The sequence below is a fragment of the Giraffa tippelskirchi genome, chromosome 8, assembly GCF_054371585.1.
Source record: "Giraffa tippelskirchi isolate mGirTip1 chromosome 8, T2T-mGirTip1v1.2.pri, whole genome shotgun sequence".
Lineage (NCBI taxonomy): Eukaryota > Metazoa > Chordata > Mammalia > Artiodactyla > Giraffidae > Giraffa > Giraffa tippelskirchi.
Window position 1 is genome coordinate 38,387,949 of NC_137282.1, and position 144,179 is coordinate 38,532,127.

The 144,179-nt window shown below is 36.2% G+C and overlaps 1 long non-coding RNA gene across 1 annotated transcript; it reads right to left on the bottom strand.

Annotated features, from left to right (window-relative positions):
• Positions 1-6,247: 6,247 nt before the first annotated feature.
• Positions 6,248-113,598, bottom strand: LOC145516476 (uncharacterized). The gene is made up of 3 exons (XR_014061419.1): positions 113,525-113,598; positions 82,061-82,168; positions 6,248-8,474 (listed from the first exon to the last, which is right to left on the bottom strand). It is a non-coding gene; the product is annotated as an uncharacterized LOC145516476 (long non-coding RNA).
• Positions 113,599-144,179: the final 30,581 nt, after the last annotated feature.

Below are 144,179 nucleotides of genomic sequence, written 5' to 3' on the forward strand. Positions count from 1 at the left end.
TCTGAAGAATTTGTGAAGGATCATGTTTGGTTTTGTTAGAACAGAAAAAACATCTGCTCTCAGTCTTTTGTAAAAATAATTCTTTGATTACAATTTTTTTTTAGTTTTAATAATTCTGTTTAACTTGTTTAGTCAGTTTCACTATTTGCATTGTTCTATATTTCTTTTATCTATTTTTTTGGCAAAGTGTTATAGAAATTGGAGGATTTTTGTCAATATCAGTACTGATGCCTTCTCTCCCTCCCTTTAATTCTTGATTTTGGCATTTGTTTCATCTGCCTTATACACTTGGTAAGCAGAATATTTGTTGAATCTCTCACTACTTCATTAATAAGTCAGCCTAACTGTCACATTCTATCAGTTTTATGATACTGGTATATAGATTCAGTGAAGGAATGTAGGGCAGATGGCCATCTTAATGCTGGTAGTTTGCAGAGTAGAGGTAAAGCTTAACAGAGGACTATACAGTGTGAGAAATAAAGACCAGAGAAGAGATCTCTGAAGTAAATTGAGAAAATGTATATAATCTTTGGTGGCATTAGTGGTAAAGAATCTGCCTGCCAATGCAGGAGACACAAGAGACCTGGGTTTGATTACTGGGTTGGAAAAATGCCCTGGAGAAGGAAATGGCACCCCACACCAGTATTATGGCCTGGAAAATTCCACAATCAGAGGAGTCTGGTGGGCTACAGTCCATGAGGTTGCAAAGAATCAGACACGACTGAGCACAAGCATCTCATCTCAATATGCTTATTTAAAACTAAGCAAATCATCCCAAAGCTCACTCCCATTGTGGATGACTTACATTTACTAGCACCCAACTAAAATAACACAGTATATATATCTAATCAATTTAAAATATAATCTCTCTCTATAAAAAGACTGTTCATTGTTTCTCTATGGTATTCAGGCTATTTTTTATTCCAAGGATACAAGGATAAAATTACACATCTCAAGGCACTGAACCTGGGTTCCTCTTGCATATATTGCCTTTTTATACTATCTTTTCATTGAAAAATATTTCGAGATTAACTTTAAACATTAACTTATATGCAGAGTACATCATGAGAAACGCTGGGCTGGAGGAAGCACAAGCTCAAATCAAGATTGCTGGGAGAAATAGCAATAACCTCAGATATGCAGACGACACCACCCTTATGGCAGAAAGTGAAGAAGAACTAAAGAGCCTCTTGATGAAAGTGAAAGAGGAGAGTGAAAAAGCTGGCTTAAAGCTCAACATTCAGAAAACTAAGATCATGGCATCCGGTCCCATCACTTCATGGCAAAAAGATGTGGAAACAGTGGCTGACTTCATTTTTCTGGGCTCTAAAAATCACTGCAGATGGTGACTGAGTGTTTGTCACTCAGTCATGTCCGACTCTTTGTGACCCCATGGACATTAGCCCGCCAGGCTCTGCTTTCCGTGGAATTCTCCAGGCAAGAATACTTGAGTGGGTAGCCATTCCCTTCTCCATAGGACCTTTCCAACCCAGGGACTGAACCTCGGTCTCTTGCACTGCCAGTGTATTCTTCACTGTCTGAGCTACTTGAGCATATCTAAATCAGTTCAGTTCACTCACTTAGTCGTGTCCGACTCTTTGCATGTAAGATCAAGCAAAGGGAGAAATTGGCAATACTGTAGTAAGGGATTTTACCATCCCACTTATGTCAATGGACAGATCATACAGACATAAAAGAATCAATGAGCAAACACTAGCCTTAAATGACATGTTAGACCAGATATAGTATACAATTAATAGATAAAAAATTAATACATATATTTCAGAGATAGGAAAAAACACATTCTTTTCAAGTACACATGGAACATTATCCAGGATAGATCATATGTTTCAGTAAATTTAAGTTTTAAACATCAAGCATGTCTTCCAATCACCAGCAGTATGCGACTAAATATTAAGTACATGAAAACCAAAACTGAGAGAAATACACATATGGCATCTAAACATGCTACTGAACAACCAATGGGTTACTGAAGAAATAGAAGATAATGCCTGGAGACTTGAAAACACAAATAAAATGATCCAAAATCTATGGCAGACAGCAAAAGCAGTTCTAAGATTAAGGTTTATAGTGATGCAAGTATAGCTCAGGAAACAAATCTGAAATAACCTATTTATCTCTAAAGAAACTAGAAAAAGGACCAACAAAATCCAGTGTTAGTACAAGGAAAGAAAGACCAGAGTGGAAATAAAACAGAGAATGCGGTAAAAAAATAAAAAACAACGTAAGAACTATTACTTAGAAAACAAAAGTAATAAAGCCTTAACAAAACGCATCAAGGAAAAAAGAGGTTCAAATAAAATAAAAAATAAATTACAACCAACACCACAGAAAAACAAATGTCCAGAAGAGAGTACTGAACACAATTACATGCTAATTAAACAGACAACCTAGAAGAAATAGACAAATTCCTAGAAATGTAAATTCTCCCGACTGAATCAGGAAGAAATAATATAAACAAACTGATTACCAGTTAAATTGAATTGCAAAAGAAAACTCCAGGCCAACAGAAGTCCAGGACCAGAAAACTTCACAGGTGAAATCAACAAAACATTTAAAGAAAAGTTAATACCTATCTCTCTCAATTCAAGAGGAAGGAATGCCTCCAAAATCATTCTACTAGGGCAGCATCATGCTGATCCCAAAACCAGACACCATGCACACACACATACACACAAAAATTACAGGCCAATATTCCTGATGAACATAGATGCAGAAATCTTCAACAAAATATAAGTAAACTGAACTCAAAAATACATTAAAAGGATCATCCATAAAATGTTCAAGTAAAATTAATTCCAGGGATAATAGGAAGGTTCAATATCTGCAAATCAACCTAATATACCACAATAAATAAATTGAGTAAAATTTATATGATCAATAGATGCAGGATACGTTTGACACAATAATACATTTATGATAATAACTTTCAACAATGTACATATAGAGGAAACATACCTCAAACTTATAAAAGCCACATGTCAAACACACAGCTCACATAACATTCAACAGTGAAAACCTCAAAGTATTTTCTCTATCAGGAACCCAAACAAGGATGCCCACTCTTGCCCCTTTTATTCACCACAGTATTGTAAGTCTTAGCTAGAGCAATTAGACAAGGAAAATAAATAAAATGCATTCAAGGAAAAATAAAAATTGGAAAAGGAAGTAAAACTGTCAGTTATCTGTGAATATACGATTATATATAAAATCGTAAAGTCTCCATCCCAAAACAGACCTCAAATAAATTCAATAAAGTTGCAAGAGTACACGGTCAATATGCAAGAATCTGTTGCATTTTTATATACTATTTTCCCAAGTGGCACTAGTGATAAAGAACACTCCTGCCAATGCAGGAGACATAAGGGACTCAGAGTTCGACCCCTGGGCCTATAAGAGCCCCTGGAGGAGGGCATGGCAACCCACTCCAGTATTCTTGCCCAGAGAATCCCATAGACAGAGGAGTCCAGGAGGCTATAGTCCATGGGATCTCAGAGAGTCAGACATGACTGAAGCGACTTAGCACAGCACACACAACAAACTATCAAAAAGATATCAACAATCCCACTTACATACAACTGTACCAAAAAGAATAAAATTCCTAGGAATAAATTTCACCAAATAGATAAAAGACTTGTGCTTTGAAAACTATTACACTGATGCAAGAAACTGAAGACGAAACAGACAAATGGAGAGATATACTGTGGATTAAAATCCTCATGGATTTTCATGGATTAAAAGAAAATTTTTAAGATAACCAAACTCAAAGGCAATCTACAGATTCAATGCAATCCCTATAAAAATACCAAAGGCTTTCCTTACAGAACTAGAATAATTCTAAGGTTTTATATGCAATCACAAAAGACCCTAAATAGCCAAAGTGATCTTAAGAACAAATCTGGAAGTATCATGTTCCCCAGTTCCAAACTATCCTAAAATCAAAACAATAGAGTACTGGACATAAAACCAGACACATAGGTCATAGGAACAGAACAGAGGGTCTAGAAATAAACCCATACTTATTTAGTCAATTAGTCTGTAACAAGGGAGGCAAGATTATACAATGGGGAGAAGAGACACTTCAATTAATGGTGCTGAGAAAACGTAACAGCTACATGCAAAAGATTTAAACTGGACTATTTTCTCACAGCATATACAGAAACTTAAAATAGATTAAAGATTTAAATTTAAGGCCTGAAACCATAAAACTCCTACTAGAAAACTTAGGCAATATGTTTTTTGACATTTATCTTAGAAGTAATTTTTTTGTATGTCTCCTCTGGCGAGGGAAACAAAAGCAAAAATAAATACATGGGACTATGTTAAACTAGGAAGCTTTTGCGCAGTGAAGTAAACTGAACATAAAAGGCCCCGTACTTAATAGAAGATATTTGCAAATGACATGTTGAATAAGTGCTTAATACCCAAAATGTATTAGTACAAAGAACTTATACAAACAATATGAGTATACAATCATAACTCAATTAGAAATTTTAAAAATTAAAATAGAAAAAAAAGGGTGAGTTTCGGGGGGGTTCTTATTTCTGATTGCCTATCTTCTTAAACTTACTACATCACTTTCTATACATGACACATAGTCAATTCAATTTACTTCTATATATGCTCTGGCTTCATTTTTAGCATTTCTATAAACATACCATACCTATATTGGTTCATCTCCCTGAAGAATTTTAAAGGGATCTATGATCCCTCAATACCCAGGAAGGGTTGATTCTAGGACCCTTGTTGATGTAAAAATGTGCAGGTATTCTAACCCCTTGTATAAAACAGTCTAGTATTTGCATATGGACGACACACATCCTTCTGTGTAGTTTAAATCATCTCTAGGTTACTTATAATACTTGATACAATGTAAATGCTATGTAAATGGTCCAGGGTATGGCAAGTTCAAATTTTGCTTTTTGGAACTTTCATAAATTTTAAATATTTTCAGTCTGTGGTTGGTTGAATTCACAGATGCAGAGCCCACAGATATGGAGAGCTGACTGTATCTGTATTTGACCACTTCCTTTGGCCAGCACTTATCCTCAGTCGGTGGACATTACCTTCCTCAAGGGAAATAAGATTTACCTTCCCCTCAAATGCTCAATTTCATTCCCTACTAATAAAAAAGTAATTTTCTTCTTCACTTTTCTTGAGGTGCAACAAGCACAATTCTCACTGGAATACTAAGCGAAAGTGAAAGTCGCTCAGTTGGGTCCCACTCTTTACGATCCCACATACTATACAGTCCATGGAATTCTCCAGGTGGGAATACTGGAGTGGGTAGCCCTTCCCTTCTCCAGGGATCTTCCCAACCCAGGGATCAAATCTAGGTCTCCTGCATTGCAGGCGGATTCTTTACCAGCTGAGCCACAAGGGAAGCCCAAGAAATACTACGGTTAATGTTATTTCCAGACAAAAACATCAGTTTAGAGGTATTTCAAAATATTCTTAATAGGTATATTGGGGGAAAAAAGAAAAGAAAAACCTAATCATTGTATGAAACAATCACTATCTTTTGAGAGCTTATTTTTTGCCACACTCTAACAGGTGTGATTTGCATATATTTTAAATTTCCATTCTCAGATTAAACATTAATTCTTAAAAATTCTTAATGTATTTGTAGTTATGCTATTATGGTATATAAAACCAAAGTTTATGTACCTATTCACTATCAAGGATAAAAGTGACTGTGGTACACAGCACACACATCCACCCTATAAGCAAGAACTGTTTTCCAGGAGTTAGTGGTCAGATGTTTTAAAGGATAGTGATAGTTGAAAGTAGTAGACCTCAAAAGGAAGATATTACTTCACAAAGTGTTCTAAATATTTGCCAAAGGGTAACATACTTTTTCTTTAAGTCATTGCTTTTCTATTGTACTTTTTCAAATAACTTCATTTTCAATATAATTTAGAGCCGATATGAGTTGTTATAAAACTTTCATGTACTTTGATTTGTTGAGGTTTCTTGAGTTAGAAACAAAAAGATTGAATTATATTTAGTACATGGGAATTTACCTGTAATCTAAATCCTAAAGATACAGGGCTCACTGACTGAGAAAAATCACAGGGCACAGTTGCTTCAGTAAGAGTGATTTCCAGCGAATATTGGAGCAAAACCAGAGGTCCAATGTATCAGGTGTTGAAGGTGATCAGAGAACTAGCAAGTCTGATAGTGGTTTGAAGGGAAGCAGGAAGATAGGAAAGTAACTGAAGTATCATTTGTTTCTTTTTCTTTGAGGTAAATGAATGGTTTGCTTAGGACATACACTTAGAACATATTTGTATAATGAAGAAATGGAACCATGTATACAATGAAGATCGAATTAATAAATGTGAAAAGTAAACTGGTAGAAAATATCTGGAAATTTTCACAATCAAAAGAGTGTATTCTATTTTTATGTTGGTTTCCTCTACTAGAATATAGACTGTATTTTATCTGTCTTGTAAACTTTATATACTCATTGTCTAGAGTGATAATGCTAATAAATACTTGCTGAAGAAATTTACATAAGATTTGTGAAGAAATATAAAGGGCTAAGGACCATAACAATAAATGGGTATTAACCCTAGACAAGGGAGAATACACTTCTTTCATTAAAAGTCAAGACCAAGATGGGGCGAGTTTGAATAATTAGGGATTGTGATTGATCTATTTATATATTAGGCATTTCAAAGCTAACTGTGTTGTTTCCCTGTAACTTAGAATACATAAATTTATTGAGGAAGATTGAGAAGCTGCAAAGATAGTGTTATATAATTTTTAAAGCAGGCATAAGCAATGCAAAGCTGAGCCCAAAAAGAATAGGTGTCATTCAAATCAGATTAATACTGTGCCAATATTAAATGATTCATGCACTGTTCTATGCTTTTATAATTCACATTCATTTACTAAATCTGTTAAAATGAATTATAACCACCTACTATGCAACTCTTTTCCAGAATGGACTGGAGGTCTCTCCAAAACAGACCGTTTTTTAGTCTTCTTTATAGATCAAAAATCTAGCATAGTAATAAACATTCTTTTAGGAAATGCACACATAGCAAACATTTTGTTATTAACCAATTTGACAGGTACAGGACAGTGTTCCAATTACCTCAAACTTTTTTTTTTTTAAGAAATGCAAAGACTCTTCATTCAGAGCTTACTATAGACAGGCGGTCACACTCATGTTTTGGCAGAGACTCCAGGGCAGGTGGAAGAAGGAGAAAAGGGTATGTGTGATTATTAGAGGCTGTTGATTTAAACATTCAAAGTAAAATATGAATATGCCATCTTCAGTTTTCTAATTATTCACTTCAGCTTGAGTCAAATACATAAATTCTTTTAGTTAATGTATCTCTCCTAGTGACATCCTTGAGGCATAGGCAAAAATCTCAGTAATAATCAATATAATATTTGTGTGTTATGCTGATTCCACCTCCCCCAGCAAATAAAAACCACAGGCTATCCGTGTAGAAACTTAGATTCAAATGTGACTTTGAAACTGGCTTTTATCACAAGCAAATGGAGAAAATTAGGTAAAAATATATTTATAGAAGCGCATGTTCAACTCAGGTGATAAGAGCTACAACTAGCACTGTGTGTTAAAGACACTATGCTAATCCCATCATATGTCTTACTGTGTATAACTCTCTTGAGACTCTGTGAATTGGGTCCAAATATGCTCCATGTATCTCCTTGTTCCTCTAGAAGCATCATCAACCTAAGACATTTTCTTAGCATCATAGATAATAGAAGCACGGGTGAGTAAGTAAATCCAGTAAAATATTTAAAAGCTCCGATTTCATCACACTTGTTGATCCTTTCTTGACTGAATCTCGTGATATGATTAAACCCAAACAGTAGACTGTATACTATGCCTGGAGGTTTACATTGTCCAAAGGAGTATTACTTTGGTGGAGCAGAAGAGTGACAATTTACTGCATAATAATCTAATCCGTTATGCATTGGAATACATGAAAGTATACAGTGATGGATAATACTGGAATAAAATAGGGGGTGATTTAAATGTTTGGCTGAAGGAAAAATCAAAGTGATACCATAATTAAGTTATTTTCAATTATAGTGAAGGTATCAGGCAGGGTTCCTACAGGAAACAGATGGCACATGGAAATTTTGTAATTTGGAAGAGCTTAATAAAGGAAAAAAAATTACAAGATAAAGCCAGGGTATGGAAAACCCACAAAATTAGTGCGATACTTTGGAGCTGGCAAAAACAGGACTCTTAACACCCCTAGCTCTCAAGAGACGTTTAGAATGGCTATGACATGGAACACAGTCATGAACTGTATCCAAACAACTGACTACCAGAAGCTGTGCTCTTGGATCCAGTCAGTAATCAGCCTGTGGTAATCCCCAAGATGGCAAGCAGATAAATAATCCAGATTTACTACTTACATTTCCGCCTACAGCCATCTGCTGTTCCCCGTTGGACAAACCTAGAACTACAAGAGGATACCAGAATCAGTCTCATGGAGGACTTCCATATAGGGTGGGCAACTGTTTTTAGGGGCACTAAAAATATATCCTGCATAGTACAGCAAATAATTTATATGTCAGTGTAACTTTCAGGGACTGTAAATCTCTGTAGTGCCGCCTCTTTCATGTACTTCTAGTACACTGTCATATTATTCCTTAGTGAGGGAGAGATACAGAGTTGCAGGTAGTAAACTCATTATTACACTTAGGATAGCTTAGAGGCTGTTTTGTCACAACCTGTAATGATAGAATATTAAGAACCATCAAGATTAAAAAAAAAAACAAAAAACTTTTACTACTGACCTACCTGCTTCAAATTTGGGGTGTTTTTCAAAATATTTATATAATATATATAAGTGTGTTATACTTGTGAAATTAAACATTGAAGTTTAAGGTTCCCTGACATAACAAAACAGACATTTGGCTGGGAATCTTATGACATCAACTATTACGTATTTGACCTTGAGAAAGACATTCAAGTTCTCCATGTATCGTTTTATTCATTTGTGAGGATCTATATAAACTGGTAAGAGTTAGGCAAATACAGGGAAACTCTTCAGAGTGATGCCTTTTACATAATAAGCATTCATTAAAGTGTACTATAGAAGGTTATGTAAGGCAACAACTTTTGCTAATATTTCTAACAATTTTTAGAATAACAGTGAGGGAAATACACAACAGAGACATTATAAGCATTAGATGTAAGAGTTTAGCATGTTAAACAAAAATGTAAATATGTGGAGGTAAAATCATTTACGTATTTGATTTAAATATGTTAAACATGATTTTATGAGACTTTCACTAATATTAAGGTAACTTTAAGACAGAGCCAAAACAAAACCAAAACAGCCAGTTGTGGATGTGACTGGTGATAGAAACAAGGTCTGATGCTGTAAAGAGCAATATTACATAGGAACCTGGAATGTTAGGTCCATGAATCAAGGCAAATTGGAAGTGGTCAAACAGGAGATGGCAAGACTGAAGGTCGACATTTTATGAATCAGTGAACTAAAATGGACGGGAATGGGTGAATTTAACTAAGATGACCATTATATCTACTACTGTGGGCAAGAATCCCTTAGAAGAAATGGAGTAGCCATCATGGTCAACAAGAGTCTGAAATGCAGTACTTGGATGCAATCTCAAAAAACGACAGAATGATCTCTGTTTGTTTCCAAGGCAAATCATTCAATATCATGGTAATCCAAGTCTGTGCCCCGACCAATAATGCTGAAGAAGCTGAAGTTGAACGGTTCTATGAAGACCTACAAGACCTTCCAGAACTAACACCCAAAAAAGATGTCCTTTTCATTATAGGGGACTGGAATGCAAAAGTAGCATCTCAAGAAACACCTGGAGTAACAGGCAAATTTGGCCTTGGAGTACAGAATGAAGCAAGGCAAAGGCTAATAGAGTTCTGCCAAGAGAACGCACTGGTCATAGCAAACACCCTCTTCCAACAACACAAGAGAAGACTATACACATGGACATTACCAGATGGTCGACACCTAAATCAGATTGATTATATTCTTTGCAGCCAAAGATGGAGAAGCTCTATACAGTCAGCAAAAACAAGACTGGGAGCTGAATGTGGCTCAGATCACGAACTCCTTAGCACCAAATTCAGACCTAAATTGAAGAAAGTAGGGAAAACCACTAGACCATTCAGGTAAGACCTAAACCAAATCCATTACATTTATACAGTGGAAGTGAGAAATAGATTTAAGGGACTAGATCTGATAGGCAGAGTGCCTGATGAACTATGGAAGGAGGTTCATAACATTGTGCAAGAGACAGGGATCAAGACCATCCTCAAGAAAAAGAAATGCAAAAAAGCAAAATGGCTGTCTGAGGAGGCCTTACAAATAGCTGGGAAAAGAAGAGAAGCAAAAAGCAAAGGAGAAAAGGAAAGACATACCCATTTGAATGCAGAGTTCCAGAGAACAGCAAGGAGAGATAAAAAAGCCTTCCTCAGCAATCAATACAAAAAAATGGAAACAACAGAATGGGAAAGACTAGAGATCTCGTCAAGAAAATTAGAGACACCAAGGGAACATTTCATGCAAAGATGGGCTCAATAAAGGACAGAAATGGTATGGGCCTAACAGAAGTAGAAGATATTAAGAAGAGATGGCAAGAATACACAGAAAACTGTACAAAAAAGATCTTCATGACACAGATAACCATGATTGTGTGATCACTCACCTAGAGCCAGACATCCTGGAATGTGAAGTCAAGTGGGCCTTAGGAAGCATCACTATGAGCAAAGCTAGTGGAGGTGATGGAATTCCAGTTGAGCTATTTCAAATCCTAGATGATGATGCTGTGAAAGTGCTGCACTCAATATGCCAGCAAATTTGGAAAACTCAGCAGTGGCCACAGGACTGGAAAAGGTCAGTTTTCATTCCATTCCCAAAGAAAGGCAATGCCAAAGAATGCTCAAACTAGCACACAATTGCACTCATCTCACATGCTAGTAAAGTAATGCTCAAAATTTTCAAAGCCAGGCTTCAGCAATATGTGAACTGTGAACTTCCAGATATTCAAGCTGGTTTTAGAAAAGGCAGAGGAACCAGAGATCAAATTGCCAACATCCGCTGGATCACTGAAAAAGCAAGAGAGTTCCAGGAAAACATCTATTTCTGCTTTACTGACTATGCAAAGGCCTTTGATTGTGTGGATCACAATAAACTGTGGAAAATTCTTCAAAAGATGGGAATACCAGACCACCTGACCTGCCTCTTGAGAAATCTGTATGCAGGTCAGGAAGCAACAGTTAGAACTGGACATAGAACAACAGACTGGTTTCAAATAGGAACGGGAGTATGTCAAGGCTGTATATTGTCACCCTGCTTATTTAACTCACATGCAGACTACATTATGAGAAACGCTGGGCTGGAGGAAGCACAAGCTCGAATCAAGATTGCCGGGAGAAATATCAATAACCTCAGATATGCAGATGACACCACCCTTACGGCAGAAAGTGAAGGAGAACTAAAGAGCCTCTTGATGAAAGTGAAAGAGGACAGTGAAAAAGTTGGCTTAAAGCTCAACATTCAGAAAACTAAGATCATGGCATCTGGTCCTATCACTTCATGGCAAATAGAGGGGAAACAGTGGAAACAGTGAGAGACTATTTTGGGGGGCTCCAAAATCACTGCAGATGGTGACTGCAGCCATGAAATTAAAAGAGACTTGCTCCTTGGAAGAAAAGTTATGACCCACCTACACAGCATAATAAAAAGCAGACATTACTTTGCCAAAAAAGGTCCATCTAGTCAAGGCTATGGTTTTTCCAGTAGTCATATATGGGTGTGAGAGTTGGACTGTTAAGAAAGCTGAGCGCCAAAGAATTGGTGCTTTTGAACTCTGGTGTTGGAGAAGACTCTTGAGAGTCCCTTGGACTGCAAGGAGATCCAACCAGTCCATCCTAAAGGAGATCAGTCCTGGGTGTTCATTGGAAGGACTGATATTGAAGTTGAAACTCCAATACTTTGGCCACCTGATTTGAAGAGCTGGCTCATTTGAAAATACCCTGATGCTGGGGAAGACTGAAGGCAGGAGAAGGAGAGGAACATTGAATGAGATGGTTGGATGGCATCACCGACTCAATGGACATGAGTTTAGGTAAACTGTGGGAGTTGATGATGGACAGGGAGGCCTGACGTGCTGTGGTCCATGGTGTAGCGAAGAGTCAGACACGACTGGGCAACTGAACTGAACTTAAGCTAACTTTCCCTCAGTTTCTTTTCCTTGTTTCATGGATTTCAGTACAGAATGCTCAAGTTATTGTAACATGCCTTCAACTTTCAATAAATGATATGCTTACAACTTGAATTGTGGCTGCAATGCTATTTTGTGCTTTGGAAGTCCAGGAAAATAATATGATTAACTTCTTGAGGTCTTAGGGATGGTACAACTTTGCCAGCTTTTTGCTTATTTTCTAGCTTTGAGTATATCTCCACGTCTATCTCCATCTTTTACCTTCACAGTGAAACTAGCCTCCAAGAAATAAAACCAATTTCAAAATATTATCTTACACTGTTTCCAAACTAGGGACCACCAACTCAAGTTCATTTCTGAGCTAAGAGATATGCAACGCCCTTTTCATTGGATCTATGGAATGATCAACTTCAGAAGATAGGCCTGTTATTCTACATATAGGCTTGTTATTCTATACACAGGCTCCAAAATAAGTCCACAAATATGTCCCACCATGAATAATTATTCATGGTGGTTGTTTTTTAGGTGCCAAGTCATGTCTGATTCTTTTATAATACCAGGAACTGTAGCCCACCTGGCTCCTCATTCATGGGATTTCCCATGCAAGAATATTGGAGTGGGTTGTCATTTCCTTCTCCAGGGGTTCATTCCTGACCCAGGGCTCGAACTGATGTCTGCTGCATTAGCAGGCAGTTTTTTACCACTGAGCCACCAGGGAAGACCAATAATAATTTTAACAGTTATTGAAGTAGAATTACATACAGATATGTAACATAAATATCACCCATACCTTCTGTTTCTATATATGGAAAAGCTGCAAGTTTCTAAATTATCTACCAAGCAATGAAGAAGATCATTTAAAGGAAGAGACAACAGTATTTCAGTTTTAATGTTTAACATATTTTAAGCACTTAATACATACGTTGGAAGAAAAGGATTAGTCAGAAGCTGTATATTCAGCCCAAAAGAACATTATTATTTGGAAAAATCACGTAATTTCCTATTGCATGAAATAGTTTTTTTTGAATTTTCCAGCTAGATTTTAACCATATTTGATATGAACAAGTTTATGATGCACTTATGCAGAAATAATCTTCTCCCAAAGTTGATCAAATTTCTTACCTTTAAAAAAAGTTTCCTGTTTCCTTTTTTTAAAGGACTTTAGATCTTATTTTGTCAAAAAATCCTCAATAATAAGCACACAGGATTAAAACAAACTGTGTATATCACAACAAACTGGAAAATTCTTAACAATATGGGAATACCAGATCACTTTACCTGCCTTCTGAGAAACCTGTATGCATGTCAAGGAGCAACTGTTGGAACTGGACATGAAACAACCGACTGATTCCAAATTGGGAAAGGAATACGTCAAGGCTGTATATTGTCACCCTGCTTATTTAACTTATATGCAGAGTACATCATAAGAAATGCCAGGATGGATGACTCACAAGCTGGAATCAAGATTGCAGGGAGAAATATCAATAACCTGAGATTTGCAAATGACACCATCCTTATGGCAGAAAGTGAAGAGGAACTGAAGAAACTCTTGATAAAAGTGAAAGAAGAGAGTGAAAAAACTGGCTTAAAACTCAACATTCAAAAACCGAAGATCATGGCATCAGGTCCCATCATTTCATGGCAAATAGATGGGGAAACAATGGAATCAGTGACAGACTTTATTTTCTTGGGCTTCAAAATCACTGTGGATGTTTAACTGCAGCTATGAAATTAAAAGATGCTTGCTCATTGGAGCCATGACAAACCTGGACAGCAAGTTAAAAAGCAGAGACATCATTTTGCCAACAAAGGTCCATATAAACAAAGCTATGGTTTTTACAGTAGTCATGCACGGTTCTGAGAGTTGGACCATAAAGAGGGCTGAGCACTGAAGAACTGATGCTTTCAAATTGTAGTGCTGAAGAAGACTCTTCAAAGTCCCTTGGACAACAAGGAGTTCAAACCAGTCAATCCTAAAGCAAAGCAACCTTGAATATTCACTGGAAGGACTGATGCTGAAGCTCTAATACTTTGGCCACCTGATGTGAAGAGCTGACTCACTGGAAAAGACCCTGATGCTGGGAAGGGCTGAGGGAGGAGGAAAAGGGGGCAACAGAGAATGAGATGGTTGGGGTCATCAATGAACTGACTCAATGGACATCAGTTTGAGCAAACTTGGAGAAAAACTGAAAGACAAGGAAGCATATGGTGCTGCAGTCCCAGGATCACAGAGTCAGATCAACTTAGTGACTGAAAAACCATCACTACATGGGATATTATTACATACAAATTACACATCTTACACATGCAACATCTGAATTAGAATTTCTAAGAGTCCTGGAAATCTGATGTTTTTAAAATTTAACTTTTTCTAAGCATAATTATACAAGTATATGAAATAATGTTTGTTTTGCTTATATTTGTTCATCTTGAGAGGTTTACCTAAATTTATTGTAGGATATTTTTATACTACCTTAATAAATCTAACATTTAATTTTTCATAAATTGTTTTCACAGTTTATTTTTGTCATCCACATTATAATGGGTAAAACACTTTACTCACTTGCCATTATTGTACATTTATTACTCCTTTCATAAAATTCTGCTATACATTAGAAGGCATCAAAATAACATTCAACATGACATTAGAAATTATACTTTTCTATTATAAAACTTTTCTAGTTTGACCTATTAAAATATTTCAAGAATCAAAAATATTTTAGAAATATTTCTCTTCCTTTTCAGTGATTAGTGAGTTACATATCCATGTGTTTTGAGCTGAATTCCCCTACCCCCACCACTGTTTCAAATATGTTGAAGTGCTAACCTTAAACGCAGAAAGGGAGGGTATTTGGAAGAGGGTCTTTAGGTGGGGAATAAATTCAATGTTGTCATTAGGGTGGGCTCTCCCTTCCTAAAGGGACCTTGACAGTTCTGCTTAGCTTGACTAAGCTTTAGATAGATTTCCTCCTAACTCTGGGTCCCTGACCTCTCTTTTTAGACATTAAAGAAAGCTTGCAATTGTAAATTATTTCTGCTCTATTAAGATGTAAATCCTCTCTCAGCCTCTTGCCAGGCTTTTCAACCTTGAAACAACCTTGTTTTAGAACTAGGAATGTTTTTCCCAAAGACTTGGGAGTCATCCTTTTGAAATATAATCATTAAGACAGAGGCCCTATCTCCTAGTCTCTGAGGGAGGGGAGGGACCTGACTTCAACAGGCCCCAATTAGCAGACACAGATGGCCTAATCACAGTAGCCAGTGCACCCCCACCCCCTCACTAATAGCCCGGCCACTACTTTTTCACCAGCTCACCCCAGAGCTTAAAAATTCTCTTGTCATTTGTCTCAACAGAGTTGAGTTCAATTTCTCTATTGTAATAGTCTAGACACCTCTTGCATTATCCCTGAATACAGTCTTCTTTGGACATTCATCCTGTCTGGTGCAGTTTTTTTACTTAACAGCTCTAATCCAATTTAATTAGAATCTTTCAAATGGGGAAAGAAAAGCAATGACAAACCTAGAAAGTATATTAAAAAGCAGAGAAATTATTTTACCTCCAAAGTTCCCTATACTCAAAGCTATGGTTTGAGTCTTTGGTTTGTAGTCTTGTACAGATGTGAGAAATGGACAATAAAAAAAGTCGAGCGCTGAAGAATTGATGCCTTTGAACTGTGGTTCTGGAGAAGACTCTTGAGAGTCCCTTGGACTGCAAGCAGATCAACCCAATTAATCATAAAGGCAGTCAATCCTGAATATTCATTGGAAGGACTGATGCTGAAGCTCCAATATGTTGGCCAACAGATGGGAAGGGCCAACTCATTGTAAAAGACCCTGGTGCTGGGCAAAATTGAAGGCAGGAGGCTAGGGGATGACAGAGGATGAGATGGTTGGATGGCTTCACTGACTTAATGGACACTAACTTGAGCAAACTTTAGGAGATGGTGAAGGACAGGGAAGCCTGGCGTGCTCTAGTCCTTGGGGTCTCAAAAGAGTCGGACACAACTGAGCAACTACAACACAAAAGGGGGAAAGGCAGGCACGGAGGCAGACGTGTACACTGGGAGAAAGTCACATGATGATGAAGGCAGAGATCTGAGTGACGCAGCAGAAGCCAAGGAATGTGAAAAGTTCCTGCCAAACTACCTGAAGTTAGGAGAGAGGCATTGAACAGATTGGAGAAGGCAATGGCACCCCACTCCAGTACTCTTGCCTGGAAAATCCCATGAACGGAGGAGCCTGGCGGGCTGCAGTCCATGGGGTCACTGAGTTGGACACGACTGATCGACTCCACTTTCACTTTTCACTTTCATGCCCTGGAGAAGGAAATGGCAACCCACTCCAGTACTCTTGCCTGGAGAATCCCAGGGACGGGGGAGCCTGGTGGGCTGCCGTCTATGGGGTCGCACAGAGTCGGACACGACTGATGCAACTTAGCATTGAACAGATTTCCTCTAACAGCGCTCAGAGGGAACTAACCCTGTTGACACCCTGATCTTGGACTTCTAACCTCCAGAACTGTAAAAGAAAACATTTCTTTTGTTGAAGCCACACAGTTCATAGTATTTTGTTTCGACAGCCCTAAGAAACTAATGGGCTTCCCTGATGGCTCATTGGTAAAAGAAAAGAATCTGCCTGCCAATTCAAGAGATGCAGGTTTGATCTCTGATTCAGGAAGAACCCCTGGAGCAGGAGATGGCCCCCATTCCAGTATTCTTGCCTGTGAAATCCCATGGACAGAGGAGCTGAGTGGGTTACAGTCCATGGAGTTGCAAAAATAGTTGGACATAACTTAGCAACTAAGCAACAAAAACAAGGAAACTAATACATGGTATTATGTAGTGCTAAGACTTGATTTGTAGTTGAGAAAGCTATTCTCTGCTGCTTCCTGGTTTGGGGGCTGGGATAAACCTGTAAACTTTCTAAATTTCCACATCTTCACTGGCGATTGAATGACCTAACATTTTGAGAGAGGTTGGCTCATAACAAGATAAATAAAATGAAGCATTATTGTTCATTCGAAAGATAATTTTCTAAGGTTAAAGACAGCAATAGCAAAGTTTCTTAAACAAAAAAAAGGCAACCAGGATTAAGCACGCAGCAGTTTTCCTTAAGAAAGGAAAAATCTGGAATTTCAAACACTTCTTTGAATTTTCTACTTTATTAGCATTTTTCATGGAATCTTTATTGTGTTAAGTTTTATCCAAGTTACAAAATCTTAAAAGAGCCTATATATTTTCACTCCAAACTAGTTTATTTCGCTGATATATAACTCCGTCCCAATCTCAGCATAGACGTATAGGTCATTTGTCATCCTTACAACCCTCTCACAAGGAGGGTAGAATCTCCAAATTCTCTTAAGTAGAAACACTTGTCTATTTTTTTTTTAAAGAGAGCATACTCAGAGTGACCTAGAAAACTTATATTTCTGTTATAAACCTCAGCCTTTTTATCATCAGTTATGTGCCTTTTTAATACTTTTTGTTAACATTAGTGCTTAGTAAAGTAATATGAAAGATAGCATAAGACTTCTTGAAACAGTATAATTTATAAACAGAGAGGTTTTATAACAAGGTAACAATTTTATGATAACATTTTGCTTTTCTATCCCTCAGGAAGAGCTCAGGGAAAACAAACAAGGATCCATTTAAAGCCTGGGTTAGTGCCAGTTTGACTAGGTTCCATGTTAGGCAGGGTGCCATAATTAAAAGTTACACTAATCAACCATGAAACAAATAGTAATATCAGCAAGTGAAAAAAAGTAAACTTAGAGAATGAAAAACAATGGCCTGTTAGGAATAATCAGGTGTGGACCAATGGTTAAGGATGGCAACAAATGGTGAACTGCTTTGTTGTACTTTTCCTATTTTTTTTAATCCCAGGAAACACCCTTTTAAAGGTGAGTTAACATCAGTTTAAGAGTTTTGATAACTTTATGGACAGTAGATCATATCAATGTCAATAGACTGAGTGAAGCCACCGCTTTCAATAATAATGCTAAAAATTATTCATTGAACAAAAGATACAGAGAAGTCACTGGACAGAAGGTATATCCTTTGATGTACTAATTTCAGTCTCCTTGGTCCTAGGTTAATTAACAATAGCCTCTTAAAATAGTTTTATCAGTCTCTTACTGCACAGATCAAATTTTAGTTTGTTAAAAATGAATATAATCGCGTGCTGATTGTGATTAATGCAACTTCAGCTGCAGGAGATAAAAAGATGCTGTTATTCCACTGACAGAGGAAGAAAAGGCAAAGATCAAAATAATCTCTGGTCCATTACTGTATAAAGTATTGGTTTTAACTATTTTGAAATATTTATTTACACATACTATTTGGTACATTAAGTTTTCCAAGCTCTTTATTAGACATTACAGTAGAAAAGAGGGCTTCCCAGGTGGTGCTAGTGATAAAGAATCCGCCTGCCAGTGAAGGTTCAATCCCTGGGCTGAGAAGATCCCCTACAGAAGGAAATGGCAACCCGCTCCAGTCTTCTTGCCTGGAAAATTCCACGGACAGAGGAATTTGGCCGACTACAGTTCACTGGGCCACAAAGAGGTGGACATGGCCGAGCACAGTGCATGAACAGACCACAATTACGTAACTTGTAGAGAAGGAATGGTGAGGGCCTAGGGCCAGCAGGGAGCAGAGATACAGTGATGACTCCCAACAAATTGATTTTGAAAGGGAAGTGTCACAGGAACATGCCTATATTTAGAAGGGAAATAGAATGGCAACAAGAGAAACCAACTATATGTTATTGCCATAGTCTAGGTGAGAAATGGTGAGAATAATCTAAGATTGTGGCAAAGGTAAAGGAAAGAATAAAGCCAGGTTCAAGAGGCCTGAGACCAGCTGAACATGAAGGAAGAAAGTTATTAGTAAAGGATAGCCCCAAGGATTTAATTTCAATGGCTATGTAAATAGCAAAGTCTTAACAAAGATTAAGGGCACACATACTGTGCTTTTGCCAAAACAGGTTGGAAGGGAATGCAATTAACTTGCTATCAGAGATAATGAGTTTCAGAAACCAGTTGATTATCCAAGATCTACATGAAACTGCTTTTCAGCTTAAAAAAAAAAAAAAAAAAATGAAGCCTAGACATTAAGATACTAGGAGAACTGATAGTGGGTAGATTTTGAGGAGAATAGATAAAATATATCTTTAAGTTGTAAGAAGAAAACTCAAATTTCATTAGGCACTTGAAAAGATTTATCAGGAAATGTAAATTTGGTCATTTCTCCATCTTTGAGAGCTGTTTGTCAGAGTTACAAGTATATTCACATTTCTTTCTACTACTGTGTAACCAAGTTAATTTTTCCCCCATAAATATCCCATCATTGAATACAGAGAAAAATAAACAAAGAAATAAACAAACATAAAACAACTTTGGTTTAATCTCACTGTTTTCATTTTCTAGACCTGCTGTAACAAATTACCACATAGTGAGTGGATTAAAACACAAACTTTCCTAGTCTAGGAACCAAGATCCCACATGCTGTCTGGCACAGCCAAAAGAAAACAAAAAGTCCCCCACAAACTTACTTTCTTTTCTGTAGCTTGGGCGCTCCCCTGAATTAGATCCAACGTACTGGCAGGTCTGTGTTCCTTTCTGGTGACTCTTGGGGGGAAGACTTTTTAAGATTGGTGGAGCTCTCAGCTCACATCACTCTGACTGTTTCTTCTGCCTTCACATCCACTTTTAAAGACGCTTGTGATTATATTAGACACACCTGGCTCCTTCAAGCCATTCTTCCTAGTTTAAGATAATGAATAACCTTAATTCCAGCTACAATTTACTTTCCTCTTTACCATGCGATGTAACATTGCCCCCTGTTCTGAGAATTGGGACATGGACATCTTTGGGGAGCCATTAATCTGTTTTTGATGTTGATAAATTTACCTTGATACAATTATTTTTCCTGCTGATTAGATAAATATCTTCTATAACAATGTACCAAATATAAGTGGGATTGAGGCACTGTGGCTTCTGAGCCTTAACATTTTGTGGGTGGAGGGCAGGAGGCCTGAGATTCCACAGCTATAACTACAAAATTCTCCCTGCTTTCAGTCTGGAATCTCTGTCTCCCCTTGACTGGAGAGCGTTCTGGTATAAGTAATTGCACCTGGCTGGAGAGCGTTCTGGTATAAGTAATTGCACCTGGCTTAAACTGTGCCTTGATGTTACCAAAAACTATAGCTCACTGTGCTAGATTAAAGACTTTATTGCTAGTGACTGTTTGGTCATGATATTTTAGCCTTTGCTACTCCATGGTCCTCTAGTACTTTGGCCACAAACAGGAAATAAAGAAAATACTGACCTACTAAACAATGTAAGTTCAAATGGATGCAACAGTTCTGCTGCAAGGTCTACTGGCTATTCTTTCCCTTTGCCAAACCTACCCTCTCTCTTCACTGAATCTATCCTCCTGGACAGTCTGTTTTTCAGGCTCCTGAATATGCAGCTTCAGGTGTCTCCATTGGTTTGAGGCCTCTCCTAGAACTCCAAACTCCACCTCAAGGTTTCATTGTGAGGAAGCAGATATATGAGCAATGTGCTCTCGTACTTCACTCACTTTCTCCTTCAGTTTCTTTAGATCAGAAAGGTTGGTCATCTATCTCACTTTTCTCCTTGCTATATGCTCCCTTTACCTTAATGCAGCAAACATATTACAGGGTTATTGGAAACATTATGTAAGGGGTATTAAAAAATTCTGCCTTATGTACAAAATTTTATGATCATAGTTTCTCCATGGTATGATTTTTACTGGGGGTCAAGGTACAATTTTTAACTAATGATTGCAGGTGATAAAATATATAATACCCCCAAATAGTCATCCCATTGTATATGAATGTCAAATAGCTCTTTTTACCATTTCAAAGCAACTTAATGTTTACTTTTTCATCACTATTCGACTAATATTCAAAAACTTTTCAAGACATTCATACTGAAAAAGCAAATGACTTTCTGAATTCATTAAAACACCATAGCATGTTACTTATTATCATTTAGCAACTCTTTCCTGCAAGTAATCTTATAAAATTGTACTTCTGCAAGAGGTACATATGCCTTTTCCTTCTTCAAAAGGGATTCAAAATTTTATTACAAGGTGGATAATATAAAAGCATTATTAAAAGAGTAATATGTACTGGTTACAATATTTATGACTCTTAAATTTAGGAATAAATGACCTGTTTTATAATAAGCATAGCATTTTCCATTTGTAAACATTACATTTTCTGTCACCATGATGAGTTTCTACTGCTTGAAGGAGTGGCTCATTCATGAGTATCCCACTTTTATCATAATATCTTAGCGAAATAAGGGTAGGCCTTTAGATGGAGATACTACTCTAAAACAAAACCAGGTGATAATACTTTTACCTACAATAGAAACAGCATTCACTATTTTAAAATAAATCTTTAATTTTTCTATATATTGATATCTCAGTTTTTAGAAGGATGAACTTTTTGTTTATGAAATTACATCATTCGTAACAGGAAACCAAAGTTTATAATTACTTATTTTTTGCTTAAATATGAAACTGGGATCATATAAATATTAATTTTCTATACTTTGTTCTTATTGTATCCATTGTTTGAGTAATTTTAAATATCTGAGACATTTTATTTATTTTAAAATGATATACTTAGGAGTGCTTGGATCATGTTTGAGATAAACAGACAAAATTTGGCAAGATAATGATAAAAAGAGAATATACAAATGCACTATAACAGGAATAAAGAAGTAAATAAAATACAAAAGTAGGATATTAAAATTTGAATATATTACATGCTAAAATTGAATGTTTGTATGCCACTAGTTTTGAAAACTTATGTGGATAAATTACTTGAATAATATAATTTGACAAAGATATAAAGAACTAGAAAATTGAAATGGAAATTTAACTCTAGAGAATCTAAATCAGTAACCTCTTAATATTCCACACAATAATCAAATAGCATTAGAATTATTTTTTTCTATGCATGTATCAAGAGATATTTAAGTCCAGTCTCACACATGTACTTGCAGAGAGTTGAAGAAACAAAACAAAATGTTAAGCTTCTAAAAATAAGAAGTATTAAGAGCAAAAATACCAAGACAATTCAAGACTATATATTAAAAGATAATATATAATGAACTATTTGTTTGTTTCCCCAAAATGCTAGATTAATTTAACATCAGAAACTTGATCAATATGTTTTTAAACATTAACAAATTAAAGAAAGAAAGCCATATGATTGTGACAATACTTGGTAGGTCAGTTAAGAATTCGCCTACAATGAGGGAGACCCCAGTTCTATCCCTGGGTCTAGATGATCGCCTAGAGAAACAAAGGGCAACCCACTCCAGTATTCTTGCTGGGAAAACCCCATGGAAGAGGGGCCTGGAGGGCTACAGTCCAGGCAGTGGCAAGAGCTGGACACGACTTAGCGGCTAAACCACTACCCATATAGTTAACATGTGCATATTTTATGAGCTAGCAATTCCCCTGCTTGGTGCATATCCTAGAGACAATTTTGCACATGTGCTTCTGCAGACATGAAATCATAATTTTCCTTCCAGTCCTGTTCATAATAGTAAAACACTGAAAACCACTCAAATTTCCATCAACAATGGAAAAAGCAGCAGCTGCGTGCGTGCTACGTCTCTTCAGTGGTGTTCGACTCTTTGCAGCCCTATGCACTGTAGCCCACAAGGCTCTGTCTGTCCATGGATTCTCCAAGCAAGAACACTGGAGTGGGTAGCCATGCCCTCCTCCAGGGGATCTTTCCCACCCAGGGATCGAACCCATGTCTCCTATGTCTCCTGCATTGGCAGGTGGGTTCTTTACCACTAGTGCCACCTGGGAAGCCCAAGACTGCAGGTGCATGTGTCAAACTGGATGAATCTTAAAAGCATAACATTAACTGAGAATAGCAAGCTTCAAAAGAACAAAACTAATTTCATTTATGTAAATTGGAAATGCACTGGAAATGAAAAAAATCAACTAAGTAACTATATATACATAACACAGATAGTAAAACTCTAAAGAAAAGAGAGATGTTTAATAACACATAATTTGGAAAAAGTGGTTATTACTCCCAAGAGAATGAATTTGGAAGGGAACAAACAAGGATTTTATAAGGTATGAAGCTGACTTCTAAATATATTGTTTGGCTTATCATCATGATTTAATTGTATATCTAAGTTATATACAGCAGCAGCTGTATGTATACTTGTATGTATGTGTATGTATATATATTTCATGATTTAAAAAATGAAAAGAATACAATGCTAATAATACATTATAGAAAACAATGCTAATAGTACATTGTGTGCACAAAAACTAGAGACCCAGCCCATTGAAAGGGCAGGGTTTGGAATCAGAGAAAATCAAGGTTGAATAGTTATTGCACTACTTAACTAGGTTTGTGATCGAGACTTTTTAATGAAAATAATAATATCCATTCCATAGGGCTGCCATGAGAACTAAATGAAATAATGAAGCAAAATGCAGGCAGAATGCCTGGCACATAGATGCTCAAATTGAGAATCAGTAAGAAGGAAGTTAACTCTCCTTTGCTGACAGCAGTTACTACAGAAGAGAAGTATGTGTTTGCTGCAGCAACTACACTGTAGGAGGAATTGTCAAATTGTGAGTGAAAAATGCAATGGAGTAACAGCTTCCAATAAATAATATTGTAAGAAAGTAAGAGTTTCCTCCTACTCAGGCGTGCATATAGATAGGCAGAGGGGAGGTGTGATAGAAGTGGCTCTCTTCTCACTGAGACTCTTTCACCCTTTAGATGATCTGTCATTGTATGCAGAACACAGTGGCAGATTTATCCTCATGATTCAGGTTGCTCAGTAATGGCTCAGGTGAAAGCATTTCAGGAGTGCCATAAAGTGGGAACTCATAAATGACGAAGTCTATTACTGGGTGACAAGCTCCAGCCTGGTGACTTTGTTTGTGACTTTGTATAGAATCTGCAGAAATGCTTTCATTGTCACGAGCTTCAGAAGGAAAGGAAAATGAAATGACAACACCAGTCAGCACATTTAATGGCCTGATACTGTTCAAAAAACAAAACCCTCATATAACTGAAGGCTAAACAGTTTAAAGTAATTGCTATGGTACAGAGCAATTACATTTACTGATGCAGCTTATAACTGTGGTGAGACTGAGATGTACTTTATAGTCTCCTTAATATTACAAGGAATATTGTTATTTCCATGTTCCGAATAAATAAACTGAATTTTCATTCTGCTTTCATTTTATAATCAGAATAATGATTAATGGTGTACTTCTCTACAATTAAATGATAGGTAATAAGAAAAAATTGTATATTGTTAGCTTATACATGTGACTAGTATTTTCTGTAAGAATTACTTTGAGGGAAGCAGAGGGAATAAGCTAGCACTTGGGCTCCTGTAAATCTACATTTATAGATTTATAATGGGACTGGTTACTTCCTGTTACTATATTTAAATTTTGAATCATTTAAATTTGTACTTGTGCAAAATGAAAATCATATGGGAAAATAATAATCCTGACGTTTATCCAATTATTGGTATTACAGGGTATTATAGACTCTGCAGAAATGCTTTGTAGAATCTTTAGAAATTACCTATACATACTTTAATCCTGCTCCCATTAATATTTCATAGTATTCTTCTTTATGTTAACCTAAAATGATATAAATTACATCCTTCATCTCATGTTTTCTGTGATATGCAAAGAGCTGCATCATCACACCAACTAACCAAAAATTTAGTTTAAATATTATTTCATATTTTTGCAATAAAATATCATTATTTTGGGCTTCCCCAGTGGCTTTGTAGTAAAGAATCCGCCCGCAGTGCAGGAGCTGCAGAAGACGTGGGTTCAATCCTTGGGTCATAAAGATCCCCCGGAGGCAACCCACTCCAGTATTCTTGCCTGGAGAATCCCATGGACAGAGGAGACTTGTGGGCTACAGTCCATAGGGTTGTACAGAGTCAGACATGACTGAAGATCTTAGCATACATACACATCATTATTTTACTTTTTATTCATGTCAGAGTGTTAACCAGATTAGGTGAAAGCAGGAGTCAAAAACATAGGTCCAAGTACCTGCATATTACTAGTGATTTACCTTGATAACCTAGAAATAATGATCACCACTTATACAGAAATTTTTATATGCATTAAATCATATTTAAATGATGAGGCATAAACACAACCACAGAGAAAGAAAACTAATTGTGGAGAATTCTAAAGGAATTAGATAAAAAAGAATTTCTTAGGATTAATGGATATAGCTCTACTTTATTGCTGTTTCAATTTTGTTACAATCTGATCTAAACAAGATAAGCAGTTTTTGAGTTGGGTATCTTAGTGCATCGAAAAACATTAGTAAAGCAACATACAACTCATTAAAAGTAATAAAAAAAGAAAGAAGATTTTATATAGTTCTATAACCAATGAATAACTTGAGTATCTGATTAAATTTCCACAAGAAGGCCAATGCATTTTTCTGACAAATTCTTTGAAACTTACAGCGAAAAAAAGTGTAAATCTTCTACAAACTCTGCCAAGATCAGACAAAGAAAAATTACTTGCTAAATTCAGGTCAATGTCTCACTCAGAAGTGAGTATGCCTAAATACTAAATAAAATATATATAAACAATATATATGAATGACAATTCTTTATGAACTCATTGGGTTTATTAGTCCATGAATGAAGCATCCTTTGAAATTCAAACTTTGTCAGTGTAATCCCATCATAACTGAATCAGGAGAAAATATTATAACATTGCTGCTGCTGCTGCTAAGTCGCTTCAGTCGTGTCCAACTCTGTGCGACCCCACAGACGGCAGCCCACCAGGCTGTCTGGTCCCTGGGATTCTCCAGGCAAGAACACTGGAATGGGTTGCCATTTCCTTCTCCAATGCATGAAAGTGAAAAGTGAAAGTGAAGTCACTCAGTCATGTCCGACTCTTAGCGACCCCATGGACTGCAGCCCACCAGGCTCTTCCATCCATGGGATTTTCCAGGCAAGAGTACTGGAGTGGGGTGCCATTGCCTTCTCCGATTATAACATTAAGCACCAATGAAAACATTATGTAAAATTCACTTATCAATCTTAATACAAATTAAGCTAGTAATAGAGAATTTCCATAAGGGATAAAAGATATTTATCCCTTACAGAAGGACATTTACAAAAAGGATAAAGAATGTTCACAAAATCCACAAAAAGATTTGAAATACAATTGAAAGAAAAATTTAAAGTTTTCTCTGTGAACTAAGGAAGAAGACATATTAGAAGGTGTAAAACTATTATTATTCAGGAATATAATACTGAATAACATATCAGTATGTTACTAATATGTCATTAGAATGTGACTACTGTGCAACAATTGATTGAATATCTATATACCAGATATAAGCCTTATGGAAAGAAAATGATATAGCTGACAGCAAAATCAAGAGGCATGAAATATATTCATATTAAATGAAAAAGTCCTTTGAACTAAAGACCATGAAACTTATTGATGTACATTTAAAAAGACCTAAATAAATGCAGGATGATATCCTATTCCTGTAACCAGTGATTCAAAATTGATAAACATTAATCTGCTCAGATTGTTCTAAACGTGCTGCACAATCACAAACATTAAAATGAGTTTCTTTTGCAGATATTGTAAAATAGATATTAAAATATGAAGTATAAGTAATGCAAAAGTAATTAATTAAAAAGAAAGAGTTGGTGGATTATTCTAATGACTATTACATATGCTGGAAAATAAATTAGAAAGGTATCTTTTGGATTAAGGTTAAGCAAAAAAAAAAAATCAATGGTACAGATTTGGGAGTCCAGAAACACTCACACATACATGGACATGATATATGACAATAAAGAAAGGATGGTCTGTTCAACAGATAGTGTTTTGTCAATTTGTAAAACACCACAAAATATATAATAACATACAAGTTAATATAATACCATATATATCAGATTAAATATTCAAGTCACAAACTAAGGAACAATATTTGTGAAACATATAACTAACAAAAGCTTATCTCCAGAACAACATATAAAGTCGTACCAATCAATAAGAAAATAGAGAGAATCTCATAAGCAATGGACAGGATGGTTGATGAGGCACTTAAATAAAAAGAACATCCAAATGGTCAATTACTGTATGAAAATGTTCCCATTAATCATGAGGGCATATAAGACATAGTTATCATGAGGAAAAATAAATAAATAAACAAGGTAACACTATACACCCACTAGGTTGCTGCAATTAATAGGATTGAGAATAACCCATATATCACCGCTGGAGCTACAATGTGGTAGATAAAAATGGAAAATTGGCACTATCTGTTGTTGATACTCATGCACTAACAATTTTATTCAATTGCATGTATCAAACAGAAATGCATAATATGTTCATTAAGAGATAAAGCAAAATTAACATGGAAGCTTTGACTATACTTGCTCTAAACTGGAAGCAAACCAAATATTTATCAACAATGCACTGAATAAATCAATTGTTATATATTTCTATAATATGAAATTATAAATCAACATAAATGAATTAACTATCGCTCCGATGAATCTCATCAACCCAAAATTAGACTAAAGAAGACACATATATTCATACACATATATACATTCATAAACAATAATGCACACCCTCACCATACACAACCCACACACACACACACACACACAGATCAAGCACAACTAGACAAAATTATCTAAGCTGTTGGAAATAAAGACAGTGGTTATTTGGAGGGAGAGGCAGGAGAAGTATAATGAGGTACTGCTCTGTGAACTGTGTAGGTGTTAAATGTCCTCACGATGTACAAATTGATTGAACTATACCCTTATAATTTGTGTATTTTTATATATACATTATATTTCAATTTAACACCTTTCAAGATAGTGGTATATTAAAGACAGTGCTTCCCAGGTGGTGCTAGTCATAAAGAACTCACCTGTAAGAGACATAAGAGACGCAGGTTCCATTCCCTGGAGGAGGGCATGGCAACCCACTCCATTATTTGTACCTGAAGAAGCCCATGGACAGAGGAGCCTGGTGGGTTACAGTCCATAGGGTCGCAAAGGATGGACATGACTGAAGCAATTTAGCACACACACACATACAGAAGATGGACATACATTGTGCATGGATTTTTTTTGCTAATTTAGAATGATTTTATACATTCCCTAGAGACAAAGATAAAGCTAGCCAAGTATCTTTGCATACATAGAAAGAAAGGTTTGGTGTGGATGCATCTAGGAATAGCTATTGCTAATCTAATGGAATTGGTAGAAAATCATTTTCACACTGAAAAATCATTACTATAGTCCTTAAAATTCAATCTGATCTGAAAATTTCCAAAAAAACCTTTGAAATACAAAATCATCATTTTTAAAACAATGCAATCGTATGATGTATCAAACATGCATAAAAGTACATAAAATATAAAGCATCACTTATCTAGATTTGTCAGGAATCAATCCTTCACAATGGTTGCTACAAAGGTTCAAATGAGGAGATTGAGGAGGGTCGTTTTGAGTGAACGTTCACCGGAGAAGAACAAGAGTTCAGGGTTGTTTTGGTTTCTTACTGGTGGTTTATGCATTGTTGCCAGGACAGGGAGGGATCTTCCCTCCTTTTCTTAAAAGCAGGTGGTGAAATGCCTATGTAAGAAATGTCCCTTCTTGTACCAGAAGAACAGTAACATTTGTAATGTCATGGATAAATAGTTGAAACCCAGAGAATGTTACACAAAGAATTCTATACAAACAGACCTCATTACAATCACCTCTGGACCTTCTGCTGGCTCAGTCTGGTATGTGCATGAGAGTGCTCCCTGCAGACCTTCCTGATACAATTTCACATGAAGTTTTCTTTTATTTATTTTCACATTTTATAACATGTGGTATAGCATAGTACAGAATAGATTAAAATGTTAGAATAAAGGAATGTAAAATAAGTAATTATTTTTCCTGTTTCTGTCACAATATCTATTTTAGACTGTCTCTAGTCTAGCCTTGCTTTTATTTAAGACGGAGTCAGCTCCAGATAATTCCACTGACATACCACTTAATTTGTTTTCCTCTTAAAAATAGAAGAAAGCATATTTTAGAAGAAAGCATATTTTACTTAAACATCCCGCATATAAAATAAAAAAGAAATTTTCAACTGAGTCTTAAGATTTTTGTTTTAACTTTGTTTCTATTCAAGATCTGCTATAATTCTGAGAGAATTGTAAAAGTCTGCTCAGAAACATTATAATGTAAAATGGACAGAGAAAGACCATGAGGTATTTAATTTCTCACTGCAAAGCCATTGCTGTGAAGAATGGATAATATATATCAATGGTAATATATGGAGAAATAACACAGGTGAGTAGCACAGACAATAAATTTGTTTCTACCACAGGACTTGTCTAAGGCATTCCTTTTAGTAATAAATAAAATAATTTTAGACCACATGGAACCAGCTTGAAAAATCCCTTATTTATGGCAATACACATCAGTTTTGATTCAAACAATAGAGCCCATTGCTCCAAAAACCTGCAACAAAGGAATAAATCCTCAGGTGAATATTTAGATCATTATTCATTACAAAGTTTCATTTTTTGTCTTTATTAATTTTCATTATTGGAAGTCATATATTTGGTCTCACCTTTTACTTTACTAGGGGCTTCCCAGGTGGCTCGCTGGTAAAGATATATTTTTGCATATATATGGATATATATATATATAAAGATATATATTTTGCGATTAGCAAGTGTCTCTCTACCCATATAGGCCTGCTAATTTATTCCTCCAGCTTGAAGTTTCCCATATGTTGTAAAATAAAAAAAAAAATAAATAACAATAAATAACACAATCTATTTTTTGGTCGGGTTTCATTCTTCAGTAATAGAAATAGAGCAGAAATGAAGAGTTGTAAATAGGAACTTTTTCTAAGATGTTTCTCTCTCTCTCTCTTTCACACAAACACACACACACACACACACACAAAGTCCAACCTCTGGCTTAGAATTATATGCATATATGTAATATATCAACATATATTTCTTTATTAATGAGTTTCCTACGTATTTCATGTTGGCATTCTATTTCAATGGAATTGCACAAAGCCTTTTCTCAGATGAGTTATACACTGAATTTCAATCTTATCTGCAATCATTTCCTTTTTAAGATCTCAATGCAATTTTATTAGGCATTTATGATTCTGTATTTTTATTTTCAAATAGATATTTCATGGTCTCACCTGTTAAAATTTTAAGATATATTTTAGACAGAGTACCTTTCAATGAATTAAGGCAACTGCTTTCCATATGAACTCGTGCTTGAATTTTGAACTCAACAAAATGGCTGCTCATATTCAGCAGTGAAATGAATAACAAATAGAAATTATATATACACAAAAAGAGAGCATAAGAGGCATTATGTCACATATATATATATGTCTATATATATAATTCCATACCTTCCTCAAATTGGAGTAGTAAATAGAACAGGAAAAGAGATTTAGAAGTCTCAGTCATTCAATCGACTTTATTTTTTAGAGATACAAAATCTGAATTATTCAAGCTGAAGCTATTAAATATTCATAGTGCTTCATATTATAAAGTTATTGATTAATGTCTTTGGAAAAGAACACTATTATCTTTGATTACATCAAGGTCATTCCAAGGAACAGGACCAAGGCACAAAGTTTTATATATGGAAATATGAGGAGCTAATACATAATTCATATTTAACAGATAACATAAAGGTTAACCCCTTGGAGATTCTGAAGATAATACTCATGTTCTTCTCACAATTCTTTATACTGGCAATTTGGAAAATGCCACTGTTTTATTACTACCTATTCTTGTACTATGACATGAATTAATGCATACCTGCCTCACTATTCCTATGGGCAAAAAAAGGAATTTGAATTATGTACAAGAGAGAGGTCTTGCAAAATTAAATGAGCCAAAATACTTTTCCTCTGTACACTCATTGGAAATACTCTCAAAGTAGTTCCTTTCAATTTTAAGGAAAGGTGGTACTTCATTGTAACATTATACCAGATATCTGTTAAATTTTCTATGTCCACTGAAAGAATAAAGATATTTGGGATCGATTCGCATTTTAAAATCATATACATATTAAGCAAAAGTGAAATATTTCAGCTTCAATTTGATCTAAGTATGTACTCTCAATTAAAAAAATCAGAGACTGTAATTTCAGTAAGTTTAAATAGCTTGCCCAGTGTTTCTACAATGTGCATATTGACTGTCTCATGAAAAATGTTACTTAAACTCTCAGTGTCATGATTTTTCTCATATATACAAATGAAATCAATATCTATTCTGCAAGATTGCAGAGAGGGTGAGATAATGCAAGTAAAAGCATTTGACACATTTTATCACTATCAATATTAGCTATATTTTTTGTGGAATAAATTTAAGGTCTTGTCTTCCAAAATTCCTTTTTCTTTCTCTTTCCACTTCACTGCTCTATCACATTTAAGTCAATGAATCTGTCAATGAGACCAAAGTGTGTACAATTGTCTCCCAAAGCCATATTTGTTTTCTTGGTCCATAATACCATTTCAAAGCAATGGAAGAGAGCTCCGGTTATAGTATCGGAGTTATTTTTTTTTTTTTCTTGAGCCACCTTTTTACTGACATCCACATGTAATTTTAAAATTATGACTTAACTTTAAACATCAAATCAATAAGAATGTTCAATCCCAAAGTCTGTCACACCTCAGAACCTATTCATCATCACCTCCCATTGATTGTATCTTCAACATACAGTGAGATTCTGGCTACCATTTGTTACTTACACTGCTAGCACCTGCCTTTCTTTTATCATCCGGATTCTTACAGTGGTATGAAAGCAGGTGTCTTTGATACTGAATCAGGAGCCCTTCAGCATACTCTCAAAAATGCACTTTAAGACATAATTCAGCTTATGACTCAATTTTGTTTAAAATTTATTCTCATTTCACTGATTGTAGAAGCCAGAGTTTGTACAAATGTTTTCTAGACGCTGCATTGTATGAACTCTCCAATTTCTCTGTGAACTTCTATCCTTCTCTTGGGTCATTCATATTCTCATTCAGTTTCAAGTTCAGTAGCCTCTTGTTTATTACAGAACATGGCAACAGATACAGTTTGCCCTGTATCTTCTCGATGTCTTTGGTCAGATACCATCTTCTGCGTGACAATTTCCATGGCCATTTTATTAAAATATTCAAATCCTCTGTGCTCAATAGATACTGACTATGCTTGACTTTTACCATAGTATTACTATCATTTTACACACTGTAAATTTTACATTTTTGCTTATTATAGTGTTTCCTTACTAGAGTATTATTTCCATGAGGACAGAGATTTCTATTAACATTTTTTTGTTCTGTATTTCAAAAGCCTAGAACATTACTGGGCAATAAATAGTTGATTGACTAAGAAATGGATTAGGAATGGTCACCTCAGATCAGAGAGACAGTAGAGTATAATGATTTTTAAAAAAAGCATAAAGAGTCACAGATATCAGAATTTGTATCTTTTGTTTAACATTTAAAATTGTGCTACTCTAAACACAGAGTTTACACTCTCCATTCCTCAGTTTCCTCATGACTCATGTATTAGAAATATTATCTACACTCAGAGTACTGTCAAGAGTAATATTGAGATAAAATATTAGCAATGTTTAGTACAGTGTCAAATATTTAATACATTATTTCTATTAATCACAGATTTTTTTTTTCCTAGAAAGAGAAGATGGAATAGGAATGAAGATCATAAGATATACTGGAAATAAATAAAGGAAAATACAAATGATATCGTTCCAACACTTTTTAACCCAAAGAATAAACCTATGTGTGGTGGAGAGCTCAACACCTTCCTACATCATGCTTCTGAGGACTGATTGCACTTAGTAAGTAACTCATCTTAACCAGAAGACTTGAATTTATTACAAAGCCATTCCCCAAGCTCGTATCCTTGCAATGACTTTTTACCATGTGTTTTCACCTCCCATTTGTTGTTGTTGGCGCTCAGTCATAGCCGACTCTTTACACCCCTTGGACTGCAGCACATCGGGCTTCTGTGTCCCTCACCATTTCCCAGAGCTTGCTCAAACTCATGTCCATTGAGTTTGCTGTGCCATCCAACCATCTCATCCTCTGTCATCCCCTTCTCCTCCTGCCCTCAATCTTTCCCAACATCAGGGTCTCTCCTAATGAGTCAGCTCTTCGCATCAGGTGGTTAAAGTATTGGAGCTTCAGCTGCAGCATCAGCCCTTCCAATGGATATTTAGGACTGATTTCCTTTAGGATTGGTTGGATTGATCTCCTTGCAGTCCAAGGGACTCGCAAGAGTCTTCACCAACACCACAGTTCAAAAGCATCAATTATTCAGTGCTCAGCTTTCTTTATAGTCCAACTCTCACATCCATACATGACTACTAGAAAAACCATAGCTTTGACTAGATGTACCTTTGTTGGCAAAGTGATGTCTCTGCTTTTTAATACGCTGTCTTGGTTTGTCATACCTTTTTTTTCTCCCCAAAGAGCAAGCATCTTTTAATTTCATGGCTGCAGTCACCATCTGCAGTGATTTTGGAGCCCAAGAAAATAAAGTTTGTCATTGTTTCCATTGTTTCCCTATCTATTTGCCATGAAGTGACAGGACCAGATGCCATGATCTTAGTTTTCTGAATGTTGAGTTTTAAGCCAGCTTTTTCACTCTCCTCTTTCACCTTCATCAAGAGGCTCTTTAGTTCCTCTTCCCTTTCTGCCATATGGGTGATGGTATCTGCATATCTCAGGTTATTGACATTTCTTTTGGCAATCTTGATGGCAGCTTGTGTTCTTCATCCAACCTGGCCTTTCACATGATGTACTCTGCATGTAAGTTAAATAAGCACAGTACAATATACAGCCTTGATGTACTTCTTTCCCAATTTTGAATTTGTGATGCATAGTGACCTACTTAGGGCCTTGCAGAGAGGAATGTGTATAAGGAGAGACCCAACAACTTTATACTTTATACTGTGTATAAGGAGAGACCCAACAACTTCATATATATATATATATATATATATATATATATATATGTCTATATAATCCCATTTCCAGAATAGCCTCTTGAAACTGAACTACAAGGTATACTTATCTAAGAGAACAAAATTGTTTTGTTGATTTCTGCCATAAACTTATACTCTATCATTCCTAATTTGTCTAAAAATCTCCCCTTAAAAAAAAACAGTTTGAAGGCCATATTTACTTTTAAAATACCAAGATAAAAAAGTCTAGGAAGCACTGGAAGAAATTAGAAGGATGCTTCAATCTTCAGAGCTAAGGGCTAATATCCCAAGAACTTTTACTACTGTAGCATTCTACATATCAGAGAAACATTACGTTCCAGTTCTTAGGCTAGTCTTTTTATTTTGTTAGTATCAATACATATGGAAATCATAAAGAAAAACAAAGAACCTTTATATATTAACTACTCAGCTATGTATAAAGTAATGTCAATTCAGCTGGAGGCCCCTGGGAACTTTTATCAAATTCTCTTTTCTATTCATAGAATAAACCACGGCTTTAAATTTGGTAATGAATATATTCCTGTAATTATTTATCTTCCAGTTTGTATATACACACAATTGGATGATTATGTCTTTTTAAAAGTTAAAAATGTATATCTTTACCTATACCTTGCTTTGTTTTGTTCCACCTTAGACATTAATGATATCCATCTGTTTTAATATGTCTTATCCATTATTTTAAATGCTGTTTAGAATCTACTTGCCAATGCAAAAGATGCAGGAGATGCAGGTTGGATCCCTAGTTTGGAAAGATCTCCTGAAATAGGAAATGGTAATGCACACCAGTATTCTTGCCTGGAAAATTCCATGGACAGAGGAGTCTCATGGGCTCCAGTCCATGAGGTTGTAAAGAATCAGACATGAATGAGCACGCAAGCACTGTATGAAAATATCACAAAAAAGTTATCCATTATTCAATATATTGTCATTCACCTTTCTGAAGTGTTTTGGCATTTTAAAAAATAGCTTCTATGAGAACGTGATAGTGTTAGTAGCTCAGTTGTGTCCAACTCTTTGCGACCCCATGGACTGTAGCCTGCCAGGTTCCTCTGTTCATGGAATTCTCCAGGCAAGAACACTGAAGTGGGTAGCCATTCCCTTCTCCAGGGGATCTTCCCAACCCAGGGATTGAACCCAAGTCTCCTGTATTGCGGCAGATTCTTTACCATCTGAACCACCAGGAAAGCCTCACTGAGAATATATTCTTATACAAATGGGTCAGAATTTCTCTAGGATATTGTCATAGTCAGTTCAGACTGCTATACCAAAGTACCATAGACTGAGTGGCTTGTAAATAACAGAAATTTATTCCTCACTGTTCTAGAGGCTATAAATCTAAGATCAGGGTGCTGGTATGGTTGACTTCTGGTGACAGCTGTCTTTCAGGTTGAAAACTTCTAATTTTTTGTATCTTCATGTGATTGGGAACAGAGAGTCTCTCTGGCATGTCTTTTATAGGGTACTAATCACATTCCTAATCACTTAACAACCTTCCAACAGCCCTACCTCCTGTTATCATCTTGGGAATTAAGATTTCAATATATGAGTTTGGTGAGGACATAAACATTCATTTCCTTACAGATATACACATAGGAATGTGATTTCAACATCATAGGGTACATTGGCTGCCTCTTGTGTGCTCTGCTTAGTCACTCACTGGATGTCTTTTACACCACTGCAAATCCTCTCTGTCTTAACTCTTGTTCAGGAACGGTCTTATTTACCAGTGTGGACTTGTTCAGCTTTATAAAAATAAAACTGATAGTATCAGTCTTCAGACCCTGGAAAGACTTCACTTTTGGTCCTGGAACTTCTTGGAAAATGTTGTATGGCTAGAGGAACCTGGTTTGATGTTCACATACATTCCATCCAGACATACTGATGAGTTAATACCCATGTAGCAACTCTTGAAAAATGGAACCCCTAGAGCTAATGGATAAATACTTCCCTTTAGTTTCACTTCAGTGAGTGATCCTAATGCATCCAATTCCTAAAGCATCCAATTCCTAAAGCATTCAATGAATTGATAATATATTCAGATTTGACTCTTTTCCCTTGGTTCATTCATCTGTTCCTTATTCTGCCTTTACAATCACATTCCCAATAAATTTCTTATACAGTCTGTGCTCTGGGTGGAATGGAGGAAGTGATCCCAGGATGACATAGCATATATACATCTTTTTTTCCCTCTAGATTGATTGTGCTGACTTATACTCTTACCAGAAGTTCATAAAATTGTTCCCTTGCAGCTAAGATGTGGGCACACAACACCTAATGTATATCTCTAACTGTATCTCCTCTTTGAACACTCAATTTTGCAACTGTCTTGAACGTCAAAGGGGCATCTCAAATTTAACAAGTAAAACCGAATTCTAAATCTGCACCTCCCAATTCTGCTTCTATTCCAGTAGTTTTCCACTTTGTAAACTGTACCATCTTTATTCCTTTTATACCATCATCTATGCCACTCCAGTCCATTAGAAAATGTGCTTTTCTTCACCTTTAGACAGGACATCTGCATATCATTTCTTATGTGAAGTGAGGCCTTTCACTTTAGTGACACTAAATACTTTTTAAACATCTGTCTGCTGCTATTATTTAGTCTTTCTTCCATCTCTTCTCCAGAAAGCAACCAACATCATTTTTTACTGTACAACTCAGACGTGACATTGTAGTCTCACTTCTCCAAAGTAGTCCCATCACACTTTTACAAAAACCTGAGATCTAATCTGGCCCCTTGCTGCTTCACTGTCCTTGTCTCTTACTACTTGACTGCCCTTTGTCTCCATCTTGCTTTCCCTGATACAGGACCTTCATGCTTCGTGATCAATTTTGGGAAAACACACTGCTGCAAGACAATTCTTTAGAGTGCCTGTCTAATCAACTGATCACTATTTCATTGTCATGTCACCCTAATCTGATTAGACAAGGTAACAATTATTACTAACCTGTAATCCTGTAGTACGTATTTATATTATTCTTCTAATTGTTTATGTCTAACCACAAACTTTCAGAAAGAATAAAGGTGCTTTGGCTATTCTGATTAAGGGCAGGGCCCAGATTTAGCAAAAGGTCAAGAACATGCATGATGCCTAGTTAATAGTTGTTCAAGGATTGAATGAAAAGAACACTATAACTTTGGGATCCATTCTTGTTATGACTCTAGAAATGTCAGGCTGACACCTCCCACTAGGTCAACCAAGTTATCCTGTATAGCGAGGTGTAGCACAGTTACCTGAGGGTGTGTACTGGGTAGAGGGACTGGGAAATGTTGCTGTCTCACTTAGAAATGAATAAAAATGACAAGTGTTAATAAAAATACTTTCTGCAGGTTTATCAGAAGAAAAAACAAAAACAACAAAAACCCTTCCACTTACTTTCTGCCTAGCCAACAGAAATTAGGCAGAAATCAAGCGGTAGTTTTGCCATTTGAACAGCTCCAGTGACTCCTCCAGCTTCTCTAGTTCCAGCCCACCTGTCTTAGAGTGAGTGACTCTGGGGCTGCAGGTAATAGGACAATGCACCAAAGGCAGAGGAGAATGTACACCGCAATGGGAACTGGAGATACTGCCCCCAGGACGACTGTGGAAAGAGAGACAGCTCCTATAGGTCACCAAGCACAGCTGCTGTCTGTGTACAAGGACTTGCCTGCAGAGAGGGGCAAGGCAGAATCAGAGCAGCCTGTGACTTCTACAGATGAGGAAAGGGCAGGTGAAAGCCATAGAATGAGGATGATTTTGGAATATGAGTTCATTCACTTAGCATTTACTAACAGTAGCTTTTTTCTCTGCTATAGGTGCATATTTATTGGCTTGTTTTATGCGTAAAGGCAAGAATTTTATTACTTTACAAACACTAAAATGTCTGGCAAAATCAGACACTAGTGAATGTGGAATATCATCCATATGAATCAATACAACCACTATATTTAAAGGTCATAAGCTAAAAAAGCTTACATACTCTCCAAGACAGTAATTTCACCTCTAGCTATACATCTGCCTGAATATACATATAATAATATGAATCATGGACTAATATTAATAACAAAATTTGGGAATAAAGATAACTATAACAATAAAAAAATCAGTTTTCATTCCAATCCCAAAGAAAGGCAACGCCAAAGAATGTTCAAACTACTGCACAATTGCACTCATTTCACATGCTAGCAAGATAATGCTCAAAATTCTTCAGGCTAGGCTTCAATAGTATGTGAACTGAGAATTTCCAGATGTTCAAGCTGCATTAGAAAAGGCAGAGAAACAAGATCAAATTGCCAGCATCCGCTGGGTCATAGAAAAAGCAAGAGAATTCTAGAAAAACATCTACTTCTGCTTCATTGACTATGCCAAAGCCTTTGACTGTGTGGATCACAACAAACGGTGGAAAATTCTTAAAGAGATGGGAATACCAGACAACCTCACCTGCCTCCTGAGAAACCTGTATGCAGGACAAGAAGCAACAGTTAGAACTGGACGTGGAGCAACAAACTGGTTCCAAATTGGGAAAGCAGTGCATAAAGGCTGTATATTGTCACCCTGCTTATTTAACTTATATTCAGAGAACATCATGAGAAACGCTGGGCTGGAGGAAGCACAAGCTGGAATCAAGATTGTGGGGAGAAATATCGATAACCTCAGATATGCAGAGGACACCATGCTTATGGCAGAGTGAAGAAGAACTAAAAAGCCTCTTGATGAAGATGAAAGAAGAGAGTGAAAAACCTGGGTTAAAACTCAACATTCAAAAAACTAAGATCATGGCATCCAGTCCCATTACTTCAAGGCAAAGAGATGGGGTAAACAGTGACAGATTTTATTTTCTTGGGCTCCAAAATCACTGCAGATGGTGACTGTAGCCATGAAATTAAAATATGCTTGCTCTTTGGGAAAAAAAAAGTATGACAAACATAGACAGCATATTAAAAAGCAGAGACATCACTTTGCCTATAAAGGTCCGTCTAGTCAAAGCTATATTTTTCTAGTAGGCATGTCCGGATATGAGAGTTGGACCATAAAGAAGGCTGAAGAACTGATGCTTTTGAATTGTGAAGCTGGAGAAGGCTCCTGAGAGTCCCTTGGACAGCAAGGAAATCAAATCTGTCAATCCTAAATGAAATCAACCCTGAATATTCATCAGAACAACTGATTCTGAAGCTGAAGCTACAATACTTTGGCCACCTGATGCCAAGAGCTGACTCATTGGAAAAGACCCTGATGCTGGGAAAGACTGAATGCAGGAGGAGAAGGGGACAAAAAAGGATAAGATTGTTGGATCTTATCCATTGAGTAGCATCACCTACTCAATGTACATGAGTCTGAGCAAGCTCCGCGAGATAGTGAAGGACAGGGAAGCCTGGCGTGCTGCAGCCCATGGGGTTGCAGGGTCAGACGATTGTGAGCAATTGAACAACAACAACAATAAAATTGGTTACTGAGAACAGTTCACACAAAGGATGACATACAAAAGAAAATGTAAGCAAATGTAAATTCCAATACCAAACAAAACTAAATCATATTCTGTACAGAAACTGTACATAATTGCAAGAAAAAGATGATCATAAATGCTGGAGTAAAAGTTACATAAAGGGTGAATACAAATGATTTGTGGCTGGGAAGGATACAACTAGAGTTTGTTAGGTTACTGAAAATGTTCTGCTTGTTGTCATGCATAATGACTGCATGAATTTTATTCTCCATTACTTATTTCAACTTAACATATAGAAAAATTATAATTATCTATTCAAGGGATATTTAGTGTAATCAATAATCACATATTATCCTCCTGAAGAAGTTAAAATAATTTTCAATAGCTGTTGAAATCCAATCCAAGTTGCAATCAGGCCCAGTTGATATGTCATTAATGAATACCACTCCATCTCTCATCTTATAAAAACTTTTCTCTTCTCAATGAACTCTTAATATTAAGTATAATTTGTCAAGTACACTCTTCACAAATATTTTTGAATTGTGTTATATTTAGTTCAGTTCCGATAAGAGGCAGATAGCACAATCACTTTGGATCAGGAGGAGATTTTAAGGAATGAATTTTTACTGAGGTTCGGGTAGGAGTTAGGGTATAGAAAGGATGATGAAGCCCTCTATAAGGAGTGGGAGGAAAGCTCCATAAGTATGACAGGGCAAGGAAAGAAAATGACGTTATAAAAGTACAGAGAAAGAAGAAAGGCATTGAGAACAACTGCAGGGAAAAAAGAATCATCGTGGAAGAAGGCGGCAAATAGCAGATCTTTGTCTTTGACGTAGGGAAAGATGTAGGAGAAATATTTCAACCTCTCTTTCTTTCGCCACTAGCAAAATGCAATCAGAAGAGTCATGGCAGGAGAAATTGGGTGTTGGACCACTAAGAATAGATCAGATGGACACAGAGCATGTGAATCTTCACATTTTATAGCCTCTATGTCAATTTTAAGGCTTAATATAGTACCCTACAAATAGTAGGTATTGAATAATACTTATTGTACAGTAAATTTCTCATATTTGTAAAATTTGTAAACCTAACAAACTCTATTTGTAAAATTTCTCATATTTGTAAAATACGTAAAATTTCTCATATTTTATTGACTGCAACTTTTCCCTTTGAGTTGTGTACAGTATAAATGTTTCAGACTATTTTGAGGCTTGAGACCTTTCCATATATGCCTGAAATTACTAGTACTTGCTTTTTCTGGGGACAGTTGTTTGAGCATTTATTTTTCCTATTTTTTACCTTTCTTATCTAGCATTCATTTGTCTATCAATAAAATGAACCATTGGCTGCCACATAGTTCTAAGAATAATGAGCCATTCTTGGGAATAACTATTTCCAAGAAATTAATTCTCCTCAGGTAACTGGCATTGAAAAACATCATCAGAGAATGATAAACTGACTTGTCTGACTCTTTGTGACCCTATGGATGTAGCCTTCCAGACTCCCTTGTCCATGGGATTCTGGAGTGGGTTGCCATGCCCTCGTCCAGGGGATCTTCCTGACCCAGGAATTGACCTGGGTCTCCTGCATTGCAGGTGGATTCTTTACCACTGAGTCACCAGGAAAGTCCTGTTCACCTCATATTTACTACTTATTTAGTCTTAAAGAGATGAACTGATGCTAAGAGATAAAGATCAAAACAATTCATACAGGGAATGAAGAATCCTGTACATTTGCTCACTGAGTTAATTCTTTCATTATCAGAGATATTGAACCATCTTGTAAGCTTTTCTTTTTTTCTTTATGAAATATGGAAGCACAGATAACTCTTGGATTTAATTCAAGCCTTGTTTATTTTAAAATTCAAGGTTTGTATTTTGAGAAATATAAATTTTACTATAAATGCAATGTAAATTCTTCATGAATACTGTTTGAATATAGTTGAATACTTCATGAATATAGTTGAAGTGATTAATTTAAAATACTCTTCCCTATCTTCTGTCATTCAGGCAGATAGTAGTTCCTTGGATCACAAGATGAACACACAAACCTTTGGAGTTCACTGAGGGTCTTTGAAATATGATTAAGAATTAAAAACAGTTAAGCAATTTGTTGAAAGTATTTCCTGTATATCTTTAAAGACATTTGCCAATCATGATTTCATTAAACTAAAAGAGGAAATTGAATCCTAATATTTAGGGAAATTTCCCAACACTATCAACTACAATCAACAAATGTCACAGCAATGAATGTGATAGTTTTTATATTGTTATTGTGGCTAGCATTTTAGAAAATATCAATGTGTGTGTGTCTAAGTTGCTTTAGTAATATTTGACTCTTTGTGACCCTATGACCTGCAGCCCACTAGGTTCCTCTGTCCGTGGGATTCTCCAGGTAAGAATACTGGATTGGATTGTCATGCCCTCCTCCAGGGGATCTTCTTAGCCCAAGGAACAAACCTGCATCTCTTATGTATTCTGCATTGGCAGGTGGGTTTTTTAACAGTAGCGCCACTGGGAAGACCATAAAATATCAATAAATAGTCATAAACCTACATTTGAATATTTCATGATTAAAACAAAATTTAAACAACTGCCTATCCTGTGATTCTATAAACAAAATGTGAATTCATAAATAATAGCTAATTTGGCTAATAAGTTTACACTTTGTCAGAAATATTAAACTTACTGCTTTCTAGAAGGAATAAAATATAAAGGAAGAGATTTTCTGTGTTGCCAAAGAAAAATCTGTATATGCAGGTGTAAACTTAATCTTTCCCATGATTTACCTTGCTATGAGTCTCAGTCTGCACGCTTGGAGAAGGTCAACTTTGATATTTAGAGTTCTACAGACTTTCTGCACATTGCGCTATGCATTTGGTTTGATTTCTCTCATACCCGTCTCTATTATTCTTATTTAAACCCTTATTCATTCTATGTCTAAAGTTCTTAGCTCTTGTCCAAACTTTTTTCACCTTTTTTTTCTTTATACACTCTCCTAGAGTTTACAGCTTTTCCCATATTTTTATTCCCATTTTAAAAGATTGTGTAGAAATTCCAGTCTCAAGCTTGAATCTAATTTCAATCCTCATTTCAACATATTTCTTAATTTAATTAAATTTATTCATGAAAATGCAAGGTAGAGGAAATCTTAGAAATCCCATAGATCAACAGCTTCAATTTACAAATGACAAACTGAAAGGAAAAGAAGTTACACTGTTAAATTATGAGTTAGTATATACAACTCTACTAGAAAGGACTTGTGTAAAGTCATGGTACATTACATTTTGTTCCATATGTTTTTGAACATTTTAAAAAATGGACAAACTTCTGCCATTTGTGTCATTTCATATTATCCAATTTTGTGTGAAAATTACTTATTATGAAGTGTATTTTTATGAATAGAATAGCAAAAATTAACAATTTTCAAAATGTACTAATTTCCTTTACTTACTTTTTATTATAATACCCACATTTTAAAGGAAAAAGATCTAGTATTTCTACTGTAATAATTAGGAATTAGAAAGAAACTAAAACAATGAATGGATAAGTGTGAAAACTGTAAATATATTTGTAGCTAATCTCGTAAGAATTAGAATCAAATTCTATTTCCAAATTTCAAGTCATAGTTAATGATGAATCTGTTATAAAACACTGCCTAACTTTGCCCATTTGAAGAATGTATGTGTATCTATGAGTATATGCAAATTAAATTTTTTTCTCATTCTGGGTTATCATGCAGCAAAACTGTACTATAATTATGCTTAAAACCTTATTGGTATTTTAAAGTAAATTACAGGATAAGTCATGATAACAGGACAAATTATACTCAGCTGCTGAATATAAACAAAGTGTAGAGTAGCATAAATCTTGTAAGCACAAAAGTGGTAAAAACAGCAAGATTTAGAGGCTCTAGTACAAGAGAGATATATAGTACCAACTGCAGTAATCTCAAAAATTTATATCACAAAATGTGCAGACTTGATCTTATTTTCAGTCAGTGTGTTCTGTATGGAAGATGAACATGCTCATGACAATGGTGTATGATTTAGAAAACTAGATCCTGCACAGAGGAATATAAAGTGTGATTATATATCTCACTTATGTGTAAAACTTTAAACAGAATTTAATTAGTCATCTTAAAACTTAGATGTATTTGTGAAGAAATGACATCACTCTTAAATTATGTGAGTTTGTAAATGCACAGAATTAATGTCTTTTGTGTACATGTATTACTTTGAGAAGAAACTACTATAAACTATATTATCAGATCAAGTAGCCTTAAAAAATTTGTGTGCTACAGGGAAATTTGTCACTTCATTTTAATGGAATGTTCCTTACTGAAAATGTCTAACTGCTCAGAAGAGAAATAGAAGTGTAAATTTATTATCTGAGAAAAAAAAATTAATTGACACGGGCCAAAAATGTAATGGAACTAGGCCCATGTGGGATAGCTGAGAACTTCAGGAACTCAATCTAGACTCTATGGGATGATAAAATTACATGCAGAAAAAAATGAAATATATCATTTTTGAACAAAGCCTAGGATTTCTCAAAGGAATGAAATATAAAATAAGGCTTCTTTATCTTTGAAAAAGTCTAGTCTTAGAGCAGAACAGAAAATGTCCCTTGAGATACAAAACAAATTTTGTTATTTTGTTGGTTTTGTTATTGCTGTTGTTTTAAATGAGTATTTACCATTCCAGAGAGGATTGGTAACTACTAGGTAAAATGAAAAAAATATTTAGAGATCAGGGAATGATATAAAAATGTTACTCAGTCTGGAATGATTTATTGAACATCTATTATTTGATAGATTATGTTCATAGAATGGGGGATACAGACAAGACATCTATATGAAATGGAAAATTTGATGAGACTTATAGCAGGGAAGTAATTTGATTAAAAAAAAAATCTTTCCAATAGCTGTGTGTGCTATGGAAATGGTTTTAAAAAAAAGACACAAGTAGAAAAAGCCAGCAGTGGCAAAACCATGGTGTTGTGGTGAGTTTTCCAGGTCTTGGTAAGCAAAATATAGTTCAATGTGACTGAAGATCAGTCAGAGTCAGAGGAAATGCGCTGTGGATTATGGCTTAGAGAAACATTCAGTGGATTTCAATCACATTATTGCTTATGCAAAAGTAGACTGAATTTTAGTGTTAAAATATTACATATGCTGTGATAGATTACTAGATTGGGAAGAAATATCTCACCAACTTATGATTTTTATAGCCTTTTCTGATAATGATGATGATGTGTGAATTTGTGACTTTAACTTGCTCATTTCGGAAAATATGTCTGAATATTGAGAAAGGTTTTCCTCACTGAGCCAAAATTACTGCCTCCAGATAAACATAAAGTTTTATGACTTAAAGCATTATTTTGTTTTCTAGGATATAAAATAAATGCTATTTAGAAATTGAACAGGAACTTTGTTAATATAAATGATAATTTCTTTAGGCTTCTTTAACAAGATCAAAATCTAAATTTGTAAAAGAAAGCCAACTTGATATACAGTTATTTGCCCACCTTTTCAGTTCAGTTCAGTCGCTCAGTAGTGTCCGCCTCTTTGCAACCCCATGTACTGCAGCACGCCAGGATTCCCTGTTTCAGTTCAGTTCAGTCGCTCAGTAGTGTCCGCCTCTTTGCAACCCCATGTACTGCAGCACGCCAGGATTCCCTGTCTATCGCCAACTCCCAGAGCTTGCTCAAACTCACATCCATTGAGTCAGTGATGCCATCCAACCATCTCATCCTCTGTCGTCCCCTTTTCCTCCTGCCTCCAATTTTTAGTTCACTCCAAAACACAAAAACAATGATAAAGCAAAAATATCTCAAGACCTATTACAATTCCTTATATGGCTTTAGTTTTTCAAAATTAGTTTTATAAATATCTAATTTATAGATAAAAGAAACAGCTGGTAGTGAAATTTCTCTATTAAATAAGGTTTAGCCACTTTTGTCAGATCCAAACCAGCTATCACTATGTGAAACAGATCGCCAGTCCAGGTTCGATGCATGAGACAGGATGCTCAGGGCTGGTGCACAGGGATGACCCAGAGGGATGGGATGGGGAGGGATGTGGGAGGGGGGTTCAGGATGGGGAACATACACAAAAAAAGTTAGAGTTAAACATTAAAAAAAAAAAAGAAAAACAGTCAAGTTGTCTCTGGCACAATATGTGTTTTTGCCAAGATTTGAAACATAAATTATGTCAAAGTTGTTATTTTTTCACTTTGGAGTTCAGTTCAGTTCAGTCGCTCAGTTGTGTCTGACTCTTTGCAACCCCATGAACTGCAGCACGCCAGGCCTCCCTGTCCATCCCAACTCCAGGAGTTTACCCAAACTCATGTCCATGGAGTTGGTGATGCCATCCAACCATTGCATCCTCTGTCGTTCCCTTCTCCTCCTGCCCTCAATCTTTCCCAGCATCTGGGTCTTTTCCAATGAGTCAGCTCTTTACATCAGGTGGTCAAAGTATTGGAGTTTCAGCTTCAGCATCAGTCTTCCAATGAACACCCAGGGCTGATCTCCTTTAGGATGGACTGGTTGGATCTCCTTGCAGTCCAAGGGACTCTCAAGAGTCTTCTCCAACACCACAGTTCAAAAGCATCAATTCTTCTGCGCTCAGCTTTCTTTATAGTCCAACTCTCACATCCATACATGACCACTGGAAAAACCATAGCCTTGACTAGATGGACCTTTGTTGGCAAAGTAATGTTTCTGCTTTTTAATATGCTATCTAGGTTGGTCATAACTTTCCTTTCAAGGAGTAAGTGTCTTTTAATTTCTAGTCACCACTGTGGAGAGGTAGCAATCTGGTATATCCAACAGATTTATGAAAGTACATGGGGGTGGCAGAGGCCCTAAACCATGGTGAGCCTGTGTTAATAACAGGTCAGTTAGAGAACTCATTTGGAAATGCAGGTCCATATTTACAAGAATTCTGAACAACACGGGAATAATGTTCATTCTAACAGGACTTCAAAGGGTATTGGTAAAAATTTAGGTATTACTAAGATGCAGAATAGATTGTTACGTGTGACAAGAGTATTATGCAATTCCTCCCTGCCATAAATTATAACAGGGTTTCCCAGGTGAAAGAAATCAGTGCTAAAGAATCAGCCTCCCAATGCAAGAGACAAGTTTGATCCCTGAGTTGTGAAAAATTCCCTCAGTAGGAAATGGTAATCTACTTCAGTATTCTTGCCTGGAAAATTCCATGGACAGGGGAGCCTGGTGGGCTAAAGTCCATGTGGTCGCAAAGAGTCAAACATGACTGAGCAGGCACACACTGCTTGAATCACACCAGTTAACGCATTCTTCATTCACTTACCCATTAGCTATAATGACTGAATAGACAGCTGCTGTGAATGGTTTTGGATGAACTGGTATCTGACAGATTAATTCATAAAAATATAAAACATTTTAAGTAATCTTTATTCATTATGTAATTCTCTTTTTTATAAAGATCTAAATTCTCACCTGTATCATTTTTCTTCTTTCTGAAGCATATTTTCTTCACTATTTCTTGCAAGGTAGATCTATTGGTGAAACATTTCTTCAATTTTTGCTTGAGAAATTTTTTATTTGTCCTTCACTTTTGAAGGATAACTTACTTGATAAAAATTCTAGGTTATTGTGTATGGGTTTTTTTTTTAATCTCTAAACTTCTCAAATATATTATTTCTATCTATTTTTGCATGGTTTCTGAGAAGTTCAACATCATTCTCATCCTTGCTCCAGTACAGGTAATTTATCCCCTCATCTCCTAGCTTCTTTCAAAATTTCTTCTTTGTCTTTGATTTCTTTTTTTGAAGATTAGAAATGATACGTATATATATTTATGTATTTATATATATATCCCACTTGGTCTTCTCTAAAATTTCTGGATCTATAGTTTGGTATCTATCATTAATTTGGAAAACTTCTCATTCATTATTGTTTCAAATATGTTTTTTCTGGTTTCTCTGTTTTCTTTCATCCTGATATTTCCATTACCAATGTGCTATACTTTTTACAATTGTCCTACATCGCTATAGTATTCTACTCTGTCTTTTTTGTTCTTTTTCCTCTTTGAATTTCAGTTTTGGAAATTTCTACTGACATTTCTATCTGCTCACTTATTCTTTCCTTGGTTATATCTTGGTGAGTATTTGAGCCCATCAAAGGCTTTCTTCATTTGTGTTCCAGTGGTTTTGATTTCTAGAATATTTCTTTATGGTTTCTTAAGAGTTTCTCTTTGTTTACATTACCCCTCTATTCTTGCATATTTTATAATTTTTCCGTCAGAAGCCCTTAGCGTATTGATCTTTTTTAACCACCAGTCTGAAACTCCGACCTCCGACCTCTCTGGTTGTGAGGCTTGCTCTACTCTTCAAGTTGTTCTTTTTGCTTTGTAGAATGCTTTGCAATTTTTTTTTTTTTTGAATGCACAGCTGCGGTAAATAGGCCTTTTGTGTGAAGGTTTATCTGGTTAGGAGTTAGGCTGGGTCTATTGTTGGTTATGTTTGAAGTTGTCTGAGGCTAACATTTCCTCCTGTGTTCTTGTTTTAATTTCCCCTGTTGTCTTTGGCTTGCCTAGAGGCTTCTTCTTAAATAAATCTAAAATGAGCATTTCCTTCAGGTATATTCTTTTGTTTTAATACAATAGCCCTAGTGATATGGTGGTAAGGTATGGGGGAAGGGATGCACACTCTGTTATTAGGTTTCAGCCTTTTATTGATCTTGTAACCTGCCGAATTGCTTCTCCGTTTGCACTTCCCTTTCTTGGGTGAGAAAGGAAGTCTATAGGGGCTGGAGTTTGATATTTCTTTTCTTCTATGTGAAAAGGTACAGTGGGATGAAGCTGGGTATTTTCCCTTCCCCAGATTGCTTAGACTGTGGTAAAATATTTTCCTTTTAGGATAGCCCTTGTTAAGAAGACTAGAATGTTAGCAGCATTTTGAAGCACTATTTCAGAATGGCTGCTTTTCCTAGCTCCCTGAAGGAACCATGTGTGTGGAGAGGGGTGGGTTCTTCAACCTTCTTTGTATGAACCTGGTAGAACTCCCAGAGATAAAACTAACAAAACTTTGGAGATGGACTAAAGTGACCTCCTTCTGGATTTTTTAACTTTCCAGGTAGTTCATATTGAAACTCTAGCAATTTGTCAATTGCACTGGGAAAGGTCAGTTTTCATTCCAACCCCAAAGAGAGGCAATGCCAAAGAATGCTCAAACTACCACACAATTGCACTCATCTCACATGCTAGTAAAGTAATGCTCAAAATTCTCCAAGCCAGGCTTCAGCAATATGTGAACTGTGAGATTCCAGGTGTTTAAGCTAGTTTTAGAAAAGGCAGAGGAACAAGAACCAAATAGCCAACATCCGCTGGATCATCGAAATAGCAAGAGAGTTCTAGAAAAACATCTATTTCTGCTTTATTGACTATGCCAAAGCCTTTGACTGTGTGGATCACAATAAACTGTGGAAAATTCTGAAAGAGATGGGAATACCAGACCACCTGACCTGTCTCCTGAGAAATCTGTATGCAGGTCAAGAAACAATAGTTCGAACTGGACATGGAACAACAGACTGGTTCCAAATAGGAAAAAGGAGTACATAAAGGCTGCATATAGTCTTCCTGCTTATTTAACTTATATGCAGAGTACATCATGAGAAACACTAGGCTTGATGAAGCACAAGCTGGAATCAAGATTGCCAGGAGAAATATCAATAACCTGAGATATGTAGATGACAACACCCTTATGGCAGAAAGCAAAGAACTAAAGAACATCTTGATGAAAGTGAAAGAGGAGAGTGAAAAAGTTGGCTTAAAACTCAACATTCAGAAAACTAAGATCAAGGCATCTGGTTCCATCACTTTATGGCAAATAGATGGGGAAACAGTGGAAACAGTGACAGACTTTATTTTTCTGGGCTCCAAAATCACTGCAGATGGTGATTGCAGCCATGAAATTAAAAGATGCTTACTCCTTGTAAGAAAAGTTATGACCAACCTAGACAGTTTATTAAAAAGCAGAGATACTACTTTGCCAAGAAAGGTCCGTCTAGTCAAAGCTATGGTTTTTCCAGTAGTCATATATGGATGTGAGAGTTGGGCTATAAAGAAAGCTCAGTGCCAAAGAATTGATGCTTTTGAACTGTGGTGTTGGAGAAGACTCTTGAGAGTCCCTTGGACTGCAAGGAGATCCAACCAGTCCATCTTAAAGGAAATCAGTCCTGAATAGTCATTGGAAGGACTGATGCTGAGCTGAAACTCCAGTACTTTGGCCACCTGATGTGAAGAACTAATTCATTGGAAAAGACCCCGATGCTGAGAAAGATTGAAGGCGGGAGGAGAAGGGGACGACAGAGGATGAGATGGTTGGATGGCATTACCAACTCAACGAACATCAGTTTGAGTAACCTCTGGGAGTTGGTGATGGACAGGGTGGCCTGGCGTGCTGCAATTCATGGGGTAGCAAAGAGTTGGACACGACTGAGTGACTCAACTGATACTGATCTTATTACTGGTTCCAGCTGAAATTTCAGCTTCTTGGCTTTTGTGTTTCTCCAGTCTGTCTGTCTGTCTCCAGTTTTGGGTGCAGCAGTTTGTGACTTCAGTTTTCTGATGTATGTGAGAAGAGTGACTGATTATCAGTTCATTTAGGTTGTTGTTGTTGTTTGTTAACATGGGAGTGTCAACTTTTCTTGTTGCCTGCTGGACCAGAAACTGGATATTTATAATCCATAATGCTGGGTTGAAACTCCTTGAATATTTTTTTCATTATCTCTAGGATAAGGACCATACGTTTGTATTTTAACAAGTTCCTAGTGGAATATTGCAGGTGCTGGTCTGAGAACCACTTGTTTAGAACCACTGGAGCATCACTTTTACTGAAGTACATTCTCCAGTAGTTATCTTAAAAAGAAAGAATAGTAAGCAAATTTCTTTATTCTTTTCATAAATCATTCTTCTTTTTGGTTCATACAGATATCTAAGTATATATTTTCTATTTTATCAAGCCTTAGTGTATTATGCCTTTTATTCAAAGTGTGTTCAATTTTCAGAAGTTACATTCAACCTTTCATCCTGGAAAACTAGTGTCCTTAATTTCTGAAGAATTTTCTTAATTCATATTTTATTTCTCATTATCCATATTCCTGGTGATCTCTTCTTGGTCTTTTTCTTTATTCGTATCTGCACACTGATCCCTGTAATTTAATTTTTTTTTCCTTTCACATCTCTTTATCTTTGAGGACTCTTTTCTCCAACATTTTCTTGAATTTTTCCTAAATCTCTTGTGTATGTATGTGTGTTTCTATATATATATATATATATGCATGTATCATATTTCCTTCTCTGAAGTCTTTCACATTCTCAAGTTATTACATGGCCTTGATATCTTACATTTTCCCAAGAATGAAGTAACAGAAATTAAAATTATCACAGGACTTATCTGAATTAGAATGGACTTATTAAAGAGCAGAAGAAAAAACTTATCAAACTGCTTTCTAGAGGGTTTCAGATCTCACACATGTGTAAAGAGACTGAAATTTTGCAGAGTAAATGAAGGAAATATGGTTAAATAACATATTGAATCACTGACTCATCACTGAACTGACTCATTGGAAAAGACCCTGATGCTGGGATAGATTGAAGGCAGGAGGAGAAGCGGATGACAGAGGATGAGATGGTTGGGTGGCATTGCCGACTCAATGGACATGAGTTTGAACAAGCTGCAGGAGTTAGTGACGGACAGGGAAGCCTGGTGTGCTGCAGTCCATGGGGTCACAAAGAGTCAGATATGACTGAGCAACTGAACATATTGAATCACTGCTTCTTTATTCTTACTGAAGAATAGTTAACCAGAATGTGTACTATTGTTTCAAAAAGATAAAGATAAATCAAGATCTTGAACACCCTTAAAAAATCAAATATTTCCTATTTTTTAAAAATGATCACTATAAGTAAAGCACCTGTTTTAATGGGAGATGGGACAAGACAAAACTTGAGAAAGAGGTAAAAAAGATAACATTAATTTTCTTTTCTCTATATTTCAACTTTCCATACTTTTTATGGTCAGTTTGATTCATATCAGTCCACTGACTGGCTTAAGTTTATGGGAAAATGCCTGTGAGTTCACCTTATTAAGTGGGGACTTAAGGTGAAGATTTATGGCAGGCACAAGCTGGATGTAAGTTGGATATCATGAATTAAGTGTTAAGTCCAGGTTGGAAATATAGACATTTAAGATATAAGCTTTTAGAAGTGAATCTATTTACATGAAATCTATTCCTCTGAAATAATTTGTAGAATGAAAGATGAGATGGAAGAACAGAAATATGAAAACTTTTTCCATATAGAAACTTTTAAAACTTTTTTTCATAGATCCTTTTTTGAGGAACTTGGGAAATAGTTCTTAGGAAACAGTTATGATAGGAAATAGTTCATAGCAAAAGTAAACTAAAGTTTAAAGAATGTAATAGCATCACAGGGAAGAGATAATTTTATATTCAACATGAATATTATAATTCAGATTGTCATTATATGCTCAATGCTTAGGACATAGGTTTATAGATATGATGGGAAATATGGGATTATCTGTTCATCAATGAATTATCTGTTCAACAATATATATGTCATTATCTGTTCAACAATTGAATCATTTCAACCGACATGCTTGATCCAACTTAGCCATAATTCACTGAAGCAGAACTACAAAATTGGCTCAAGTATGCCAATGGGTACCTCTCCTAACATTTTACTTTGGAAAATATTTAACGTGGAATAATCTTGAGAATCTCGTACAGTGGTTAGAGCTTGTATACATACATGATAGAAAGTATCTGCAGGGGTATTCTACAAGTGAAGAAAATATGGCCATATGCCATAGAAAATGAAACCATAACCTATGGAAAATGTAAAAGTGGAGACAAAGTCTAACAATTTTTGGATTTCTATTTTTTATTGTACTTGTTAGCACCTGCCTCCTTGTCCTTCCCTATGGCTTTAATACTCAGCACATCCTGAATGTGCATGCAAATGAATTACCTTTTGCTTAGGCATATGAGTTGTATTCTGTCTCTTGTACTTAAGTGATTTCTAACTAAAATGGGATTGGAACAATGTAAACATGTTAGGAAACAAAACCAAAAAAAGGCAGTGGTAATAAAAGCATCAATTACATTGCTTGCAAAAACATTGATGTTGATTACAATTTCTAGTCTCTGTTGTTATTGTTGTTTGCTGTTCTTCAGTTACTAAGTTGTGTCTGACCCTTTGTGACCCCATGGACTGTAGCACACCAGGTTCCTCTGTCCTCCACTATCTCCCAAAATTTGCTCAAATTCATGTCCATTGAGTTGGTGATGCTATCTAATCATTTTATTCTCTGCCACCTCCTACTCCTTTTGTCTTCAGTATTTCCCAGTATCAGAATCATTTCCAGTGAGCCAGCTCTTTGCATCAGGTGGTCAAAGTATTGTCATCACTTTCCTTCCAAAGAGCAAATGTCTTTTAAAAGATAAAACTGTGTGTGTATGTGCTTAGTCATTCAGTTGTGTCCTGTGACTCTGAGATCCTACCTATGAACTGTAGCCCACCAGGTCCTCTGTCCATGGGATTTACTGGCTTCGATTTCTTGAACTGATATGCATCTCCTCATATCAATAACCATAGTCCTAATTTATTGTCCTCTTCTTATTTGTCCCTCTTTAAGTAGATATGCCTTCTCCAAACTTTGATGTTTCAATTCTATTTTTAAAAACTTTTTATAGCACAAAAATAAACACACACACACACACACTTAATGGAGAGAGAGAGAGAGACAATAAAAATTGAAAATACATTGAAAATTTAAGAAAATATCTTATTGGCGTTTGGGTAGTAAAATATTTCTTAATAATAACAAGTACCACAAAAAGTACAAATGATTACTATTTATCAAAAAAGAGCAAAGAGAGTAAAATATGAATTTTTATAAAGCCACAGATCAGGCTTGTAAATAAGAAAAAATGCAAGAACTGTATGTGTGTTGGGGGGGTGACCTCTGACAAATCATTAAGGAAAAAGATAGGAACAGAAATCCAATAGAAAAATAGGCAAGAAAACTGAACATGCAATTTTATAAAAAAGGAATCCATATGGCCAATAAATACATGAAAAGATTTAACCTTTATTAAAACAAAAGAAAGGTATATTAACACCATAAGAAGATTTCCACTTCTTGCTTTGATAGAATACATTGTATTAAATTAACCATCCCACTGAAAATAATTAGGAAGGTTCAATTTCACACCAAAAGGAACAAGCATACAAACACAAAACAATAGATGAAGCTATGGAAAAATAACAAAGATGATCAGGATTTTATGTGTCAGGAGGCAGAAGAGAGCAAAGAAACTAATTAACTCTTCATTGGCAATCGCTTTATCACCTAGGGCATTTGCCAATTCCAATTTGGAGATGTATTAGTTGAACAAAGGACAGAGACTATTATGATCTTAATGTTTGTGACTCCTACAAATATTGTTGAAGTCCTAACCCTAATTTGATAATATTTGGAAGTGGGGCCTTGGAGATGCAGTTAGATTTATATAAAGTCCTAGAGTAGAACTCCAATGGAGGGATTCCTGTTCTTAAAAGGGCCCAGAGCTCTTTCTCTGTTTTGTAAGGACATACTGAGAAGGCAGACATCTGCAAGTCAGCAAAGAGGCCCCTGCTGAGAACCTGACCACATAGGCATTCTGATATTGGATTCCCCAAACTCCAGAAGCCTGAGAAATGAGTATCTGTGAGAAATAAGCTCATCCACACCTAGAATGACCTAGGAAGACCAAGATTTTTTTTAACAGTGTATTTGGAAGGAAAATGTAAAATAGAAATTCACAGTTATCATTTCTAGGATCCCAGAGAAGGGGGTATGCAAGTTGATAATGTGGCACCAGACACCACAAGTTTGTACATAAGGAACCTAGGTATCTTAAAATATTATAGAATATAACATGTTTAACAAGGGAGCATTGCCACACAATAGGATATGTTCTTACTGTGGCAAACATATTGAGGGATATTTACATATAGTTCATAACACTTATCTCCAGAACAATACAAATAATTTCTAGACACAACATATAATGAAACAGAATAATGCATAGAATGATGCTTGATGCACAGCAAATATTGCAGAGCACAGGTAAAATGATAGCATCTCCAATAAATGATCATATCCCATTTTGATATCCACATAGAGATATAAAATCCTTGTAGAGAAATCAGAGCCAGTAGGCTATAGATATGGATAAGATAAATCATAAAATCTTCCAGAAATTAATATTGAATTCTAGAAGGATATTTTCAAGAAATGTGAGTAGAGTTATGTACTAAACAGTTAACATTTTGAACTGAGTACATGTTTGTTGTGGTTGGGCTACTCAAGTCCTATAGCATATTTAGCAGTCTCCATGGTCTCTACTCATTTTATGCCACTAACAGGCCATCATTTACAATTATCATAAATGACTCCAGTCATTGCCAAATATCCCCTAGGTGACAAAACCACCTCCCAGTTAAGAAGCATACGATTAAATAACAAGGCATGACATTATTTGATTTATCTGTGTCAAAACATGTATACTACATGCAGATTAAAATCAATATGCCATTTCCTTTTAAGGACATTATTCTTAACCTTGAAAAATAAAAACAATAAAAATTAATGAAGTAAATATATATTTAAAGAAAAAATCCCTACACTTTCCAGACAAAGATATTGCTTCCAGACTGTCAGTAATATCAAGATATAATGCCAGAGAATTTTTAAGAGTGTAATAAATCAAGCAGTTAGTTTGTCACTTTAATCAAGGAGAAACTTCGGTAACTGCTAAAAATTTAGCCCTTTGTTTCCTTTTCTACACATTAAACACAAACAAACATCAAACCCTTGTATTTATTTTAAAAGCTCACAAAATGAATGTCTAGTTCAGTTCAATTCAGTCGCTCAGTTGTGTCCGACTCTTTGAGACCCCATGAATTGCAGCACGCCTGGCCTCTCTGTCCATCACCAACTCCCGGAGTCTACCCAAACCCATGTCCATTGAGCCGGTGATGCCATCCAACCATCTCATCCTCTGTGGTCCCCTTCTCCTCCCGCCCTCAATCCTACCCAGCATCAGGGTCTTTTCCAATGAGTCAACCCTTCGCATGAGGTGGCCAAAGTATTGGAGTTTCAGCTTCAACATCAGACCTTCCAATGAACACCCAGGATTGATCTCTTTTAGGATGGATTGATTGGATCTCCTTGCAGTCCAAGGGACTCTCAAGAGTCTTCTCCAGCACCACAGTTCAAAAGCATCAATTCTTCGGCGCTCAGCTTTCTTCACCGTCCAACTCTCACATCCATACATGACCACTGGAAAAACCATAGCCTTGACTAGACGGACTTTTGTTGGCAAAGTAATGTCTCTGCTTTTAAATATGCTATCTAGGTCAGGAAGCAACAGTTAGAACTGGACATGGAACAACAGACTGGTTCCAAATAGGAAAAGGAGTCTGTCAAGGCTGTATATTGTCACCCTGCTTATTTAACTTATATGCAGAGTACATCATGAGAAACGCTGGGCTGGAAGAAACACAAGCTGGAATCAAGATTGCCGGGAGAAATATCAATAACCTCAGATATGCAGATGACACCACCCTTATGGCAGAAAGTGAAGAAGAACTAAAGAGCCTCTTGATGAAGGTGAAGGAGGAGAGTGAAAAGGTTGGCTTAAAGCTCAACGTTCAGAAAACTAAGATCATGGCATCTTGTCCCATCATTCCATGGGAAATAGATGGGGAAACAGTGGAAACAGTGTCAGACTTTATTTTTTTGGGCTCCAGAATCACTGCTGATGGTGACTGAAGCCATGAAATTAAAAGACGCTTACTCCTTGGAAGGAAGGTTATGGCCAACCTAGATAGCATATTTAAAAGCAGAGACAATGTCTAGAGAAATGTATAATTAAGGATATTTTTTGAAAATGTATGGGATTTCTTTTAGAAAATATTATTTTGCAAATTTGAGTCAAACTACTAGGAATTATGTACCTTAAAACACTTTGTTTTTTAAAATTTCAGTTTAGGAAAATCTGCCTTTAGCCTTATTAAATAAAATGTGTTCATGTTTACTTGGCACTCTTGAATCTCAATCTATATGATGCTTATAAACTTTCAAGTATCCATTACATTGGTTAAGAATCATTAGTTTACATTTATTACTTAAAATATTATTAACGACTTCATTGTAAGGCGTATTTATTGTGCCATAATATCCTGGGGAGTAACTGAGTAATGATAAGAATCTTCAAATAGTTCTCTTGATAAAAAGCTGATACTCAACAATTTTGCTTTCTTCTTTTGCCAAAGGAGTTCACATATCTTTTACAAATTTCCTCTCCTAATTGCCCACCACCAGTTGCTTATATTCTATGACCAATATTGCTACAGTTGCTATTGCTAATGTGGTTGTTGCTACTATTCCCAAATGAACTGCTTGAACTGCTGCTGCTGCTGCTACTAAGTCGCTTCAGTCGTGTCCGACCCTGTGCAACACCATAGACGGCAGCCCACCAGGCTCCCCCGCCCATGGGATTTTCCAGGCAAGAGTACTGGAGTGGGGTCCCAAATGAACTAGTGAATATTAACAAATACCCAAGGCTTCCTACAATGTGAATTCTTAATCTCTACAATCTTAGTGTTTCTTCTGAGAGAATCTACTCTCAGCCTATTTATCTAATAAAGATACTTTCACTTGGGAGGTATAATTACCTCCCAAAAGGTAGTATTACCACTGTTGATATTTCTTGCTAACATAAATTGCAAGAAAGTAGATGATTTAGGGAAGGGTAAAGGCTTCATGTGGCTCTCAACAAACTGTGCAAAATTCATAAAAAGATGGGAGTACCAGCCAGCTTACCTGTCTCCTGAGAAACCTGTATGCAAGTCAAGAAACAACAGAACTGGACATGGAAAAATTGACTGGTTCAACATTGGGAAAGGAGTGCATAAAGACTGCATATTGTCACCCTGCTTATTTAACTTATATGCAGAGTACATCATGTGAAAGCCAGGCTTGAATCACAAGGTGGAATCAAGATTGCCAGGAGAAATATCAGCAACCTCACATATGCTGTTGACACCACTCTAGCAGCCTCAAGTGAAGAGGAGCTAAAGAGATCTTGATGAAGGTGAAAGAGAAGAGCGAAAAAACTGGCTTAACACTCAGCATTCAACAAAGTAAGATCAGGGCATCCTGTCCCATCACTTCATGGCAAATGGAAGGGGAAAAGTGGAAACAGTGTCAGATTTTATTTTCCTGGGCTCCAAAATCACTGCGGATAGTGACTGCAGCCATGAAATTAAAAGACACTTGCTCCTTGGAAGAAAATTTATGATAAACCTAGACAGCATATTAAAAAGCAGATACATCACTTTGCCGACAAAGGTCTGTCTAGTCAAAGCTATGGTTTTTCCAGTAGTCATGTATGGGTGTGAGATTTGGACCATAAAGGAGGCTGAGCGCTGAAGTACTGATGCTTTCAAATTGTGGTGCTTTCAAATTGAGTATCTCAAAGCCTCTTGAGAGTCCCTTGGACTGCAAGGAGATCAAACCCAGTCAATCCTAAAGGAACTCCACCCTGAATATTCATTAGAAGGACAGAAGCTGAAGCTGAAGCTCCAATATTTTGGCCACTTGATGTGAAGAATCAATTCATTGAAAAAGACCCTGATGCTGGGAAAGACTGAAAGCAAAAGGAGAACAGGGTGGCAGAGGATGAGATGGTTAGATAGTATCACCAACTCAATGGACATGAGTTTGAGCAAACTGTGGGAGACTTTGGAGGACAAAGCAGCCTGGCATGCTACAGTCCATGGGAATCTGACTGAACAGCAACAACAAATTTATACCTTAGGTATAAATTTTAACAAATTGAGTTTGGTATAATTTTATTATAAAAAAAAACTTACTTAAGTGACTGAATGAAGTTATCTTCCAACCATTATCATACTTTTCTCTGAGAGGATGCCAAAAGCATAATTCATAAAATGAAGATATAAATAATGAGTTGCATTTCATCAAATAAAAGATTGTTGTGCTTCAAAAGATACCATTAACAGAATGAAAAGATAAGACTGGAAGGAAATATTTACAAATCACACATCTCATAAAGAATTTGTATCTAGAATATATAGAAAACTTTTAGAAGTCACTAATAAAATGAAAAATAAGACTATTAAAATTTTGACAAAACATTTAAGTAGAGCAAATTTCGTTTCACTGTAAGAATAATTAATAAGCTCATTAAAAATTGTTCAAGATCATTAGTCATTAGGAAATGCAAATTAAGATCACAATTAAATACCATTTTGTACTCAGTAGAATATTTATATTAAAAAGACATTCAGTGCCAACAATACAAAGCAGCGGCTAGGATATAAATCAAACAAAATACAAGTCAGAAATTACAATGATAGCTACTCTGGCATTTCTTTTAAACAAATTAATCTAAGTTTATCAAATGTTTGAGTAATTCTGTAATTAAAACCATAATAATCCAATTAAAATTAATTAATTTTAAAAACATAGTAAAATGACATTATATACCTACTAACATAGCAAAGGGAGAAGGAAATGGCAACCCACTTCTACATTCTTGGCTAGAGAATCCCATGGACAGAGGAGCCTGGTGGGTTGCTGTCTATGGGGTCACACAGAGTCGGACACGACTGAAGCGACTTAGCATGAATGCATGCATTGGAGAAGGAAATGGCAACCCACTCCAGTGTTCCTGCCTGGAGAATCCCAGGGACGGAGGAGCCTGGTGGGCTGCCGTCTATGGGGTCACACAGAGTCAGACACGACCGTAGTGACTTAGCAGCAGCAGCAGCAGCAACATAGCAAAATTTAAAGTAACTATCCATGTCAGTGTTGTTGAAAACATCAAGAAACTGCAATTCTTGAATACTGTTGGTCTGAATGTAAAATGATATAAATAGGAAAAATTTCTTACACACATTTGAAATTTATTTAAAAATTAAGCAAAATTATACCAGTGTATACAAATAAATGTTTTTCAATGTCAGAGATGGCTATGTGTGTCTATTAAATGACAAAATAAGGAATACCTGTAGTGATTGAAATATTTTGTCTTAACTATATCTATGTCAATATCCTGGTTCTCACTGTAATATAGTTTTGCAAGAAACTAGGTAATGGATATGCAAAACCTCTTGATGTTGCTTTCAACCACATGAGAAACTACAATTAACTCAAAATTAAAACCTTGTTAAAAAATACATAAATATGCATTTGCCATATGATTTATCCATTCCACATCTGGTTATTTACATACGAGAAAATAACACCTATGTTACATGATGAATTGTACATAAACATTTTTATTATAATATTTCAAAACTACAGCTATGCACATGTCCATAAATGGATGGATATATTAACAAAGTATTGTGCATACAAAAATTAGAACACTATTAAGCAATAAAAATGAATATAATACTAATAAGCAAATGACACAGATTGGTATCAAATAATTATGTTGGGTTAAAAACAGATGAAAAACAGTATATACTGTATGATTCTATCTATATTAAAGTCTAGAAAATCAAAAATAATCTATGGTGATAGCAGACCTATGTTTCCCTTAGTTTATGGAAGAAGGGTATTGGGGAAAAATAGGTGTGACTGCAGGGGCATGAGGACACTTTGGGTTGTGGGTAGGTATGTTTTCCTTTTTGATTGTGGTTATAATTTCACAAGTGTAAGCTTGTCAAAAATATTTGAAATTGAACACTGAAATTGTAATAGTCATACAATTTGTATTGTTTATCAATAAAAGGAATCAAATACTGATACATGGTATGACATTGATGCATCTTAAAACATGCTAAGTGAAAGAAGGAAGACAAAATATGCTTTATACTGTATGACTCCACTTATATAAAAGCTCAGAATAGGCAAATCGATAAAGACAGAAAGTATGTTTCCCAGAAGATGGGTGATAGAAGGAATGAATAATGTGTGCTACTTCTTCAGGTAGTGATAATGTTTTTCTAAAATTAGATATTTGTGATAGTTGCACAATTCCGCACATATTCTCAAAACCTTCTCAAAACCACCGTACTACATAAGAATGAATTTTACATACGAATTATATCTCAATAAATCTTTTATTTAAAAAATGTAGGAATAGATTGTTGGAACACTCTGTAAATGTAGAGATTTGCTAATCACCAATAGACCCTGAGGTAGTACAGTAGTAAAAGAATCCACCCGCCAGTGCAGGAGATGCAAGAGCGTGGATTCAATCCCTGGGTCAGGAAGATCCCCTGAGTAGAAAATCGCAACCTGCTCCAGCATTCTTACCTGGAAAATTCTATGGACAGAGAAGCCTGGTGGACTACAGTCCACGGTGTCACAATGAGTCAAACACAACTGAGTAACTGAGCATACACAAACACACACACACACACTAGACCCTCTAGTATCTATGTGTTTGCATATTAAAATCCATAAATGTTTTGACCAATGGAGCAGAAGTACCTTTCAGAGTTTACTGCAGGCATATGTATGACTCTTTTGGAGGATTGGCATTCTAAAATCAGTATCTCAAAACGTCTTAACCATTTGAAGATTTTTGGCTTAGCCAGGACAAGAGAAAATATGGTGAAGAATGAGAACTGTTTTAAATATTTTGTAGCCATTCCACAGAAATGCTTTCTCTGTAGATCCAGAGGGTAGTCCTAGAATTGGTATGTGACAATTATAAGAAGACAATTTTAATTTATCAATGCCTTTAGCCACTCTTGCTTACCTTATCTAATTGATTGATTACAAGAAATGGCAGCAAGTCTCCATCCCTTCCTGCAACCATGATCTTTGTGATGTGACTTTTACTCCTAATAGGCAAAGAGTCTTTTTTTCCCCTACTTTTTGATGTTGGGCTGACTTCAGAGTCAAACAGCTTAGGCTTTAGACAGTCTTGGAGTTTCTTTTTTTTTTTTCTGCTATTCCTCTTGCAGCATTACCACCATCTTAAGCCAGTGTTAGTACTCTGAAAAATTGCTTAAAACACTGCAGATTTCAGTAGTCTCAGCACAGATCTTTAATGTACAAGTGTAGATCAGACAAGTCAAGCTCACATCAGCAGAACTATCAAGGTAACCCACAGCAACATGAGAAATAATAAACAACTATCATTTAACACTGCTAAGTTTTGGTGTGATTTACTACTCAACCAAAGTTAATTGATAGAGTATATGTCATTGATTCTATAGGGTTTATTTATGCTTTGGTATGAAAATTTCTTCTGGGCATTATTTTAGAGAGCCACAGCATGCGTGTGTGCTAGGTCACTTCAGTCATGTCTGACTCTTTGTGACCCTATGGACTGTAGCCTGCCAGGCTTCTCTGTTCATGGGATTCTCCAGGCAAGAATAATGCAGTGGGTTGCCATGCTCTCCTCCAGGGATCCTCTTGATCCAGGGATTGAACCTGCCTCTCTTAGTTCTTCTGCATTGGCAGGTAAGTTCTTAACCACTAGCACCACCTAGGAAGCTCCAGAGAGTCATTACGTATCTGAAAATAGAGAAGTACTTTTATTTACCACCAGATAGTGAAGGACAGGGAAGCCTGGTGTGCTACAGTCCATTGGGCTACAATGAGTCAGACACAACTGAGCAACTGAACATTTAACAGGGCTAACCAGTGTAAAAATTACAGAAAAGCAAATTTCATTCTATATCTTGGAAACAATCAAGATATTGTTTTTTATATAATATATATATATGTTATGTGTGTGTGTGTGTGTGTGTGTGTGAGTGAGAAAGAGAGAGACTACGTACATGTGCCTGCATTCAGGTGCTCAGTCGTGTCTAACTCTTTGCAACTCATGAAGTGTAGCCCGCGAGGCTCCTCTATCCATGGAGTTTTCCAGGCAAGAATTTTGAAGTAGGTTGCCATTTCCTCCTCTTGGGAATCTCCCTGACCCAGGGATTGAAACTGCGTCTCTTGGGTCTCCTGTATTGGCAGGCTGATTCTTTACCACTGCAATATATAGAATATACTATTAAGATATTATACCCAATGTTATATTACATGGAGAGTTTCCTTGCATTTTTATGTTAATCTGAATCTGACTCATTTACAGTTCTGTTTTTGTCATTCTGAAAGCTTACCCTTTTGTCCTTAATAATTTTACCTTAAACATCAGTGACATAGAAGTATTTTGTGGTTGATTGCTTTGCTGTTTGTTTTAACCCACTGTGATTTATTGAAGATTCTTCATTATTATTTCTTCAGCTTTTAACTCTGAGACTTCTAAAATGTGGGGATTTCAACATTACTCCTCTACATCTTACTTTACTATCAGTCACTATATCTTGTTAATATCTCCTACTCTGGAGAAGAAAATGACAACCCACTCCAGTATTCTTGCCTGGAGAATTCCACGTCCGAGGAGCCAGGTGGGCTGCAGTCCACAGGATCACAGAGTCAGACACGCTGAGTGACTGAGCACCATGCCGCCTAGATGATTTTTGTCCATTTTGACCACCTAGCTCATTATTTTCTCCTGCCATATACTTCTTTACTTTCATTTTGCTATTTTTCAGGATAATATATATTAGATACACATGTTAGATATAATAGATATCAATAATAGGGGATTTGCTCTCAATTACAGCAATAATGCTAGAAATGGAGATGCAACCAGCGACTTCTTTCCTAAGCCATCTCTGAGCCTGAAGCTTATACAAGTAAAAGAGAAGTATATAAAGTAAATATGAAATACTTTACCTATACAATTTTTTCATATCCATATGGTCATGTAAATACTTGGCTAGTGCCCCAGCGGGGTCCTTGGAAGGGGCCAGTGCAAACAAGAGACCTAGTAACCTAACTTTGGTAAAATTCCATCTGTTTCTAACCCTCGCTAGGTGTTGGAGCTTCTATTTTTCCTCTCCATCAGACTAAACATGTCATCCCCTGATGTTTTCTCACAGTTTTTCTCCAAACTCTGGGCATGGTCCTGCATGCATCCTACCCCCAAATCTCCAGGCAGCATGTTAGTATTCAATATTTTTTTTTTATAAATTTATTTATTTTAGTTGGGGGCTAATTACTTTACAATATTGTAATAGTTTTTGCCATACATTGACATGAATCAGCCATGGGTTTACATGTGTTCCCCTTCCTGGACCCCCCACCCACCTCCCTCCCCATCCCATCCCTCTGGGTCATCCCATTGCCCCGGCCCTGAGCCCTTGTCTCATGCATCGAACATGGAATGGTGTTCTGTTTCACATATGATAATATACATGTTTCAATGCTATTCTCCCAGAACGTCCCACCCTCACCTTCTCCCTCAGAGTCCATAAAATTGTTCTATGCATCTGTGTCTCTTATTCTGTCTCGCATATAGGGTTATCGTTACCATCTTTCAAATTCCATATATATGCATTAGTATACTGTATTGTTGTTTTTCTTTCTGGCTTACTTCACTCTGTATAATGGGCTCCAGTTTCATCCATCTCAGTAGAACCGATTCAAATGTATTTTTTTTAATGGCTGAGTAATATTCCATTGTGTATATGTACCACAGCTTCCTTATCCATTCATCTGCTGATGGACATCTAGGCTGCTTCCATGTCCTGGCTATTGTAAACAGTGCTGCGATGAACATTGGGGTACACGCGTCTCTTTCAATTCTGGTTTCTTCGGTGTGTATGCCCAGCAGTGGGATTGCTGGGTCATATGGCAGTTCTATTCCCAGTTTTTTAAGGAATCTCCACACTATTCTCCATAGTGGCTGTACTAGTTTGCATTCCCACCAACAGTGTAAGAGGGTTCTCTTTTCTCCACACCCTCTCCAGCATTTATTGCTTGTAGACTTTTGGATAGCAGCCATTCTGACTGGTGTGAAATGATACCTCATTGTGGTTTTGATTTGCATTTCTCTAATAATGAGTGATGTTGCGCATCTTTTCATGTGTTTGTTAGCCATCTGTATTTCTTATTCAATTTTCAATTGATGAGAAAATTGAGTCCACGGGGTGCTTTTCAAACTGCATGTATCTGCTAAAAACAATGGGTGCCTTCACTCCCGTGTTTCCCCTGCCAGTAAGGATTGTTTTCTTGCTGAGGTAGTGTTATTAATGATGTGCTGCTGTTTCAGCCCATGTGTTTTGGAACAGAAAAATAATGTGTGAGCCAGCCGCTGGAATGAAAATTACCTTCATTTAGGACAGTAAATAAATAAATAAACTTGCTATTAATGCGTAAACACTAATGCTTTGTTGGAACAGAGAAGGATTATCTCAAAGGCTGAAATTTAACAGATGAGAAAGCTACTTATTAGAGATCATGCAAAATTAAGAAGAGTTGATAACAGTGATCTATTTTCTGATAAATTATATCTCTATTAAATATCAAATGAAGATTAAACAATAAATCTCACAATACTAAATTCAAGATGAAATTCTACCCTGACTGTGAAGTATTTGAAAACATATAGAATATAATATTATTTGTGTGTATGTGCAAGCATTTGCTTACATATACATATCTAGAAAAATTATACCAACAAAACTTTCCATAAACAGGGTAACTACTTTTGTAAGAGAATCAGAAATCACTATATTACCCCATTCTAATCACAGAAAAGGTTTGGGGGAATGCCTTGTCATGGCACAGAATATAATCTCACCTGAGGCACAGATTTGTCATTGTTTCACATCTTCCCTGTGTCATCATTTGATGCTCTGTGTATTAGTGAATCTTTGTGAGGACAGATTTGTGGATAAAACTTAAACCTATACGATAATTAGAAGGGAGACTGATACTACTTGAATAATGCAAGGCATTATTGACATTGTAGGTAGAATCAGGCCAGGATTATTAAAGCTTGTGATCCAGATTACTTGTTTCACAACTACTTGGAGAACTTATTTAAAAAACAAAATGTTGGATCTTCATATAGGGAAAAAAAAGAAAACGAGTATGTGAAAGCGGGACTTGGAAATCTTTTAAAGCATCAACAAATAACATTATGCACATTAATAATACTTATCTAAATACTTTCTATAATTCAATATTGGTTTTTGGGAGTTATGCATTTATAAATGTTTGCATCTAGCTTCAGTTCAATATTTTTTCACTAAAATGTGTAAAATGTGCTTGTTTCTATTTTTATAGTAACATTTATTTAGAATCTCAAGAGGGACTATGTATTAGGATATCAAAACTGACTCCTAACTTTTCTTGTGTTCTTGAATTGTCAGAGTTGAAATTTAACTTCTGTGCTTTAGAGTTTTTAAGATAGGAAAGAAAAGATGAATCCCAGAGGAGATCAGTCTCTGTGGGAAGGGATAGAAAAGAGAGAGGTTCAGTTCAGCGACTGAGGTTCAGTAGCTCAGTCGTGTCTGACTCTTTGCGACCCCATGAACTGCAGCACGCCAGGCGTCCCTGTCCACCACTAACTCCCTGAGTCCACCCAAACCCATGTCCATCAAGTAGGTGATGCCATCCAGCCATCTCATCCTCTGTCGTCCCCTTCTCCTCCTGCCCTCAATCTTTCCCAGCATCAGGGTCTTTTCCAATGAGTCAGCTCTTCGCATCAGATGGCCAAAGTATTGGAGTTTCAGCTTCAACATCAGTCCTCCCAATGAACACCCAGGACTGATCTCCTTTAGGATGGACTGATTGGATCTCCTTGCAGTCCAAGGGACTCTCGAGAGTCTTCTCCAACACCATAGTTCAAAAGCATCAATTCTTCAGCACTCAGCTTTCTTCACAGTCCAACTCTCACATCCATACATGACGACTGGAAAAACCATAGCCTTGACTAGACAGTCCCTTGTTGGCAAAGTAATGTCTCTGCTTTTAAATATGCTATCTAAGTTAGTCATAACTTTCCTTCCAAGGAGTAAGCGTCTTTTAATTTCATGACTGCAGTCACCATCTGCAGTGATTTTGGAGCCCAGAAAAATAAAGTCTGACACTGTTTCCACTGTTTCCCCATCTATCTGCCATGAAGTGATGAGACCGGATTCCATGATCTTAGTTTTCTGAACGTTGAGCTTTAAGCCAACTTTTTCACTCTCCTCTTTCACTTTCATCAAGAGGTTCTTTAGTTCTTCTTCACTTTCTGCCATAAGGGTGGTGTCATCTGCATATCTGAGGTTATTGATATTTCTCCTGGCAATCTTGATTCCAGCTTGTGCTTCCTCCAGCCCAGCATTTCTCATGATGTACTCTGCATATAAGTTAAATAAGCAGAGTGACAATGTACAGCCTTGGCGTACTCCTTTTCTTATTTGGAACCAGTCTGTTGTTCCATGTCCAGTTCTAACTGTTGCTTTCTGACCTGCATACAGGTTTCTCAAGAGGCAGATATATCACTGATATTGGAGGGTACTGGTAATTTCTTGGGAGAAAAATAGAGAATTTGAAAATAATAGTATGAGACTTCATATCCAATTTAATAATAAGACTTCATATCCAATTTAACATCTCAGAAGTAGATCAAGAAATATAAGACATTTACAATGCCACAAATCCTCTAGAACAGGAGAGTACACATTCTTCTCAAAGTGAACATAAAGCATTCTCCAACAGAGGTCATATTTAACCTCTGAAGTTGAAGTTGAGGTATAAAATATGACACAATAGATGTTCAAGGACTGAAATCAAATAAATTATGTTGTCTGACTCCAATGGATTGAAGTTAGAAATCAGGAACAGTAGAAACTTGCAAAACTAACAAATACACAGAAACTAAACCACACTGTAAAATAAAAATTGGTTGGAAATATGTCTAGATAGACAAATATTGTGTCCTTCTAGCCATTTCAAAGGTATGACAAACCTAGTGACAGTATATTAAGAAGCAGAAACATCACTTGGCTAACAATGAGCCAACTCACTGGAAAAGTCCCTAATGCTTATAAAGATTGAAGGCAAAAGAAGAGAGTGACAGAGGATGAGATGGTTAGATAGCATCACTGACTCAGTGGACATTAATCTGAGCAAACTCCGGGAGACAGCAAAGGACAGTGAACCTGGAATGCTCAGCAGTCCATGGGGTCACAGAGGTTTGGACATGACTTAGTGACTAAACAACAACTAAACCATTTCATCATTATAAAATATTTGACTCCTGTAGCAATTTTATTTTAACATCTATTTTGTCTGATACAATTACAGCCTCTGTACCATTTATTTTTTGGGTAGTGTTTATGTGTTTATCTTTTTCCATCATTTTTTCTTACAACAAATTTGTAACTCTGAATCTAAAATGTATCTCTTGAGGGTAGTATTGTAGCTGGATTGTGGTTTTTTTCATCTTTTCTTTCAATGTTTACCTTTTACTCTAGTTTGTATTTTATTTACATTTAATAAAATTACTAATTAGGTGAATTTATATTTGAAATTTTGCTATTTGTTTTCTGTAAGCTTTTTGTGCTGTTTCTCTGTTGTTCCATTACCATATTATTTTGTGTTAGATAGATATATTGGAGTATTTGATCTTAATTTGCTATTGCTTGTTTTACTCAATTTTTCTATTTTTTAATTAATTTATTTTATTGAAGGATAATTGCTTTACAGAATTTTGCTGTTTTCTGTCAAACCTCAACATGAATCAGCCATAAGTATACATATATCCCCTCCCTTTTGAAACTCCCTTCCATCTCCCTCCCTATCCCACTCCTCTAGGATGATACAGAGTCCCAGTTTTAGTTTCCTGAGCCATATAGCAAATTCTCATTGGCTATTTATTTTACATATGGTAATGCAAGTTTCCATGTTACTCTTTCCATACATCTCACCCTCTCCTCCACTCTCCCCATGTCCATAAGTCTATTCTCTATGTCTGTTTCTCCATTGCTGCCCTGTAAATAAATTCTTCAGTACAATCTTTCTAGATTCTGTATATATGAGTTAGAATATGGTATTTATCTTTATCTTTTTGACTCACTTGGTTCATCCACCTCATTAGAACTGACTCAAATGTGTTCCTTTTTATGGCTGAGTAATATTCCATTGTGTATATGACCACTTCTTTATCCATTCCTCTGTTGATGGACATCTAGGTTGCTTCCATGTTCTAGCTATTGTAAATAGTGCTGCAATGAACAATGGGATACATGTCTCTTTCATTTTGGTTTCTTTAGGGTATATGCCTAGGAGTGGGATTGCTGTGTCATATGGTGGTTTTATTCCTAGTTTTTAAGGAATCTTCAATACAGTCTTCAATAATGGCTGTATCAATTTACATTACCACCAACAGTGCAAGAGTGTTCCCTTTTCTCCACACCCTCTCCAGCATTATTGCTTGTAGCTTTTTTGATGAAGGCCATTCTGACCGGTGTGAGGTGATATCTCACTGTTGTTTTGATTTGTATTTCTCTAGTAATGAGCAATGTTGAGCACATTTTCATGTGTTTGTTAGCCATCTGTATGTCCTCTTTAGAGAAATGTCTGTTTAGGTCTTTTCCCCACTTTTTGATTGGGTTGTCTGTTTTTCTGATATTGAATTGTATGAGCTGCATGTATATTTTGGAAATAAATCCTTTGTCAGTTGTTTCATTTGCTATTATTTTCTCCCATTCTGAGGGTTTTCTTTTCACCTTGCTTATAGTTTCCTTTGCTGTGCAAAAGCTTTTAAGTTTAATCAAGTCCACTTATTTACTTTTGTTTTTATTTCCATTCTTCTAGGAGGTGGGCCATAGAGGACCTTGCTTTGATTTATGTCATCGAGCGTTCTGTCTGTTTTCCTCTAAGAATTTTATAGTTTCTGGTATTACATTTAGGTCTTTAATCCATTTTGAGTTTATCTTTGTGTATGGTGTTAGGAAGTGTTCTAATTTCATTCTTTTACATGTAGCAGTCCAGTTTTCCCAGCACCATTTACTGAAGAGGCTGCCTTTGTCCCATTGTTTATTCTTGCCTCCTTTGTCAAAAATAAGGTACCCATAGGTGCATGGGTTTATTTCTTGGCTTTCTATCTTGTTCCATTGGTCTGTATTTCTGTTTTTGTGCCAGTACCATACTGACTTGATGACTGTAGCTCTGTAGTATAATCTGAAGTCAGGAAGCTTGACTCCTCCAGCTCCATTCTTCTTTCTCAAGCCTGCTTTGGCTATTCAGGTTTTTGTGTTTCCATTTGAATTGTGAAAATTTTTGTTCCAGTTCTGTGAAAAATGCCATTGGTAATTTGATAGGGATAGCGTTGAATCTGTGGATTGCTTTGGGTAGTATAGTCATTTTTACAATATTGATTCTTCCTACCCAGGAACATGGAATATCTCTCCATATGTTTATGTTATCTTGATTTCTTTCATTAGTGTCTTATAATTTTCTGTGTATAGTTCTTTTGTCTCCTTAGGTAAGTTTATTCCTAGATATTTAATTCTTTTTGTTGCAATGGTGAATAGGATTGATTCCTTAATTGCTCTTTTTGATTTTTCATTGTTAGTATATAGAAATGCAAGTGATTTCTGTGTATTGATTTTATATACTGCAATTTTGCTAAATTCACTGATTAGCTCTAGTAAATTTCTGATACTATTTTTAAGGTTTTCTATGTACAGTACCCTGTCCTCTGCAAAGAGTGAGAGCCTTACTCTTCTGATCTGGATTCCATTTATTTCTTTTTCTTCTCTGATTGCTGTAGCTAGGACTTCCAGAACTATGCTGAATGCTGCTGCTGCTGCTGCTAAGTCACTTCAGTCGTGTCCAACTCTGTGCGACCCCATAGACAGCAGCCCACCAGGCTCCCCCGTCCCTGGGATTCTCCAGGCAAGGACACTGAAGTGGGTTGCCATTTCCTTCTCCACTATGCTGAATAGTAGCGGTGAAAGTGGACAACCTTGTCTTGTTCCTGATCTTAGGGGAAATGCTTTCAGTTTTTCACCATTGAGAATACTGTTTGCTGTAGGGTTATCATATATGGCCTTTATTATGTTGAGGTAGGTTCCTTCTATGCCCATTTTTTGAAGAGTTTTAATCATAAATAGGTGCTGAATTTTGTCAAAGGTTTTTTCTGCATCAATTGAGATGATCATATGGTTTTTATCTTTCAATTTGTTAATATGGTATATCACAATGATTGATTTCCATATATTAAAGAATCCTTGCATCCCTGAAATAAACCTAACTTGATCATGGTGTATGAGCTTTTTGATGTGTTGCTGAATTCTGTTTGCTAAAATTTTGTTGAGGATTTTTGCATCTATGTTCATTAGTGATATTAGCCTGCAGAGTCTTTTTTTCTGTTGTCTTTGTCTAGTTTTGGTATCAGGGTTATGGTGGCCATGTAGAATGAATTTGAAAGTGTTTCTTTCTCTGCAGTTTTTTGAAAGAGTTTTAGAAGGATAGGCATTAGCTCTTTTCTAAATGTTTGATAGAATTCTTCTGTGAAGCCATCTGGTCCTGGGCTTTTGATTTGGGGGAGATTTTTTCACAGCTTCAGTTTCAGTGGCTGTAATTGTGTTGTTCATAATTTCTATTTTTTTTCCTGGTTCAGTCTTGGAAGATTTAACTTTTCTAAGAATCTGTCCATTTCTTCCAGGTTATCTATTTTATTGCCATATAGTTGTTCATAATAGTCTCTTATAATCCTTTGTATTTCTTCATTGTCTGTTGTAACCTCTCCTTTTTCATTTCTAATTTTGTTGAATTGATTTTTCTCTCTCTCTTTTTTTTTTTCCTTGATGAGTCTGGCTAAGGGTTTGTCAATTTTGTTTATCTTCTCAAACAACCAGCTTTTCTTTTTATTAATCTTTACTATTGTTTCTTACATTTTTTTCATTTATTTCTGTTCAGATCTTTATGATTTCTTTCCTTCTACTATTTTTTCTTCTTCTTCTTTTTCCAGTAGCTTTAGGTGTAAAGTTAGGTTGTCTATTCGATGTTTTTCTTGTTTCTTGAGATGGGATTGTATTGCTGTAAACTTCCCTCTTAGAACTGCTTTTGCTGCATCCCATAGGTTTTGAGTTGTCGTGTTCTCATTGTCACTTGTTTCTAGATATTTTTTGATTTCCCTTTTGATTTGTTCAGTAACCTGTTGGTTATTTAGGACTGTGTTGTTTAATCTCCACGTGTTTGTATTTCTTACAGCTTTTTGTCCTTGTAATTGATATCTAGTCTCATAGTGTTGTGGTTGGAGAAGATGCTTGATGTGATTTCAATTTTCTTAAACTTACTGAGGTTTGATTTGTGACCCAAGATGTGGTCTATCATGGTGAATCTTCCATGTGCACTTGAGAAGAAGGTGTATTCTTCTGCATTTGGATGGAATGTCCTGAAGATATCAATGATATCCATCTCATCTAATGTATCATTTAAGACTTGTGTTTCCTTCTTAATTTTCTGTTTTGATGATTTTCCCATTGGTATGAGTAGGGTGTTAAAGTCTCCTACTATTATTGTGTTACTGTCAGTTTCTCCTTTTATGTCTGTTAGGGTTTGCTTATATATTGAGGTGCTCCTATGTCTTATATATTGAGGTGCTCCTATGCATAGATATTTACAATTGTTATGTCTTCTTCTGATTGATCCCTTGATCATTATGTAGTGTCCTTCCTTATTTCTTGTAATCTTCTTTATTTTAAGGTCTATTTTGTCTGATATGAGGATTGCTACTCTAGCTTTCTTTTGCTTCCCATTTGCATGGAATATATTTTTCCATCCTCTCACTTTCATTCTATATGTGTCTTAAGGTCTAAAGTGGGTTTCTTGTAGACAGCATATAAATAGATCTTGTTTTTATATCCATTCAGCCAGTCTGTGTCTTTTGATTGGTTGTAAATTTAATCCATTTACATTTAAAGTAATTATTGATATGTACGCTCTTATTGCCATTTTCTAATTGTTTGGGGTTTATTTCCTAGATTTTATTTCTTCTGTTGTATCTCTTGACTATATAAGTCCATTTAACATTTGTTGTAAAGCTGGTTTGGTGGTTCTGAATTCTATTAACTTTTGCTTATCTGAAAGCTTTTTGTTTCTCCATCAATTTGGAATGAGATCCTTGCTGAGCAGAGTAATCTTGGTTGTATATTTTTCCCTTTCAGTACTTTAAATATATCCTGCCATTCCTTTCTGGCCTGCAGAGTTTCTGCTGAAAGATCAGCTATTAAGTGTATGGGGTTTCCCTTGTATGTTACTTGTTGCTTCTCCCTTGCTGCTTTTGTATTCTTTCTTTGTGTTTAGTTTTCGTTAGTTTGATTAGTATGTGTCTTGGCATGTTTCTCCTTGGGTTGATCCTGTATGGGACTCTCTGTGCCTCTTGGACTTCATTGGCTATTTCCTTTTCCATGTTGGGGAAATTTTCAACTATAATCTCTTCAAAAATTTTCTCATACCCTTTTTTTTTCTCTTTTTATTCTGGGACCCCTACAATTTGAATGTTGGTGTGTTTGATGTGGTCCCAGAGGTCTCTGAGACTGTCCTGAGCTCTTTTCATTCTTTTTACTTTATTCTGCTCTTCAGAAGTTATTTCCACCATTTTATCTTCCAGCTCACTGATTCGTTCTTCTGCTTCAAATATTCTGCTACTGATTCCTTCTAGAGTATTTTTAATTTCAGTAATTGTGTTGTTTGTCTCTGTATGTTTATACTTTAATTTTTCTAGGTCTTTGTTAATTGATTCTTGCATTTTCTCCATTTTGTTTTCAAGGTTTTGATTATCTTTACTATCATTATTCTGAATTTTTTTTTCAGGAAATTTTTCTATTTCCTCTTCATTTATTTGGATTTCTCTGTTTCTAGTTTGTTCCTTCATTTGTGCAGTATTTCTCTGTCTTTTCTTTCTTTTTTTTTTTTTAAATTATTGTGTTTTCAGTCTCCTCTTCCAAGGCTTCAGGGAAAGTTGAATTCTATCCTTGAAGGTTGAATTCTTTCTTCCTTTTGGTTTCTGCCCTCCTAAGGTTGGTCCAGTAGTTTGTGTGAGTTTGTATAGGGTGAGATTTGTGCTGAGTTTTTGCTTGTTTGTTTGTTTTTCCTCTGATGGGCAAGGCTGATTGAGGGGCTACCCCTGTCTGCTGATGATTGGGTTTGTATTTTTGTTTTGTTTGTTGTTTAGATGAGGCATCCTGCATGGGGTGCTATTGGTGGTTGGATATGCTGGGTCTTGTATTCAAGTCTTTCCTTTGTGTGAGTTCTCACTATCTGATACTCTTTAGGCTTAGTTCTCTGGTACTCTAGGGTCTTGGAGTCAGTGATCCCACTACAAAGGCTCGGGGTTTGATCTCTGGTCAGAAACAAAGACTTCACAAGTGGTTTGTTATGGCATTAAGGGAGAGTAAAACAAACATCCAAAAATGAGAAACCAAAGATGAATCCCAGATCAACGGCAGTTAAAAAATCAGGAAAATAATAATTAAAATAATGGAATATACACATATACGTATACACCTATGAGCAAAGTGAAAACAGTCCAACAAAAATAAAGTACAGTAGAGTGATCTGGTGAACAAAGGAAATCAAAAATTATATTTACCAGTTAAGAACAAAACTAACTTAAGCACAAACTTGAAAAATAAAACTAAAGCAAGGTGCCAAGTGGGGAATAAAGCAATGAAAACAAAACTGACAAATACGTTGAGAGGAAAAGAAAGAAAGAAAAGAAAGAATAGATATGCAAAGTTAACTAGAGATAGATGAAGAAGATTTATGTACATTAAAGATTAACTGCATGGAGAAAAGAACAGTAGGAAAGGCAAATGAAGGAATAAATGTAGAAAAAATATAATAGGTTTAAAAAAATTAAAAACTAAAATTATAAGAAATAGAAAAGAGAAAAAAATTGGAAGAAGAAAGAAAAAAGGGGAATAAAAGGAAAACTCAACAGAACTGCAAAGGCCCAATGTAGAGGCAGAGGTTTATAGCAACAATAGGAAGTGTGACTGAATATACACATATACATATACACCCATAAGCAAAATCAAAACAGCCCAACAAAAATTACATACAATAGATTGATCTGATGAACAAATGAAATCAAAAATTATATCTACCAGAACAAAACTAATTAAAGCACAAACTGGAAAACAAAACTAAAGCAAGATGCCAATTGGGGAATAAAGCAATGAAAATAAAACTAACAAATATGTTGAAAGGAAAGGAGAGAAAGAAAAGAAAGAAAGAACAGATATGCAAAGTTAAATAGAGATAAAGAAAATTTATATACATTAAAGATTAAGTGCAAGGGGAAAAGAACAGTAGGAAAAGCAAACAAAGGAATAAATGTGGAAAAAAATAATAATAATTTTAAAAATTAAAATTAAAAAATGAGAAAAGATAAAAAGAGGAAAACTCCACAGAACTGCAAAAGCCCAATGTAGAGACAGAGGTTTATGACAACAATAAAAAACGTGACTGAGGAAAAAGAAAAAAGAAAAAAAAAAGCTCAAAAGCTTAACTGGATTGCACAGTGCCAATAAAACAACATTAGTTGCCTACTGAAATGTCATGGCAACATTCTTTGTTTACTGAAATGACAGGCAACAGTTTTTGTCCACCCTTTAACATGATAATATATTTTTTCATGCTGTTTTCAAGATTTTACTTGGATTTTGACAATTTCACCATAATGAGCATAAGTGTGGCCATCCTTGAGTTTATTTTACTTGAAATTCATGAAAATACTTTGTTGTGTTTTTCAATCAAATTGTTTCAATGTTTAAAAATAGACCAATGTTTTTCATCAAATTTGAGATGTTTTGGAAATTATTTTCTAGAATATTTTTCATCTCTTTCTTTTCTCTTTCTCTGGGATACCCATCATGAATATTTTGGTATATTTGGTAGCATCATACACATCTATGAGGCCCTGTTCATCTTTCTACATTATTTTCTGTTCTGTTCCTCAAATTGGATATAATAGCCATCTTCAAGTTGATAATTATTTATTCTATATATTCAAATATGTTAAGATACACCAATAAATATTTCCTTTTAGTTTTTAGATTTTCAACTGTGATATTTTTATTTGGATCATTAAAAAATAATAGTTTATTTAATCATTGACTTTAGACTTCCTCAGGAATAGTGTCTATTGGTTGTATTTTCCCCTATGGGTATGAACTATACTTTTCTATACTTTTGCATTTCTCTTAATTTTTTTGAAAACTCAACTTTTAAAATAAAAACTGAATTTTTAAAATATAGCCACTCTGGGAGTTAAATTTTTCCTCTCCTCAGGTTTTGTTATTCTATCATTTTGCATATATAGTCAATATTTTAAATGTGGCAACCTTGAAATCATCCCTCCTCATGCACAATCTCAGGCAATGGCACCCCACTCCAGTACTCTTGCCTGGAGAATCCCATGGACGGAGGAGCCTGGTAGGCTACAGTCCATGGGGTCGCTAAGAGTCGGACACGACTGAGCGACTTCACTTTCACTTTTTCCTTTCATGCATTGGAGAAGGAAATGGCAACCCACTCCAGTATTCTTGCCTGGAGAATCCCAGGGATGGAAGAGCCTGGTGGGCTGCCGGGTCGCACAGAGTCGGACACGACTGACGCAACTTAGCAGCAGCAGTAGCAGCCGCATGCACAATCTCAGGGTTCTCTATTGCTGCTGTTTGTTGTTGTTTCATGATTGCTACATATCAGTATAGTAATTTCTTTGGACTAATGTTTTAAAGTCTCTTTCTTTCTTACATGAGATCTATTTTAAAGCCACTGAAAGCTCTGTTCTGTCCACTTAATAATCACTTAAGAGATCCTCATAGAGTCTTTGAACCAACTCATCTTTCAGTTTTTGCCCACGTGTGTCTTTTCAAAGTTCTGCCAGGTAATTTTCAAGTCTAGCTTAATTTTTATTTCTGGTTTGCCTATAGTCGTAAGGTCAGCCAGAGTTCAGAGTTCAGGACTTATCAGGTCTCTTCTGGGTATGTTCACATCCTGGTTGTGCACACAGCTCTGTACATCCATATGGTTTTACAGAATATCAGGGTATGTCAGAGGTTTTCAAAATACCCTTTGAATATCACATTCCTCCTTTTAAGTTTCTTGGTCACACTTTTGTTGGCTGCAACTGTTACCACTACCTCAGGCAGCTATGTTGTTCAACAATTGCCACTGTTTTGAAAAATGCCCCAAGGATAGGGCTGTCTACAAAGAGCAAGCTCCTTGTCACATCAAATATAGAAAAGCCAGAGAATCAAGTATTTCAGGTAGCTGTCTAGACAGCTCAAATAATAATTCACTAGACTTTTGGCTTTTTATTTTGGATATCCAAACCTGATATGCTCTTACAGTAGCTGTCAGTTTGCTGATTTTATTGCTATTATAATTATGAAGCTATTGGTTTTAATTTTAGGGACAAAAGAGTGGGATTAGAGCAAGTTAATAGTCACAAATCTTACTACGATTAAACAATTTTTCTTGAGTAAACACTCAGGATTCCTGCAAGCTTTTAAATTAATTTCCTGTGTTCTGAAGACATTGATTTTGACAGATTTTTTTTTTTTTCCTCTGTATTTTCATTGCTTTTATGGTGGAGTGGATTTTTGGGTGTCTTAACCATTTAAAAATTGTCCTGTAAGACCCATTGTTTTGGAACTTTCTTTCCAGTTAACACGATTTTTTTATCTTTTTCAATCTAAAGTGTATTAAGTGGCAGTGTTTTAAGAAAATATTTGTGATAGATAAGAGAGCATGTGGACTATTCCATTTTCTCATCTATTCTCAGTTCCCTTGCAAAGCCATGTGGCTGATACCATCAATAAAATGTAAGCAGAAGTCACATACCACCATCATGTGGGTGATAATTTTGAGGCAGAACTAGAGCTTCTAATTATTTTTCGAGTCATTTTTTGTGTGATATGCAGGACTGTGTTCCTGTCTTACTAATTGTTTGACCTGAGGTTTTGAGGATTGGGCTTCCCTGGTGGCTCAGAGGGTAAATAATCTTCCTGCAATGCAGGAGACCTAGGTTTGATCCCTGGGTCAGGAAGCTCCTCTGGAGAAGAGAGTGAGACACAACTGAGTGATTTTCGCTTTTTTCCAGCAGTGGAGTTTGCAGGCAGTTGGGTAGAGCCAGGTCTTGGCGTTGAGATGAGGACCTCTGGGGTACCTCAATCTAATTAATATTCCCTGGGGCTTGATGTGACTCCAGTAGTTTGAACACAGCTCAAGTCACTAGAAATTCTGTGCCGTGGATTGCCTAAGTCTGACTCTGGCAGTGTGCTTTGTAGGAAAATGCTTTATTTTCCCCTTCTTTACTAGTTATAAAGGGTTTGCATTTATATTCTATTGCTCCAGGTTTAAAAACACAAATGATTGTACACACCTATGTATAAAGAGAGGTGAGTCTTAAAATTGGTTATATATTGTTACTGCAGAAGAGGAATTGTTACAGTAGCTAAGTATGAGCAGTGAAATGCTGGCAGGGGCCAGGTGGCAGGAAACCAGGAATCTTGTAAACAGCGGGAGTCCATAGGCAGACAAAGGAAAGCAGGAACCTCTAGAAAGACAGGAAACCACACATTTTGGGTGATAAGGTAACAGACAAAGAAAGATGGGGAAATGCAGCAATCTCCTGCATCTGAATGTAACTTGTTGCTTATTATCCTCTCATTACAATAAAAATAGCCTTACAGATATGAAGAACCCATCATTCACCTACAAAGCCATGACACTTCTGACTTCAGTTCAGTTCAGTTCAGTCGCTCAGTTTTGTCTGACTCTTTGCAACCCCATGGACTATAGCATGTCAGGCTTCCCTGTTCATCACCAACTCCTGGACTTAAGATAATAAGGACAAAAAAAAAAAAAAAATCCCTCCCCACCTTGGGAAATTGGATTTAGGATGAAAAATCAAGGACTAAGACCCCCAAACTCCTCCCCCCCCCCAGTGAATATTCCACCCCTTCATTTGTATGCTCCTCATAACTGGCTTGCCAAAGAAACCCAGAGCAGCAGCTCTTCAGCTTTGTGCCTATTTTCACTTTGAAAGTGTGTCTTAGCTTAAATAAACTTTCACTTTACTTTCTTAGCATCTCTGCTTCATCTCTGAATTCTTTCACAATAAAGAAAGAACCTTAAATCCACCAGTAACAATATGTGTGCCTTACCCCCTAATTTTCACTACTTAGTTTTATTGGTTGTATTAATAAACTGGAGCTTCACAGAAGCATCTCTCAACACTTAACCACTAGAAACTCCCTGAATCATGTTGTATTCTTCAAGGCTGAGTTATGTGCTATGAATTATGCATTGTTATAAATTATAAAAGAGTTTTAAGTTGTATTAATTGTGCCACACCTGATACAGTAGAATGTATTCTAAAGTCTCTTTAAATGAAAGTTAGCTCACTTAGAACTGAACATCCTCAGTGATAGGCAATTTACTACATGATTAGTTAGCCTTTGTAGTTGTGACCTGTAATTCTCAAAGACAGCCTTTCTGAGGTTTGTAAATATATCTGTCTCTCCTTTCCATCCTCCTTTCTAGTCATAGGCAAATTACCTACAGTGGACCCGGGAATAGATCGAATATTCTTTTCAGCATACTCTGATCATTCCTAAATTTGCATTTAATAGCAAAACAAAAATGTTAATTGGGAAAGAGGTTATATTAGTGCTGACATCACTTAATAGACAATTTTAAGAAATAAAGTTATTATTTCTCTAGAGAATTCCAACAACCTCATAATCCCAGAAAAAAATTTATATTTTTGGGGGAGGAGAATGTCTTTTAAGAATCCATACAAATAATGTTTCCAAAAACATGTATATCCAGAGGAAACAATAAGGATATGGAACAGTATAGCATGCTTAATGTTATGAAATGTCTTCTGGTGGAATAATGAATGCTGAATAACAAAATCTCTCTGAATTTTTATAACAAAAGTTTCTGTGATATTGCTAGAACACATTAAGTAGATGATGCCATTGAGTGAAATACTAATAAACAAAAAATATTAAGATGGCTTTTGGACTTCCCAGGTGGTCCAATGGTTAGGATTACACCTGCCAATGCAGGGGACACAGGTTTGATCCCTGATCAGGGAAGATTTCACAGTACATGGGGCAACTAAGCCCATATGCCACATGTACTGAGCCCACACTCGCGAGCCCCTGAGCCGCAACTACTGAAACCTGTGCACCCTAGAGCCAGTGTTCTGCAACAAGAGAAGCCACTGCAATGAGAAACTCTCACACCACAATTAGAGAGTAGCCCTGGCTCACTGCAACTAGAGAAATGCTCATCTACAAAAAGGAAGTCCCAGTGTAGCCAAAAATAGAACAAAGTAAAACAACAACGACAACAAAAAACTTGGCTTTCATATATTATATTTGCAACAACAAAGAGCAGGATCACTGAAGGGGAGATGAGGTGAGTAAAATATCAAATATCTATCAATATGCAGAAATATGGCTTCCCTGGTTGCTCAGATGGTAAAAGAATCTGCTTGCAATTCAAGAGACCTGGGTTCGATCCCTGGGTCGGGAAGATCCCCTGGAGGAGGGCATGGCAACCCACTCCAGTATTCTTGCCTGGAGAATCCCATGGACAGAGGAGCCTGGTAGGCTATAGTCTATGGGATCAAAATATATTTCACTAGCATAGATACCTTCACACAATTAAGTGAATAGAAATATTATTAAATGCCAAACCGTCCTAGTTCTCACATCCAGAAAGGTAGAATGATGGTCATTAAGATAAGCATTTGTAAGACATTAATTATGTATTAATAGTTACCCTCGAGTGCACTCAATTTCTATTGCTTCATAACAAATTAGCATGAATTTAGCAGCTTAAAACAATCTCAGATCACTACCTTACAGTGATTCACAGCATTGTTACCTATGAGTCTCCTGTTGTTCTCCTAGGGATCATCAGCAGAGTAAGTCAAGATCTGTAACAGGCACCAAATGTACTCATACCCAGCCTCAGGAGAAGCATATTCTTGAGTACAAAACAAAAGCCCCAGAAAACTAATCGCAAATATTTGGTTGAAACCCTTTCCATTTGGAGATGTTACTTATACTGGTGAGAATTCTACTGCCATTCTCACAATTTTGAGCTACAGCAGGGTCATAGAGATCAGAATTCTCATACTCAAGATATATATTCCTCATTTTTTGACCGTAGTCATGTTTGTCAATTGTACATGTGGAGTCCTTCAGTAAGGAGATGCAGAAATCAAGTATAGAGGGTATATGATCAGTGTGTTAGAGCAATACGTTAGAGGGTAAAGCCTTTGAAGTAAAGAGTGAAGGGAAACAGAATTAGGCAGTGAATGCCTGTATGTCTTGAAACCACATTAATCAGCTCTAGTAAATGTGCCATCTCCTGCACAGCAGCTGCTCTCCATAATACTACTTGGCTGATCTAGTGTTAGCCTTTGAGTCATTTTTCAGGATATTTTTCTTCAGTGATCAGAAATGGTGAATAAAACTTGAGATAGAATAAGCATTTCTATTTCTGAATTCTTAAGATCCCTAAGCCTAGCACTTCTTCACTACTCAACCCAGGTTATAATACCGTTTGTGATTTGGTGTATTGGTTGTTGATCAAGAAGGGGAACTGAGTTTCAGAGGCTTCCACTCTATCCTTTCTACTATAATACCTTTTATACCACATTCTAAGGACACATGTGAGAAGTCCTACAACGTCAAGTGTCACTCTGAATTATACACTTGGAAACTCAGAAGATCCACTTCAAAGATGACTTTAGCCAAGACTGTCATTACCTTGTCTCTGTTTGATTTCCTTCTAACAAGGGGGGAGCACTAGTGGAGGAGATCATGATATTTTTGGTCTCCAAGAGTATTAGCTTATATATTCCTGGTATAAAAATTCCAGGTTTTCCAACAATGGCACTGAATTTGGCATTGCAGCCCTGCCAGGCTGAAGATTAAATAGTCTTTAAGGCTAAGGGTCATCAACTAATGAATCCTGGGTTTAGTTTTCAGATTGTTTTCTTTTTGCTTTCAAAAGATGAAAAACTGGGAACGTTAACACAGAGAGTCTTTTGTACTTCACTTCTAGTGTACATTTGTGGTTAACTATGCAAACCCTTTCACTAACTCTCTATAGCACATCAATGAAATTTAACAGCATCAGTAAATCCCATGGTTGTTATATATTTTATCCTCTACCCCTTACTTTTCGAATGACTGAATCATTTTAACAGTATGGAGATTCCTTTCCATTGGAACATAACTAAATCAACCCAGGTTAAAGTTTAAATAACTGGATTACAATCTGGTATCAAGGAATATGCATGCAACACATACCTTACAGCAACAGTCTTCACTATCAGTCAGGTGTTGAGAGATCCATTCCTAAATCCTCATCTTACCAGCTTGAACCATTCCTTGTAACAGCTTTATTAGTTTGGATCTCTGGGAAGCAGGAAATGAGAGAGAATTAGAAATACCATCATTTTATTATGAATGATAAAAAAGAAAGGAGGAATAGTTATGCAGAAAAGGCTTTCAGATTAAATTCCAGACTAAATCTGAAACCTTAAAAGAAAGTGAAGAGGCAGTGAAATAGGTCAAGGAGAATCACCAATTATGGCACAAATTTGACAGTCTTCATAAAATCAATGGAGAATTCTAGAGTAAGTATAGCTCTTCTGAGAAGTTTCATATTCAGCTGAGATAGACAAACACTGAAAACCTTATCCTAGTCAACCATCAGCTGGGGGCTGTCCTGGACAGCTGGGGTAGATCATGAAAACACTGCAGCCAGAGATAATCTACTATTTTCATTCCTTGCAGTGGAAGAAATTCTTTCCTAAAATAAGATGCGAGTAGCAAAACTTTATGATTGCCATAGCAATACACAATCTATATGCAGTTATCATAAACTTTGCTGCTCGAATAGCTTTTGTTTTGTTTTGATATCATTTTCAAAGAGAAAACTTTTCCAAACCCAAAGATTAGATTATTTTCTAAATATTAATGAATACACATGGTACAAAAGCAACAAGATAAGAAAGATGTACTATCAAAAACAAAAACACAAAAAACTTCTCCTACATGTCAACAGCTAGTTCACAAATTTTTTTCAGCAGAAGCTACCACAACTGCTACTTTTTTATGGGCCCTTCCAGAGAAATTTCATGTAGGTTCACAAAATTTCACATAATTTCCAGAGAAATTAGCACACAAATGTACTAGTAGGTATGTACAGATGTATGTATGAATGTATTACAAAGAAGCTAAAGCAATTGATTTCTGATCCATTACTTACTCAATTACCTGAGTTTTGGGGAAAAGCTCTTTGGAAAAGAAAGCAGGCAAGGAGCCTGATCAATATATATGTAAGCATGTTGATTGTTCATCTACTAGTAAAAGAGATAATGGTAATTGCTAGGAGGAGAGTCAAGGAAATGCTTATAGTATCGTGTGTGCTAAGTTGTGTACAACTCTTTCAGACCCTATGGACTGTAGCCCCCCAGGCCCTGCCCACTGGAATTTTCCAGGCAAGAAAAATGGAGTGGGTTGCCATTTCCTACTCTAGTGGATCTTCCCAAGCCAGGGATTGCAACTGAGTCTCTTATGTCTCCTTCATTGGCAGGTGAATTCTTTATTACTGTGCCACTAGAGAAGCCCCTTATAGTGTCATACCCTGCTTTATAATCATTGCTGGTAAGTAAATCTTCAAACTAGAGATGTATGAAGAATATATCCTCATTGAATGTGAAGCAAGCTACACACTGTCCAGGAGTATTAAATAGAGATATCTTACAACCTAGATGCTTCTCAGTATGTGAGATGATTTGTGTACTTCATTGGAGATATCATCTACTCTAGGCAAAAGAATCCATGTCGAATGATGAAAGAAAGGCCATAAGGAAAAAAGACTGATATGCGATTATTTACTGACATCTTTTAATCTTAAAATTATTAGTAATATGGTTAATTCACAAGAGTCTCATTTCACATTTCAATTGTTTGTTAGCTCAATATGCATTTTGTGAATATTTGCATTGTTCAAAATTTTTTAATAAAATCTTTTTGAGAAATACTCAAATAGTGTGCCAAAGTACTATCTGACTCATTTTTGTTATTCTACAGTATATGACACTATGATTGGAGAAAACTTCAAAGTGTTGGCAGATTTTTAGTTTTTAATTTCTTCTATTAATATATTTTATTCAACCAATATTTCTTGAGCATGCTGTGCTTAGTTGCTCGGTAGTGTCTGACACTTTGCCAGTCCATGGACTGTAGCTCGCCAGGCCATCTGTCCATGAGGATCCTCCAGGCAGCAGAACTGGATTGGGTTGCCATGCCCTCCTCCAGGCATCATCCCAACCCAGGGATCGAACTCAGGTCTCCTGCATTCCGGGTGGATTCTTTACCAGCTGATCTACCAGGGAACCCCTTTCTTGGTCATATTAATGATTCATTCAAGTAGGCCTTGATTTCTGATTGTGTAAGTACTCTGTTATTCAAAATTGTCATAAATATTAACAATATTTTGTATTTCAATATAAGTTTCAGAATAAGCTTGTCATTTTCCACAAAAAATCTGTAATTTTGAGATATTCCTTTGAATCTATCATTTAATTTGCACAAATTGACATCTTTATACTGAGTGCTATAATAAATTAATATCATATCTCAATTGATTAATTTTTTTCAAGAATGCTCTTAATATTTTACTGAGAGGTTTTGTACATATTTCACTGGATATAGTGCTGATATTTTGTTTTCCTCTTCTAGATTACATGTAAATTCACTTCCACATCATTGCTAGTATTTAAAAAGACAGAGTTTTGGGGGGTTTTTGTATATTAACTTTGTGTATTATATTACTTGCTCATTATTTCCAATAGTTTGACGAATATTATATTTATATAAATATATTATCTGCAAACAATGAGCTTTAATTTTCCTTCTAATTTTTATATATTTTATTTTTGATGCTTTATTTCACTTGATAAGGCCTACAATAAATTGTTGAAAGCAAAATATTGAATAATACTCTAGAATTTTTTTTTTATAATCTTAAGATTAATCCTAATCATACTGCTTAAATGAAAGTAGTGCTCTTGTCATTTTACAGGCATGAAATTGAGGCTCAATGACATACTTTCACTTCTTCGAAGTCCACCGTTTCTATGAGAGCAAACTAGCACTAGAAACTCAGTTCTATTATACCATTTAATTTCAAATTTAATTGGAAATATATTTTCTTCTAATGTTTTTAATATATGTTTCTTTTTAAAATTCTCATTAAGCATCCACTACACTAATAAGATTAATGGAAAATCAGTTTTCTCCTACTAAAGGCTACTGCTAAAGTATCCCCTTTTGAAAATTTACTTCTCAAAATTCACATGTGCTCAGGACTTGCCTTAATGATAGCTTCATATTTGACATATACTGATTACCTTACTGAAATTTATGCAATATTATTAACACTTCTATCTAGAGGGTCATTAATTGCCGTATTAACAGCTATTCTTTGCAAGGTTAGGTATTGCCAGTCCTAAGTCTAATATGTATAAATTGCCTAAATATTCCTTTCTTCCCTCTCTTTCAATGTTTCTATGTCCAAACCTAAAAAAGTTAAATAGCAAATGTCAAATAGCCCATCTAGATTTTATTATATACAAAAAGAATAGTAAAATGTGATATAAAAGATTGCTATACTTGCATATGATCTGTCTGAGCATATTTTTAACTACCTGCATGAGCCCAGTTAAGCCATTTTTGATGCTTTATATGGAAATGATTATAGAGACCATTTGATGTTATTAAATTACATGGAAAAACTCTTACATTTCTCTAGTTGATGAATCTCACCCTTGAGTTTCATTTTATTAAACTATAATTATTAGATCCTCTAATATTCATACAGGAAGAGCCTGCATCAAATTTTGAGCTCAAAACTAAGCAGAAAGAAGATGAAGTGTAATGGGACACAGAACTGAAATAGCTATAGGAGTTCCTTTTCAAAAGTATCAATCCATTTTATATCCAAACCTACCAGCATAAAAATGAAGTTTGAATATATATGCTTTATCATGCACACTGAGGGTGACTTTATAAAAAGTAAAATCTTCAATTGTAAGCTTTCAAAATATGCTTCCTATTTTATGCATTAAAATGCACCTTAAAATGCCATATATTCTTTTTAGTGATTAAAGGGGTTGGTGTCTGATGCTATTTCATGTTATTCCACATTTGGAACTGAACAGTTACACATCACTTACGTAGCTTCAATAGGCACAAAAACACATGGCATGTGTTTACTGTTGGGCACAGATATGTTATAGTCAATTGGATATTCAGATTCCAAGATAAATAGCACACAGATCTATAGCTGTCAACAATTCATAGACAGTAAAACCCTAGAAAGAATATCAAGAAATTAAAAGATTGAAGATTAGAAAACTCTCACCTGTTTATCAGTTAACATATGTTAACATATATCAAATGAATATTATTTATCAAACTTTATTCTGTATACAGAAAATATGGAGGTAGAAAAGAAAATTGGAGTTTTAACCTCCAAAAATTTTGCATATTTTCAAAAGAAACAGATATTAAACATTCATACATAAACAGTTTCTTGTTCTTAAGAATGCTAATAATGAGAATATAAGGTGATACGATGAAAGACTAGAAGATTCTTCCTTTAGCTAGTATTGTCAGTACAGTAAAGCCATAAGTGAAGAGAAGGAGGCAGCAGTAAAAATACTGTGAATAAGAACATCGCAAGCAGAAGGAACACAAGAGTAAAGGACCAGTTAAGTGTAGACTTGAAATCCTAAAGGATTATAAAGACTACAAGGTTATCAGTGTGATGAACCCTGGGTTCATTTCAAGGCTGTGATGGTTTCCAGGTTACATTCAATCATTCAGAAATAAATATTAAAGTATTCAAACTAAAAATATTCAATTAATATTTTTTCTTGGGCTCCCAAATCACTGTGAATGGTGACCTCAGCCATGAAATTAAAAGATGCTTTCCCTTTGGAAGAAAAGCTATAACAAACCTAGACAGCATATTAAAAAACTGAGACATAATTTTGTCAACAAAGGTCCATATAGTCAAAGCTATGTCATGTACGGATGTGAGAGTTGGACCATAAAGAAGGAATAGCACCAAAGAATCGATGCCTTTGCACTGTGGTGCTGGAGAAGACTCTTGAGAGTCCCTTGAACAACAAAGAGATCAAGCTAGTCAATCTTAAAAGAAATCAACCCTGGATATTCATTGGAAGAACTATTGAAGTATTGGAGCTTCGGCCACCTTATGCAAAGAGCTGACTAATTGGAAAAGACCCTGTTGCCAGGAAAAACTGAGGGCAGGAGGTGAAGGAGGCAACAGAGGTTGAGATGGCTGGATGGCATTGCTGACTCAATGGACATGAGTTTGAGTAAACTCTGGGAGATAGTGAAGGACAAGGAAGCCTGGTGTGCTGCAATCCATGGGGTCGCAAAAATTCAGACACAATCGAGTGACCGAACAACAACAACTATCTAAACTTGCTTATAGCTGAAAATATTTAAATGATAACCCAAGAAACCTCCCTTATAATCATGTACTTTGTGTTATGCTCATTTTGAAAAGAATTGATAAAATTTCCTTTTTTAAATGAAGCTCTGATATTTTACAGAGATATAGGACATTTTGCCATTCTTGATGGGAAGCATATACAAAATGTAAAGAAGGATACTGTATGTAATGAACATCAACTGTGCATATCCATATCACTGTATGGGTCTAATTCTGTCTGTTTCTCAGAATAAGTGTATAATTGATATTGTTTTGCTGATTTTATATCAAGGAATTTGGATTACATAGGGGATATGTAGTTAACAACTAGCAGAGGAGATAGACATTCAACACTAATCCAAAGTATGCAGTCTCTAATTTACATTATTCAAAAGATGGAGGATTTGGAGGGAGAAATGTCACTGTTATTCCATCAACTTAATAATGTTCTCTTGTCATTCATAATGATGAACTGATTGCTCTTATACTTCTATGACTGGCCCTTTCTTGTTCAAGCTGTTCCTTTGCAGAAATTTAGAAGCAACACAATGATTATAAGTTACCAAAAAGAAAAGTGGTCAGCCCAGGTGAGAATAACTTTGCAATGTGTACATGGATTCCAAATTCAAATGTTTCAACACTTTGAGCAGAACTCTCTGGCTTTTGAAATATACCAATTTCTGAAGAGTAACACATTTCTGATTTATGTGGGAGTGTAGATCTTTTTAATTTATGACAAACTGAATACTTTTTTGAATTATTTAAAAAAATAAAACAAAACAAAAATATATATTTTACCTTAATTTGGTTCAGAGAGGTTTTGAATCTCAACTATATCATTCTTTTAAAAAGACAGGCTAATCTGAATATATTAAAATATTGACAACTTACATATAACATAAAGCATGTCAAATAAGTATTTAATATACACAACAGATAAACAAAACCAAATAAACATCTATAGGGATATAATAAAATATATCTGCTCATATTTAATGCCAAACACTGGAATTTGAAATTGCTAATTAAAAACATTAGTGAATGTCAATACAGCAATATTTTAATGACTCCAAGATAATCCCACAGCAATCAATTTAGATCAGAATGAGTTTATTGTAAAGTGCCAAAGGTAGAAAAAATGCTTCCTTTGCACTATAAAGCCACAATTTCTCAAATGAATAATGCCTAGTCAAAATATAACTAGATAATTACTTAATTTGCATTTATTAAGGAAATATAATAATGGGGAAGAAAGCTCTTTGGGAAATGACCTAAGAGTTACTAGTTGACTTAGATAAACACAGTTTTACTTTAACTTTGGAATACAGAAATGCAATGATACTAAAAAATCAAAACAACAGCAAAAAACCCAAGAACAATAAAGTAACAAGAACTTTATTTGACAGAAAGCAGGTACCAATTTTATACCTAGTATATGTTGAAAAATGACCAACTTCTGGTAGAGTTATTTTGTTTAGTGAGTTCAGTAAGAATATGAAGTTCAGTTCCCATGTTTTAATGTCTAGAAGCAGGAGAAGTGTATCTATTTAATTTTTGCAACTACATCTAAGTGGAGATAAAAATAAATAAATCCATGAAATGTGTTTGTTCTCATTATTCAAAAAGATTTGAACATTGCACACCTTCTTCATGATACTGCAAGTAAAAAGGTCTGAAAAATCACACTTAAATTCAATGACCCCTCTTTCATGTCTGATCTAATCAAACATATGAAGCTCTTTTGGACCATGGTGATGGCAGCAGGAGATTCTTACTAGCAGCAGAGGAGGGAGCTATAACAATGTCTGAGTTAGGCTTAGAGATGATTTAATGTTCAAATAGGTCAGAGGTGTCTAATGTTTTCTGACAATAAAGGGGACAAGAGAAAATATTAAAGTTGAAGAGAATTAGAAATTAGAAAAATACAGAGATAAAATGTAATAGCTTGCAAAACAGATGGCAGTCTTTACAGCTTTCCTATTGAGAATCAATATTTTCCCACTCTTTGAATCAAGACTGGCTTTGGTACTTGTTTTGATCAATAGATACAGCATAAATGACTGTTCTATTTCAGAGCATACAATTGCAAAGAACTTGCAGATTTTTGCTTTCACGCCTTATAATTCTACCGATAGGTGACCTGGTCCCAAGTGGGACCAATTGCCTCCATCACTTCAATAGAATATTTGCTATTGCCAAGCATGTGAAAGTGACTATATGGACAGGCCAGACACCAATTAAACTTTCAACTTTCTTCAGATAAACCCAGTCCAGCACAGATCAGAAAAAGAAAATATCAGAATTATTATCTAACTAATATTTTAAGACATGAAAAAATCATGAATAAAGAGAAAATATGAACAGTCCAATAACAAGTAAGCAAATTGAATCATCAATTAAAAATCTCTCAACGAAGAAATACCCAGGACAAAATGGTTTCTAGGTGAACTCTACTAAACACTTAAAGAATTAATGCCGAGCCTCCTTAGGCTCTTCCAAAAATTTGAAGAAGGAGGAATATTCCTATACTCATTTTATGAGGCCAGCATTACCCTGATACCAAAGCCAGAAAAAACACAAGAAAAGAAAATATCCCTGATGGATATAGATGCAAATATTTAAAAGACTCAGCAGACTGAATTGAATGGCACATTAATAGAATCAAGGGCTTCTCTGGTGACTGAGACGGTAAAGAATCTGTCTGCAATGCAGGAGACCCAGGTTCAGTTTCTGGGTCAGAAAGAGCCTCTGGAAAAGGGAATGGCTACCCACTCCAGTATTCTTTCCTGGAGAATTTCAGAGACAGAGGAGCCTGGTCCATGCAGTGACAAAGAGTTGAACATGACTGAGTGACTAACACTTCAGTTCAGTTCAGTCCAGTTACTCAGTCATGTCTGACTCTTTGCAACCCCATGAACTGCAGCACACCAGGCCTCCCTGTCCATAACCAACAGCTGGTGTTTACTCAAACCCATGTCCATTGATTCGGTGATACCATCCAACTATCTCATCCTCCGTCATCCCCTTCTTCTCCCACCCTCAATCTTTCCCAGCATCAGGGTCTTTTCAAATGAGTCAGTTCTTCGCATTAGGTGGCCAAAGTATTGGAGTTTCAGCTTCAACATCAGTCCTTCCAATGAATATTCAGGACTGATTTCCTTTAGGATGGACTGGTTGGGTCTCCTTGCAGTCCAAGGGACTCTTAAGAGTCTTCTCCAACACCACAGTTCAAAAGCATCAATTCTTCGGCACTCAGCTTTCTTTAGAGTCCAACTTTCACATCCCTACATGACTACTGGAAAAATCATAGCTTTGACTAAATGGACCTTTGTTGGCAACATAATGTCTCTGCTTTTTAATATGCTGTCTAGGTTGGTCACTTTCACTTAATAGAATCATACACTATGACCAAGTAGGACTGATCTCTGGGATCTAAGTATGATTCAACATACACCAATAAATAAATATGATATACTACATTAAGAGAATGACAGAAAGAAAGTGATATGATCATCTCAATAGATACAGAAAAAGCAGTTGACAACATTCAAACCCTTTTGTGGTAACATACTCAACAAATTGCGTATAGAGGATACCACAACATGATTAAGGACATATATGTCAAGCTCGCAGCTAACATCATACTCAGTGGTGAATGTTTGACAGTTTCTCATCTAAGATCAGGAACAAAACAAAGGTGCCCACTCTCATCACTCTAATATAATATGATATATATATATATCTCCTATCTCTTTGTGGTTTTCATTTGTATTTCCTAATGAATAATGGGGCTCCCCAGGTGGCAGAGTGAAAAAGAATCTGCCTGCCAATGCAGGAGATGCAAGAGACATGGGTTCAATCCGAGTTGGGAAGATCACCTGGAGTAGAAAATGGCAACCCACTCCAGGATTCTTGCCTGTAAAATTTCATGGACAGAGGAGCCTGGCAGGCTACAGAGTCAGACATGACTGAGTGACTGAGTGCATACACACACACACACACACACACACATTATTATAATAATATTACATATAGCAATATGGGCTTCCCTGGTGGGTCAGACAGTAGAGAATCTGCCTTCGATATGGGAGACCTGTGTTCAGTACCTGGGTTGGGGTGATCTCCTGCAGAATGGAAAGGCTCCCCACTCCAGTATTCTTGCCTGGAGAATTCCTTGGACACAGGGCCCTGGCAGGCTAGTCCCTGGGGTCACAAAGAGTTGGACATGACTGAGCAACTTACACTTTCATTTTTGTAGTAATACACCATATATTATATATTCATTTTAAATCATACAATATTTTCTTAATGTGTAATGTAGACAGTATAAAATAAGTAATATAAACAACTTGATATTAATATAATAGTATAAATATATTTTTGGCATATACATTTATATATGTGCAGATATGCATATACACATGCACACAAATATACATGCATACATGTTTACATTTTCTAATTCAGACTGGAAAGAAGAGAAAAGCAAAGAAAACTTTATCCATTAGTCTATTGTGAGTATTCATAACAAGTTTTTTAATCCCTGATAGCTCAGTTGGTAAAGAAAAGTGAAAGTGAAAGTGAAGTCGCTCAGTCGTGTCCGACTCTTTGCGACCCCGTGGACTGTAGCCTACCAGCTCCTCCGTCCATTGGATTCTCCAGGCAAGAATACTGGAGTGGGTTGCCATTCGTGGACTGTAGCCTACCAGCTCCTCCGTCCATTGGATTCTCCAGGCAAGAATACTGGAGTGGGTTGCCATTTCCTTCTCCAGGGGGTCTTCCCGACCCAGGGATCGAACCCGGGTCTCCTGCAGTGTAGGCAGACGCTTTACCATCTTAGACACCAGGGAAGCCCAGCTGGTAAAGCATCTGCCTGCAATGTGGGAGACCTGGGTTCGATCCCTGGATTGGGAAGATCCCCTGAGAGAAGGGAAAGGCTACTCATTGCAGGGTTTTGGTCTGGAGAATTCCATGGACCACATAGTCCATGGGGTCGCAAAGAGTCAGACATGACTGAGTGACTTTCACTTTCACTTTCAATCTTAGCTGTACAATAAACTAACACATTTAAATAAACATGTGAGTATGAATTCATATCTAAAGCAATTTAGAATATCTCCTCTCAAAAGTTCAGTTAGGAAAGAATTGCTTAGCAAAATATTAGTGTTTCTTTTACAGTTAATATGCAGTAATGCATAATAATTGCTTCAGGCAAAATGCAATGATGTGAACAACATTGGTGCGTTCTTTATGAAAAAATAGCGTAAATGAGAGAATTTTATTCGTTCACAGATTCTTTCATCAAAATGTTTTCTGTGCCTCATGTGATTTTAAGTATCATATGAGAAGTCCTGCTCTGAAAGAGTTTTGATATAATCGGTCAGGGACACATGTCTCTGTAATATGAGAATAAGTGTGATAAGAATAAAAGCACAAAGAAATAGTATTTTTTTTAATCTGGGCTTGATGTCAAAACATATTTCATAGAGGAAATGACACTCAGTTTATGTGTAAAATGCATTACTTTTTATATCAATAAGTTAAGAGAGGACTTGCACAACAGAGGAAGCAGTATTGCAAGCTCTTGCTTCCACAGGAAACCTTTAAATATAATATTTTTAGGGAGTGTCTTAAATCATCTGTGCAAATTTTCCCATTTGCTATTTAAAATGTTATTTAAAATGCAGATTGGTAAATATACAAAGTAAAAAATTCTGACTTGAAATGGTTGCATGAGGATAAGCTAGAAAAGCTCTGTATATTAATTCTGAGAAAGAAACAGTAAGAGCAAAGAAAAGGGAATGAATCCCTGGACATCTGCAAGTACAGATGAGAGTTAGGGTACAGTAGATCTGAGATATAATCACAATTCTATTACACCTCACTAAAATACATAAACAATTTTTAAAAAATGGAACACAGATACATAAACACAAAAATATTCCAATAATCCAACTGAACAAAGTAAACTTTTAAGTATCTTCTTGTTTTAGCGCTGGTTTTTTAAAAAAAAATTCTGTATAAAACTGAAAAATAGGACTCAAACCAGTGCTATATAGGCAAAAATCTGAAAATTTTAATGGTTTAAAACATAATCTTTTTCTCTGGCGATTAGATGTTAAATCTCCTAAAATTTAAGTTAAATGCAAACTTGCTGTTTGCCAAACAATAGAGACATAAGGAGAGGAAAATATTTGTGACTCACGGGGAAAATAATTACAGTTATAACCCACATGCCTGCAGTTGTGATAATAAAACCTGGCTTTAAAAATGTTTAGCTCTAAAATCCTAACGGGTACCAAAGGAAGGTTCAAACATCTTTCTATTATTTTCTTATTTGCATACATTGATGAGGCATTATGTGTCTGTCAGATTCTGTATATTTCTTTTCTTTACGAGGCTGTATATAATTATGTTTGTGTATATGCATGTATTTGATTGTATTTGCATTTGTGAATCTAGCTCTTTCTTTTCATTCATTTTTTACTATTACAATCATAACTTTTTCTCCTCCCACTTTGTCCTATTTTTCTTTCTGCTTTAATAGCTTTCTAAACCATATTATTTCCACATAATTAGTCATAATCTTCAATTGAAATAAACCTTTAATTTTTCTCTACTTGATAAAAAAAGATATTTGTTGATTCTGTTATTAAAGAATAAGTGAGCCATATGTTTATATATATCTCTCTGAAATGTATTTGTATTTTATAAACATGGATATTTACATTTTAATGTTCACTGTCCTCCAATATAAAATAAAAACTACAACATGGTAAAATAAATATGTCTTACAAAGAACTGGCAAAATCATAACATTAAATTATAAAACATCCTAAAAAATCACCATTTATTAATAAAAGCTCAATACTGAATGTCAATAGTACAGACACGTTTATTTTACCATATTTGTTGAAATAGAATTAACATACAAAAGAGTTGATATATTTTGTGTTCATTTTGATCATATAAGTATATACTTGCAAAACTATAACTACAATGATGACAATCAGCATAACTACCATGCTCAGATATTTTCTAGTATCCTCTTTTAATCTTTCCCATTTGTACCCTTAGAATTTTGAAAATTGATATAATTAGGAACTTACAGCATGTACTGTTTTTTGCCCAGCTTCTTGTATCCAATATAATTATTTTGAAATTGACCCGTATTGTATCCTGTATTAGTATTGTATTCCTAATCCTGAGAGTGGCCAAGATGGTGAAGTAGACAAACCCACCCTAAGCTCCCCTTCTCTCATAAGCATATTAAAATCACAGCTATCTGCAGAACAACCACTGGTGAAAAAGACTGGAACTTACCAGAAAAGATCCTCTACAAATAAAGACATAAAGAAGGAACCACAACAACATGTGTAGGAGGGGCAGATAGATGAAATCAAATTCCATACCCTCTAGCTGGGCAACACACAAACTGGAGAATAATTACATTACAGAGGTTCTCAGACAGGACTGAGAATTCTAAGCCCCATATCAGGCCCCCTGGCCCAGGAGTCCAGCACTGGGAAGAGGAACGCCCAGAGCATTTGGCTTTGCAGGCCAGTGGAGTTTGATTTCGGGAGCTCCATGGGATTGCAGGAGCTCCACAGAGTTGCAGGAAATAGAGACTTGACTATTAAAGGGCTCATACAAAATCTCATGTGCACAGGGACCAATGGCAAAAGTGGTAATTTGATGGAAGCCTGGACTACCTGCTGAGGTCTTGGAGAGTCTCCTGAGGAAGTGGGGACAACTGTGGCTCACCCTGGGGACAAAGACACTGGTGTTAGACATATGAGGGAGCTCTCCAGGAAGCTGACATCTTGGCACAAAGACTTAGCCCCACCTAACAGCCAGTAGGCACCAGTGCTAGGAGTTTGTTATGTTAGATGCTTAGTCATGCCGCCTCTTTGTGACCCCATGGACTGTAGCCCACAAGGCTCCTCTGCCCATGGGATTCTCCAGGCAAGAACACTGGAGTGGGTTGCTGTTCCCTTCTCCAAGGGGTCTTTCTGACCCAAGGATTGAACTTGGGTCTCCTGAATTGTGGGCAAATTCTTTACCATCTGAGCCACTAGGGATTTCAGTGCTAGGAGGCCTCAGGCTAAACAACAAACTGGGCAGGGACAAAGAGTTGGACATGACTTAGTGACTGAACAACAACAAGAGCCCCACCCATCAGCTGAAAGGCTGCCTAAAGATTTCCTGAAACCACAGCACGTCTATACATTACCCTAGACATGGAGCTACTGACCAGAGAGCCAAGAGCAGTGGGTAGGCATTGGCCCCTCCCATCAGATAGCCAGCACAAGCCTCTAGACCAGCTTCACCCATGGGGGTCAGACACAAGAAGGAAGAAAACTATGGTCCTTCGACCTGAAGACCAAGTTCACAAATGCAGGCCAGACACTACCCTGGGACCAGCTGGCAGGTGGTCCTTAGATGATGAGAGGGGAATGCACTGAAGGGTCACTTAGGATATCTTCTAGAGAGGATATCACTTCTACAAGGTCAAGGTAGGTAACTTATCTACCGCATACATAAAAATGTAAATAGAAATTTGGAATAAATGAGGTGACATAGGAATGTTTCACATGAAGGAACAAGATAAAACCTGAGAAGAAGAATTAAGTGATGTGGGGATAGGCAATCTACCCAAGAAATAGTTTAGAGTAATGATCATAAAGATAAACTGAGAATTCAGGAGGAAAATGGATACAAGGCCTGAGAAATTAGAAATTTTTAACAAATACTTAGAAAATAACAAGAACAAACAGAATTCAAGAATACAATAATTTGAATTTGATGAAAAATACACTAGAATGAATCGATAGTAGACTAAATGAGATAAAATAACAGATCAGTGTGCTGGAAGACAGAGTAGTGGAAATAATTGCCACTGAACAGAAAGGAAAAAGGATAAGAAAAAATTGGGAACAGTTTAAGAGATCTCTGGGACAACATTGAACACACTAATGTTCATATTATAAGGGTCACAGAAAGAGAAGACATAGGGAAAGGGCTTAATAACATATCTGAAAAGATAATATTTGAAAACTTCCCTAAGCTGGGAAAGGAAACAGTCACCTAAGCCCAGAAAGCACAGAATCCCACTCAGGATTAACCCACAGAGGGATACACTGAGACACACTGCAATCAGAATGACAGAGATTACAGAGAAGAGCAAGAGCAACAAGGGAAAATCACAAAAACAGAGCTACCATAGGATCCCACATGGCAGAAAGTGAAGAAGAACTAAAGAGCCTCTTGATGAAAGTGAGAGAGGAGAGTGAAAAAGTTGGCTTAAAGCTCAACATTCAGAAAACTAAGATCATGGCATCCGGTCCCATCACTTCATGGCAAATAGATGGGGAAACAGTGGAAACAGTGTCAGACTTTATTTTGGGGGGCTTCAAAATCACTGCAGATGGTGATTGCAGCCGAGAAAGTAAAAGACACTTACTCCTTGGAAGGAAAGTTATGACCAACCTAGATAGCATATTAAAAAGCAGAGACATTACTTTGCCAGCAAAGGTCTGTCTAGTCAAGGCTATGGTTTTTCCAGTAGTTATGTATGGATGTGAGAGTTGGACTGTGAAGAAAGCTGAGCACCGAAGAATTGATGCTTTTGTACTGTGGTGTTGGAGAAGACTCTTGAGAGTCCCTTGGACTGCAAGGAGATGCAACCAGTCCATCCTAAAGGAGATCAGTCCTGGGTGTTCATTGGAAGGATTGATATTGAAGCTGAAACTCCAATATTTTGGCCACCTTATGTGAAGAGTTGACTCATTGGAAAAGACCCTGATGCTGGAAAGGATTGGGGGCAGGAGGAGAAGGGGACGACAGAGGATGAGATGGCTGGATGGCATCACCGACTTGATGGACATGAGTCTGGGTAAACTCTGGGAGTTGGTGATGAACAGGGAGGCCTGGCATGCTGCAATTCATGGGGTCGCAGAGTCAGACACGATTGAGTGACTGAACTGAACTGAACTGATGATCCAACAATCATACTCTAGGTCATTTGGAGAAAACAATAATTAAAAAAGATACATGCATCCCAATGTTCATAGTAGCACTATTTACAATGGCTGAGACACAAAAGCAACTTAAATATTTATCAATAGATGAGTAGGAAAGATTGAAATGGGAAGAGAAGGGGATGACAGAGGATGAGATGGTTCAATGGCATCGCCAACTCGATGGACATGAGTTTGAGTATGCTCTGAGCATTGGTGATGGACAGGGAAGCCTGGTATGCTGCAGTCCATGGGGTTGCAAGGAGTTGGACATGAATGAACAACTGAACTGAACTGAACTGATTGGAAAAGAAGAGGTGATAATGGATAAATAATGATGTCATACCGTGATATCATTTAAATCTGGAATCAAAAAAAATGCATAAATGAGTTTATTTATAAAATAAAAATAAGCTCATAGACATTGAAAACAAACTTATGGTTACCAAAGGGGAAAGGGTGGGGAGGGATGAATTAGAAGGCTTTATGGATTAACATATACACACTACCATATATAAAATAGATACCCAACAAGGATCTACTGTATTTAGCATAGGGAACTCTACTCAGTAATCTGTAATGACCTATTTGGAGAAAGAATCTTAAAAAAAAAAAAAGGTGGCTATATGTATACGTATAACTGATTCACTTGTTGTACATCTGAAACTAACACAACATTGTAGATAAACTTATTCCAATTAAAAAATAAGGGGAAAGAATGAGAAAAAAAAAATATATATATATATACACATAGATATATATGTACACATTCTCCTGTCGATGGTTGTTCAGCAGAGAGTAGTAATTCTGGACTTATTACAGGAGAAAATGAGCACAAATCTTTCTACTCTGTCATCTTGTAGACAATTCTCCATCAACAGGAGAATCCTGGATCCCACCAAAAATAGATACCCCACATCCAAGAGCAAAGGAGAAGCCCCAGCAAAAAGGTAGGAGGGGAAAAATTGCATTTAGAATCAAACCGCATATACTCAAGAGACGCTCGGAGGGCTCAAACAAACCTTGCACACACCAGGACCCACAGACCCCACAGAGACTGAGCCAGAACTGTGTTAGAGGGTCTCTGGTGGAGGTACGGGTCAGCAGTGGCCTGCCACAGGGGCAAGGGCTTTGGGTACAGCAGACCTGGGAGTGGCATAAGCTCTCTTGAGGAGGTAGCATTAACCCCATCAAGGGCCATGAGAACTCCCACAGGACTAGGGAAACAGACTTGGAGGGCACAAACAAAACCTTGTGTGCCCCAGGACCAGGAGAAAGGAGCAGGGACCCCACAAGAGACTGAATCAGATTTGCCTGTGAGTGTCCAGGAGTCTCTGGTGGAGGCGTGGGTCGGTAGTGGCCTGCTGCAGGATCGGGAGCACTGAGTGTATCTAATGCCAAAAAAGATGTCCTTTTCATTACAGGGGACTGGAAAGCAAAAGTAAGAAGTCAAGAAATACCTGGAGTAAAAGACAAATTTGGCCTTGGAGTACAAAACGAAGCAGGTCAAAGACTAACAGAGTTTAACCAAGAGAACGCACTGGTCATAGCAAACACCCTCTTCCAACAACACAAGAGAAGACTACATATGGACATCACCAGATGGTCAATACTGAAATCAGACTGATTATATTCTTTGCAACCAAACATGGAGAAGCTCTACACAGTCAGCAAAAACAAGAGTGGGAGCTGACTATGACTCAGATCATGAACTCATTGCCAAATTCAGACTTAAATTGAAGAAAGTAGGGAAAACCACTAGACCGTTTAGGTATGACCTAAATCAAATCCCTTACAACTATACAGTGGAAGTGACAAACAGATTAAAGAGATTAGATCTGACAGACAGAGTGCCTGAAGCACTATGCACAGAGGTTCATGACATTGTACAGGAAGCAGTGATCAAGACCATCCCCAAGAAAAAAGAACTGTAAAATGGAAAAATGGCTGATGAGGCCTTACAAATAGCTGTTAAAAGAAAAGAAGCTACAGGCAAAGGAGAAAAGGAAAGATAGACCCATTTGAATGCAGAGTTCCAAAGAATAGCAAGGAGAGATAAGAAATCTTCCTCACTGATCAGTGCAAAAAACTAGAGGAAAACAATAGAATGGGAAAGACTAGAGACCACTTCAAGAAAATGAGAGATACCAAGGGAAATTTTCATGGAAAAATTGGCACAATAAAGGACAGAAATAGTATGGACCCAAAAGAAGCAGAAGATATTAAGAAGAGGTGGCAAGAATACACAGAAGAACTGTACAAAAAAGATCTTTATGACACAGATAATCATGATAGTGTGATTGCTCATCTAGAGCCACACAACCTAGAATGCAAAGTCAAGTGGGCCATCAGCAGCATCACTACAAACAAAGCTAGTTGGAGGTGATGGAATTCCATTTGAGCTATTTCAATTCCTAAAAGATGATGCTGTGAAAGTGCTGCACTCAATATGCCAGCAAATTTGGAAAATTCAGCAGTGGCCACAGGACTGGAAAAGGTCAGTTTTCGTTCCAATCCCAAAGAAAGGCAATGAAAAAAGAATGTTCAAACTACTACACAATTGCACTCATTTCACACACTAGTAAATTAATGCTCAAAATTCTCCAAGCCAGGCTTTAACAATACGTGAACCATGAACTTCCAGATGTTTACGCTGGATTTAGAAAAGGCAAAGGAATCAGATATCAAATTGCCAACATCCGTTGGATCATCAAAAAAGCAAGCAAGTTTCAGAAAAACATCTACTTTTGCTTTATTGACTACACCTAAGCCTTTAACTGTGTGGAGCACAACAAACTGTGGAAAATTCTTAAAGAGTTGGGAATACCAGACCTCCTTATCTGCCTCCTGAGAAATCTGTATGCAGGTCAAAAAGCAAGTTAGAACTGGATATGAAACAATGGATTGTTTCCAAATTGGGAAAGGAGTACGTCAAGGCTGTATATTGTCACCCTGCTTATTTAACTTATATGCAAAGTATATCATGAGAAATGCTGGACTGGATGAAGCACAAGCTGGAATCAAGATTGCCAGGAGAAATATCAATCACCTCAGATATGCAGATGACACCACCCTTATGGAAGAAAGGAAAGAACTAAAGAGCCTCTTGATGAAAGTGGAAGAGGAGAGTGAAAAAGTCGGCTTAAAACTGAACATTCAGAAAACTAAGATCATGACATCTTGTCCCATCACTTCATGGCAAATAATCAAGGATACAATGGAAACAGTGAGAAATCTTATTGTGTGGGGTTCCAAAATCACTGCAGATGGTGACTGCAGCTATGAAATTAAAAGACACTTGCTCCTTGGAAGAAAAGCTATGACCAACCTAGATAGCATATTAAAAAGCAGAGACATTATTTTGCCAACAAATGTCCATCTAGTCAAAGCTATGGTTTTTCCAGTAGTCATGTATGGATGTGAGAGCTGGACTATAAAGAAAGCTGAGCGCCGAAAATTTGATGCTTTTGAACTGTGGTGTTGGAGAAGACTCTTGAGAGTCCCTTGACTGCAAAGAGATCCAACTAGTCCATCCTAAAGGAAATCGGTCCTGAATATTCATTGGAAGGACTGATGCTGAAGCTGAAACTCCAATACTTTGACCACATAATGCAAAGAACTGACTCATTTGAAAAGACCCCGATGCTGAGAAAGACTGAAAGTGGGAGGAGAAGGGGACGACAAATGATGAGGTAGTTGGATGGCATCACCAATGCGATGGACATGAGTTTGAGTAGGCTCCCAGAGTTGATGGACAGGGAAACCTGGTCCACTACAGTCGATGGGGTTGCAAAGAGTCGGACATGACTGAGCGACTGAACTGAATTGAAACTATGAAATACACATTATTAAGTCAAAAAGTTAACTTATGTTGAATTAAAAGACTACATAGTCTAGGAAAAGACAAGTTTTCATATGTTAGACATAGATATTAACAGAAGGGAATTAACATTATTATCTGGTTAGAGGAAGATGCAAAAGGTGCTTAAATATCTCTTAGTATGAGTTTTTTTTTTTTTAATTGTTTCTAATTGCCTCAACAAAGCATTAAATTTGTAGAGAAGAATTACTTCACTTCAAGGAAACAAGTAAAGCCATTAAGCAGATTAATGAATACTAACCCCTTTTCTTTTTGTTTATTATTACATATTCCTCTCTTATTCTATTGGTTCTACATTTTATCAGTATTTTCTTCTTATAATACCCACGTTTGTCTCAATGGAGTTAACATTTACAACATATTTGTACAAAAAATGCCTTGTTTTCTTTTCCTGTCCAAGTGACTGGCTCACTAACAAAATATATTTTACTTTTTTTTCTTTATTCAAGATTTTCATGATACAGCATTTGCGAATTTACTGTTCTGCTAACAGGATTATTAGTGTAAAATATTACTTATATCTTTTAAATTAATTTTATAATACTTCTTAAATTTAGGTCTTTTAAGAATTTATATCTCTGAAGAGTCACTTATTTGAAATGTTGCTTATTTTAGAAACTGGTTATATAGTTAGAAATGGTAATAGAAGGCATAGATGGTAGATATGAAAAGAAGTGTACATATTTAAGAGAGAAGAAAACAAATTAGTAGAGCCTGATAATTGGTTGGAAGTGAATGGGAAAATACAGAGTTACAATTTAAAGATGTTAATGTTTGCTGTGATATACCTCAGTATGAAAATGAAAATGTAAGTCGTTCAGTCATGTCCAACTCTGTGATACCATGGACTGTAGCCTGACAGACTCCTTTGTCTATGGAATTCCCCTGTCAAGAATATTGGAATGAGCTGCCATTCCCTTCTGCAGGTTATCTTCCCAACCCAGGGACTGAACCCAGGTTCCCTGAATTGCAGGCAGATTCTTTACTGTCTGAGCCATCAGGGAAGCCCTAACAAATCAGGATAAGAAAAACAAAGAGAAAAACAGATTTATGAGGAAATTGATAATATGGGGTGTGAACATGTTCAATTTGAGATACCTGGGAAACATTTCTGTGACCATTTGAACTTGTGCCATGGACTGCATTTTGTAAGAGAGCTGACTCTACAGCATTGACTTTATCATCATACAGTTGTATAGCTAAATAACTGGATGGGATCATCCAAGGAAGCTGAGTTAGAAAAAGACATAAAGAAATGGTGCACAAAATCTCTAGGACACAAATACATCATTGATGAGCAGAGAGTAAGGCTTTTTTTAAAGCGAAGCTGGGAGACCTCCATGGAAGGTCTTGAGTGAGGGGCATGTAGCATATTTGAAAAATGGAAAGAATTTCACTATGGCTAAAGGTGAAATTCAAAATTCTTATCTAAAATAGAAAACTGAACTCCAATGACTTATGGTTTCTAACCTAAGAGAAACTGATTTAGCCTGAACACCTTGGGTTAATGAGTTATTTTGTAGAAAGGAGAATATTGGACTGAAAAATTAGTATCCATAAATCCCAGGTAGAGGAAACTAAAATGCTATTGCTTTATTCTGTACAATAATGACATTAATGACTTAAAGAAGTTACTTGGAAAATTGGCATGTAAGATACTGAAATATATTAAAATTGTGACTTAAGTACTTAAAAAAAAAAAGTTTAATTCCAGGGAGAGTTTCATTATGTTCTATCACTGTTTTGAATTTTGTGTTTTTATTTTGTTTGTTTGTTTGTTTCCTTTGCTTTATATCCAGGGTTTTTAGTTCAAGATATATAATATAGACATCATAGTGTATAGTTACTTTTTACTGTGTTTCATAATTATCTATGTTGTATTGAATTAAAAAACACTGGAGACATATATATAGATTATGGAGAAGGCAATGGCACCCCACTCCAGTACGCTTGCCTGGAAAATCCCATGGATGGAGGAGCCCGGTGGGCTGCAGTCTATGGGGTCGCTAGGAGTCGGACAGGACTGAGCGACTTCACGTTCACTTTTCCCTTTCATGCATTGGAGAAGAAAATGGCAACCCACTCCAGTGTTCTTGCCTGGAGAATCCCAGGGACAGGCGAGCCTGGTGGGCTGCCTTCTATGGGGTCGCAGAGAGCTGGACACAACTGAAGCAACTTAGCAGCAGCAGCAGCATATAGATGACATCACTTTTAAAAAAATCAACTCATTCTTTCCTAAATTCTGATATTGAGTACTGCTGAAAAATCCACATTTTTTGGCTGTTACATTTTATTTTTTCCTTCTACTCTATCTTACACATGTAATTTATTTTATCTCTCAATAGTTTAAATGTGGTTTAACTTTTTAAATTAATGTTTCAGAAAATGAAAAGCAGGGAATAAATTAAGAGAGGTCAGATCTTTGAATTAAATAAAATTAACTCTTGGGGAAAAATCATAAATCTTTCATGGTGGCTGAATACAGAGTGCTTAACTCTGTATTAATTTGTAGATGTAATTGAAAATAATGAACACTACTTTCTCCAGACCTGGATATTCATTTTTGAGAGAAAGTAAGACTTTTCCTTAATTTAAACACGGATCTCAAAATTTCCCACAGTTTTGTGTATTTTTGTGTGTATGCGTGTGTGGAAAAAAAAATTTTATGTGCTTTGTTACAACTTTTAGGTTACATTTAGAATAAATTATCTAAAACAAAGCAGTCCAATATGCAGTGGACCTGAGGAAGAGATAGTGACTAGGTACCCAAAAGTCTTCAATACTTATCATCTCTTCTTTTCCTTTCTTTATTTACCATTATATGTTCTTTCATAGTGCAGTTTTTTTTTCCCCTTCTGAATTAATATAAGCAAGAAGAAAGATCTTAGAGATTGACATATTTTTCCACTTTAAATTTCTAGTAATGAGAAAATGTGAACATCTTCATTTGGATATGCTAAACACCTCATGTATGCTAAGTCACTTCAAACTGCAAGGCTTCTCTGTCCATGCGATTCTCCAGGCAAGAATACTGAAGTGGGTTGCCATGCCCTCCAGGAGATTGCCCAAACCCAGGGATTGAACCCAAATCTCTTACATCTCCTGCATTGGCAGGTAGGTTCTTTAACCATTAGTACCACCTGGGAAGCCCTCTGGTTCCCTCAAATAAGTCAGGGACCAGTGACACACTGTGTAAACCCAGCTATTGGATAACCTAGATATGTACCCCAGAGAGACAGTCCTCAGAGTTAGAAGAATCCTTTTGAGTTGAGCAGGTGCCACCAAAGTTGACTAATATTCATGCAACAACGGGATCATCAGGTAACGATTCTCTACCCTGCCTCATCTGAATTGGTTCAGCTCTTTACCCTAGAAATTAAAATAATGCTTTCTTATAACTCACTGATTTATACACACTTCTCTCCTCTTATAATGTTCTCCTACAATTCCTTAAACCTCATTTCATCAGTTGCTTCTCTGTCATTCCCTGATCCCTAACAGTCTAAGGCAGGTGTTGCTGCTGTCTCAACATCTCACATCCAGCCTATTCTGGTGTAATGCTTTGTGTTTCTCTTTAGCATGGCATACAGTTTATATCATAAATTATTGATATTTCTTTCTTTATTCATCATCCTCGATGCTTCATAAAACAAGTCCTATTTCATTTTTCTAATTTTGCATAAAAAGACTGCAGAGTAAATATTAAACAGATGAATAAATACACTGAGTTATATTTTTACACAAAATTAAATTTGTTGGGGCAAAAATTCACCAACACTTAGCATACACTACTTTCTCAAATAAAAGAAAATAAAATGGATTTGTTAAAAAAGAAGCTAAAATGATTACAGTAAATGTGCAAATATGTTGTGACTTACCAGATTAAATCATCATTCCTATATTATTCCTAGATTGATTTGAAAACACTTCATAAGAGATTTTTCCATCTATTCTCACACAGTTTTTTCATTCTTTTTAAAAATGATTAATAAAACATCCTTGTATATGATTTTAAGGTATAGACCAATGATTTAAGTAGGTTTTCATCAGATGCCATATATTTTCTCCTTAAAATTACTTATTAATCAACATGACGGTATTTGTAATATATAAAGAAAAATCACAGCAGAAAAAATATATATATATATACTCTACCATACTACATCGAAATATGTCAGAAATTGAACTTCTGTAATATTATTTCAACTACACATAAGAGGAAGTTTTCTATAGAAACAATAACTTCTGTTGCCTTTCTTATAATTATAATTCAGAAAAGCAGTGCTCCTGAAAGCAATGATTATTTTTGATATCATGTAAAACTTAAAACCAAGTATAATATTTTAAAATATTTAAACAAAAGTATTTAATAGTGGTTACTTCATAAACTCTATGAATTAATATTGTAAAACTTGATACCAAAATTCAATAAATATGACACAATTGGACTATCCTCTGTGTACATTTTAATTTACTCTATATAATATTTCATATCTAACATTTACCCAACTAATATAAAAGATCTTGTCTTAAAAAAATCCTTCCAGTCCTTGTATTTATTTCTTATTACCTTAAAAACAGTAAGATATAATCTTTAAAATATATTTACTATTGATTCAGTGTTTTGCTTCTTAAATATTATTTAGAAACAGCCAATACATTTAATTGATGTAGTGAAATGTGATAAAAATCTCATTTCACAATAAATGCTACTAATCAGAAAAAAATAATGTAAAAATAATGACATGGTTCTGAATTCATTTTTTTAAATATAAATAGGTTAGTCCACTCAATTTTGAAAATATCCTTTGTAGGTAGCATAAGCACTGATCCACAAGTAGTCTGATTCTTGTCCCTTTGGGCACATGACAGGCTGACACTTCCCCACCACCTGAGGTCAGGTACGGCCACATTACTTACTCTGGCAATGACTTATAAGTGTTAATAGTCCGTGGCATGTTCTGCCATAAACTTTAAGATGGATTACAACTCTCTTCAATTCCCTCATCCAAGGTGACCTTTGATGGTTCATATAGTGACTGCTTCATTTTTATGTATTTCTGGTAAGCATCATGATGAACATGTAACAAGAATGTAAACTATGTTTATTCTTGTTATCTATCTTTGTTATCAAAGGAGAAGAAAATGTGTTGCAATGTTATTCATTCCATTCATTTACATTGAAATACATTTTTATACTGAAATAAAACATTCCCACCAACTGTTGTAGCAAAGTACTTGTGTTAGGACTAATAGTTAAAATGATATATATGTGCATTCATGAAACAAAGTCCCATTTATATTTATAACACAAAGAATAATAGATGACTTCAGATACTCAGACCATATAATCAGATAAAGCTTAAAACACACAAAATATTTATTCATTGATTCACTGGTTTAAAATACATTCACTAATTTTAAATAAGCTAATATACATGATGTACTTATAACAAGATATAGCATACATTAAAAACTATGCAAATATTAACTGTTACTATATTTTTATTTGACAAATACTTGATGAGCTCAATTTAAAATTAAATAATATTGTAGGCAATAGAAATGCAGCACAAAACAAAATAGGAAAAAAAATTCTTGCCGCCTGGCAACTTCTATTCTTTTAGAACCAGACACACAATTCAGACATAAATGCCTTAGTTAAAATTATTATGAAACAAAAAGAAGCAGGTGGGAAGAATGGGGAGTCTATAGTCAAAAAATGGACATTCAGTTTTAAATAGTGTAAAAGAGATGGCTTCACTGAGAAGGCAACATTTGTACAAAATCTTAGAAAGGGGTCAAAATATGTAGGTCTTTGAGGAAGGAGCGATCTAAGCAGATGGGCTAGTAATAGTAAAGTCCATAAGGTTGGAACATACCTAGTGATACTGGGAAAGGCATAGTGCCCAGCACAATTGGCTTCTAGTGAGCAAGAGAGAAAGTAGTGGTATAAGAATCAAAGATGAAAACTTAGGCTACTGTGGGTCAGAGCCTGGAGGGAATCCTAGGTTGTTCAAAAAATGTAGATTTGATTCTCTATGAGACAGGAAGTCATGGGATGGTTGGGGCTGGGGGATGCAATTCTGTAGCCTACATTTTGAAATAAATCACTCCAATCTTCTGTTGAATGAGGTAAAGGACTAAGCCTATAGACTCACCTAGAGCCAGACATCCTGGAATGTGAAGTCAAGTGGGCCTTAGGAAGCATCACTAAGAACAAAGCTAGTGGAGGTGATGGAATTCCAGTTGAGCTATTTCAAATCCTAAAAGATGATGCTGTGAAAGTGCTGCACTCAATATGCCAGCACATTTGGAAAACTCAGCAGTGGCCACAGGACTGGAAAAGGTCAGTTTTCGTTCCAATCCCAAAGAAAGGCAATGCCAAAGAATGCTCAAACTACCGCACAATTGCACTCATCTCACATGCTGGTAAAGTAATGCTCAAAATTCTCCAAGCCAGGTTTCAGCAATACGTGAACCATGAACTCCCAGATGTTCAAGTTGGTTTTATAAAAGGCAGAGGAACCAGAGATCAAATTGCCAACATCTGTTGGATCCTCGAAAAAGCGAGAGTTCCCGAAAAACATATTTCTGTTTTATTGAATATCCCAAAGCCTTTGACTGTGTGGATCACAATAAACTGTGGAAAATTCTGAAAGAGATGGGAATACCAGACCACCTGACTTGCCTCCTGAGAAATCTTTATGCAGGCCAGGAAGCAACCTGCATAAGATGGGGAACACATGTACACCCATGGCTGATTCATGTCAATGTATGGCAAAAACCACTACAATATTGTAAAGTAATTAGCCTCCAATTAAAATAAATAAATTAATTTAAAATTAAAAAAAAATAATAAAAAAAGAAAATGTTGGCTTAAAACTCAACATTCAGAAAACTAAAATGATGGCATCAGTTCCCATTACTTCATGGCAAATAGATGGGGAGACAGTGGAAACAATGACAGACTTTATTTTGGGGGGCTTCAAAATCACTGCAGACAGTAACTGCAGCCATGAAATTAAAAGATGCTTACTCCTTGGCAGAAAGTTATGATCAACCTCTACAGCATAGTAAAAAGCAGAGACATTACTTTGCCAACAAAGGTCCATCCAGTCAAGGCTATGGTTTTTCCAGTAGTCATGTATGGATGTGAGAGTTGGACTATAAAGAAAGCTGAGCACTGAAGAATTGATGCTTTTGAACTGTGGTGTTGGAGAAGACTCTTGAGAGTCCCTTGGACTGCAAGGAGATCCAACCAGTCCTTCCTAAAGGAGATTAGTCCTGGGTGTTCATTGGAAGGACTGATGTTGAAGGTGAAACTCCAGTACTTTGCCCACCTCATGCGAAGAGCTGACTCATTTGAAAAGACCCTGATGCTGGGAAAGGTTGAAGGCAGGAGAAGAAGGGGACAACAGAGGATGAGATGGTTGGATGGCATCACCAATTCAATGGATATGAGTTTGGGTAAACTCCAGGAATTGGTGATGGACAGGGAGGCATGGTATGTTGCAGTCCATGGGGTTGCAGACACGACTGAGCAACTTAACTGAACTGAACTGAACCAAAAGGCCTAAAAGGAAGATGGAATTTTAGATTATTATTACAGTAGCCTGGGTAAGATGGTAACTATGGAGGTAGAGAGAAATGGTCAAATTTTGGTATATTTTGAAGATACATTCAATAGTAATTGTTAATGGGTTAAATGTAGAACATGAAAAAAACACAAGGAAGTAAACATAAAGTATTCATTGGCTGAGATGGGAAACACTATGAGAGGAAAAGATTTGACAAAGAAATATCAGCTTGTTCTAATTGCTCTATTTGATACCTTAATTATAGATGTGGTTTCAGTGCCTAGATGAACAGAGCACATTGTCTTGTCTAAAATGAAGGTAAGCAAGAGCAGAAACAGGAAGCTACTGTGAACAATATTCTTGATGCGACCTTCCCCTCTTTCTCCAAAGTGTCACACGCCATCCAGGACAAGGCCATATCTGCTTGATCTGATTCCTAATCATCCTCTATTTATATTGATTCCCCTTCCACTGGTATTAGATGCCACCTCCAAGAAAGGATCTTTCTTGAAGAATTCTTTTTAAATTCATCTTCCACCTGGTTATTTATCTATAGTTTACTTTTCCCCTCCTTATGATAAAACAAATCCCAGATAATTCAAACATTCAACATAGGTGACTAAAACTACAGATATTTTGAAAATAAAAGTAACAGAATATTTATATTAGCTTGAATGTGCAAAATATAACAACATATAAAGGAAAGAAGAGGTAACATTTTATACAAAGTTTTTTTGTAATCTAATTGTCTGCTAGCTCAGTAGTTCCTCTAGTACAAGGGCAGGTCTCTGCCGACTTCTGTGTTTAGTTATGAGGATCTCTAAAGGATCAAAACTGTTCTCTGTGAACTGTAGTCTTATTTCATAACTCTTTATCCCTATCTACTTGATACAGCACACCAAACAGATTGTTTGACTGCCACAACCCATTATGAGACTAATATTTATGCAACGGTTTAGAATTTCTGATTGATTCCAAGGTTCTTTCAATCCTAGAGAACGTATTCACCACACTCTCAGTCACATACCTCTAATGCCCCTCTGGGCATTTCTTCTTATGCCCAGTTTTGGAAAGCATCTTTGGAACTGTTTCATCATATTTGATTCTAATTCTTCTATCTTTAGATGCTTCACTTCATTTTAAGGGCATTTGTAAGTGAGAAGAGTCATTTAACACTATTCATTATTGTTTTTCTAAGTTTATGTTATTGAAGTAAAGTTGATTTGCAATATTATAATAGTTTAAAGAATACAACACAGTGATTCAATAGTTACAGACTAGACATCCCTATCCTAACACATTCCAAAGAAACTTCCATTTTCCAATGCTAAATATAAACAGATAAATAGGCTTCCTTGTTTATTAATTAAGGCAAACATATTTGCATGTACAATTTGCTTTTATACTGTAGAAGACATTCATAACTACCTAGCTATAATGTCTTAGTGATTCTTGTTAGTATTCTTATTCTGTACCTATCAATCTTGTTATTATGGAAGTGGCATGTGTTATCATACTGAAAACCACCCATTAACTAGCTGAGCTGGGATTTGAACTGATAACTCTCTAATGCTAGAGCATATGCACTCCAACTACAGTATGCTGTCAAAAACCAAACAAAAAGAAACAATGAAACATCAACCTATTAATGAAATTGTAAGAGCAATTCACATACACATTCACAAGAAGAAGCTACAGAAGTTCAAGAAACTTAAACAAAGGTGTAGTCTTATAGAATCCAAATGATTATCTGTGAAGATGCTCACAAAGATATTTGCTGATTATCAAACTGACTAAAACTAGCACCAAATTTTAGCAATATTGTGATGGAACATGAAATCTAATACACTGCAGAACAGAATGCGAAGCAGTATGGATGTTTTAAGACAGCTTAGTGATTTTTAATAAAAGCCTTAAAATATGTTATTTGACCAAACAGTTCTACAATGCCTATTTTAGGAGTTTGATCTGTGGAAATAATTAGAAAGATGTAGAAAGATGTAATAATGTAGAAAGATGTCTACATAGGGATGTACAGACATGCCAATAACCACTTTGCAATAATATAAGAATAGGGTGGATCAACAAAATGAAACCTAGTTGTATATATGATTTTTAAATAGGAAGCCAAAATGCTTAGTCATACACAGGTGATATGGCAACTGAGTCCCATACATATAAACATCTAATTATTTTTAAAATCTGAGCTACAGCAGCTCTCCAAGTTGCCCAGCTTGCTGTATATTCGAGCAAAATTCTGAGTTGAGAAGATAATACTGCTTTCCTTTTCGGCTGCCAAGAAAATCACCAAATTCAGGAATCTGGGCACTCATATGTCTGTATTTCATATTTTAGAAATAAATCCGTATTGGATATCACCTTGAACAAGAAAATTATCCTACATTCCAAAAGAACTTAGGAAAAATTGCCTTGTTATTTGTGAAGAGATAACATACTTCCTTGATTTTTTTTAAAACTCTTCCCTCTATTACAAATTGTTTCTAAAATAAGACAAGCCAGCATTAAGTACATTTCTTTTTCTCCTGAAGTGAATTAGAGAAATCTCCTGAAAACTATTTTTAGTAATCTTTAATTGCTTTTTCTCTTGTTTGCTGCCTGCAAGGTATCTGTGATAACTTTTTACTGAATTAGCAGTTGCATTTTTAACACTGTCACTGACACTGCTGATTAAAACCAGAAAGAACAGTCATCACTTGTTTCTTTAACTCAGAGACACTTGCCTATGATTTTAACTTATATTGGATTGGTGGTTTTAAACTGGTTTAGTTGTTGAAGACATGCTGTTTAAGCAATCCAATATTTGTAAAAAGAATATAATTTTTTACTGATAATGGTTTCTGAAAATATATTGACTAATCAAGGAGCAAAAGATAACCTAGCAAGGTAGCTAATATTACACTTCTGAAGAATAAAAATGCATTTAAATAAAAGGATAAACTTTTAAATTAAATATTGCCAGAATTCTTTTCTTGGTATCACATTTACCTAGATTTAAGTGGTGGCTTCTCTACTATCTAGCTGATCATGGGTGACTTACTTAAACATTCAAAGTTTCATTTTCTAATTTAAAATGTTCAAATAATAGGACAACCTACCTCAGGTAAAGTTTCTCTGGAACAAATTTGAAAATTCCTATGCAGAGTGTCATAAAATTCCATAAAAATTTGCAATGGCTCATATGATCCAGCAATACCACTACTGGGTGTATATCAAGACAAAACTCTAATTTAAAAAGATACATGCGCCCCTATGGTCATAGCAGCACCATTCACAACAGCCAAGACATGGAAACAGCCTAAGTGTCCCTCAGCAGATGAGTGGATAAAGGAGATGCGGTACAGTGGAATACTCTTCAGACTTAAAAGAATGAAATAATGTCATTTGCAGCAACACGAATTCAAATAGAGAGTACCAAAAGACAAATACTGTATCACTTACATGTGAAATCTAAAACACTGCAAAAATGAACCTATCTACCAAACAGAAACAGACTCATAAACATAGAGAACAGACCAGACTTGTGGCTGCCAAGGAAGAAGAGGATGGGGAGGTATGGACTGGGAGTTTGAGGTTAGTAGATGCAAACTATTACATTTAGAATGGATAAAAACAAGGTTCAACTCTATAGCACAGGGAACTATATCCAATCTCCTAGGATGAACCATAATGGAAAAGAATACAAAAAAAATATGTATGTGTATAACTGAGTCACCTTTCTATACAACAGAAATTAACACAACATTGTTAAGCAACTATACCTCAATAAAAAAAAAAATTGCAATGGCTCAACACAGTAGCTGACATCATAGCTAATGATGATGATGAAGATCAGTGATCAGTGATGATCATGAAGACTGGAAGGGGAAGAAGAAATATCAAGGGTTTACAGAGGTATAAAAATCATAGTCTTCACTGAAAAGTATACACAAACATCCTAGAAAAAGGTCTTTTATAACAAATTTCCTCTGCTAGAGATTCTTTATGCACATATTTTTAAACACATAATTTATTATGTGCAAAAATATTACATACTAATTGGTGGAATAGGAAAGAAATCAGATAATTTTAAGGAAATTTCAAAAGAGTGCACATAAAATTAATTATTAAAACTAAATTTTATTGTAATATACTTCATATACAATAAAGTTCATCTTTTGTAAGCAGTAATTCAATGTTTTCTAGTCCCAAAAGAGTCAGACATGACTGAGCGACTAAACAACAACAAAAAGTATGTTCACAGGGTTATACATTCATCACCAATGTCTAAATCTGAGACATATTGCTTAACACAGGAAAAATAGGTATGAACCATTAAAAAGCCCTACTCATTTTAATATTGAATAATATTAAATAATATTAATAATATGAATAATATTCCATTGAATGTAGCTATACCACATATTGTTTATCCATTCATTACTTGATGGACATATGCCTTGTGTCTATAACTTGGCTATTATAAATAATGCTTCTATAAACATCTATGTACATGCTTTTCTGTTGATATATATTTTCATTTATCTTGGGTGTATACCTAGGATTAGAATTACTTGTTTGTGGAGCAACTGTTACATTGTAAGACATACTATTAAATCTAATTCAAATATCTAACCCCATATCTACTAATATTTTCTGAATTAAATAATTTACCTAATAAATAAAAAAAATATTGATAGTATAGAATATAAACTACCACAGTAACAAGAATTAAAACTGCTGTAATAAATGGGAAAATACCTGTGTTCTTGAGGAGCTTGAAGTCCTAGTGTAGAAAGGCACATAATGAGGAGAAAAGGTCCTTCAATAAAATCATTTCTCTTTCTATAAAGAAGAAATATTTCCTGTTCTAAAAATGCCTTCAGATATCTAAAAAAAAATGCATGTTAATTCAGAGGACTTTTCCTCATATTGAAGAATAAAATGGATATACATTCATGATTCATATAACACTAAAAGTTACTGTCATCATCATCACAATGCAATTTGTCATATGTTAGTCATAAAATTCAAGTTGTTCCTAAACCTTTCCCACTGTAAACAAGGCTGAGATAAATATGGCAGAACTAAGTCTTCTCTGCATGTGTTTAAATACTTCCACAGGATAGCTTTCCAGAAGTAGACTTGCTGGGTCAAAGGGTGGCATTTGGAATGTTTTAATTTAAGCACAAACATCTGTTTTAAATATACTTTTAACTTGTCCTTCACTTCTTTTTGTCTCTTTTTTAGTATCAAGTTCAGTTCAGTTCAGTTCAGTCACTCAGTCGTGTCTGACTCTTTGCGACCCCATGAATCGCAGCACACCAGGCCTCCCTGTCCATCACCAACTCCCGGAGTCCACCCAAACCCATGTCCATCGAGTCGGTGATGCCATCCAGCCATCTCATCCTCTATCATCCCCTTCTCCTCCTGCCCCCAATCCTTCACAGCATTAGGGTCTTTTCCAATGAGTCAACTCTTCTCACGAGGTGGCCAAAGTATTGGAGTTTCAGCTTAAACATAAGTCCCTCCAATGAACACCCAGGACTGATCTCCTTTAGGATGGACTGGTTGGATCTCCTTGCAGTCCAAGGGACTCTCAAGAGTCTTCTCCAACACCACAGTTCAAAAGCATCAATTCTTCGGCACTCAGCTTTCTTCACCATCCAACTCTCACATCCATACATGACCACTGGAAAAACCACAGCCTTGACTAGACAGACCTTTGTTGGCAAAGTAATGTCTCTGCTTTTAAATATGCTATCTAGGTTGGTCATAACTTTTCAAATAATGCAAAAGAAGTGTAGAATTTCATGACACATATTGGAGAAACAAAGTTAAAGATGCTATGGAACATCAAACCCCTCATATAAGTGTTTCATATGGCCTCAAACTCAAGAACATTCTACATGTAGTCTCTCTATTCTTTTTCTTTCCCAGGGTGGAAGTCATCTGTTCCCAGAGGCTTCTTGATTTATCAGTTTTCTTCACCCAATTCTGAAAGATACTTAAGGATTCTGTTACTGACTGATCAGTTAAATTTTTCTTTAATCTTAGGAGTGGGGTGTTGATGATCATAATTATTACTGGTAGCTCTGGGAACACTATTATCTATGGTTCATACAAGGCCCTTCTCTCATTTATCTCTCTGCATTTTATTTTACCTATCTTCTCTGTTCTCATCTATTACCTCATTAACTCTTACCATAGGTACTTATTCTAATGAGTTTAAAGTTCATCTTTTTGCTATATTTTCTCTTGACATTGTTTATTGCTTTTTTGTATATATGTATTCTTCAATTCAGTTCAGTTCAGTCGCTCAGTCATTTCCAACTCTGAGACCCCAATGACTACAGCATGCCTGGCTTCCCTGTCCATCACCAACTCCCAAAGTTTGCTCAAACCCATGTCCATCAAGTCAGTGATGCCATCCAACTATCTCATCCTCTGTCGTCCCCTTCTCCTCCTGCCTTCAATCTTTCCCAGCATCAGGGTCTTTTCCAATGGGTCAGTTCTTCACATCAGGTGGCCAAAGTATTGGAGCTTCAGCTTCAGTATCAGTCCTTCCAAATGGATATTCAGTACTGATTTCCTTTAGGATTGGCTGGTTGGATCTCCTTGCAGTCCAAGGGACTCAAGAGTCTTCTCTAACAGCCCAGTTCAAAAGCATCAATTCTTCAGTGCTCAGCTTTCTTTATGGTCCAACTCTCACATCCATACATGACCACTGGAAAAATCACAGCTTTGATTAGATGGACCTTTGTTGGCAAAGTAGTGTCTTTGCTTTTTAATATGCTGTCTAGTTTTGTCATAGCTTTTCTTCCAAGGAGCAAGTATCTTTTAATTTCATGGCTGCAGTCACCATCTGTGGTGATTTTGGAGCCCACGAAAATAAAGTCCATCACTGTTTACACTGTACTCCCATCTATTTTCCATTAAGTGATGGGACCGGATGCCATGATTTTAGTTTTCTGAATGTTGAGTTTTAAGCCAGCCTTTTCATGCTCCTTTTTCACTTTCTTAAGAGGCTCTTTAGTTCCTCTTCACTTTTCTGTTACTTATTTTACTGTGTTTCTTACTTTCTTTTCAATAGTTATTATAATTTCCAAAGAATTCATGTTGCTATTGTACATTTAAACCATTGCTTCTAATTACTGCATGGCATTAACACAGATAACATCCATCTACACCTCTCTCATGATAGATAGACACACTACTCTTCACCAACACAATAGTATACACATACAATAGTGATGGCAACATATTAGTATGAACATCCTTAGATATTTCACCCTCCAGATTAGTGTGCATATTTCTCTGGGTTATATAGCTAAGTATAGACTATCTGAATTTTGTTTTATACAGATATGCAATTTACTTAAGTAGTGCCAGATTATAAGTGAAAATGGCTACACATCAGTCTAGCCTTAACCAGCAATCCAGCAATCCACAAGATAATCCAAACCCAATTCCCTACCAACTGGCATCATTCGGTTTTCTAATTGTTTTCTTCAGTCTACCTTGGTGTAAAGGGAAATCTCATTGTTTTTAGTTGAATTTTTTTCTGATCACTAGTACATCTGTATATTTTTTTGGGGGGGGGGTTCCTTCCTAAAATGCCTATTCATATTCTTATCAACATTAGCTTCTGCATTCATAGAAAGAAAAGATTATACTACAAAGTTAAAACTGTTTATTCTTGTTTATATTGAAATAAGGAATTCCTACACCACAAGAGGATTGATACTATTTTTAGAATTATCTAGGCATGTGTCCCTTATGAAAAAAATTCAGTTCTGGCCCTGACTTTTCAAATAAAATTTGTATTAACATAGTCAGAAGACAGTACTATAACCTATTAAATTATCAACACTAGATACCTCAGCTTGGGTTAAAATGAGCTCGGAGATTTTTACTGAGGGACAAAACTTATTGAGAACACTTTCCCCTCATCTTTTTATTTGGAAACCTTGCTGAAAATAGCTATTGCAAACTGGTTCTGGGGATTCAAGCATATTAAAAATATTAGATGTCAGAAAAAAGAAAAACATATTTCATCTGTTCTCCGTTATTCTAATTTTAATTTACTCCATATATAGGACTGTATTAATTTTAAAATTGTCTGTAATATACTCCTATGTGCTATAGCCACTTCTGTTTAAAATGCAGATAGATGTTAAAGGGAATAATGAGCTTCTCTCATCTAACCCAATTCCTTTGCTCTCTATTACCTAAGAAATTTTTGTTGTTGTGCAATAACCTTTAAAAAGCACAGAAATAAAAAAGTTTATCACACATATGTGTGCAAAGAGCTATCATAAATGGAAGATATTTTGAGGTCAGAAGTCTGAAATCAAGATGTTCTCAGGGCTGTAATCATTCAGAAGTCTAGGAGAGATTATTCCTTGTCTCTTCCAGCTTGGTGTCCTCAGGCATTCCTTTACCTGGGGCTGCATAACTCCAGTTTCTGCTTTCATCTTCACATGTCTTTTTCCTTGTATTTCTGCTCAGTGTGTCTCTTATATGGATGCTTGTCTTTGAATTTAGCACCATATGGATTATTGAGGATGATCTCATCTTGAGATCCTTAATTATATTACATTTTAAAGATAAGTTTTCAAATTGAAGTTGCATTCACAGACGCAAGGATTAGGAAGTGGAGATATATTTTTATATTTAGGACACCATTTCACTCACTGCAATCATTATATTAATCTCTAAGACTATGCAGAACCCAGGAGAAAGCAGCAGTGACCCCACAAGAGACTGACCCAGACTTGTCTGTGAGTGTCCAGGAGTCTCTGGTGGAGGTGTGGCTCAGCGGTGGAATGCTGCAGGGTTGGGGGCACTGAGTGTGACAGAGTATGCACCAGACCTTTTGAAGGAGATTGCCATTATTTTCATTACCTCCACCATAGTTTAGTCTCAGGTCAAACAACAGTGAGGGAAGAACCCCACCCATCAACAGAAAATTGGATTAAAGATTTACTGAGCATGGCCCAGTATTCTTGCCTTGAGAACACCATGAAAGTATGAAAAGGCAAAAATGTAGGACACTGAAAGATGAACTTCCCAGGTAGGTAGGTGCATAATATGCTATTGGAGATCAGTGGAGAATTAATACCAGAAAGAATGAAGAGATGGAGCCAAAGCAAAAATAACACCTAGTTGTGGATGTGACTGGTGATGGATGTAAAGTCTGATGCTGTAAAGAGCAATACTGCATAGGAACCTGGAATGTTAGGTCCATGAATCAAGGCAAATTGGAAGGGGTCAAACAGGAGTTGGCAAGAGTGAATATTGATATTTTAGGAATCAGCGAGCTAAAATGGACTAGAATGTGTGAATTTAACTCAGATGACCATTATATCTACTATTGTGGGCAAGAATGCCTTAGAAAAAATGGAATAGCCATCATAGTCAACAAAAGAGGCTGAAATGCAGTACCTGGATGCAATCTCAAAAATGACAGAATGATCTCTGTTCGTTTCCAAGACAAACTATTCAATATCACAGTAATCCAAGTCTATGCCCCAACCAGTAATGATGAAGAAGCTGAAGTTGAATGGTCCTGTGAAGACCTACAAGACCTTCTAGAACTAATATCCAAAAAAGATGTCCTTTTCATTATAGGGGACTGGAATGCAAAAGTAGGAAGTCAAGAAATACCTGGAGTAATGGGCAAAAAAATTGGCCTTGGAATACAGAATGAAGCAGGGCAAAGGCTAAAAGAGTTTTAGGAAGAGAATGCACTGGTCATAGCAAACACCCTCTTCCAACAACACAAGATAAGACTCTACACATGGACATCATCAGATGGTCAATACTGAAATCAGATTGATTATATTCTTTGCAGCCAAAGATGGAGAAGCTCTATACAGTCAGTAAAAACAAGACTGGGAGCTGACTGTGGCTCAGATCATGAACTCCTTATTGCCAAATTCAGACTTAAATTGAAGAAAGTAGGGAAAACCACTAGACCATTCAGGTATGACCCAAATCAAATCCCTTATGACTATACAGTAGAAGTGACAAATAGACTCAAAGGATTATATCTGATAGAGTGCCTGAAGATATATGGAAGGAGGTTCATGACATTATATAGGAAGCAGTGATCAAGACCATCCTCATGAAAAAGAAATATAAAAAGGCAAAAGGGTGGTCTGAGGAGGCCTTACAAATGGCTGTTAAAAGAAGAGATGAGAAGGCAAAGGAGAAAGGGAAAGATACACCCATTTGAATGCAGAGTTCCAAAGAATAGCAAGGAGAGATAAGAAAGTCTTCCTCAATGATCAATGCAAAGAACTAGTGGGAAACAATAGAATGGGAAAGACTAGAGATCTCTTCAAGAAAACTAGAGATATCAAGGGAATATTTCATGCAAAGATGGGCACAATAAAGGACAGAAATGGTATGGACATAACACAAGCAGAAGATATTAAGAAGAGGTGGCAAGAATACACAGAAGAACTATACAAAAATGATCTTCAATATTCAGATGGTATGATGGTATGATCACAATGGTATGATCACTCACCTAGAGCCAGACAATCTGGTATGCAAAGTCAAGTGGGCCTTAGGAAGCATCACTACGAACAAAGCTAGTGGAGGTGATGGAATTCTAGTTGAGCTATTTCAAATCCTAAAAGATGACGCTATCAAAATGCTGCACTCAATATGCCAGTAAATTTGGAAAACTCAGCAGTGGCCACAGGACTGGAAAAGGTCAGTTTTCATTCAAATATCTAAGAAAGGCAATGCCAAAGAACGTTCAAACTACCATACAATTGCAGTTATCTCACATGCTAGTAAAGTAATGCCCAAAATTCTCCAAGACACCCTTCAACAGTGCATGAACTGTGAACTTTCAGATGTTCAAACTGGATTTAGAAAAGGCAGAGAGATATGAAATTGCAAAAATCCGTCGGATCATCGAAAAAGCAAGAGAGCTCCAGAAGATCATCTGCTTGTGCTTTATTGACAATGCCAAAGACTCTGACTGTGTGGAACACAGCAAACTGTGGAAAATTCTTAGACATGAGAATACAAGACCACCTGACCTGCCTCCTAAGAAATCTGTATGCATGTCAGGAAGCAACTGCTAGAACTGGACATGGAACAACAGACTGGTTCCAAATCGGGAAAAGAGTATTTCAAGTCTGTATATTGTCACCCTGCTTAGTTAATTTATATGCAGAGTACATCATGAGAAATGCTGGACTGGATGAAGCACAAGCTGGAATCAAGATTGCCAGGAGTAATACCAATAACCTGAGATATGCAGATGACACCACCCTTATGGCAGAAAGTGAAGAAGAACTAAGGAGCCTCGTGATGAAAGTGAAAGAGGGAGTGAAAACGTTGCCTTAAAACTCAACATTCAGAAAACTAAGATCAAGACATCGGTTCCCATTGCTACTGCTGCTGCTGCTGCTGCTCAGTCATGTCAGTCATGTCCGACTCTGTGCGACCCCATAGATGGCAGCCCACCAGGCTCCTCTGTATCTGGGATTCTCCAGGCAAGAATACTGGAGTGGTTTGCCACATTACTTCATGGCAAACAGATGGGGAAACGGTGGAAACAGTGATAGACTTTAATTTGGGGGCTTCAAAATTACTGCAGATGGTGACTGAAGCTATGAAATTAAAAGACACTTGCTCCTTGGAAGCAAAGTTATGACCAATCTAGACAGCATGTTAAGAAGCAAGACCTTACTTTGCCGACAATGGTCCATCCAGTCAAAGCTATGGTTTTTCCATTAGTCATGTATGGATGTGAGAATTGGAGTATAATGAAAGCTGAGCGCCAAAGAATTGATGCTTTTGAACTGTGTTTTTAGAGAAGACTCTTGAGAGTTCCTTGGACTGCAAGGGAATTGAACCAATCAATTCTAAAGGATATCAGTCCTGAATGTCCATTGGAAGGACTGATGCTGAAGCTGAAACTCCAATACTTTGGCCACTTGATGTGACGAACTGACTCATTGCAAAAGACCCTAATGCTGGGAAAGATTGAAGGTAGTAGAAGAAGGGGACGACAAAGGATGAGATGGTTGGATGGCATCCCCTCCTCAATGGACGTGAGCTTGAGTAATTTACTAGAGTTGGTGATGGACAGGGAAGCCTGGCTTGCTGCAGTTCATGGAGTCGCAAAGAATCAGATATGACTGAGCAACTGAACTGAATTGAAAACTATGCATTCATTTTTTCTGTTAGAAATACTTGTAAGTGTAATCACACTTTAGGCATTCTTGTACATGACTTTTCTCACTAAATTCTATGTGCTCACGTTTTTATTTTGTTGCTTCATAGAGAATCAGCATATTTGTTTTCACTGCTGTGCAAAATGTTCGATTTTATGAAAATATCACATATAATATATATACTTTTTTCTTAACAGACATTTGAGTTGTGTCCATATTTAGGGATATTATATATATTATATAAATGACCATCATCATTTTCTTATATATATAGTCAGTTGTTTTTTCCTTCTGAAGATCATATATGTCAATTTAAAATTTTTGCAATCCTATAAATTTGTTTTTATTACCTACTGTTTCATTTGACTTTCACTCATTTGTTATTGCTTGATATTATACTTACTACTATTTGATTGAAAGACCAATATAGTATATGTAAAATTTTGAACATAACTTGAAGTATGTGATTGTTTTCCATAGTTGGTTACATATGTCTTGATGATAGGTAGGATAACTTATTCTGATGAGATATTGAGCTAGTCAAGTCTAAGATTTTTTGTTTCTTTACTATAACTTTTAACTTTCAGGTATACCAGCTTAAAGTTTGAGATATTTGTTAGATCAGGTCTCCTTAATGGACCACAAAGATTAATGTTAAGTCTGCAATACACAAAATAACTCTAGGAATCTGCTCAGCTTCTTAATCTCAAGTTTGCTGCATTCTTCATGGCTTCTCTGTTTTCCTAGTGCTTCATAGGGAAAGAATGTTATAAAAGCCCAGTTCACTCACATTTCTCACTTCTCTAAAATCTTGCTTTCTTGAATTATTCCTGCCTTAGTAGGTCTTCAATGAATTTATATATGTCTGATTTTCAAGTTTTTTGTAAGTGGTTTGGTGCTTGGTATTTTCATAACTAGAAGTCAGGAAACTTCCAGCAACTTTGAATCACAAAGCAGTCCCAATTCAGTAAACAGAATGTCCAAACTAAGATATTACTCAAAATTCTGGACTTGATTTATCATTAATTATTCTCTTTTTGAACAGCTTGGACCTGCTTCAGGCTTGACACCTACTGTGATTAAATGGGCTTGGTCCTTCTCGCTCCTCTTTCTTCCTGCTCATGATTTCCCCTGCTTTCTTGCTGCTAATCTTCTGTTTAGATTCTGGCCAAAAAATAGAGGCAGAGCACAACATTCAGACTACATCATGTGAAACGCTGTTCTGGATGAATCACAAGCTGGAGTCAAGACTGCCAAGAGAAATATCAACAGCCTCAGATATGCATGCAATACCACCCAAACAGCACAAAGTGAAGAGGAACTAAAGAGCCTCTTGGTAAGGGTGAAAAAAGAGAGTGAAAAGCTGGCTTAAAACTCAACTTTCAACAAACGAAGATCATGGCATCTGATCCCGTCACTTCACGGCAAATAGATGGGGAAAAAGTGGAAACATTGACAGGTTTTTTGGGGGGGGCCTCCAAAATCAATGCGGGGTGACTGCAGCCATGAAATTAAAAGATATTTGCTCTTTGGAAGAAAAGCTATGATAAACCCAGATAGCATATTAAAAAGCAGAGACGTCACTTTGCCAACAAAAGTCTGTCTAGTCAAAGCTATGATTTTTCCAGTAATCATGTATAGATGTGAGAGATTGACTATAAGGGAGGCTGAGTGCCAAAGAATTCAGGCTTTCACATTGTGGTGCTGGAGAAGACTCTTAAGAATCTCTTGGACAGCAAGGAGAACAAACCCATCAATCCTAAAGGAAATCAACACTGAGTATTCATAGGGAGGACTGATGCTGAAACTGAAGCTCTAATACTTTGACCATCTGACTCAAAAGAGAGCCAACTCATTGGAAAATACTCTGATGCTGGGGAAGATTGAGGGCAGGAGGAGAAGGGGATGACAGAGGATGAAATGGTTGGATGGCATCACTGACTCAGTGGACATGAATATGAGTGAACTCTGGGAGATAATGAAGAACAGGGAAGCCTGGCATGCTGCAGTTCATGGGGTCACAAAGATTCAAACACTAGCGACCAAACAACAATAGTCTCATACAGATACAATAAAAGAAAAGAAAATTCTCCTTGCGATGAGAACTTTCAGGACCTACTCTCTTAACGACTCCCTTATATATCATAGAGTAGTGTTAACCACAGTCATCATATCATACATTACATCCCTCATACTTATAACTGAAACTCCCTTGTGACAAAAGCATGCTAATCATCTGCTGCTGCTGCTGCTAAGTCGCTTCAGTCGTGTCCGACTCTTAGCGACCCCATGGACTATAGCCTACCAGGCTCCTCCGTTCATGGGATTTTCCAGGCAAGAGTACTGGAGTGGGGTGCCATTGCCTTCTCCGGCTAACCATCTATTCACGTGCTATTTTAAGTCTAGGTGCATACTGTTTTCCTGCTGCTGCTGCTGCTGCTAAGTCGCTTCAGTCATGTCCGACTCTGTGCAACCCCATAGACGGCAGCCCACCAGGCTCCGCCGTCCCTGGGATTCTCCAGGCAAGAATACTGGAGTGGGTTGCCATTTCCTTCTCCAGTGCATGAAAGGGAAAAGTGAAAGTGAAGTCGCTCAGTCGTGTCCAACTCTTAGTGACCCCATGGACTATAGCCGACCAGGCTCCTCCGTCCATGGGACTTTCCAGGCAAGAGTACTGGAGTGGGGTGCCATTGCCTTCTCTGACTGTTTTCCTAGGGGACTCTAAAATCTGCAATTGTGACATCCTAGAGAGGTTTTGTGGGATCCTATAGTGCCGGGAGCCAGCTCACGAGATCCCACCCATGACAGAGTCATGAGGTAGAGGGCTGATTGAGCACGGCTTCTCAGCCCTCAGGGATTCTCAGAAGGCTGCCTCAGCACTCACCTTAAAGATGATATCTGTCTTTCTGATGTTTGCTACAATAAACCTCTTCTTATTTTCTGGGACTTAGAAAAAAGGCTTTTCCTGATTCTCTTCTAAAATAGATCAATCTGAAATCTCAATCGACAAGGCCCCTGAACGGTAGCACCCTAAATAAAATTATCTGGGATATAAAATATGCTAATCTAAATTCCTCTTGCTAGCATATTGGTTTGTTTAATAAATGTACCTGTGCCTTTGGAGCTAATGTGCTTGACTGCCCCTTAACAACAGAACAGCATTGAGAGCCTCCACACAGAAAGCCCCAATGGGCACAGAGCCCTTTGTAGGAAAGAAAGGCTTGTTAGAAAATATAAGAAATGTTGCTTTATAAAACTGTAACTTAGTCTATACTTACTCATTATGCCTTTTCTACTCTTAACGTATTTAGCCTGTATAATGAAAACATAACAATTAGAGATTTGTATAAATAAAAGATTAGCTTTAATACAAATAATAAGACAATCGTTAATTCAGCTGGTGATTTTGCTAAGAACTGACCTTTGTGCTATATTGTTTCAGCTTGCTGTACTATGACTTTATGGAACCACATTCTTTTCTGTTAAGCTCAAGGCATAGAGTAAATTACTGAAAACAGGTTTTACCTTGAAACTTTCTATTAATGAATTCTTTCCTGCTGTGCCTGATACAAAAGTGTCCTGGCTGATCAACCCTTATCAATAAAAGAGTCACAAGATGTTAGCAGGCCTCTGGGCCAGAAGATGATGTAAACAATTTTAAACCTTTTATAACTCAGAAACACAAACAGTGTTCTGGTTCTGATATGGATCAAAAACTGCTGATCCATCGAGCTGATCTGGCTTGACTCTATACTTTACATTTGTTTCTATGTACCACTAAAAATATAAAAGCTGTCTTAAAAACAATAAAGTCAGAAGACACTTGGAAACACCGAGACTCGCTGTGTCTTCTCATTCATATCACCGACGCCGTCCATCCTGAGGGAACCCTGACCTGCTGGGGCTGGACTCCGGCACTATAGCGATATACAAAAGTAGTCAAAGGGTCTTTGATTTGAGGGGAGAGAGAGTGAAATAGAAAGAGCAAGGAGAAATCTTACTTGTCCTTTTTATCTCTTTTAAGTAAGCTGAGAAGAAAAATGCTACTTTTCTCATTCTTTAAACCACCAACAACTCACACAGCACGCACAACCATAACAACAAAGAACATTTTTAAATTTTGTAGCTTATGAAACACAATCTGGGATATGAATTAAAATAGAAAATAGAAAAAAAGTTAAGTAGTTGAATGCATAGTATAACCATAACCTGTGGAAGAGACATTTTCTGTCCACCAAAAATCTATGCTTACTCCTTCATAATAGAGAAATGTATCTCAAAAGTGGTTGTACAATCTCAGACTATATTTCCACTCCCTTAGCATGTAGTGTGGCCCTGTAGTTTTCAGCCTTAGAAGTCATGACACATTGATGAGCAAGATTTGCAGGCAAAAGCTTTAGGAAACCAGTATTCCTACTCCATACACTTTAGTCCATTAAACCAGCTGGTAAACAAGATACCTGAGGGTTGACCAATCCATCGGAAGCAATCTGGACTCCAAAAGCACATATAATATGACCAAGAGGTGACTGTTTAGTTATAGCATTCTTGAAATGTTATGTTGACAGAGATAAAATTCTTATCTATAAACTGCTGATGTTATAGAAGCATGCATTACAGTAACTAGTACAATATATAAAGTCTATTTACTATGTAAATTTAATATTTTATTTTTATATAGGCATAGAATAGCTTCTCTGATCCTTACAGACAGACATGCCTTGAGCTTCAGAAATTTTCAGATTTTAGAAGATCGTATATACTCTATAATGAGCAGCATTTACAAGGAATCTGTGGAAAAACACTAAAATCAAAAGCAATTTTTCTAGTAAAATGTAAATATTCCTACTAAGTAAAGTAGAGATTATAGTTTGTCATGTTCATATCAAATTTTTCTGCACAGTTTGGTTTCAAACTTATATAGATGTTGTTCAGTACAGGGGGTTGACCTTGGGTTCAATATTTATGGTTCAGTATTAATGAATGGTAATATCAGTACATTGTCTCATTTTTAAAGTTTAAATACTATGTTAAAGGCAACTGTGGTAAAGTTGGAGGCTAAATTTGTGACATAACTTGATATTCCAAAGTGCTTACGCATTAGCAAAATGTCAAGATCTATGAATACTCAAACCCACAACCCTTTGAAAAATCATTGAATCTATGAATTATAAGATATAGGACATTTTGATGACATGACTTCTTAGAAACCAACCAGAAATGATATAACAAATCACAGTCCAGCAAAAACAAGCTCACCTTCTTATAAATACTGAGATGTTTCTCATCATATGTCTTATATTTGGATTTAAAAGGTTATAAAAACATATTTATTGATGTTTATATTCTTCTGTTACCAACATTATTTTTAATGACGTGGTATTATGGATTATATGCTATAAGTTGCCAAATCCAGAGACTGAAAAAAAAAGTTCCTCTTTGTTAGGAGAAGTAGAAATGATTCAAAATGTTAAGTTCTAAGTACTTTTACCTAATAGAAAGATCAAGCTAAGTAATGTGTTTTATACCATGAGTCTGAAAAATAAAAGCTTGATAATGCTAAAATGTTTATATAACTTAGTTATTGTTGAATATATATTGTTAAAAATTGGCTAAAAATATTTAAAAATCATGTAATTACAGACAATGCTTGAAATAGTTCAAAAAGCTTTTTAAGAAATCTTCATATGGTTAAATGATTGAATATTGAAAAGCTCATGGAATTCTCCAGGTCAGAATACTGGAATAGGTAGCCTTTCCCTTCTCCAGTGGATCTTCCCAACCCAGGGATCAAAGCCAGGTCTCCCGCATTGTGGGCAGATTCTTTACCAGCTGGGCCACAAGGGAAGCCCAAGAATACTGGAGTGAGGAGCCTATCCCTTCTCCAGGGGATCTTCCTGTCCAAGGACTACTGCATTGAAGGAAGATTCTTTACCAACTGAGTTATCAGGGAAGCCTTATTGAAAAGCATCGTAAGGAAAAATCCAATGGTATTAGAAAAAGATCTATTTTTATAGTCACAAAATTAATCCTTAAATCATTCTCTGAATTTGAATATAACAAAGTGTTAACTTTAAGCATTTTGCTAATAGAAAGACTAAGCATTATCAGTGATACATATTAAAAGCCATGAAGTATGCATGAGACTATTTCATTACATATCAAACAGGGACTAACATAGCACAGGACAAAAATAAAACAAGTTCTACTTTATGCCCAGTGAAATCAGAAAATCTAGAAATAAATTTTCTAAATTGATTTAAGACAAGTTTAAAACAGAAATTACCAATGTATTCCTACATTACATCTCCTATATTTTAAATGTCTTTCTGTTCTAAAACTTTCAACTTATTCTCCACGTAATTTTTCTAAATGTCATTGCTTCTGAGACACTAATTTTGGTTCCTACCAATGCATGGTATTCTATTCCAATCCTGTCACCAAATCAAATTCCTTTCAAATTTCCTGATAATAACTAAGTTGTATTATACTTTTACCTCATTTCTGGATGCTTGACAGTTTGAGCATTTGAAATATAATGCAGAAAATGACTTGTTAATACTAGATATATATGAAGTATTAATATCTAGGCCTTTAATTTCTAGTCTTTTAAATATATATCCCAAAATGGCACTAGCTATTTTCTGGATATTACTCTATACATTCATAGTAAACTTGCCATAATTTTCAATCCAAATTTTTAAATAAAATAAAATTTTATTTAATTTTTAGTTCCTACATATACCACAATTTTGTAGGCCCTGCAAACTATTAGAAATATTTATATGACTTCCAAATTATTAGAAATATTTATTGTGGTATACTCATTTCAAAAATTATACTGTATCACTGAACATAAGCAGCATCATTTGTCTTATTATCAGACATACATTATCAGGTAAGAGCATATTTGAATACTTATTTTGCTGTAGATAAATTAAGAAATTACATAGAAGAGTACTCATTTTTAAGAAATCATTTATATGTGGTGATTCAGATGGTAAAGAATCTGACTGCAATGCAGGAAACCCGGGTTGGATCCTTAAGTTGGGATGATCTCCTGGAGAAGGGAATAGCTACCCAGTTCAGTATTCTTGCCTGGAGAATTCCACTGAACGAGGAGCCTGGTGGGCTACAGCCCGTGGGGTCGCAAAGAGTTGGACACAACTGAGCGACTAACACACACATTGATAAGTTATAAAGACATATATTTATGTTTAACATTTATCTAGATATTTACCAAACCAAACCTAACCTAATCAGAATTTCACTTTCTTTAATGGCAGGTGTCATCTATATAGGTTCTATACACCAATATACTGCTGAATATGGGTATTATTCTTCCATCTCAATTAAAAAAATAATTTCTGACTTTTAATTACAGATAACATTTTAATCCTATTAAAATTTCACTTTAAAAGTGCAAAGGTCTCCAACTATATAAGCAGATTTTCAAAACTTAATTGGGTTTTATGAATAGCTAATGTGAAAAACAAAAGGATGTCCTTAATTTTGATTTAAATTATATATATATATATATATATATATATATATATATATACACTAAGCTTATCTAATGTTGTAATAAAAATATCAGCGGCCCTTTCAAAGACTTTCTTCAGCTGTTTGGTCAAGAAAGGTTATTCTTTTTGTTATCTGTTCTCTTCAGTGGACATGCCATCTTGATTGGTAAATAAGCAGATCAACATTCCTTTTTTTAAATCTATAACATCTTAAACTTTTTAGCATGCTAATTGACCCTTCTAGTTTGCTTCTCAGTGTAACATTGTAGTTTTCATTTATTTTTCTTTTCACAGAGACTTTGTTTTAATTATAAAGAAAGAAAAAAGAAGTATCTGTTTATATTTTAGAAGCTAGTCGGTCTACTTTAATGCTTCAAGAGTGAAAGTTTCCTGAACTCATATACAAATCATTATATTGAAGAACATTAAGCTGAACATTTGAGAACTATTTCTAAAACCTATTGGTTTTGAACTATTAGAGCCCATCTAATTAAAGTTTTAGTTAAATGTATAATGATTAAGAAATATTCATTTTAATTTAACTTTCTTTTCAAGGTTAGTAGGGCACATTTATTTTTAAATGAAAATGTTGAATGAAATTGCTCATAGCAACATTATTCATAATCACAATAAAAGCTAGTTCTTATATTATGCATCAAAGCTAACTCTTATATTGTCCATCCTTTCTAGGAGGTCAAAGATTTTAGAGGAAATATCTTCCTATTCCTTCTAGGTTTTTAATTAAATTAAAATAGGCTACAGATTTAAGCAAAATTAAAACACAGTTTCTGGTCTTAATGATGAGAAATACAAAATCTATAACACTTTGACAAAGCCTCTTTAATCTCTCAAATAGCTATTTATGTCATTACTTTTTCTATTAGTGCTTTTGTCTAGCACTTGGTTTTCGAAAAACAAAGGGAGGAAGAGAGAGGTAAAACTAAAAGTTATTTTTTTCCCTCCTGTCTAGGAGTTTTTATCCTTTTGGCTCCATCATTCCTTATCTTCATTTTAATCACTTTTTGTGGACGCTGTGCAGGATGTCCCCATTTTATAAAAAGACAGACATTGAGAACTCAGAAGTTGGGTTAAATTATTACAAAATGCAAGTCTGGAGTGTAAAAATGGTTAGATTTGCAAAATGTTTCTCATTTTCTTTCTGTTAATCTAATTTATCTCCATTTGATAAAAATACTTCCTAGATAATATATATATATGTGTATATATATATTTGCAACATGTAGGATAATATAAGAACGTATTGAGTCAAGGGATTCAAAAAGGTAATATAATCCAAACAGAGAAATAGTTCCTTTTTATTGGCTAGAGTTACTTACTTTCTTAATAATTAGTATACACGTATCTACTTAAATGGTTTCTAATTTCAGTTTTAGGTATTTAGTGCAAATTATTCAGTATATTAATGCATAATCAGTTTCAATTTCTAAGACTCTAAAACAATTATCTCAAATACAATTATAATCAGAAATTTTAGTAAATTAATAAAAAGCAATCACCGGCAGTAGCCATCATGGTCAACAAAAGAGTCCAAAATGCAGTACTTGGATGCAATCTCAAAAACGACAGAAGGATCTCTGTTCGTTTCCAAGACAAACCATTAAATATCATGGCAATCCAAGTCTATGCCCCGACCAGTAATGCAGAAGAAGCTGAAGTTGAATGGTTTTATGAAGACCTACAAGACCTTCTAGAACTAACACCCAAAAAAGATGTCCTTTTGATTATAGGGGACTGGAATGCAAAAGTAGGAAGTCAGGAAACACTTGGAGTTACAGGCAAATTTGGCCTTGGAGGACAGAATGAATCAGGGCAAAGGCTAATAGAGTTTTGCCAAGAGAATGCACTGGTCATAGCAAATACCCTCTTCCAACAACACAAGAGAAGACTCTACACATGGACATCACCAGATGGTCAACACCAAAATAAGACTGATTATATTCTTTGCAGCCAAAGATGGAGAAACTCTATACAGTCAGCAAAAACAAGACCAGACCACCTGACCTGCCTCTTGAGAAACCTGTATGCAGGTCAGGAAGCAAGTTAGAACTGCATAGGGAACAACAGGCTGGTTCCAAATAGGAAAAGGAGTACGTCAAGGCTGTATATTGTCACTCTGCTTATTTAACTTATATGCAGAGTATATCATGAGAAATGCTGGGCTGGAAGAAGCACAAGCTGGAATCAAGATTGCTGGGAGAAACATCAATAACCTCAGATATGCAGACGACATCACCCTTATGGCCAAAAGTGAAGAGGAACTAAAAAGCCTCTTGATGAAACTGAAAGAGGAGAGTGAAAAAGTTGGCTTAAAGCTCAACATTCAGAAAACTAAGTTCATGATATCTGGTCCCATCACTTCATGGGAAATAGATGGGGAAAATTGGAAACAGTGTCAGACCTTATTTTGGGGGGCTCCAAAATCACTGCTGATGGTGACTGCAGCCATGAAATTAAAAGACACTTACTCCTTGGAAGGAAAGTTATGACCAACCTAGATAGCATATTTAAAAGCAGAGACATTACTTTGCCAACAAAGGGCCATCTAGTCAGTGCTATGGTTTTTCCAGTAGTCATGTATGGATGTGAGAGTTGGATGGTGAAGAAAGCTGAGCGCCGAAGAATTGATGCTTTTGAACTGTGGTGTTGGAGGAGACTCTTGAGAGTCCCTTGGACTGCAAGAAGATCCAACCAGTTCATCCTAAAGAAGATCAGTCCTGGGTGTTCATTGGAAGGACTGATGTTAAAGCTTAAACTCCAATACTTTGGCCACCTCATGCGAAGGGTTGACTCATTGGAAAAGACCCTGATGCTGGGAAGAATTGGGGACAGGAGGAGAAGTGGACGACAGAGGATGAGATGGTTGGATGGCATCACCGACTCGATGGATATGCGTTAGGGTGGACTCAGGGAGTTGGTGATGGACAGGGAGACCTGGTGTGCTGCAATTCATGGGGTTGCAAAGAGTCGGACACGACTGAGCGACTGAACTGAACTGAATCACTGAGAACCTTTATCTCATGCCATGGTTTCTTAGACTAATCTAAATCTTGTCCAGTTTTACTTCTCACCAGTCTTCTGGCTAAATAAGAGTATGGTTTCCTGATCATCTTGGCATATGTCCCAATGTATCTGATATTTCCTTCTTCACTCAGGAGTATGGAAAACAGCAACAGCTTCTAGAACTTTAGAAAAGTGATGACATTATAATCCTTGCAGTGTTAAAAGGGATAAGACATATGCACTATGGCATGCGATTTCCTAAATTCCCCCAAATATCTCCAGTTTTTGGCTATGGAATTATAATTTTCAAACATTTGAAATACTGTGATCAATTTGTTATACTTTTGTAGGGATTAGAAAGTCACTGATGGAACATAAAATCTAGGTTTTATTTGATAGATGAGGAAGATGTAGGAGAGTAGAGGGAAAACAAGATAGAACTTAGAAAACGAAACGTGAAGATCCAAAGAAAGGCACTAAGAAGTGGGAGAACGTAAATGAGAAGAAAGTATTAATAATAACGCAGAAGACTAGTGTTATTCATATCACAATTTTTTGTGGTGTGGTCATAGATAGGTGTTGTCATTAATATTCCTTCTAAGTTCCTTGAATTTGTAGAAAAATTAAACTCATGATGTTCTTCATTATAGTCACCAGCTAAAGCAGTGATTCCACACAGCTGTTCTATCTAATAACAATAGGCATTAACCAGCAGCAGTTAACTACTAATTAAATATATGAAACTAAATACAGTGCCTATTTGCCCAATATTATCTTCAAAAATATCTATGACTGAATATGGACATGTATAAAACTGCTAAATTTAGATTAGGTAACTCTACATTTTCAGTTCAGTTCAGTCTCTCAGTCATGTTTGACTCTTTGCTACCCCATGGATTGCAGCACACCAGGCTTCCCTGTCCAACACCAATTCCCGCAGCTTCCTCAAACTCATGCTCATCGAGTCAGTGATGCCATCCAACCATCTCATCCTCTGTTGTCCCCTTCTCCTCCTGCCTTCAATCTTTCCCAGCATCAGGGTCTTTTCCAATGAGTCAGTTCTACACATCAGGTGGCCAAAGTATTGAAGCTTCAGCTTCAGCATCAGTTCTTCCAATGAATATTCTGGACTGATTTCCTTTAGGATTGACTGGTTTGAGCTCCTTTAAGTACAAGGGACTCTCAAGAGTCTTCTCCAACACCACAGTTCAAAAGCATCAATTCTTCAACACTCAGCTTTCTTTATGGTACAACTCTCACATCCATATGTGACTACTGGAAAAACCAGTAAGTTTCCCAAAAAAAAAAAAAAAATGACAAGCTCTATATTTTAGGTCAATAATAATTCATAATTTTATTATTTTAACTACCCACTCATACTTCACTAAAATATTGATTACCAACTCTTCTTCATGCAACAAACAAGCAAATCAACAAATATATGAAATCATTTTAGATTGTGGCAAGCAATACAAAAATGTCTTTTTTGTTGTTGCTGAAAAAGAGTGAATGGGAAAGGGAGCAACATCATAAATGAAGACTAGAAGATATCTCTCTTAAGAGATGATATCTTCTCATTTAATGTCTTGGGTTTTAGCTATCATCCTTTTACCATTCATATTAACCCACTTCCCAGGCATAGGCAATTATTTATCTATTTTCTGCCTCTAGAGATTTGCTTATTTTGGGCATATGAGATCAGCACAATGATACATCATCTTTTGTTACAAGCTGCTTTTTCTTAGCATAGGTTTTCTAGGGCCATACATGATGTAGTATGTATTGGTATTTCAGTCATTTTTTATCACCAAATGATACTCTATATATGATTATACAGCATTTTATTTACTCATTCTTCAGTTGTTGGACATTTCAATTGTTTTCACTATTTTGAACTGTGCTGTTATAAATATTTTCATGCAAATTTTTATATCCGTTGGACTAGAATTATTGTTTCATATGGTAAATTTATTTTTAAAATTTAGAGGAACTGCCAGACTTTCAAGGTTACTACACCATTTTACATTCCCACTGTCTGTGTATGAGGACTCCACTTTCTCTACATCTTTGCCAGCACTTGTTATTTTTGATGTTTGTGGTTATGGGTGTTAAGGGTATGTCTTTGTAGCTTTGATACACATTACCCTAATCACTAATGATAGTTAACATCTTTTAGTGTGTTTATTATCCATTTGCATCTTTTTGCAAAATGTATTTTCATTTTCTTGGTGGTGTCATTTTTTAGCACATTTTTCATTTTAAGTTCACTTAATTCTTTTATATTTATTTTTTATGCTTTTAGTAACATGTCTAAGAAACCATTATATAATTTCAGATCCTTGCATATATTTTCCCCTAAGAAGTCTTTTATTAGCTCTTACATTTATACCTTAAGACATATTTGAGTTACTTCTGGTATATGATGACAGGGGAGATATAATTCACTTATTTGCATATTCAATAATAATTTTTCTTGTTGCTATTTTTTCCCATTTATCTTGGCAATCAGGTCATTATATTGAAATTTTAACTGAATTGAATATTAGCTATCCAAATTGAAGAACTTGATAATCATTAAAAAGCTGGAATATAGTACTAGGTCCATCTGTTTTACTAAAAATGACTTGCTATTTTCTCAACTAGGAAGGTAGGAGGTGACGTTCATAAACTAAGATTTTGTATTCAGTAAATCATTCTCTAATACAAAAACTCTGACAAGCCAAATCTATACTGAAAAACTAAAATATATTAATCCCTGATGAGGTGTTTACCAAGAATAAGAGCACAGAAAAAAATCAGCAGATGTAATGAAAAAATATAAAAACTAATCTGATGTGACCATTGGTTCTTTCAAATCTTTCACTAATTTTTTTGACCAGAAATTTATATTGTCCATCTATTGATATTTTTATGGTTTAAAGGTAAATTGTTAAATCTAGCTAGATACTAAAGTGTCATGCTACAAATGAGGGGCTATAATAAATATAATATAGAATTCTAAAAATATCTTTATTTTCACATACTTCTTTTCAAAAGCACTTTAAGATAAAATATATTTATCAAGACATAACATGTTATGCAAAATTCAGGAATCTAATAAATGCTTTAAAGAGTGGACTAAATAACAGTGGCTTTTTGAGTAAAGAACATAAGTAACCTGAAGAAAGTGTACATTTGAGATATACAGTTGGAGTGCCAATCCTTCCTCTTCATTCCTTGAACTGATATTTTTGTGTTCAAAATCAAATATCAATAATGTCTACAATCTGCCCCATAATAACTTTTTGTTATAATAAATTAATCAATAACTTGATATTATTTTTCAAGTCTGTCAGATGAGAATCAGGTGGTTGTCTAATTATTCATACCTCAGACATTATAAGTCAGAATCTCTAAAGAAAAAGTCTGAAAACATGAAGCTTATATTAAAAACCAAAATTTTTCCAATGACCTCCTCCAAGTCAGAGATGTAACACTAAAATTATAAAATAGTCTTCAATTTCAAAGCATACAGGAATTATTATCTAATCCAGCCTATGGAGATTATGTTTTTGTTAAAATAAATGGAAAAACATTTTTTACTAATGAGATTAAAAATTAAAATTAACACCACTGAGGAAAAAACTTTAGAAAGATCAGTAAAGCCTGTCAGTAAAGAGGCTGGAAGACTCTGAAGATTATGCCTGCTACTTCCATAAAATGCTAAAACTTATAATTAGGAAGAGTTTGGCTAGGAGATAAGGCTTCCTTTTTCAGATAAACCAAGATATAAATATTACATATTTGCAATTTGGCCATTAACAATCTTTAAATGAGTCAGTGGGCCCAGGAAAAATAATAGAAATAAATATTTAAAGTCCTTAAATTATCAGATAAGTTCTTTCTGTGTGGAAACAAATAAACCTAGAACCCAAATATATTAATTTCCTCAAACTAAAATTAACATTTTATAATTAATCTTTTCAGCTTAAATTGTTAAAAAGATATTCTTTTACAGTTAATTACGTTGCTCCTTGTTTCTTTATGTTGTGTTTGGTTTACCTTGATGAGCTTAAAGGCATTCTTTAGAATATTTACTACTATATTCAATTTTATCACTCATTCTGTAGAAAATGAATGCAAAGCATTTTAATTCAAGTTAGAGCTATGGGAATTTTTCAAATACATTGATTGGCATGAATGCAATAAAAGGATAATAGATACACCTCCTTATGATTTCATCTGTATTATCAATGCCCTGTATAAAATACACAGAAAGGTTCATTTCTGCATTTGTTTATATGATCATTTATATTTCCAATACTCAAAGTTTTATTTAAAAGTTATATGTCATTCATAAATGTCATTTATGTTATCTGTATTCTGTATCTCAGAATAATTATATTAATATTTATGATGTACAAATTTTAATAAATAATTATTTACTTAGGAGGGTTGAAATGGAGCCATGAATCATGGCAAGTGGTTTTAACAATTCACAAGAAACCATACAATAGAAACAAAGGAGTGTGATTCCTTCACTGGAATTAGCTGAATTGTTTATGTCTGAGGTTTTTCACATGATTATAGTCAGGTGGCATCTAGACTATAATAATCCTAAAGTTCCACTAGGCTGGGCCAAGGTGGTTAAGTCTCAAGACTGTCAGTGGCTTGACTGTTGCCCGGGCCCTCACTTGGGATGTTTACTGGAGCGCCTGCTTCTGACCTCTGCATTTAATTTGAGTTTGTCAAAGCATAGTACCTATGTCCTGGGAGGTAGTATCAAAAGAAAAAAAGCAAGCCTAGTAAGAAGTTTAGGAAGATGCTGCAAGGCTTTTTATGATCTAGCCTCAGATTCCACTCTGAATCACCTGCATTCCATTCTGTTGTTCAAAAGTGAGTCACATGACCAGATCAGTCAACTGAAATTGGTTACCTGAGGGAATAAATGCCTGAATGCTTGACTTGTTTGCAGTTCCTGCTTTGTTATTGTTGCTCATTCATTCAGTTGTGTCTGAATCTTTGCGACCCCCAGACTGCAGCATGCCAGGCTTCTCCGTCCTTCACTATCTCCCAGAGTTTGCTCAAAGTCATGTCCATTGAGTCGGTGATGCCATCCAACCATCTCATCCTTTGTTGTCTGCCTCTCCTCTTGCCTTCAATCTTTCCCAGCATCAGGGGTCTTTTCCAATCAGTTGGCTCTTCGCATCAGGTAGCCAAAGTATTGTAGCTTCAGTTTCAGCATCAGTCCTCCAGTGAATATTTAGTAACCTGACAAGTTCTCTTATCAAGTTTATAATTAATCTCTCTACCCCAAACTTTATTCCCTTCTATGTCCCTCTGACCTCAGTCCTGTGCTAAGCGAACACTAATCTACCATAATCAGATGACTAAGGTTTCTGTTGTTGGTAACATCATTAGTTTACTAAAATTGTTATTATATATCTCATCATTGGGGTTCCCTCATGGCTCCGTTGGTAAAGAATCAATCTGCAATGCAGGAGACCCTGGTTTGATTCCTGGATCACTAAGATCCCCTGGAGAAGGGATAGGCTACCCACTCCAGTCTTCTTGGGCTTCCCCTGTGGCTCAGCTGGTAAAGAATCCACCTGCAATGCAGGAGACCTGGGTTCGATCCCTGGGTTGGGAAGATCCCTTGGAGAAGGGAAAGGCTACCCACTTTAGTATTCTGGCCTGGAGAATTCCACGGACTGTATACTCCATGGGGTTGCGAAGAGTCAGAGTCAGACACGACTGAGCCACTTTCACTTTCATCTCATCATTAATGTACAAACCCAGGTTGTTTCTCAAGGGCAAGAAGAGCTAACAGACTCCAAGCCATGGACAACACAGCCAGAGAATCATCAACCAGACACATTCTGATTCCCAAAACTACAATTACCTTTGTTCTTCCCTTCAAAAAGGACCCTAATGCAAAGGCCGAGTTGGATTGGATCTGAGGTTTGTCTCCAACTCCATTGCTTAGTGCCCAGCAACAAACACTGTACTTTTGTTCACCACAGCTTGGTGTCAGTAGATCGATTTTTCTGCTCATCTGGTTAGTATACACAAGTTTAGTTCAGTAACAAAGTATGAACATTATTAAACTGCTTTAAAGTATTAAATTGATTTAATGTTTCAATGAAAATATATATAAATCTTGAAAAGACTGAGCAGAAGCTAAGATACAAAAATATTAACAGTGTGGTATCACTTAGGTAGATTGTAAACTTCACTAATAAACACTTTTTATAAATTTCTAAAAGAAGATAAAGTCACCAGCTCATATTTGGAGTGGTGTGGGTTAAAATTTAATAAAAGATCTGTTTCAGACAGCAGATAAAGTGAACTAGCTGGGAAATGAGAGAAAAAAGAAAGCTTGGTAACATATACAGAAAAACTATTTAATATTCAGACTATGAAAAATAAAATAACAAGCACCATATTTGCTAATGACCAGTAAAGAGGTTTAATAAGGTCTAAGGTGTAAGGACGGAGAAGGCAATGGCACCCCACTCCAGTACTCTTGCCTGGAAAATCCCATGGTCGGAGGAGCCTGGTAGGCTGCAGTCCATGGGGTCGCTAAGAGTCGGACACGACTGAGCGACTTCACTTTCACTTTTCCCTTTCATGCACTGGAGAAGGAAATGGCAACCCACTGCAGTATTCTTGCCTGGAGAATCCCAGGGATGGCGGAGCCTGGTGGGCTGCCGTCTATGGGGTTGCACAGAGTCGGACACGACTGAAGTGACTTAGCAGCAAGGTGTAAGGAGAAGCAATCAGAAAAAGGAAGGTGTGGAAATGTGAGGGCCACGTGGAAAATGAGTTTTCAAGAGTAGAGGTTAAAAAGTATGGGATGCCACAGTTGGACAATGCAGGCACTTAATGACAATGATGCAGCATTTTGACAGAATGATGAAGTTCAAAGGGCATGTAAAGCAACATAAGAAGAGATATTTTAAACATGGCTAATATGAACAATATCTCAAGGTTTAGGAGAAAGTCAAAGAATGGAGTATTCCACAAAGAAAGGGAGGTGAAAGCCTGCTTTTATTTTTACTTTTACATCTTTGGGATGTGAGATAAAACATAATGCTTGCATGTGATATAAAGAGGTAACAAGCCAATAAGAAATGTAAAGATAATGAAATAAATATCCAAATTCAAATGCATGTCAGAGATTGTTAACAGATTATTAATATATTAAAAATGTTTACCACACATGATTTGTTTTGAAGAGATTTGAAATATAGCAATACTATTTATTTAAATATACTATTGAATTAAAAATTATATGTATGTAGGCTCAAACAAACCTGTGTACACCAGGACTCAAAGACCCCACAGAGACTGAAACAGGACAGTGTTTGAGTGTCTCCTGTGGTAGTACGGGTCAGCAGTGGACTGCTGCAGGGACAGAGGTCCTGGGTGAAGTAGACTTGGGTATGGCATAAGACCTCTTGGAGAAGGTCACCATTAACCCCACCATAGAGCTGCCAGAAGTTAAACAGGACTGGGGAAACAGATTCTTAGAGGGCACAAACAGAACCTTGTGTGCACCAGGTCCCAGGAGAAAGGAGCAGTGACCCCACAAGAGACTGAACCAGACTTGCCCTTGAGTGTCCAGAAGTCTCCGGTAGAGGCGCGGGTTGGAGGTGGCCTGCTGCAGGGTTGGGGGCACTGAGCGTAGCAGTGCCTGCGTGAGAACTTTTGAAGGAGGTCGAAATTTTCATTACCTCCACTATAGTTTGGCCCCAGGTGAATAACAGGGAGGAAACCCAGCCCTGCCCATCAAGAGAAAATTGGATTAAAGATTTACTGAGCATGGGTCTACCCATCAGAACAAGACCCAGTTTCCCCCTCACTCAATTGCTCCCATCAGGAAGCTTGCATAAGCCTCTTATCTTTCTCCATCAAAGGGCAGACAGACTGAAAACCACAATCACAGAAAACTAACCAATCTGATCACATGGACCACAGCCTTGTCTAACTCAATGACACTATAAGCCATGCCATGTAGGGCCACCCAAGATAAAAGGGTCATGGTGGAGAGTTCTGACAAAATGTGGTCCACTGGAGAAGGGAATGGCAAACCACTCCAGTATTCTTCCCTTGAGAACCCCATGAACAGCATGAAAAGGTAAAAAGATAGGACACTGAAAGATGAACTTGCCAGGTCGGTAGGTGCCCAATATGCTACCGGAGATCAGTGGAAAATTAACGCCAGAAAGAATGAAGGGACGGAGCCAAAGCAAAAACAAAGCCCAGCTGTGGATGTGTCTGGTGATAGAAGAAAAGTCTGATGCTGTAAAGAGAAATATTGCATAGGAACCTGGAATGTTAGGTCCATGAATCAACGTAAATTGGAAGTGGTCAAACAGGAGATGGCAAGAGTGCACATCAACATCTTAGGAATCAGCAAACTAAAATGGACTGGAATGGGCGAATTTAACACAGATGACCATTATATCTACTATTGTGGGCAAGAATCACTTAGAAGAAATGGAGTAGACATTATAGTCAACAAAAGAGTCCAAAATGCAGTACTTGGATGCAATCTCAAAAACAACAGAATGATCTCTGTTTGTTTCTGAGGCAAACCATTCAATATCACAGTAATCCAAGTCTATGCCCTGACCAGTAATGCTGAAGAAGCTGAAGTTGAATGGTTCTACGAAGACCTAAAAGACCTTCTAGAACTAACACTCACAAATGATGTCCTTTCCATTATAGGGGACTGAAATGCAAAAGTAGGAATTCCAGAAATACCTGGAGTAACAGGGAAATTTGGCCTTGGAGTACAGAATGAAGTAGGGCAGAGGCTAACAGAGTTTTGCTACGAGAACTACGAGAACGCTCTGGTCATAGAAAACACCCTCTTCCAACCACACAAGAGAAGACTCTACACATGGACATCACCAGATGGTCAATACCAAAATCAGATTGATTGTATTCTTTGGAGCCAAAGATGGAGAAGCTCTACAGAGTCAGCAAAAACAAGACCAGGAGCTGACTATGGCTCAGATCAAGAACTCCTTATTGCCAAATTCAGACGTAAATTGAAGAAAGTAGGGAAAATCACTAGACCATTTAGGTATGACCAAAATCAAATCCGTTACAATTATACAGTGGAAGTGAGGAATAGATTCAAGGGATTAGATCTGATACACAGAGTGTCTGAAGAACTATGGACAGAGGTTCATGATATTGTACAGGAGGCAGGGATCAACAATATCCCCAAGAAAAAGAATTGTAAAAGGGCAAAATCGTTTGTCTGATGAGGCCTTATAAATAGCTGTGGAAAGAGAGAAGTGAAAGGCAAAGGAGAAAAGGAAAGATATACTCATTTGAATGCAGAGCTCCAAAGAATAGCAAGGAGAGATAAGAAAGTCTTTCTTAATGATTATTGCAAAGAAATAGAGGAAAACAATAGAATGGGAAAGATTAGAGATCTCTTCAAGAAAATTAGAGATATCAAGGGAACATTTCATGCAAAGATGGACTCAATAAAGGACAGAAATGGTATGGACCTAACAGAAGTATAAGATATTAAGAAGAGGTGGCAAGAATACACAGAATTGTACAAAAAGGTCTTCATGACCCAGATAATCATGATGGTATGATGACTCACCTAGAGCCAGACATCCTGCAATGTGAAGTCACGTGGATCTTAGGAAGCATCACTATGAACAAAGCTAGTGGGGGTGCTGGAATTCCAGTTGACCTATTTCAAATCCTGAAAGATGATGCTCTGAAAGTGCTGCATTCAATATGCCAGCAATCTGGAAAACTCAGCAGTGGCCACAGGACTGGAAAAGGTCAGTTTTCATTCCAATCTCTAAGAAAGGCAATGCCAAAGAAAGTTCAAACTACCACACAATTGCACTCATCTCACATGCAAGGAAAGTAATGCTAAAAATTTTCTAAGCCAGGCTTCAACAGTACATGAATCATGAACTTCCAGATGTTCAAGTTGGATTGCGAAAAGGCAGAAGAACCAGATATCAAATTGCCAACATCTGTTGGATCATCGAAAAAGCAAAAGAGTTCCAGAAAAGCATCTACTTCTGTTTTATTGACTATCCCAAAGCCTTTGACTGTGTGGATGACAAAAAAACTGTGGAAAATTCTGAAAAAGATGGGAATACCAGACCACCTGACCTGCCTCCTGAGAAATCTGTATGCAGGTCGGGAAGCAACCGTTAGAACTGGTCATGGAACAGACTGGTTCTAAACAGGAAAAGGAGTATATCAAGGCTGTGTATCGTCACCCTGCTTATTTAACTTATATGCAGAATACATCATGAGAAATGCTGGGCTAGATGAAACACAAGGTGGAATCAAGATTGCCGGGAGAAATACCAATAACCTCAGATATGCATATAACACCACCCTTATGGTAGAAAGCTAAGAAGAACTAAAGCGCCTCTTGATGAAAGTGAAAGAGGAGAGTGAAAATGTTGGCTTAAAGCTCAACATTCAGAAAACTAAGATCATGGCATCTGGTCCTATCTCTTCATGGCAAATAGATGGGGAAACAGTGGAAACAGTGACAGTTTATTTTGAGGGCTCCAAAATCACTGCAGAAGGTGACTGCAGGCATGAAATTAAAAGATGCTTGCTCCTTGGAAGAAAAGTTATAACCAACCTAGACAGCATATTAAAAAGCAGAGACATAATTTTGCCAACAAAGGTCCATCTAGTCAAAGCTAGAGTTTTTCCAGTAGTCATGTATGGATATGAGAGTTGGACTATAAAGAAAGCTGAGCGCTTATGAATTGATGCTTTTAAACTGTGGTAGAAAGCTCTTGAAAGTCCTTGGACTGCAAAGAGAGCCAATCAGTCCATCCTTAAGGAGATCAGTCCTGAATATTTATTGGAAGACTGAGGCTGAACCTGAAACTCCAATATTTTGGCCACCTGATGCAAAGAACTGACTCATTAGAAAAGACCCTGATGCTGGGAAAGATTGAAGGTAGGAGAAGGAGATGACAGATGGCATCATTGACTCAATGGATGAGTTTGAGCAAAGTCCAGGAATTGGTGATGGATAGGGAGCCCTGGTGTGCTGCAGTCCATGGAGTTGCAAAGAGTAGGACATGACTGAGCGACTGAACTGAACTGAGGTATATAAATATATACACACATACACATTTTTCAGTCAAAATAATGCAGATTGTATTTTCAGGAAATACATAGTCAAAAGTGATACTCATATTTAGACCATATATATACAGATATATAAAACAGTAAATTATTTATTATATTAATTAACATCTATTATTTAAGAGATCTTAAGACTATCATGTAGAAATAGCTAAGGTTTTAAAATTTTATCTTGAGATTTTCCATTGCTTTTTATACTTGTTAATTAACCCAGTCTACTATGTTAGTTAATTTATGATGATTAAAAACTTTCTATTTTTCTTTTTTTCAAAATACACTTGCATCATTATGCAGACTTTGTGTATGACCAGAATGCCCTCCTATTGCTTACATGAGGATTTCTTTTCACCTCCTATTTTTAGTACATGTTACCATGTCTTTTTCATTTTTAAATTAAAATAAATGTAATTGTAAATATCTTCAGTGTACCAAGGCCAAAGTTCTTTGGCAATATTTTTACCTATTTTGATTCTGAGAAAATTGTATGTATTTGCAGCAGAAATGATTCAAATTCATTTTGTACATTCATTGAAAGAAATACTGAAGAGAACTTTCAGAAATAGTTTTCAGATAATAAGATCTTTTGAGTGCCAAGAGACTCCTCAATTGTAGGTTGTGAATATACTATTCGATTTTATGCTATTTCATTTCTCAAAGAAGACACTGAATGAAGTTTGAAAAAGATAAAACTTATTCATCCTATCAGTCAACACCTTTCAGAAACTATTCCATATTATCTAGTCAACATTCAGTGCACTGGTATAACTAGATGGCTCTTTCCCTCTTCATATCATCATTAAGGAAGTGGGGATGCAAGTTTGCTGGCTTACTCTACTAACTAGCATATGCAAATAAATTTCAAAAGAAAACATGTAACTAGAGAACAGTTTTTTACACCAAGTTATTCAACAGAAATGTGTTGGATACTTTTATTTGTATATTATAAATTTGGGGAGATGTAAGCTTTATCAGTTCAGTTTAGCGGCTCAGTCGTGACCAACTCTTTGGGACCCCATGGACTGCAGCACGCCAGGCCTCCCTGTCCAACTCCTGGAGCCTACTAAAACTCATGTCCATAGCATCGGTGATCCCATCCAACCATCTCATCCTCTTCATCCCGTTCTCCTCCCACCTTCAATCTTTCCCAGCATCAGGGTCTGTTGCAATGAGTTGGTTCTTTGCACCAGGTGGCCAAAGTATAGAAGTTTCAGCTTCAGCATCAGTCCTTCCAATGAATATTCATGACTGATATCCTCTAGGATTGACTGGTTGGGTCTCCTTGAAGTCAAAGGGACTCTCAAGATCTTCTCCAACACACGGTTCAAAAGCATCAATTCTCCGGTGCTCAACTTTCATTATAGTCCAACTCTCACATCCATACATGACTACTGGAAAAACCCTAGCTTTGACTAGATTTACCTTTGTTGATAAATTAATGTCTCTGTTTTTAATATTCTGTCTAAGTTGGTCATAGCTTTTCTTCAAGGAGTAAGCATCTTTTAATTTCATGGCTGCAGTCACCTT